General features: G+C 43.6%; 1 protein-coding gene across 1 annotated transcript; it reads right to left on the reverse strand.

Moving 5' to 3' along the window:
* Positions 1–1394: 1394 nt before the first annotated feature.
* LOC112254840 (testis expressed 264, ER-phagy receptor) lies at positions 1395–83802 on the reverse strand. The gene is made up of 4 exons (XM_024427744.2): positions 83303–83802; positions 62698–62919; positions 18392–18566; positions 1395–2216 (listed from the first exon to the last, which is right to left on the reverse strand). The coding sequence occupies exons 1-4, from the start codon at positions 83555–83557 to the stop codon at positions 1918–1920; spliced, it is 951 nt and encodes a 316-aa protein (XP_024283512.1). The 5' UTR covers positions 83558–83802; the 3' UTR covers positions 1395–1917.
* Between the last annotated feature and the right edge of the window lie 20684 nt (positions 83803–104486).

Below are 104486 nucleotides of genomic sequence, written 5' to 3' on the forward strand. Positions count from 1 at the left end.
CATCTGCAGGGTTGTTAACACAGTGTCCAAAGAAGGGCCAGAAGTATACAGAATGGTGTCATCTGCGTAGAGGTGGATCAGAGACTCAACAGCAGCAAGAGCGACATCATTGATGTATACAGAGAAGAGTCGGTCCAAGAATTTAACCCTGTGGGACCCCCATAGAGACTGCCAGAGGTCCAGACAACAGGCCCTCCGATTTGACACACTGAACTCTATCAGAGAAGTAGTTGGTGAACCAGGCGAGGCAATCATTTGAGAAACCAAGGCTATATAGGGCAGCAGCCTCTAATGTGCTAGTGACAGCTATTTAAATGTCTGATGGTCGTAAGATAAAGCTTTTTCAGTCTCTCGGCCCCAGCTTTGTTGCACCTGTACCGACCTCGCCTTCTGGATGGTAGCGTGGTGAACAGGCAGTGGCTCAGGGGGTTGTTGTCCTTGATGATCTTTTTGACAGTCTTGTGACATCGGGATATAATTAAGCAATAAGGCCAGAGGGGGTGTGGTATACTTGGCATATACCACAAACCCAAGTTGCTATTGCTATTATAAACTGGTTGCCAACATAAATAGAACAATAAATAATAGTATTTTTGCATTATACTATGGTATATTGTCTTATATACACACGTCTGAAATTCTGTTTCAGCCAATCAGCTGCCAGGACCCAAATTACCCAGTTTAAAACATGGCATATTTAAATGGCCAATATACCAAGGCTATGGGCTGTATCCAGGCACTCTGCATTGCGTTGTGCATAAGAACAGCACTTAGCTGTGGTATATTGGCCATTTATGGGGCGGCAGGTTTGTAGGACCGTTGGGCCAGTAACCGTTACGAGCTGACAAGGTAAAAATCTGTTGTTCTGCCCCTGAGCAAGTCTGTGGCGCCGATGATGTGGATGTCCATTAAGGCAGCCCCCCGCAACTCTCTGATTCAAAGGAGTTGGATTAAATGCGGAAGAAACATTTCAGTTGTACAACTGACTAGGTATACCACCCCCCACCCAGAGGTGCCTTATTGCTATTATAACCTGGTTACCAACTTAATTAGACCAGTAAATTGTTTTTTGTTGTTGTTGGTCATACCCATGGTATACAGTCTAATATACCACAGCTTTCAGCATTCAGGGCTCAAACCAACCGGCTTATACAGTACTTATACTGATTTTATAGATTTCAAGTTGTTTGGTCAGATTGAAAGGATGGGAAAAATAAACAGTATGGAAAAACTGAGCACTTTTACATACCCAAACAAACATATTCTAAATAGTTTTTTTCTTACTCAAAAGAAAAACACTATATAAAAATCTAAAGTAAGATCATCTCAAATATTGATACACTACAGTTTTACTGCAATTACAGGATGAAGGTCAAAACATCAGTCACAAGGGATGATAATTATAATTTTAATAGTAAAAACATAACAATCAAGTAAAAAAAAAATCTAAAATGCATCCAAACACACTTGTTCACCATGCTTATCATATCAATGAAGTACTTAAAAACAAACATGGATTTCAAGAAACTCAGGTTACCTGACATTTTTTTTCTTCAAGTAGGCTATTTTCTGTCAGCCAACCAACAGTAGGACAGAAAGAAGGAAATAATTTTCCCTTTGAAACTCTGCCTGACCAACAGCTCAACACAACACACTCATCAGACTAACTCATCACCTTAAAATAGGTTTGGGAATGTAAAAAACTCTACTTGTAGGAATACATAATGGCTCTATCTCAATAAGTCTTTCTGTGATTCCCTGCATCCTATTTCCTTACCTCAACCATATTGGAGGAGGAAGTGCAAAATGGGAGGAATCAAGGAAAGACTAATTGAAAAAGAGCCATAGAAAACTGCACATTAGAATTCTCTCCTCCTCCCCCAACCTCCACTTCTTCTTCTCCCCCACTTCATCCCCTCACTCCTCCCCCCCGGCTACAACCCCTCTCTCCTCTGTGGTTGTCTCCAGGTGCTTGTTGCTGGGGGCGTCGCTATATTGCTCTGTCCCTGCTTCCTCCTGTCCATCTGGGAATTCCATGTCCAACTCCTCAAAGGAGGAGGAGCTGGAGCTCCTGTCACTGCGGTCTTCACCTCCTCCTGTTCCTCCTCTGTAGTGTCGGATCAGGGAGGGAACGCTGGATGGGGCTAGGGAGGTCTCTCTGCTGTCTGACAGGAAAACACCACTCCCTGAACTGCACTCACTATTGGAGTCCGCACCTAGTGAAACAGGGAGAGAGAAAATAAGAATAGTTAGAGGCCACGCTTAGGGAAAAAAAGACATGGGGAGAACAGGTAAGACTGAAGAGAATGGATACCTTTTTGTTGGCACTGTGTTACTAAGCAGAATGCATGAAAATGATGAGCATATAACATATGTGAATCAACAGACACAGACAGACAAACACACAGACACATAGACAGACGAGAGCTAGATAGACAAATAAATAGATAGATAGACAATACATATAGATGGACATATAAGACACTTTAAACAATGCCACTTTAATAATGTTTACATATCTTACATTACTCATATCATATGTATATGCTGTATTTTATACCATCTACTGCCCCTTGCCTATTCCGCTCGGCCATCGCTCATCCATATATTTATATGTACATATTTTAATTCAACCCCCTTTAGACTTGTGTGTATTAGGTAGTTGTTGGAGAACTGTTAGATTACTTGTTAGATTTTACTGCACTGTCGGAACCAGAAGCACAAGCATTTCACTACACTCGCATTAGCATTTGCTAACCATGTGTATGTGACAATTAACATTTGATTTGCGTGGCCAGACGAAAGCCACTCCTCAGTAAAAGGCACATGAGAGTCCGCTTGCAGTTTGCCAAATGGCTCCTAAAGACTCAGACCATGAGAAACAAGATTATCTGGTCTGATGAATCCCTACGGTGAAGCATGGTGGTGGCAGAATCATGCTGTGGCGATGTTTTTCAGTGCCAGGGACTGGGAGACTAGTCAGGACCAAGGCAAAGATGAACAGAGAAAATTAGAGAGATCCTTGATGAAAACCTGCTCCAGAGCTCTCAGGACCTCAGATTGGGGCGAAGGTTCACCTTTCAACTGGACAATGACCCTATGCACACAGCCAAGACAATGCAGGAGTGGCTTTGGTACAAGTCTCTGAATGTTCTTGAGAGGCCAAGACAGAGCCCGGACTTGAACCTTGAACCTGCCTGCCTGCCTGCCTACCACAAGCCCCACTGTATGTAAACTTCTAGCACCTGGAATTGTGATACAGTGAAATAATCTGTCTGTAAACAATTGTTACTGTGTCATGCACACAGTAAATGTCCTAACCGACTTGCCAAAACTATAGTTTGACAAGAAATGTGTGGATCTGGAGCCCCAGATTGAGGGAGATTATCAGTGGTCTTGTATGTCTTCCATTTCCTAATAATTGCTCCCACAGTTGATTTCTTCAAACCAAGCTGCTTACCTATTGCAGATTCAGCCTTCCCAGCCTGGTGCAGGTCTACAATTTTGTTTCTGGTGTCCTTTGACAGCTCTTTGGTCTTGGCCATAGTGGAGTTTGGAGTGTGACTGTTTGAGGTTGTGTACAGGTGTCTTTTACACTGATAGCAAGTTCAAACAGGTGCCATTAATACAGGTAACGAGTGGAGGACAGAGGAGCCTCTTAAAGAAGAAGTTACAGGTCTGTGAGAGCCAGAAATCTTGCTTGTTTGTAGGTGACCAAATACTTATTTTACACCATAATTTGTAAATAAATTCATTAAAAATCCTACAATGTGATTTTCTGGATTTTTTTCTCTCATTTTGTCTGTCATAGTTGAAGTGTACCTATGATGAAAATTACAGGCCTCTCATCTTTTTAAGTGTGAGAACTTGCACAATTGGTGGCTGACTAAATACTTTTTTGCCCCACTGTACATGTAGATATGGTTAAAGTGACTATGCATATATGATAAATAGAGAGTAGCAGCAGCGTAAAAAGAGGGGTTGGGGCACACAATGCAAATAGTCCGGGTAGCCATTTGATTACCTGTTCAGGAGTCTTATGGCTTGGGGGTAAAAACTGTTGAGAAGCCTTTTTGTCCTAGACTTGGCACTCCGGTACCGCTTGCCATGCGGTAGTAGAGAGAACAGTCTGACTGGCGTAGCTGGGGTTTTTGACAATTTTTAGGGCCTTCCTTGACACCGCCTGGTGTAGAGATCCTGGATGGCAGGCAGCTTAGACCCAGTGATGTACTGGGCCGTACGCACTACCCTTTTTAGTTTCCTGAGGGGGAATAGGCTTTGTCGTGCCCATTTCACAACTGTCCTGGTGTGTTTGAACCATTCTAGTTTGTTGTTGATGTGGACACCAAGGAACTTGAAGCTCTCAACCTGCTCCACTACAGCCCCGTCGATGAGAATGGGGGCATGCTCGGCCCTCCTTTTCCTGTAGTCCACAAAAATCTCCTTAGTCTTGGTTACGTTGAGGGATAGGTTGTTATTCTGGCACCACCCGGCCAGGTCTCTGAATTCCTCCCTTTAGGCTTTCTCGTCGTTGTCGGTGATCAGGCCTACCACTGTTGTGTCGTCTGCAAACGTAATGATGCTGTTGGAGTCGTGCCTGGCCATGCAGTTGTGGGTGAACAGGGTGTACAGGAGGGGACTGAGCACGCACCCCTGGGGAGCTCAAGTGTTGAGGATCAGCGTGGTAGATGTATTGCTACCTACCCTCACCACCTGGGGGCGGCCCATCAGGAAGTCCAGGATCCAGTTGCAGAGGGAGGTGTTTAGTCCCAGGATCCTTAGTTTAGTGATGAGCTTTGAGGGTACTATGGTGTTGAACGCTGAGCTGTAGTCAATGAATAGCATTCTCACGTAAGTTTTCCCTTTTGTCCAGGTGGGAAAGGGCAGTGTGGAGTGCAATAGAGATGGCATCATCTGTGGATCTGTTTGGGCGGAATGCAAGTTGGAGTGGGTCTAGGGTTTCTGGGATAATGGTGTTGATATGAGCCATTACCAACCTTTCAAAGCAATACATGGCTACAGACTTGAGTGCTACGAGTCTGTAGTCATTTAGGCAGGTTGCCTTTGTGTTCTTGGGCACAGGGACTATGGTGGTCCGCTTGAAACATGTTGGTATTAGATACCTAATCAGGGACATGTTGAAAATGTCAGTTTAGACACCTTTCAGTTGGTGAGCACATGCCCAGAGCACGTCCTGGTAATCCGTCTGGCCCCGCAGCCTTGTGTATGTTGACCTGTTTAAAGGTCTTACTCACGTCGCCTACGGAGAGCGTGATCACACAGTCGCCTGGAACAGCTGATGCTCTCATGCATGCCTCAGTGTTGCTTGCCTCGAAGCGAGCATAGAAGTGATTTAGCTCGTCTGGTAGGCTCGTGTCACTGGGCAGCCCACGTCTGTGTACATCAACTTTATATGACCTTATTTGCGAGTGTCGGCGGAAAATTTTGGGGGACATGACAAAAACATGAATACATGCTAATAATAGCTAAACAGTTAACTAGAGGGATAACTAGCCAGGCTACAATATATGTTTTGAATTAGCTACCTAGTTAGTCTGTTTCTCTCATATTTTATAGGCTTGGCCTACCTGCTGCTAAAATGTCTAACTGTAGTCTCTCCTTGAGCAATGGCCCACTCGCACACATGCAGGTGATATGTGCACATACTGTATGGACACGCTAAAATGTCATATTCTGATCCTGGCTGATATGTACCATTATTATGTGATTGATCAAATATTTTAAAACTGTGCCTAATAAATTATATTAACAGAAATGATGATATACATTTCAGACCTGAGAAACAATTTTGTATGAACACTGCACTGAGAACATATATATATCACTCTCTGTATGAGTGTTGGGCATAAGCTCAAGAAGGGACACTTCAAACTCAGCATTTCTAAGTGATAAATACAACCCAAATCATTTTGCGTTTCAGTTTTTAGTGTCTATGTCAGTGTTTTTGCAGCAGAGTGATGGTTTGGTTTGTGTACTCCAGTGTACCTAATAGCAGATAGGACAGACAGGATCCTTCCTAATGTTAATTTATTTCATTCTGTCACAGTGGCTCACGCTCGCTCACGCTCACACGCACACACATTACCCAAGGACAAAGAGGGAGAGAGAGACCAAGAGAAAAAGACAGAGACTGCAGATGAACAGAATGAGAAAGATAGAGACAGAGAGAAGCAGAGAGACAGAGATGAAGTTGAAACTGATAGGAAATGTCACTCACCAAAGACTGAGCTGTTGACAGCAGTTTATGTTAAAGGGTTTACCACCTGTCTATCTCTTTCCATATCATTCCAAATTGACCAATGTGCAACTAATGAAATGACACCAAACAACACTGTCAGGACAATAAGTCAAGACCATTTCCTCCTCTGTGACTTCAGTTAGCCTACACTTGGCGACATGAGTAAAATTATAGTAAATAGCTATGAAACAAAGCTAAGCTGAAAAAATGTGCTGTACACACAGACACAAACTCCCAACCAATGTTTTTTTTGTCTGAATAAAACTGCCTCATTGCAGTGCAACTGAAATCTAGCCAAGAGCTGTCACTGTTTAATGCACACTAGACTAATTTACATGTGATGGATAGAAGGTAGTGGAAACTGAAATCTGACAGTGAATAGTGCGCACACACACACACACACACACACACACACACACACACACACACACACACACACACACACACACACACACACACACACACACAGAGAGGAACACTGAGAGGAAATGTTCAGTGGTGCCTTCAGGCTAGTCTTCCCACCCTTCATAATTATAATCGATCCATTATTGCTACTTGCTTATAGAGTATGTGAAATATTGTGTGGAACTTTTAGCTTGTTACCATTTAATGTGCTTTCTCCAAAATATTTTTTAAAAGCATTCTCAAAAAGCCATAGGCAATACTGAGCAGTGAGATACAGGCTAGCACAGCTATATGTCAGAAACGATGAAAAGAAACTATCAGGAAAATGCAAGTGCAAATCCATACCATGTCCACCCACTCTTCAGTGCACCCTTACATGTTAGTAAAAGACAGAGAGGAAAGGGTGACTGTTGTGGAGTTGGCTGGCCCTGTCACAAATACAGGGGGCGATGGTCCGAGAAGGCTCCTTGTGTTCCTCTGACCTCTGTGAGATGAGACCAGTCAGTGATAGGACCATGGGTACCTGTCACAGTATCATCACACACACACACACACACCGTCAGCCTGGGACACAGGGAATAGAGAGGAGCAGGATTTGTCACTGCTACTCAACATTCAGTTGGTCTGTAGCCATGTGTGGAGGGGACAGAGAGAGAGAGATGACATCTTCTGGTTGCCATGAGTGTCGCGGGTGTGTGTGTCCGCGCGTGTCTGTGTTGCACATTTTACATCCCAATCTCCTACTGAAGATCCTGAGTCGTGTAGACAGAAGGGTGTTGAGTTATTCTAGCTGAAGTCCCAGTCACTGTGCTTGCCTTGGAGGACTTTTGTTGTGCAGTTAGATAACTGGATCCAAGTCCCAGTTTGTCTCTGTGTAAGTGTGTGTGTGTGTGTGTGTGTTGGCCAGCAGGCAGCTAGATTAGGTGTGTGTGATGATACTGTTCGCTTTAGCAATCTCACGAGGATAAAGACCTCCTCCATTCCTGTCATTATTGAAAGAGATCGTGATACCTCACATCTCAAAATAGAGCTACTTAATGTTAGATCCCTTACTTCAAAGGCAATTATAGTCAATGAACTAATCACTGATCATAATCTTGATGTGATTGGCCTGACTGAAACATGACTTAAGCCTGATAAATTTACTGTGTTAAATGAGGCCTCACCTCCTGGCTACACTAGTGACCATATCCCCGTGCATCCCGCAAAGGCGGAAGTGTTGCTAACATTTACGATAGCAAATTTCAATTTACAAAAAAAAAAAATGACGTTTTCGTCTTTTGAGCTTCTAGTCATGAAATCTATGCAGCCTACTCAATCACTTTTTATAGCTACGGTTTACAGGCCTCCTGGGCCATATACAGCGTTCCTCATTGAGTTCCCTGAATTCCTATAGGACCTTGTAGTCATAGCTGATAATATTCACATTTTTGGTGACTTTAATATTCACATGGAAAAGTTCACAGACCCACTCCAAAAGGCTTTCGGAGCCATCAATGACTCAGTGGGTTTTGTCCAACACGTCTCTGGACCTACTCACTGTCACAGTCATACTCTGTACCTAGTTTTGTCCCATGGAATATATGTTGTGGATCTTAATATTTTTCCTCATAATCCTGGACTATCGGACCACCATTTCATTAAGTTTGCAATTGCAACAAGTAATCTGCTCAGACCCCAACCAAGGAGCATCAATAGTCATGCTATAAATTCACAGACAACACAAAGATTCCTTGATGCCCTTCCAGGCTCCCTCTGCCTACCCAAGGACGTCAGAGGACAAAAATCAGTTGACCACCTAACTGAGGAACTCAATTTTAACTCGCGCAATACCCTAGATACAGTTGCACCCCTAAAAACTAAAAACATTTCTCAAAAGAAACTAGCTCCCTGGTATACAGAAAATACCCGAGCTCTGAAGCAAGCTTCCAGAAAATTTGAACGGAAATGGTGCCACACCAAACTGGAAGTCTTTCGACTAGCTTGGAAAGACAGTACCGTGCAGTATCGACGAGCCCTTACTGCTGCTCGATCATCCTATTTTTCCAACTTAATTGAGGAAAATAAGAACAATCCGAAATGTATTTTTGATACTGTCGCAAAGCTAACTAAAAAGCAGCATTTTTTTCCCCAAGAGAGAATGGCTTTCACTTCAGCAGTAATAAATTCATGAACTTCTTTGAGGAAAAGATCATTATTATTAGAAAGCAAATTACAGACTCCTCTTTAAATCTGCGTATTCCTTCAAAGCTCAGTTGTCCTGAGTCTGCACAACTCTGCCAGGACCTAGGATCATGAGAGACACTCAAGTGTTTTAGTACTATATCTCTTGACACAATGATGAAAATAATCATGGCCTCTATACCTTCAAGCTGCATACTGGACCCTATTCCAACTAAACTACTGAAAAAGCTGCTTCTTGTGCTTGGCTCTCCTATGTTGAACATAATAAACGGCTCTCTATCCACCGGATGTGTACCAAACTCACTAAAAGTGGCAGTAATAAAGCCTCTCTTGAAAAAGCCAAACCTTGACCCAGAAAATATAAAAAACTAAAATCGGCCTATATCGAATCTTCCATTCCTCACAAAAATGTTAGAAAAGGCTGTTGCGCAGCAACACACTGCCTTCCTGAAGACAAACAATGTGTACGAAATGCTTTAGACCCCATCATAGCACTGAGACTGCACTTGTGAAGGTGGTAAATGACCTTTTAATGGCATCAGACCGAGGCTCTGCATCTGTCCTCGTGCTCCTAGGCCTTAGTGCTGCTTTTGAAACCATCGATCACCACATTCTTTTGGAGAGATTGGAAACCCAAAATGGTCTACACAGACAAGTTCTGGCCTAGTTTAGATCTTATCTGTCGGAAAGATATCAGTTTGTGAATGGTTTGTCCTCTGACAAATCAACTATAAATGTTGGTGTTCCTCAAGGTTCCATTTTAGGACCACAATTGTTTTCATTATATATTTTACCTCTTGGGGATGTCATTCAAAAACATAACGTTAACTTTCACTGCTATGCGGATGACACACAGCTGTACATTTCAATGAAACATGGTGAAGCCATAAAATTGCCCTCGCTAGAAGCCTGTGTTTCAGACATAAGGAAGTGGATGCCTGCAAACTTTCTACTTTTAAACTCGGACAAAATAGAGATGCTTGTTCTAGGTCCCAAGAAACAAAGAGATCTTCTGTTGAATCTGACAATTAATGTTAATGGTTGTACAGTCGTCTCAAATAAAACTGTGAAGGACCTCGGCGTTACACTGGACCCTGATCTCTCTTTTGACGAACATATCAAGACTGTTTCAAGGACAGCTTTTTTCCATCTACGTAACATTGCAAAAATCTGAAACTTTCTGTCCAAAAATGATGCAGAAAAATATATTCATGCTTTTGTTACTTCTAGGTTAGACTACTGCAATGCTCTACTTTCCGGCTACCCGGATAAAGCACTAAATAAACTTCAGTTAGTGCTAAATACGGCTGCTAGAATCCTGACTAGAACCAAAACATTTGATCATATTACTCCAGTGCTAGCCTCCCTACACTGGCTTCCTGTCAAGGCATGGGATGATTTCAAAGTTTTACTGCTAACCTACAAAGCATTACATGGGCTTGCTCCTACCTATCTCTCTGAATTGGTCCTGCCGTACATACCTACATGTATGCTACGGTCACAAGACGCAGGCCTTCTAATTGTCCCTAGAATTTCTAAGCAACCAGCTGGAGGCAGGGCGTTCTCCTATAGAGCTCCATTTTTATGGAATGGTCTGCCTACCCATGTGAGAGACACAAACTCGGTCTCAACCTTTAAGTCTTTACTGAAGACTCATCTCTTCAGTGGGTCATATGATTAAGTGTAGTCTGGCCCAGGAGTGCGAAGGTGAACGGAAAGGCTCTGGAGCAACGAACCACCCTTGCTGTCCCTGCCTTGCCGGTTCCCCTCTTTCCACTGGGATTCTCTGCCTCTAACCCTATTACAGGGGCTGAGTCACTGGCTTACTGGTGCTCTTTCAAGCCGTCCCAAGGAGGGGTGCGTCACTTGAGTGGGTTGAGTCGCTGATGTGATCTTCCTGTCGGGGTTGGCATCCTCCATTGGGTGTGCCATGGAGGAGATCTTTGTGGGCTATACTCAGCCTTGTTTCAGGATGGTAAGTTGGTAGTTGAAGACATCCCTCTAGTGGTGTGGGGGCTGTGCTCTGGCAAAGTGGGTGGGGTTATATCCTTCCTGTTTGGCCCTGTCCGGGGGTATCATCGGATGGGGCCACAGTGTCTCCTGACCCCTCCTGCCTCAGCCTCCAGTATTTATGCTGCAGTAGTTTGTGTCGGGGGGCTAGGGTCAGTTTGTTATATCTGGAGTACTTCTCCTGTCTTATCCGGTGTCCTGTGTGAATTTAAGTATGCTCTCTCTAATTCTTTCTTTCTCTCTCTCGGAGGACCAGGCTCAGGACTACCTGGCATGATGACTCCTTGCTGTCCCCAGTCCACCTGGCCGTGCTGCTGCTCCAGTTTCAACTGTTCTGCATGCGGCTATGGAATCCTGACCTGTTCACCGGACGTGCTACCTATCCCAGACCTATTATTTGACCATGCTGGTCATTTATGAACATTTGAACATCTTGGCCATGTTCTGTTATAATCTCCACCCGGCACAGCCAGAAGAGGACTGGCCACCCCTCATAGCCTGGTTCCTCTCTAGGTTTCTTCCTAGGTTTTGGCCTTTCTAGGGAGTTTTTCCGAGCCAACGTGCTTAAACCTGCATTGCTTGCTGTTTGGGGTTTTAGGCTGGGTTTCTGTACAGCACTTTGAGATATCAGCTGATGTACAAAGGGCTATATACATACATTTGATTTGATTTGATTAGGCTGGCTTTAGAGGAAAGCTTTGCCTCAGCCCAGTTTCTCACAGCCTGTATGGGCTAAGTCTTCCTACCACAGACATACTGCCACACTGCTCTACTCTCCTGTGTGTGTGTGTGTGTGTCTATGTGTGTCTGTACGTGGTGGAAAGTTGAGGTGAAAGTATCAGTGACTGAACGCAAAATAAAGTGTACGTGTGTGTGTGTGTGTGGTGTCATCTGTGTGTGTGTGTGTGTGTGTGTGTGTGTGTGTGTGTATTTTTTATTTCATTTATTTTATTTCACCTTTATTTAACCAGGTAGGCTAGTTGAGAACAAGTTCTCATTTGCAACTGTGACCTGGCCAAGATAAAGCGTAGCAATTTGACACATACAACAACACAGAGTTACACATGGAATAAATAAAACATACAGTCAATAATACAGTAGAACAAAAGAAAACAAAAAGTCTATATACAGTGAGTGCAAATGAGGTAAGATACGGGAGTTAAGGAAATAAATAGGCCATGGTGGCGAAGTAATTACAATATAGCAATTAAACACTGGAATGGTAGATGTGCAGAAGATGAATGAAAAAGTAGAGATACTGGGGTCCAAAGGAGCAAGATAAATAAATAAATACTGTATGGGGATGAGGTAGGTAGATAGATGGGCTGTTTACAGATGGGCTGTGTACAGGTACAGTGATCTGTAAGCTGCTCTGACAGCTGATGCTTAAAGTTAGTGAGGGAGATGTGAGTCTCCAGCTTCAGAGATTTTTGCAATTCGTTCCAGTCATGGGCAGCAGAGAACTGGGAGGAAAGACAACCAAAGGAGGAATTGGCTTTGGGGGTGACCAGTGAGATATACCTGCTGGAGCGCTTGCTACGAGTGGGTGCTGCTATGGTGACCAGTGAGCTGAGATAAGGCGGGGCTTTACCTAGCAGACTTGTAGATAACCTGTAGCCAGTGGATTTGGCGACGAGTATGAAGCGAGGGCCAACCAACGAGAGCGTACAGGTCGCAATGTGGGTAGTGTATGGGGCTTTGGTGACAAAACAGATGGCACTGTGATAGACTGCATCCAGTTTGTTGAGTAGAGTGTTGGAGGCTATTTATAGATGACATCACCGAAGTCGAGGATCGGTAGGATGGTCAGTTTTACGAGGGTATGTTTGGCAGCATGAGTGAAGGATGCTTTGTTGCGATACAGGAAGCCGATTCTAGATTAAATTTTGGATTGGAGATGCTTAATGTGAGTCTGGAAGGAGAGTTTACAGTCTAACCAGACACCCAGGTATTTGTAGTTGTCCACGTATTCTAAGTCAGAGCCGTCCAGAGTAGTGATGCTGGACGGGCGGGCAGTGATCGATTGAATAGCATGCATTTAGTTTTACTTGCGTTTAAGAGCAGTTGGAGGCCACGGAAGGAGAGTTGTATGGCATTGAAGCTCGAGTGAGTGAGTGAGTGAGTATGTATGTATGTATGTATGTATGTACAGTGGGGCAAAAAAGTATTTAGTCAGCCACCAATTGTGCAAGTTCTCCCACTTAAAAAGATGAGAGAGGCCTGTAATTTTCATTGCATGTACACTTCAACTATGACAGACAAAATGAGAAAAAAAAATCCAGAAAATCACATTGTAGGATTTTTAATGAATTTATTTGCAAATTATGGTGGAAAATAAGTATTTGGTCAATAACAAAAGTTTATCTCTGTTTATCTTTGTTTATATACCCTTTGTTGGCAATGACAGAGGTCAAACGTTTTCTGTAAAGTCTTCACAAGTTTTTCACACACTGTTGCCGGTATTTTGGCCCATTTCTCCATGCAGATCTCCTCTAGAGCAGTGATGTTTTGGGGCTGTTGCTGGGCAACACGGACTTTCAACTCCCTCCAAAGATTTTATATGGGGTTGAGATCTGGAGACTGGCTAGGCCACTCCAGCACCTTGAAATGCTTCTTACGAAGCCACTCCTTCGTTGCCCGGGCGGTGTGTTTGGGATCATTGTCATGCTGAAAGACCCAGCCACGTTTCATCTTCAATGCCCTTGCTGATGGAAGGTTTTTCACTCAAAATCTCACGATACATGGCCCCATTCATTCTTTCCTTTACACGGATCAGTCGTCCTGGTCCCTTTGCAAAAAACAGCCCCAAAGCATGATGTTTCCACCCCTATGCTTCACAGTAGGTATGATGTTCTTTGGATGCAACTCAGCATTCTTTGTCCTCCAAACACGACAGTTGAGTTTTTACCAAAAAGTTATATTTTGGTTTCATCTGACCATATGACATTCTCCCAATCTTCTTCTGGATCATCCAAATGCTCTCTAGCAAACTTCAGACGGGCCTGGACATGTACTGGCTTAAGCAGGGGAACACGTCTGGCACTGCAGGATTTGAGTCCCTGGCGGCATAGTGTGTTACTGATGGTAGGCTTTGTTACTTTGGTCCCAGCTCTCTGCAGGTCATTCACTAGGTCCCCCATGTGGTTCTGGGATTTTTGCTCACCGTTCTTGTGATCATTTTGACCCCACGGGGTGAGATCTTGCGTGGAGCCCCAGATCGAGGGAGATTATCAGTGGTCTTGTATGTCTTCCATTTCCTAATAATTGCTCCCACAGTTGATTTCTTCAAACCAAGCTGCTTACCTATTGCAGATTCAGCCTTCCCAGCCTGGTGCAGGTCTACAATTTTGTTTCTGGTGTCCTTTGACAGCTCTTTGGTCTTGGCCATAGTGGAGTTTGGAGTGTGACTGTTTGAGGTTGTGGCCAGGTGTCTTTTATATTGATAACAAGTTCAAACAGGTGCCATTAAAACAGGTAACAAGTGGAGGACAGAGGAGCCTCTTAAAGAAGAAGTTACAGGTCTGTGAGAGCCAGAAATCTTGCTTGTTTGTAGGTGACGAAATACTTATTTTCCACCATAATTTGCAAATAAATTAATAAAAAATCCTACAATGTGATTTTCTGGATTTTTTTTCTCATTTTGTCTGTCATAGTTGAAGTGTACCTATGATGAAAATGACAGGCCTCTCTCATCTTTTTAAGTGGGAGAACTTGTACAATTGGTGGCTGACTAAATACTTTTTTGGCCACTGTATGTATGTGTGTATGTGTGTATTTGTTGCATGTGTGTGCAGAACTGATGTCCCACTGGTGTATTAGGCTGGAGAATGTGATTCCTCACGGTGAGAGAGGACAGGTCATCAAACATTGAGAGGGTCCACACATACGACATCCCACTGCTACTCTGTGCGCACGCACGCACGCACACATGCACCCTCCCACACACACACTCCTGTTACTGCTCTCTTCCTCTGTTCCCTTAGATCACATCAACACAGCATGGCCCTGCCATGGGCTACCACATTGGCGAAACGCTGCAGCCGCAACAATTATATTTCCCTCTCAGTTTGTAGTCACCCCCCAATGTGTACAAGTTTTCACAACCACACACATATAAATGTTTAGATGGATAATTCTGCCTGCACACACATTTCACCCTCAGGTTTTCTATCACCAACTCTCAATGCATTTACACACACAACATCTGTCCACCCCCCAACACACACCTTCTGTAGGTCCATCCCTCAGCCCATCACGCTGTGCCCCGCCCCGCTGCGTGCCTGTAGGTCCATCCCTCAGCCCATCACGCTGTGCCCCACCCCGCTGCGTGACTGTAGGTCCATACCCAGCCCACCACGCTGTGCCCCACCCCGCTGCGTGCCTGTAGGTCCATACCCAGCCCACCACGCTGTGCCCCGCCGCGTGCCTGTAGGTCCATACCCAGCCCACCACGCTGTGCCCCGCCCCGCTGCGTGCCTGTAGGTCCATACCCAGCCCACCACTTTGCGTGTCTCTAGGCCAGGACCAGGCTGCCTCCCCTCCCTTCCCTTGTGGCCGGAGTAATGTTAATGGCTCACTTGGCAGGTTAAGAGCTGAGTGGAAGATGATTTAAAGGGAAATCAGGCAAGCTGAAGCAGTAGGCCAAGCTCACGGCTCCTGGAAGGATATCTCTCAGAGATATAGCCTTCGCGGTCTATGATAGATATGAAGTCACAGCTATGTGTTGATTTAGATCACTCAACTTTCTCATCTTATCAGTTTGTGCAGAGTCATCCATGGAATTAGGTCTAGGCAAATATGTGGCCCTCAATACCTACTATGGAATCCCCCCCCATACACTCCCACAGAGACAGACTGACAGCATGTACAACACCTCCATGACACAACCACAGCAACACATTCTATCTCTTGTGATGTTTGGGTGGAGACTAATCTTGTATCACCATCTCGCTCTCTCCCTTGCACTCTAAAACATTCATTCTCTATTTTGGCTCCCCTCCAAGTCTCACTTCTAGTCTGACCCCTCATTTCCTTTAAATCGCCTTTTTGACTATGTTCTGCATCAAACTAACTGCATGAGTGTCTGTCCAAATTATTTGAGCCAATATATCCAGTCATTCCTAAACATATCCTCATAAAGCAGTTACATTGGCTGTGTCTCAAATGGTCCCTATATAGCCTATAGGGCTCTAGTCAAAAGTAGTGCTCTATGGAAGGCAATAGGGAGCCATTTGGGATGCAGACACTGTTAGTATTCATAAACCTCACCTCTCATTCTTACTGTTGATTAAACATTAGGTGCCATGCCACAGTGTTAATGGAGCCCAGGGGACTCTGCTACAGGCCAGCCCAGTCTAGTATGGGTGAGCACTGAGCAGCATCAGGCCATACATATGGTGGTGGTGAAGGACAGACCCCTAGTAAGTGACGTCTACCCAGGTGTGTGTGTTTGTGTGTTTTATGGGCATATGGTGGTGGTGGTGGCTGTGACCAGCCCCCTGGTGAGTGACAGCAGTGTTCTGTTGGTCTTAGCCTTTCATTAGCACCTGACAGGGTGTCACTCACAGGATACAGTGTGTGTGTGTGTCTCACCCACAGGATACAGTGTGTGTGTGTGTGTCTGTCACTCACAGGATACAGTGTATGTGTGTGTGTGTGTGTGTGTCACGCACAGGACAGGAGCACACCCTAGGAGCTCATAAACACAGGCACACTACGACACACTGTGGGGATTCAGCTCATAAACACCACCAACCATCAACAAGGTCCAAATCCCTTTGGTACCAACTGGAAACTGAAATGATGCGACAACAACACACAAAACATATACTCCATATTTTTTGAACATTATCGTCCAATTTAATTATACATAGTTTTTGTAGTTTTTCAAAAATACACTATTCTCTGCTAATACCATGGAGTGACCTGTTATTCTGTGGATCACCATTACATTCACATTATGTGTATTTCTCTGCCAACTAGCTATCTGTGTTCTAACACCTTCCAATGTGGACAGTCATATCCATTATTACTAGTGATTCAATCAGTTAACAAAGAAGCATAGGCCTACTGGTTCCCCTGCTGATTGACTGGGCAATGGCCTCAAAGACAAAGTGTTAAGCTCCCAATCCATATGAGGATTGTGCTTCCATTGATAGAGTATGTATTCCTTAAAATATATAGTACAGTATGCCCATGGATGTAATAATGTAGGGCAGGCGTATTCAACTCTTGCCCTATGAGGTCCAGAGCCTGCTGGTTTTCTGTTCTACCTAATAATTGCACCCACCTGGTGTCTCAGGTCTAAATCAGTCCCTGATTAGAGGGGAACAAATGGAAAAAAGCAGTGGAACTGGCTTCAAAGTCAAGAGTTGAATCTGACGGATGTAGGGTGTCCAATCAAAAACACATCTTTTGACCAATGGAAAAAATAAATGTTTAAAATTGTCTTTCTGTTTAAAATGTATTGAGTTTTTACCCTTGTAGGATGGCCAAATTTAAGCGGACTAAATTAATGGAGACCAGATAAAAAAAAAAAAGGGTCAAAAATCTGGAAAATAGTGTCAGCTAGGCTGGATACTGTGTGAGAATTAAGGCTAACTGACAGGCTCAGCGTTGAACTTGTCATCCTTCTCGAAAACCGGAAGACAAAACAACAGAGATCAATATAGTTTTTGAGACACGACATGTTGGCTTATGGTAGAGAAATTAAAATTGAATTCTCTGGCACCAGCTCTGGTGGACATTCCTGTAGTCAGCATGCCAATTGCATGCTCCCACAAAACTTGAGACATTTGCGGCATTGTGTTGTGTGACAAAACTGCACATTTTAGACTGGCCTTTTATTGTCCACAGCACAAAGTGCACCTGTGTAATGATCACGCAGTAAAAAACAATGTGCGCACAAAATTTGAGATAAATAATATTTTTGTGCATATGGAACATTTCTGGGATCTTTAATTTCAGTTCATGAAACCAACATGTTCATATTTTTGTTCAGTGTAGCTTTCTGCAACCCATGGAAACAACTTTGCAGACTACCACAACATGTAAAATCCCCAAAAGTCTCTGTAAGAAAGCTGCACTGCTCTGTCAACAAAGCTCGGTGCTTATTATCGGATGTATTAGATCACGAAATCTACCTTTTAGGATATAATGTTAATGATATTTTATAGAAAGACCCCACTTAACTATTCAGAACATGAAGAATCATATGTGTCTTGGTAAAATGCATTTTATAATATAAGGAAGTGAAATTATCACCACCAAAGCACATTTTCACCTGGGTGGACACCCCAAATAATGTTCTCTACTTGTACAGTACTAAGTATAGCCCAGTGGAGAGTGTGTGTGTGTGTGTGTCTTGGGCAGGGATCTCTAACCCTGTTCTTGGAGAGCGACCCTAATCTAGTGCACCTGGCTGATAAACTGAATCAGGTTAGTTACAACTGGGGTTGGAGGAAAAATCTACAAGAGGGTAGCTCTCCAGGAACAGGGTTGGAGAGCCCTGATCTAGGGCCTACTGTAGTGTACCTGTGATGTCGGTCCCTCTGTCCTCCTCAGAGTCATTGTCTCCCAGCAGCCTCCTGTCCGGGTCCTGACGGACCTCTGGTACGTAGAAATCTCCCTGGCGAGCCAGAGGACTCATGTAGTGGATCAGGTCATCTCTGTAGATCTCCAGGCATGGGTGTGCACACAACTTCCTCTCCTGGGGGGAGAGAGGGAGAGGGGAAGGGGAGGAAGAGAGACAGAGGGAGGTGAGAAACAAGGGAACTTACATTACACAGGATTATACAAGTCATGGGAAATGGATGCCTAGCTGTACGGACACATGCATACGCACGCACACACACACACGCACACACACACACACACACACACACACACACACACACACACACACACACACACACACACACACACACACACACACACATATGTATGGTGGTATTATAAATGTTGTATTGTAGATATGAAGTGGTGTAATAATGTTATATGTACTGGTTTATTTTTGTCTTAATTCGTTTGGACCCAAGGAAGAGTAGCACACACACACACTTCCTGTCGAGGGTGGACTTAACAGGGCTGAGGCCCGTCTTGTCCTATCAGTAAGATGGCAACATTGTGGCGCATCGCTCTAGGAAACCGAAACACAGAAAACAAACATACTGAGGTACTATAGTTGCTCGTAATATTAACGCATTTCCAATAAAATGTCATGACAACTTTAATAACAACTGGACAAAGACAGTGTATACTTGTACATGATGTATTCTCTGTAGACATACAGTGGGGTCTTAAATGATTGACACCCTTGATAAAGATGTGTAATAATAACTGTATAAAATAAATCATACAAATACTAAGCTATATTGTATGCAAACAAATTAGATAAATGATATGTTATACCAATACAATAGTTCAGAGAAAGATTTTGTTTCATAAGTAATACTTTTTGTCTCAAAAAGGTAGGCGTCAAAATGACACCTCCTATAAATAAAGTAGTCAAAGGTTTAGTCCTATCTAACAGGAGTTGGAGGCTGAAGGACACATGACCTCTATAGTAACTGCTATGTTGTGTTACTTTAATCCATTTTTCTATTAATGCCAGTGTACATAAAACCGTTAATAACAGACAAGCCTTTAAGGTCTAGTCACATGCAGTGAGCCTAATAAAAATGGATGATGCCTGAGGTGTGTGTGTCTGTACTACATGTGCATACGTATGCGTATGTGTGCCCAACTCCCGCTTGTGTATGTGGATCTGTGTTTGTGTGAATGTGTGTGTGTGTGTGTGTGTGTGTATGTTCATATGCTTTTAGATAAATGTACCAATTGGTGAATGATCAGGCTGATGTACAAGAGAGGCTGGCAATAAGTCACTACTTAATATCAGAGCTGGGAAACTGAGTCGTCCTCTCTCCCTCCTCCCCATTACCCCCTTCTCCCCCCTATACCATGGCTTTGATCCTCTGCTCTGTCTTTAATGTATGAATAACCTATCTGGCTTTAACCAGGCAGGCAGGCATGCAGAATGAAAGCCCTGTATGTTGTTCACCCCACTCTCCTGTCCTCTATATTCATCCTCCTCTCCTGTCCTCGAGAAGTGGAGGGGAGTTCCCCCTGCGTGTTAACTTTTAATGCACACCATTTTCTTATTCTGCTCACACATGCCGGACCAGGCAGATGGTCAACAACCTCATACATTGGCATGGCATCTTCGCTCACACACACCAGGCCCACCCGATGGGCCCGTGGAGGAGGGCTCCTTACAAAACACCTACACTACACAATCTCATCATCTTTCTGCCCAACGGTCTTTCAGCCTACATACTGTTGTGGCAACAGCAAGGTTCCCTCTCTCTTCATAGCTGCCAGAGCCCTCCAACTGTGAGTAAGTAAATTAACCTACTATTCAATATTTATGTATTTTCTCTTCAAAAACATTAGAATACCTCTGTTTTGTGGGGGATTGCGACAGGAACTCTCGCTCGCTGGCTCACACACACACACACACACACACACACACACACACACACACACACACACACACACACACACACACACACACACACACACACACACACAGAGCCATTTCCAGTGAACCACTGAGATGTGAAAGCTGCCACGTGTCAGTTCTGTCCAGTTTCAAACATGTTTTCCTTGAAAAGGAAAGGATGTCTTCATCAGTTCAGGTGGAATACATGTGCGTGGCCTTACCGTGGCTTTCTTTGGCAAAATGACTATGAATTAACGGACTTGTTTTGTAAAATAATCAATTGTAAACACCATATTAAGGTGGGATGTTCATTGTATGACAAGAAAAAAAATAGCAGGTCTATTTTGCTCAAGGAGATAGCACAATCTGTCTGTCCACGATTCATTGTGGGAACATGGCGGCTCTCAATCCTGATATGAAAAAAAAACACTATTTGTCAATATATGATGTGTTGGCAGCTGCATAGGCTATTCTCATTGAGTGTGGCAACACAATATTAACGTTTAATCCACAAGTCTCTGTCATCACCATTGTAATCTACGGGGAAACCAAAATGTTCCCAAATTTGAGATTAATACAATGATGGAGGATCCTCCAATTCTGGTTTATCAGCCTAGTATTTATTTATATATATATATATATATATATTTAAAAAAAAAAAAATAATCAAATATACACATATACAGTGGGGCAAAAAAGTATTTAGTCAGCCACCAATTGTGCAAGTTCTCCCACTTAAAAAGATGAGAGAGGCCTGTAATTTTCATCATAGGTACACTTCAAAATGAGAAAAAAAATCCAGAAAATCACATTGTAGGATTTTTAATGAATCTATTTGCAAATTATGGTGGAAAATAAGTATTTGGTCACCTACAAACAAGCAAGATTTCTGGCTCTCACAGACCTGTAACTTCTTTTTTAAGAGGCTCCTCTGTCCTCCACTCGTTACCTGTATTAATGGCACCTGTTTGAACTTGTTATCAGTATAAAAGACACCTCTCCACAACCTCAAACAGTCACACTCCAAACTCCACTATGGCCAAGACCAAAGAGCTGTCAAAGGACACCAGAAACAAAATTGTAGACCTGCACCAGGCTGGGAAGACTGAATCTGCAATAGGTAAGCAGCTTGGTTTGAAGAAATCAACTGTGGGAGCAATTATTAGGAAATGGAAGACATACAAGACCACTGATAATCTACCTCGATCTGGGGCTCCACGCAAGATCTCACCCCGTGGGGTCAAAATGATCACAAGAACAGTGAGCAAAAATCCCAGAACCACATGGGGGGACCTAGTGAATGACCTGCAGAGAGCTGGGACCAAAGTAACAAAGCCTACCATCAGTAACACACTACGCCGCCAGGGACTCAAATTCTGCAGTGCCAGACGTGTCCCCCTGCTTAAGTCAGTACATGTCCAGGCCCGTCTGAAGTTTGCTAGAGAGCATATGGATGATCCAGAAGAAGATTGGGAGAATGTCGTATGGTCAGATGAAAGCAAAATATAACTTTTTGGTAAAAACTCAACTCGTCGTGTTTGGAGGACAAAGAATGCTGAGTTGCATCCAAAGAACACCATACCTACTGTGAAGCATGGGGGTGGAAACATCATGCTTTTTTTCTCATTTTGAAGTGTACCTATGATGAAAATTACAGGCCTCTCTCATCTTTTTAAGTGGGAGAACTTGCACAATTGGTGGCTGACTAAATACTTTTTTTGCCCCACTGTGTGTGTATATATATATATATAGATAGATATAGATATATACCATATCTTTCATAAACACAGATTTTAAACAATTTTCCAAAATGTTGTCGTCCCACACGGACCAAAGCGGCTTTGTTAAAAAACGTGTATCCTCTTACCTCAAATGCTTCATCAGAAACAACAACTCCTTAGGCTTAGGTTTCATCTCTTTGATAGACTAGAATGGTCATATCTCTGGTCTGTCATGGAACAGACTTGGACAGAATTGGCTCAAATTTCATTAATAAGATTAAAATTCTATATGCCAATCACTCAGACATAGTTATAACAGTCAATAATGTGCTCTGTTTCGTTCAGAATCACTAGAAGCAGCAGACAAGTAGGGATGGGCATGCTTATTCGAATAACCGAACTGACATTGGTATTCGAATAGGCCTACTTGCGAAAACTATAATCTTAGGCCTATTTTAAAAATGAAAAAGTTTGTTTCAAATAAATAAAATGATCTACAATGCCTTCAGAAAACATTCACACCCCTTGACTTTTTCCACATTTTGTTGTGTTACAGCCTGAATTTAAATGTATTTCATTTTGTCACTGGCCTACACACAATATCATATAATTTCATAGTGGAATTAGTTTTTTTGAAAATGTTACAAATTAATTACAATTGAAATACTAAAATGTCTTGAGTCAATAAGAATTCAATCCCTTAACAAGTCACATGATTTGCATGGACACACTCTGTGCGCAATAATAGTGTTCAAAATGATTTTTAAATGACTACCTCATCTCTGTAACCCACACAATTAATTATCTATAAGGTCCCTCAGTCGAGCAGTGAATTTCAAACACAGATTCAACCACAAGGACCAGGGAGATTTTCCAACGCCTCGTAAAGAATGACATCTATTGGTATATGGGTCAAAATAAAAAAGCAGACACTGAATATCCCTTTGTGCATGGTGAAGTTATTAATTACACTTTGGATGGTGTATCAATACACCCAGTCATTACAAAGATACAGCCGTCCTTCCTAACTCAGTTAACGGAAAGGAAGAAACCCGTTCAGTAATTTACCCATGAGGCCAATAGTGGATTTAAAACAGTTAGTTTTATTTTTTATTTTATCTTTATTTAACCAGGTAGGCCAGTTGAGAACAAGTTCTCATTTACCACTGTGTTCTGGCCAAGGTAAAACAAAGCAGTGCGACACCAATAACACAGAGTTACACATAAACAAACGTACAGTCAATAACAGTGTATGCAAATCTATGTACAGTGTATGCAAACATAGAAGAGTAGGGAGGTAGGCAATAAATATGCCCCAGAGGTGAAAATAATTAAAATGTACCATTAATACTGGAGTGATAGATGTGCAGATGATGATGTGCAAGTAGAGATAATGGGGTGCAAAAGAGCAAGTGGATAAGTAATAATATGGGGATGAGGTAGTTGGCTGGGCTATTTACAGATTGGCTGTGTACAGGTACAGTGATCAGTAAGCTGCTCAGACAGCTGATGCTTAAAGTTAGAGAGGAAGATATAAGACTCCAGCTTCAGTGATTTTTGCCATTTGTTCCAGTCATTGGCAGCAGAGAACTGGAAGGAAAGGCAGCCAAAGTAAGTGTTGGCTTTGGGGATGACCAGTGCAATATACCTGCTGAAGCGTGTGCTACGGGTGGGTGTTGCTATGGTGACCAGTAAACTGAGATAAGCCGTGGATTTACCTAGCAAAGACCTATGGATGATCTGGAGCCAGTGGGTTTGGCAACAGATATGTAGTGAGGGCCAGCCAATGAGATCATACAGGTCTCAGTGGTGGGTAGTATATGGGGTTTTGGTGATAAAACGGATGGCACTGATAGATTACAGCCAGTTTGCTGAGTAGAGTGTTGTAAATGACATCGCTGAAGTCAAGGATCGGTAGGATAGTCAGTTTTACGAGGGTATGTTTGTCCAGAGTAGTGATGCTGGGAGGGTGGGAGGGTGCGGGCAGCAATCGGTTGAAGAGCATGCATTTAGTTTTACTAGCATTTAAAAGCTGTTGGAGGCCACGGAAGGAGTGTTGTACAGCGTTGAAGCTCGTTTGGAGGTTTGTTAGCACAGTGTCCAAAGAAGGGCCAGCATTCACAGACAGGTTACCCTCTACAGTGTGCATGGCACTGTGTAATTGCCTATTATTCTGTCCGAGAACAAAAAAAGTATCAGAATATGAGATAATAATAAATGGTCATTAAAAGGTTAACCTGTGAAGTTTCACAGTTGCACTAATTCAAGTTAAAGTGGTTAAGGAAGAGAGGTGGAGAAGAAAGAAGGAAAAGAAGAGAGGTTTAACTGTTAGGGAAGGGGGGTGAACGGTGAGTGGTTAGTCCTGGTCTGTCTCCAGGGGGTTTGTCATCGTGACTGAGTTTAGACCAACAGCTGCTGCAGGTATACAGCTATTTCAGCCTCATCCCTAAATCTCCCACAGAGAATACACAGCCTCAGGCTCTCATCCTCCGCAGGTACACACAGATATTTCCAAGAGGTAGGTTTGTACACACAGATATTACCAAGAGGTAAGTTTGCACACACACTTATTACCAAGAGGTAGGCCTACACATACACACACACACACACACACACACACACACACACACACATTACCAAGAGGTAGGTTTACACACACACAACCAAGAGGTAGGTTTACACACACACACAACCAAGAGGTAGGTTCATACACACACACACACTACCAAGAGGTAGGTTTACACACACATTACTAAGAGGTAGGTTAATACACACACACTTATTACTAAGAGGTAGGTTTACACACACTTATTACTAAGAGGTAGATTTACACACACACTTATTACTAAGAGGTAGGTTTACACACACACTTATTACTAAGAGGTAGGTTTACACACACACTTATTACTAAGAGGTAGGTTTACACACACACTTATTACTAAGAGGTAGGTTTACACACACACTTATTACTAAGAGGTAGGTTTACACACATACTTATTACCAAGAGGTAGGTTTACACACACATGTATCACTAAGAGGTAGGCCTACACACACAGTAGGGATGTGACCAACTACTAGAGATGGAGTGAAGGTACGCTAATTTAGTGATAATCAAGTATGATCTCCATGATGACCCATAAGATAAGATGAGAACGTTAAATGCCATGGAAAACTCCCAGTGGGAGTTGATATATCCCATGGGGTGGTAGGGGGTGAGAGACAGATAGGCAGTTTAGAGAAGAGATGTTTCTGAGAGAGACGGCGAGGATGGGGGATAGGTTAGATAGATGATAAGGATGGGGCAGCAGCATCCTCCCTCTCCTCCTCTCCTCTCCAGGTTCCTAGTCTGGGGCAGAACAGCTGCAGAGAGAAAGAACATATACACCACATCCACATTCCCCTTCAGATAAATAAATGAAAATGTACTGCAGTTTATATTTAGATAGGTATAAAAAGGTCCCTGTGAGACTTCTGGTGAAGCACGTTGTCACGTTCATCATAACGAGGAGACCAAGACGCAGCGTGATATGAATACATTCTTCTTTATTAAACGAACACCAAACAAACTAACAAAATAACAAAATGAACGTGAAGCTATAAACAACTAGTGCTGACATGCAACTACACATAGACAACAACCCACAAAACCAAAATGGAAAATGGCAACCTAAATAGGATCCCCAATCAGAGACTACGATAAACAGCTGTCTCTGATTGGGAACCAATTCAGGCCACCATAGACCTACATATACCTAGACATAACCAAAACCCCATAGATATACAAAAAACCCTAGACAAGGCAAAAACACACATACCACCCTCGTCACAGCCTGACCTAACCAAAATAATAAACAAAGATAACTAAGGTCAAGGCGTGACAGTACCCCCCCCAAAGGTGCGTACTCCGGGCTGCACACTTAAACGTATATGTGAGGATCTGGGGGGCATCTAACCTCGTGGTGGCTCTGGTTCTGGACGCCGCCCCCCTTCTTTACCCTGAGTCCGCTCTTGTAGCACTGACCCGTGGATCGTCATCGGAGGCTCTGGACTGTGGATCCTCGCCATAGGCCCCGGGCTGGTGGCCCTTGCTGCGTGGATCATCGTCGGATGTTTTGGACTGTGGCCCGTCGTCGGAGGCCCCGGACTGTGGCCCGTCGTCGGAGGCCCCGGACTGTGGCCCGTCGTCGGAGGCCCCGGACTGTGGCCCGTCGTCGGAGGCCCCGGACTGTGGCCCGTCGTCGGAGGCCCCGGACTGTGGCCCGTCGTCGGAGGCCCCGGACTGTGGCCCGTCGTCGGAGGCTCCGGACTGTGGCCCGTCGTCGGAGGCCCCGGACTGTGGCCCGTCGTCGGAGGCCCCGGACTGTGGCCCGTCGTCGGAGGCCCCGGACTGTGGCCCGTCGTCGTCGGAGGCCCCGGACTGTGGCCCGTCGTCGTCGGAGGCCCCGGACTGTGGCCCGTCGTCGTCGGAGGCCCCGGACTGTGGCCCGTCGTCGGAGGCCCCGGACTGTGGCCCGTCGTCGCCGGAGGCCCCGGACTGTGGCCCGTCGTCGCCGGAGGCCCCGGACTGTGGCCCGTCGCCGGAGGCCCCGGACTGTGGCCCGTCGTCGCCGGAGGCCCCGGACTGTGGCCCGTCGTCGCCGGAGGCCCCGGACTGTGGCCCGTCGTCGCCGGAGGCCCCGGACTGTGGCCCGTCGTCGGAGGCCCCGGACTGGGTACTGTCGCCGGAGGCTCTGGACTGTGGCCCTGTCGCCGGAGGCCCCGGACTGGGAGACCACTGTAGGCCTGGTGCCCCGGCACTGATGGTAACGGGCTGGGGCCACGGACTCAGGGCCCGAATGCGGGAGGAGGAACAGGGCGTGGCCTGGACTGCGGAGGCCCGGACTGTCTGGCCCGTGGTGCCGGACTGGTGGCACCCTGGGGACACTCACCTGGCCCAGGGCGTCGTGCGGAGGCCCAGGAAGAGGACATACTGGACTGTGGAGGTGGACTGTGGGAGAGTGCCAGGAGGCCAGGAACTGGACACCTGACTGGGAGGCGCGGACTGAGGGGAGTGCGCCGGAGGCCCCGGACGCACTGGGTCTTGAAGGTACACTGGAGACCTGTGGCCCGGCATCAATTGCCCCGGAACTTTAACACACGTTTCAGGACGAGGCCCCGGAGAGCTGGCCCAGGTGGCACCAAACTGACAACACATTCTTTTATTCCAAACTGTGGCTCCACCAACTCAATAACCCCCCATTTCTCTGGCCCTCCAAATCCTTCGGACTTCTCCCAGACTGGCTCTGGCCCTCCTCAGCTCCCCGACTGCTGGCCATGTGCCCCCCCAAAAAAAACTATTGGCCCGTTGTCGGACGCTCTTGACTGGGTACCGTCACCTTTCCTCTGGACTGTGGCCACCTGCTTCCATGGCAGGGTCTTGTCCCCGCCATTACGCTCCTCCCAGGTCCAGGATGTCCTCCACTCATCTTTCTCCCGGGCCTCTGGACTGGGTACTCCTCATTCCCCTGGACTGGGGAGTCCTTATTTGTAGGCCTGTCCGTTCATCTAATGGGAGACCAAGGCTGGGGACACGAATACATTCTTCTTCAGGGCGAACACTAAACAAACTAACAAAATGCAGAGGCGCACTGGAGGTCTAAACAACGTGGTGCTGGCACTGGTGGCACTACACATGGGGACACAACCCAGGGCAAAAGCAGGAAAGGACATACTGGACTGTGGAGGTGCACTGGAGGAGAGTCCCCAAGCAGGAACAAGGAAACACCTGACTGGGAAAGCGCTCTTGAGGCCAGAGTAGACCGACATATAGCTAGACATATCCAAAACCTGGGTCTTAGATACACAAAAACCTAGACAAGTCAAAAACACACATACACATGTGTATAGCCGGCATCAATTGTTCCTGAACTTTAACAAAATAATAAAGAAAACAAAGATAACTAAGGTCAGGGCATGACACATGTACAGTAAACACACACATCCGAAAAGAACTTGACAGACTACTAGACTACATGCAACATTTCCAATGAGTGCAATCCATGGAATACCAAGAGATACTTAGGATCGGTCCCAAATGGCACCCTATTCCCCGTGTTACTTCGGCCCTGGTCAAAAATAGTGCACTATTTATGCACTAGTTTATGGATCAAAAAGGGGTTTAAGTGGTGGGCGTGGCAGGGGAGGTGGCAATGGGCGAGGTTGGACTGTTTAAAAATATATTTATTTACTTAGAGGCCCCCATTCTAGGAGGTGTAGAGACATTTTTGAATATTTAAGCCAATTTCCTGCAATTATACAAATTTCAGCATGGAGCTCAGAGAAAATGTTTCAGTTTTAAAGCAAATTTCCTGCAATTCTATGCATTTTTCCATGGCTAATGCTGTGTTCTTTTACTCAAACAGAATAACAAAATCAATACCGCTAAATTAACTATTTTGGGAATTTTCAATTCTCCCTGACAGTCCAGCTCTTATTTTGGTAATTGGGAGTTCTCAAAGAATATATTATTTAAAAAAATATATAGGTACATTATATTTTTTGAATACTTTATATCTGTTTTTTTTTTTTTAAGTGAACACAGAATTTGTTTTTCCATCCCGGAAATGTATAAAACCTTTAAAACCTTTATTTTTTATATATACTAAGGCCGCCCAAGGATTTTAATGGCAGAGAAATCCCTGTAGGGTGCCATTTGGAATGCAGTCTTAATGAGTTCTTCATATGAGGTTCTTCACATACATTAGGTCTCTATAAAGTAGGAACCATGTCATAAATTCTGTTAATGTACAAGTCACTACAGCAGATGTAAAAACAGGGTATTCATGGACATGTAAAATCAGTTTACACTCAGCTGCACTCAATGGGAGAATTTAGCAGACCCCTAGCACCCATAGTACTGCGTCACACAGAGGAGACAGAGATTGAGTCTATAGGTCCTTCTACTAAATGTTCCAAGATGATTGGGCAGCAAATCTAAACGCACTCTTACCAGACTATTCTTGTGTTTGGGACATTATATAAAATACAGTTCAGCCCTCCTTGTCATGGACAAGTATTTAATTTACAGGTTTGTGACACTTGGCCGGTTCCTGTGTGGTCTAATGGCTGTAATCTGTGGGATTACGGGGCACTGGGGGCAGACACAGTCTGAGACAGAAGATTATGGGGCAGACCACTCAAACTGAGATAGGGGTATAGGCAAGTGTCAAGTGGTGACAGGTCTCGGTCTCTCCTTCTCTCACCCTGTTGCTGCTATTCATCATTCTCCCCACTCCCCCATCTCACTCTTCCTCTCTTCACTTAACAGCCTCTTTTACCCAGTTACGTTCAGCCATGCCAAATGAACAAGAAGACTACAAGAGTGTGTTTAGAAGTCACTGATCTGAGTAACAAGAGTACAGTTTTAAGATTCTTTATCTCTCCTATTTTCTTTAGCTAAATCACAGGGCCATATTTGTGCGAACTTGAACTGGAAGCCCCCACCTCCGCCCCATCCCACCCTGCAGTTGGACTCACTCATACTTGACTGGCTCCAAATTGCATTATGAATTGCTTTTCTGACAAATCCCTCAAGAGGACACTGGATAAAATCCCACAAATTTCTTTCTATCTCAAAGAAGTGGCTTAGCAGGTTTGGCCACTTTGTCCAGCTATAGTATAGAAACGAGGCCACCTGAAATGTATGACACATATCAAACCAAAACATTTTGCCGCTAACCTTTTTACACATTTTCTTTATATCTGAAAGGTAATGCCGGTAACAAAGCTTGTACATTTATTTCCACCAACTGAGGTAGTCATGAATGCCTAATTTGTTTTAAAAAACACCAATGCCTCAGTATAAACGTCCCCTTTCTTCTTACCGGCTTTGGCACGCATTAAATCATGAACATTGTAATGTTGAACTTGTCCTTGTCATTATTTTTTTATTTAACCTTTATTTAACCAGGTAGGCCAGTTGAGAACAAGTTCTCATTTACAACTGCGACCTGGCCAAGATAAAGTAAAGCAGTACGACAAAAACAACAGAGTTACACATAAACAAACAAACAGTCAATGACACAAAAGAAAAGAAAGAATAATCTATTTATGTACAGTGTTTGCAAATGTAGAAGAGTAGGGAGGTAGGCAGTAAATAGGCCTTAGAGGTGAAAATAATTACAATTTAGCATTAATACTGGAGTGATAGATGTGCAGATGATGATGTGCAGATGATGTGCAAGTAGAGATGGGTGCAAAAGAGGGTGCAAAAGAGCAAGAGGTTAAGTAATAATATGGGGATGAGGTAGTTGGGTGTGCACAGGTACAGTGATCGGTAAGCTGCTCAGACAGCTGATGCTTAAAATTAGAGAGGGAGATAAAAGACTCCAGGTCTATAACAGATTGGGTCTAGAGCATCTCCCCCTTTGAAGAGGGGGATGACCATGGCAGCTTTTCTAATCTTTGGGGATCTCAGACGATACAAATGAGAGGTTGAATAGGCTAGTAATAGGGGTTGCAACAATGTCGGGGGATGGTCCAGATTGTCTAGCTCAGTTGATTTGTAGGGATCCAGATTTTGCAGCTCTTACAGAACATCAGCTGTCTGGATTTGGGTGGAGGTGACACGGAGGGGGGGGCAAGATGCTGCAGTGGGTGCTGAGCTGTTGGCCGGGTAGGGGTAGCCAGGTGGAAAGCATGGCCAGCCATGGAAAAATGCTTATTGAAATGATCGATTATCGTACATTTATCGGTGGTGACAGTGTTTCCTACCCTCAGTGCAGTGGGCAGCTGGGAGGAGGTGCTCTTATTCTCCATGGACTTTACACTGTCCCAGAACTTTTTGGAATTAGTGCTACAGGGAGCAAATTTCTGTTTGAAAAAGCCAGCCTTAGCTTTCCTAACTGACTGAGTATATTGGTTCCTGACTTCCCTGAAAAGTTGCATATCGCGGGGACTATTTCGATGCTAATGCAGAACGCCACAGGATGTTTTGTGCTGGTCAAGGGCAGTCAAGTCTTGGGTGAACCAAGGGCTATATCTGTTCTTAGTTCTACATGTTTTTGAATTGGGCATGCTTAATTAAGATTGAGAGGAAAGCATTTTGAAGAGAAACCAGGCATCCTCTACTGACGGAATGAGGTCAATATCCTTCTAGGAAACCTGGGCCAGGTCGATTAGGAAATCTTGCTCGCTGAAGTGTTTTAGGGAGCGTTTGACAATGATGAGGGGTGGTTGTTTGACCATGGACCCATTACGCACGCAGGCAATGAGGCAGTATCAACACATAAATGGCATGACAACGCAGCAACCTGGTCCAAATAGCAACGTTACCTACACTATTTTTTGCACCAAAAACACATCTGTTGAAAAACATTTTTAGGATAGGCTATGTCAATCTAACAAGCCAGGCCACTAAAAGCAACTTTCTAGACAATGTTTTGGTTCGTTGGTAGCAAGCTATCTATCTATTTTTTCAACTGTATAAAAAAAACATTTACATAACTATTCAAACCCTTTACTCAGTACTTTGTTGAAGAACCTTTGGCAGTGATTATAGCCGAGTCTTCTTGGGTATGACAATACAAGCTTGGCACACTTGTATTTGGGGAGTTTCTCCCATTCTTCTCTGCAGATCCTCTCAAGCTCTGTCAGGTTGGATCGGGACAACGCTGCACAGCTATTTTCAGGTCTCTTCAGAGATGTTCGATTGGGTTCAAGTCCGGGCTCTGGCTGGGCCACTCAAGGACATTCAGAGACTTGTCCCAAAGCCACCCCTGGGTTGTCTTGGCTGTGTGCTAAGGGGCAATGTCCTTTTGGGAGGTGAACATTCACCCCAGTCAGAGGTCCTGAGCGCCCAGGAGCAGGTTTTCATCAAGGATCTCTCTGTACTTTGCTCCGTTCATCTTTCTCTCGATCCTGACTAGTCTCCCAGTCCCTGCTGCAGAAGAACATCCCAACAGCATGATGCTGCCACCACCATGCTTCCACCACCATGCTTCACCGTATGGATGGTGCCAGGTTTCCTCCAGACGTGATGCTTGGCATTCAGAGCAAAGAGTTCAACCTTGGTTTAATCAGATCAGACAATCTTGTTTCTCATGGTCTGAGAGTCTTTACGTGCCTTTTGGCAAACTCCAAGCTGGCTGTCTTTTACTGAGGAGTGGCTTCCGTCTGGCCACTCTGCCATAAAGGCCTGATTGGTGGAGTGCTGTAGAGATGGTTGTCCTTCTGGAAGGTTCTCCCAGAAGCTCTTGAGCTCTGTCAGAGTGACCATCGGGTTCTTGGTCACCTCCCTGACCAAGGCCCTTCTCCTTTGATTGCTCAGTTTGGCCGGGTGGCCAGCTCTAGGATGAGTCTTGGTGGTTCCAAACTTCTTCCATTTAAGAATTATGGAGGCCACTGTGTTTTTGGGGACCTTCAATGGAACCCATCCCCCGAAGTTGATTGGTCGAAAGAACAGCTGTCTCTTGGTCAACCAAGATTATATTTTTTTATGTTGGGGACAGGCCTTGTGTGGGTTATAATTTTATTGCCAGGTATTACTGCACTGTTTGTGCTGGAAACACAAGCATTTCGCTGCACCTGCAATAACATCTGCAAATCTTGATTTCATTTGATTTGAAAATGCGTGTGGGAAAGATGCCGTGGGGGAAAGATCCCGAATCTCCCCATTACCCCCAAGAAAATGTGCCTACATTCAGGCTATTGTTTATATGTTGAGGTAAAAATTGAAGTATAATGCCTGTATGGATGTCAACCCCAATGTTCAGGTCAATGTCACCAATCAACTGCATTACAGTTAAAAACGACATTGTCTACCACCCCCGACTTCTCTATGCTAGCTATGCTACCAGCTTATACGAACGTGAGTTAGCATTTAGCAGTCACTTCATCTAAACCTGAAAAGGGACTACTTCTAAATGTTATGCAGCAAAAAACAAATATATTCAAATCAGACTTTAGTAAACAGATTGTGGGCCTGTAACAGAACATCAATCATTTGATGAATATCAAGTTTGTTAGATCAGATTTGTTGAAAATGCACCAAATAAGTGTTCTTCTATCCCCCATGGTCTGTGTTTCATTGACCTCTTTACCACATCTATAGTATAGTGAGGTGGAAAATTACCCACCTACAGATGGGCTTGTTGAATATGTGCCAGGTAGCTTTTGAATGGTGCACCGCAACCATGTGACCAAATCCTCTGCACTTCACTCAGTAGAAATGCTTAGGATCATTGGTGTTCACAGACCCAAAGGCTCACAGCATAATAAGGAAGAAAAAACTACAATGAGTATGAGACAATTTGAATGTGTTGTTGGTATTTTTACACATCCTGACAAAAGTAGGTGCCTGCACTATGACATTGATAAAAACTTCAACAGAGTTCACAGAAATACTAATAATCTTATCAAACTATGACATAAGGTTTCCACAGTGTTCACAGAGATACTAATAATCTTATCAAACTATGACATAAGGTTTCCACAGTGTTCACAGAGATACTAATAATCTTATCAAACTATGACATTGATAAGGCTTCCACAGTGTTCACAGAGATACTAATAATCTTATCAAACTATGACATTGATAAGGCTTCCACAGAGTTCACAGAAATACTAATAATCTTATCAAACTATGACATTGATAAGGCTTCCACAGTGTTCACAGAGATACTAATAATCTTATCAAACTATGACATTGATAAGGCTTCCACAGTGTTCACAGAGATACTAATAATCTTATCAAACTATGACATTGATAAGGCTTCCACAGTGTTCACAGAGATACTAATAATCTTATCAAACGATGACATTGATAAGGCTTCCACAGTGTTCACAGAGATACTAATAATCTTATCAAACTATGACATTGATAAGGCTTCCACAGTGTTCACAGAGATACTAATAATCTTACCAAACTATGACATTGATAAGGCTTCCACAGTGTTCACAGAGATACTAATAATCTTATCAAACTATGACATGGAACAGCCTTCAGCTATAAGCCTACCAGACTGGACGTTTTACTCTCCCTCTCGCTTGGCAACTAGCAGGAGCAAACTGGTTACCAGGGAAACTGTCTATGTAGATTCCCCACTTTTCCAGAGATGTTGGTTAAACTGATATTCCAAAGAGCAGAAGAAAGGGAGGATGGAGGAGGGAGTGGGGAGGAGGGAGAGAGGCTGTGGATGTGTCTCTCTATTTTATGTTAAGCTTCATTGGATACTGAGAGATGATGAACCAGAGGCAGCACACTAAGTAACTGGTCATCTCGTCTGCAGGTAGGGTCAAGGATTGGGCAACAGGTGCAATCTACTGCTGCTATTTCAACTAGGCCTAATACACATAATTCCATGAAGAATTGGCACTTTGGAATTTAATCTGGCCAGCTGTGTATTTGATTATTTGTTATTTAAATACTTATTTTTTGTGTTTGAGTATTTTGAAATAATGTATGAGTATTTTCAAATAATCAACTACTTCTATTGGAAGTTTTTTCAAATAATTTCCTATTAATAGCCTACAATTTGAAAAGAAATTCAGATACTTATTTCAAAATACATTATTTCAAATACCAAACAGACCTGGTTCTGGCCTTATGGGAAGGAGACTTACTTAACATAAAAGTGACCTGTTTGATTAAACTGTTATACTCTTCACAGCACAGTATCTTCAGCGGGGAAGACAATATTGGCCAGGAAGGCAGAGTGTGATAATTGTTTCAAAACCATCAGTCCAAAACTATTTCCAAATAAAGCACAGAGGGGGAAAGTTAGTCTGCATTCTGCAATCTCCATGGGTTGTTGGAATAAAAAGACAATTTCCACCTCAGAAGAGTTCCAGCTAGCAGGTTTATAAAACATCGGCAGGCTTTAACACCATTCTATTTAGCACAGCTTCACCTTACACACAATAACATTACACAAATAGAAATTAGCCATGCGTCAGAGTCAGGAGAGAATGATAATCCCACACCTCTCTATTTAAAACCTACAAAACTAAGAAACTGTTCATCTTCATTGCAAAGAAGGAAAAAGGAACAGACGGAACCCAGACAATACAAGACAATTCATTTTCCTAATACTGGAAATCTGTGGCTTAAAACCACTGTGGCGTTTCAAGCTATTGTTCTGGGTGTGGAGGCTGATTAACACAACCTTCTAAGAGAGTGTTAATGTGGAGAGAGAGAGAGAGCGAGAGAACTGTATTAGAGAGAGAGAGAGCACGAGAGAGAGCGAGAGAGAGAACTGTATTAGAGCGAGAGAGAGAACTGTATTAGAGCGAGAGAGAAAGAGAACTGTATTAGAGAGAGAGCGAGAGAGAGAGAGAGAGAGAGAGAGAGAGAGAGAGAGAGAGAGAGAACTGTATAGACAGAGAGAGAGCGAGAGAGAGCTGTATGAGAGAGAGAGAGAGAGAACTGTATTAGACAGAGAGAGAACTGTATGAGAGAGAGAGAGAGAGAGAACTGTAGAGAGAGAGAGAGAACTGTATTAGAGCGAGAGAGAACTGTATGAGAGAGAGAGAGAACTGTATGAGAGAGAGAGAGAGAACTGTATGAGAGAGAGAGAGAGAGAACTGTATTAGAGCGAGAGAGAACTGTATGAGAGAGAGAGAGAACTGTATTAGAGTGAGAGAGAGAGAGAGAGAACTGTATTAGAGAGAGAGAGAGAGAGAGAGAACTGTATGAGAGAGAGAGAACTGTATGAGAGAGAGAGAGAGAACTGTATTAGAGCTGTATTAGAGAGAGAGAGAGAGAGAACTGTATTAGAGAGAGAGAGAGAACTGTATGAGAGAGAGAGAGAACTGTATTAGAGAGAGAGAGAGAGAGAGAGAGAGAGAGCGAGAACTGTATTAGAGAGAGAGAGAGAACTGTATTAGAGAGAGAACTGTATTAGAGAGAGAGAGTGAGAGAGAGAACTGTATTTGAGAGAGAGAGAACTGTATTAGAGAGAGAGAGAGAGAGAGAACAGTATTAGAGAGAGAGAGAACTGTATTAGAGAGAGAGAGAACTGTATTAGAGAGAGAGAGAACTGTATTAGAGAGAGAGAGAACTGTATTAGAGAGAGAGAGAGAGAGAGAGAGAGAGAGAGAGAACTGTATTAGAGAGAGAGAACTGTATTAGAGAGAGAGAGAACTGTATTAGAGAGAGAGAGAGCGAGAGCGAGCGAGAGAGAGAACTGTATGAGAGAGCGAGAGAGAGAGAGAGAGAGAGAGAGAGAACTGTATGAGAGAGAGAGAGAGAGAACTGTATTAGAGAGAGAGAGAGAGAACTGTATTAGAGAGAGAGAGAACTGTATTAGAAAGAGAGAGAACTGTATTAGAGAGAGAGAACTGTATTAGAGAGAGAGAACGAGAGAGAGAACTGTATGAGAGAGAGAGAACGAGAGAGAGAGAGAGAACGAGAGAGAGAGAACGAGAGAGAGAGAGAGAGAGAAAAAATGGGGAGACAGTGAGGGAGCGAGAAAGACAAGGAGAACAAGTGAGCGATAGGAGCAGTGAACACCAAAGGCCCAGACTGAACACGTCCTCACACCACACAAGTAGCCTACCCAGCGGCTCTCCAGTGCCCCCGGCCGCGGTGCCCGCCAGCTGCACACCACACACGTAGCCTTCCCAGCGGCCACGATGCCCGACAGCTGTGCACGACACCACACACGTAACCTCCCTAGTGCCCACAGCCGCACACCCCACCGAGCAGGGCATTATGATGGAGCTGTTGTTGGACCTGATACCTGGAGGATTAGCTCTCAGCACAGGCTACAGACATCAAAGTTTATCTTCTGAGATATAATGAACAACAAGATACCGAACTTATGCAGACTTCACTACGGTTAATAAGGGGTAAGAAAACTTGGAGGACTTAGAACTGGTAGACAGGCTGTGAGGACTAGATGGGGTATGGCTGTAGAGTGAGTCTTAAGTTTTATACACACAAAAAAACACAAGATGCCAGAGCCCCCCAGGCCTACTACTATCAACCAATGACTACACAGTATTGGCAACATACACTATATATACAAAAGTATGTAGACACCCCTTCAAATGAGTGGATTCGGCTATTTCAGCCAAGTTGTGGTTTTCATGAATGCAGAGAGCTCCGTTACTTTCAACATGGCACCGTCATAGGATGCCACCTAACCAACAAGTCAGTTCATCAAATTTCTGCCCTGTTAGAGATGCCCCAGTCAACTGTACAGTAAGTGCTGTTATTATGAAATGGAAACCACATGAGGTTGGTGGCACCTTAATTGGGGAGGATGGGCTCGTGGTAATGACTGGAGTGGAATCAGTGGAATGTTATCAAATACATCAAACACATGGTTTTCATGTGTTTGATGCCATTCCATTTACTCCAGTCCAGCCATTATAATGAGCCGTCCTCCTGTCAGCAGCCTCTACTGGTGGAAACAGCTAGGAGTCACAAAGGCTCAGCCACAAAGTGGTAGGCCACACAAGCTCAAAGAATGGGACCGCCAAGTGCTGAGGCACGTAGAGTGCAAAAATCCTCTGTTGCAACACTAACTACCGAGTTCCAAATTGGCTCTGGAAGCAACTATTTGAAAAACTAGTGGAAAGTGTTCCCAGAAGAGTGGAGGCTGTTATATTTGTAAAAAATATACATATAAAAAAATATATATATATTTACCTAGGCAAGTCAGTTTGTAAATAAGAATTTGTTCCAATGACGACCTACCCCAGCCAAACCCGGACGACGCTGTGCCAATTGTGCGCCGCCCTATGGGACTCCCAATCACGGCCGGATGTGATACAGTTATAGAAGCAAAAGGGGGGGACCAACTCTATATTAATGCCCATGATTTTGGAATGAGATGTTCGACGAACAGACATGGTGAGTGGGAGTAGAAGGCACGGCCCCCCATTGTGCGGAGCCTGGTTCTGGGGACATGGAAGAGTTTGGTGTGGCTTGAACGGAGGGTGCGTGAAGGATCATAGGGGGATAGCAGGTCTGACAGGTCGACGGGTTCGATGCCATTTAGGGCTGTGTAGACGAGGAGGGTAATTGTATAGTTAATTCTTTGAGGAGTTAGCCAATGGGGATCAGCAAGGATTGGGGTGATGTGGGCAGACTTTTTTTCTATCAGAATCCTTGCGGCACTGTTTCGGATGAGCTATAGTTTATGAATTGAATTTGGAGGCAGGCCCCCCAAGTAGTGCATTCCCATAATCAATTCAGGACAAAATTAATGCGTGGATTAGCTTTTCAGCATCAATTGTGGTGAGAGAGGAAACTGGTGAGATTGAAACATAGCATTACTATTCACTTTCTAATCCACAAAGGATATGCACTAACATCTGACATTCACTCCAAGATGCATCTTCCATCATGATCAAATGATCAACTGTATCACCTTCGCTGACTTCTCATCTCAGGGTCAACTGAAAGGTCAACTGCCACGCTAATGAAGTAGGCAACATGAAGTGAATGTTTGAGGGGACATTTCCCTGAGGGAAGAAACATTGTGAATAAGGGACAAATGAAGAGGGACAGAGATGGGAAGGAGTCTAGGAGGGATACAACCTTCTCTGCCTCCGCTCCACCTCTCCACCCATCTCTCTCTCTCTCGCCCAACAAGCATCTGTATCATAGCCACTTTATAACTCCAGCTAACCATCCTATCTGTATGGGCCATAAAACAGCTCTCTTTCCACAGTAAATGGGTAGTAAATATGCCGGTGCACCCCTCCTGCCTGATCTTCATTCAGAGCGACAGCCGTCTGGAATAAAATCTACATCAGATCAATCATATTCAAATGTGACATTTAGCGTTAACAAATGTCTTTGGATTTTCCGTGGCCAGATGACTAAAGTCATGTTTGAGCACTTGACTGGCAGGGTCCACACAGCCCCGTGAGTGAGTGCGTGATTGTGTGTGTGAGAGAGAAAGAGCGAGAGAGAAAGGACCTCAGAGCTCCTCACAGCCCCTGGACAGATCAGACCAGACCTGGCTCGCAAACAGAAGAGCTCAGAGCTAGGGAACACATACATGGATATAATGCTTCACATTTCTTTATCAGTATCCTCAACTACTCTGATAAAATGAAACATATGGTTGTTAACATATAGGCTCAAAGAAAGCGGAGTTCTTCGCATTTCTTTATCATTGTCCTAGACTAGGGCTAGGCTATATTCTCTGGTAAAATGATTTAGCCTAAGGCTAAACATATAGACCCAGTACAGTCCTGCATATTTCCCCCTTAGAATAATTCCATTTTTTATTTTATTTAACCTTTATTTAACTATTGTTTTGTTGAAAAGGAGATCAAGCCTGTATTTCCATAGCTTGATAAAGCACCACATTTTGCCCATCTCATTGAACATCCTAGTGCCGGAGATTGTTTACTAGGCAACAGATGATAAATGGAGATAGCTCATCAGAATGCCTCTGTATGGATAGTCCATAAACACACACAGCCTACACACACACACACACACACACACACACAACATGCACACACATTGTTTGATCACTCCTTTAAACAGTGAGAGGCTCAGAGAGATAACTAATAAGCATTTTAAAAATGTCTTTGACTAATTCCTCTCCAGGAATGAATCAGTCCCAATGGACAGAAAGCACAATTGTTAGGCTACAGCAAAGTCCGAATGGAAAAGTGCTTTCTTTCCTTCGTCTAGGTACAGAATTATGAGTGTGAGCCACGAGAGAAGAGTCAGTGAGGTTAATTCCAATAAACCTCTCTGTTACGAATGAAAAGAGTGACAGATAGTGATCTGCTTTCTGTGTTGCTCTACTTGAATGTCAAATCAAATCAATCAAATCAAATTTTATTTGTCACATACACATGGTTAGCAGATGTTAATGCGAGTGTAGCGAAATGCTTGTGCTTCTAGTTCCGACAATGCAGTAATAACCAACAAGTAATCTAACTAACAATTCCAAAACTACTGTCTTATACACAGTGTAAGGGGATAAAGAATATGTACATAAGGATACATGAATGAGTGATGGTACAGAGCAGCATAGGCAAGATACAGTAGATGGTATCGAGTACAGTATATACATATGAGATGACTATGTAAACAAAGTGGCATAGTTAAAGTGGCTAGTGATACATGTATTACATTAGGATGCAGTCAATGATATAGAGTACAGTATATATGTATGCATATGAGATGAATAATGTAGGGTAAGTAACATTATATAAGGTAGCATTGTTTAAAGTGGCTAGTGATATATTTACATCATTTCCCATCAATTCCCATTATTAAAGTGGCTGGAGTTGAGTCAGTGTCAGTGTCAGTGTGTTGGCAGCAGCCACTCAATGTTAGTGGTGGCTGTTTAACAGTCTGATGGCCTTGAGATAGAAGCTGTTTTTCAGTCTCTCGGTCCCAGCTTTGATGCACCTGTACTGACCTCGCCTTCTGGATGATAGCGGGGTGAACAGGCAGTGGCTCGGGTGGTTGATGTCCTTGATGATCTTTATGGCCTTCCTGTAACATCGGGTGGTGTAGGTGTCCTGAAGGGCAGGTAGTTTGCCCCCGGTGATGCGTTGTGCAGACCTCACTACCCTCTGGAGAGCCTTACGGTTGAGGGCGGAGCAGTTGCCGTACCAGGCGGTGATACAGCCCACCAGGATGCTCTCGATTGTGCATCTGTAGAAGTTTGTGAGTGCTTTTGGTGACAAGCCGAATTTCTTCAGCCTCCTGAGGTTGAAGAGGCGCTGCTGCGCCTTCTTCACGATGCTGTCTGTGTGAGTGGACCAATTCAGTTTGTCTGTGATGTGTATGCCGAGGAACTTAAAACTTGCTACCCTCTCCACTACTGTTCCATCGATGTGGATAGGGGGTGTTCCCTCTGCTGTTTCCTGAAGTCCACAATCATCTCCTTAGTTTTGTTGACGTTGAGTGTGAGGTTATTTTCCTGACACCACACTCTGAGGGCCCTCACCTCCTCCCTGTAGGCCGTCACGTCGTTGTTGGTAATCAAGCCTACCACTGTTGTGTCGTCCGCAAACTTGATGATTGAGTTGAAGGTGTGCGTGGCCACGCAGTCGTGGGTGAACAGGGAGTACAGGAGAGGGCTCAGAACGCACCCTTGTGGGGCCCCAGTGTTGAGGATCAGCGGGGAGGAGATGTTGTTGTCTACCCTCACCACCTGGGGGCGGCCCGTCAGGAAGTCCAGTACCCAGTTGCACAGGGCGGGGTCGAGACCCAGGGTCTCGAGCTTGATGACGAGCTTGGAGGGTACTATGGTGTTGAATGCCGAGCTGTAGTCGATGAACAGCATTCTCACATAGGTATAGGAATGTGTGGAATGGGAATGTGTGTCTGTGACTCTGAAGCATGCCCCAGTTGTAGAGATGTAGGATCTTAATTTGATTACCCTGTTGTAGGTCTTTCATGCAATAGAGAAAATGTTAAACTTGTAGTGTATTTGAGGTTTAAAAAAAGGCTTCTGAAGTTTGTAATTTCCACTTTGAAATTTCAGACTTGATTATCCCTTACCCAAAATGTATCAATCCCTACAACAATGTCAATTAATTATAATCCACATAATAATTCATATCTCCTGTTGCTGCAGCATTATGTTCCTGCTGTAGCAAACTGGCTCAAATTAAGGTCCTACATATGTATGTGCAGCAGAGTTTAGGTGTTTGAGAGTCTGAGCCATCCTCACACCTATCCGGTGACCTTCTAGCCCAGGCCAAAGAGTGGCTTAATGAACTTGTAGGCCCAGATGATTCATCTGAACCAGGAAACCCAGAGTTGGATGGCAGGCCAAGACCAGGCCTTGTTAAGAAGCTTCACCTCTACACGACACTGTCTCCCTCCCATACTCTCTGCCTGCCTGCCTGTCTGGCTCTCTCTTTATCTCCCTCTCTCAGTCTATCGTTCACTCATTCTCCATCACCTTTTCAACTTCGTCCATGTCCTTTACTGACATTTACAACTGCGCCCTACTGTTTCACAGGCCCTGCGGACTAGCAGCTGTTCCTGAGCCTGTGACTGACCAGGCTAATAAGCACTGCTAGCTGCCAGTCACAAACCACACTCACCTACAAACAAACCCCTATCAGCACGCATCTTACTGAGGAAAACAACAATTATGTTAATTTAGCCTCACCGCAAATGACAGTCACTCGACAAGTGACTTTATTTCCCAAAAGTCGGTTTAGATTCAACTCAGTGCCCCTCTGTGCTGGTGAGAGACCACGTCGCCAGTTTCGCTAACCCTCAGATCTCTGTAAATGTCAACACTAGGGCCCCTCTACACCCCTCTTCTCCCCACTCCAATCCCCCCCCCCAGTCTCAAGATGCCAGGGTCGTCTCTCATCTTTGATGTGACATAGCCCTAAAAAGTCAGACAGCAAACACCAGGGCCGGTCATTGGTTTCCCGTCTTGATTTCCAAATATCAAGCCCCCTAGTGCCCTCTACCCTGGGGCGTCCACTCAGAGTGCCTGTCTGCCAGTCAGACAGACCCTCATTCTGCCATAACAGGCCAGCCATGCTTAATACTGATGAGTTCCTCTGAAAAGGTCACACCACAGGGGGGACACACATAGTGTCAGACACCACAGACATGTTCAGCACACAGTATCAGGCCAGGGCTCATAACTGCCTCGTGGTACAGGCTTTGGTTTTTCCATTAATATTTCGAGATTGGACGTTAGCAAGTTAGCACATTAGCACGTGGGCTGCACCAATTGCTGTGCTGGTTTCTAATCTCGTTAGTGGGAAGGTATTTCACCTGGGCTGGCCCAGGTTATATTTAAGAGTGTCTGGCCCAGTGCTCCCGTTGTCTTGAGAGATGTGGAGGGTCAGCACCTTTAGCTGGCTCTCCATTTTTGATATCTAGAAAAATAATCCTTTGTCTGATCTTCCTCGTTTTAGTTTTGCTCCACCTTTTGGTTTGCTTCCAGTCTTTAAGTTTGGTGTGGGTTTTTATTTAGTTTGCCTCCTCTTGGGCAAATTTTGTGAGTCTCAAGGTGTGTGTCTTTTAGGTTCCAGTTGTTGTTGCTAGTCAATTTCAGTGGACACCCCCATGAGTGTCTTTCAGAGCGCCTCCTAAAACCCCACCGGTTTTGTTTTGGTTGTTGTCAGTGACTCTTTGATAGTTCCCCCTTCTGTTTGAGTGTCAATTTTTGGTTTTCTTGCTGGGGAACATAACAGTCGAGACACTATCCCAGTGGGCTAAAATGGTTGAAATGTGGTAAAAAAAAAATGACTGGTTGAAATGACTTCATTCGGCTAGTAGTTGTTCATTGGGACAGTATAGAGGCATCTTCTATGCGACATTGAGTTACAACATAGACTAGGCTACTATTTCCCACCACAATGGAGTGGAATACAATTAGTGAATATAATACTACAATTTACTTCATTTTAGGCAGGATATCACTGCTTTCACAATCTCCATGATGTAGTATCTGTATAAGATATAATATTAGTACCATAGGTGCAGTGATAAAATGAAATGTCATGGTGACATTTTATTGCATGTTTTCCCTATATAAGCCTATCCCACATTGCCCATGGATGCTGGATATGATAAGTTGACTTTCATTAATCCCTGTCTGTGTGGCTCTATGATAATACTTTATGAGAGAAAAGGGACAGAGAGGGAAGGTGTGCCATTTCAAAAGCATCAGAATATCATGACAACGTAACAAATCAGTCCACAGCCCAGACCACCACATGTGGTGTAGACTGGACTCGTCTGTCCATATAATCCTCGCCATTTATCACTGAAATTCTAAGCAATATCACTCTGCTAAGAAACATCTCATTAACGCACATGTATGACAGCCTAGAGTGTGACTTTCCAGTCTAAAAGCAATTGGATGCAACAGAATGGATTTAAAAAAAAATATATCCAAGATGGCGTAGCAGTGCAGACGTTGTTTGTTGTTCTCCCATGTCAAAAAAAACAACAAATCCGTCTGTCTTTGTATATATTTCCATTTTTAAATGAAAATATACCTACTGGCAACCTGCCTCACCCAATGTGATACAGATCTGCTATGTTTAGACCTTATAGCCAGAACCTCCATCAGAGGCTAGCCATCAGAGGCTAACCAGCTACTAGCTATTTAATCATTGTTAGCCACTGCTAGCGGCCTTTACCAGTAGCACAGACACCAGCCGCTTTTAGCCTGGTTTTTCTCCACTATATCACCAGATTCCTGCCATAAGCCCAGGACCATTACTCCTGTTCATCGAAGCTAGCTTTGAGCCAGGCCCATCTCCCGGCCTGCTCAGTGGACCCTATGATCACTCGGCTACACAGCTGATGCCTCCCGGACTATTCATTAACACAACTAGAAGCCACTACATCACCGGATTCTTGCCGTAAGCTCTGGACCTTTGCATCGGATCATCGCAGCTAGCTAGCGACTACCGAGTGGCTATAGTGGCTAACGCCCTTGTCCCAAAGCTAGCACCAGTTGCCTCAAGCCAGGCGCATCTCCCGGCTAGCAAACAAAATTACTCCAGCTACAATACCTCTTTTGCAAACCCTTTGTCGACACGGAGCCCCGCCGATCCATCACGACTGGTTTGCCGACATAATTCCATCCGCTGTGGCCTCAACCGGCTTTTGCCGAACAGTGGTGAAGACACTTCTACTAGCCCCGGCCTGCTAACTTTTTTTTTGAACAACCGGTCTCCTCTTGCTAGCGTAGTAACGACTACCTAGTGGCGTCCCTGATTCATCTATTGCTGTTCACTGGACACAATGATCACTTGGCTACATGGCGAATGCCTGCTGGACTGTTCATTAATCACAGTACTACATTTTGTTTATTTTGTTTATCTGTCAGCCCCAGCCTGGAACTCAGGTCATGTGTGTAGTTAACTGACCCTCTCTGCCCATTCATCACCATTTTACCTGTTGTTGTTGTCTTAGCTGATTAGTAGTTGTTGTCTAACCCATTGTTGTCTTAGCTAGCTCTCCCAATCAACACCTGTGATTGCTTTATGCCTCGCTTTATGTCTCTCTCTAATGTCAATATGCATTGTATACTGTTGTTTAGGATAGTTATCATTGCTTTAGTTTACTGTGGAGCCCCTAGTCCCACGCAACATGCCTCAGATACCTCTTCTGCCCCAGCTCCCACACATGCGGTGACCTCACCCAGCATAACTAGTGCGTCCAGAGATGCAACCTCTCTTATCATCACTCAATGCCTAGGTTTACCTCCACTGTACCCGCACCCTACCATACCCGTCTGTACATTATGCATGCTCTGAATCTATCCTACCACGCCCAGAAATCTGCTCATTTTATTCTCTGTCCCCAACGCATGAAACGACCAGTTTTAATAGCTTTAGCCGTACCCTCATCCTATTACACCTCTGTTCCTCGGGTGATGTAGAGGTTAACACAGGCCCTGTGTCCCCCCAGGCGCTCTCATTTGTTGACTTCTGTAGCCATAAAAGCCTCCTCCCTAAGTTTGCTTTACTCACTGCTTTAGCACAGTTCGCCAACCCTGATGTCCTTGCCGTGTCTGAAACCTGGCTTAGAAAGGCCACCAAAAATTAAGAGATTTCCATCCCCAACTACAACATATTTCGTCAAGATAAAACTGACAAAGGGGGAGGAGTTGCAATCTACTGCAGAGATAGAACTTTGCAGGCTGTCACACTTTCCAGGTCTATGCACAAACAGTTCAAGCTTCTAATTTTTAAAATGTATCTCTCCAGAAATAAGTCTCTCACTGTTGCCATCTGTTATAGACCCCCCTCAGCTCCCAGCTGTGCCCTGGACACCATATGTGAATTGATTGCCCCCCATCTATCTTCAGAGTTCGTTCTGTTAGGTGACCTAAACTGGGATATGCTTAACACCCCGGCCATCCTACAATCTAAACTAGATGCCCTCAATCTCACACAAATTATCAAGGAACCTACCAGGTACAACCCTAAATCCGTAAACAAGGGCATCCTCATAGATATCACGGTGACCAACTTGCCCTCCAAATACACCTCTGCTAAGCATGCCCCTTTCAAGAAATGTAGAACTAAGAACAGATATAGCCCTTGGTTCACTCCAGACCTGACTGCCCTCGACCAGCACAAAAACAACCTGTGGCAGACTGCACTAGCATCGAATAGTCCCTGCGATATTTAATTTCTCATGGAAGTCAGGAACCAATACACGCAGTCAGTTAGGAAATCTAAGGCTAGCTTTTTCAAACAGAAATTTTCGTCCTGTAGCTCAAACTCCAAAAAGTTTGTAAAAAACACTGTAAAGTCCATGGAGAATAAGAGCACCTCCTCCCAGCTGCCCACTGCACGGAGGCTAGGAAACACTGTCACCACCAATAAATCCATGATAATCGTGAATTTCAATAAGCATTTCTCTATGGCCGGCCATGCTTTCCTCCTGGCTACCAAAACGCCGGCCAACTGCTCTGCATCCCCTGCAGCTAATTGCCCTACAGCTACTTGCCCAAGACTCCCCAGCTTCTCCTTCTCCCAAATCCAGATAGCAGATGCTCTGAAAGAGCTACAAAACCTGGACCCGTACAAATCAGCTGGGCTAGACAAATCTGGACCTTCTCTTTCTAAAATTATCCGCCGACATTGTTGCAACCCCTATTACCAGTCTGTTCAACCTGTCTTTCATATTGGCCGACATTTCTAAAGATTGGAAAGCTGCCGCAGTCATCCCCCTCTTCAAAGGGGGTGACACTCTAGACCCAAAACTGTTACAGACCTATATCCATCCTGCCCTGCCTTCAAATCAAATCAAATTTATTTGTCACATACACATGGTTAGCAGATGTTAATGCGAGTGTAGCGAAATGCTTGTGCTTCTAGTTCCGACGATGTTGTTACCTACCCTCACCAGGTAGGGGGGCGGCCCGTCAGGAAGTCCAGTACCCAGTTGCACAGGGCGGGGTCGAGACCCAAGGTCTCGAGCTTGATGACGAGTTTGGAGGGTACTATGGTGTTAAATGCTGAGCTGTAGTCGATGAACAGCATTCTCACATAGGTATTCCTCTTGTCCAGATGGGTTAGGGCAGTGTGCAGTGTGGTTGAGATTGCATCGTCTGTGGACCTATTTGGGCGGTAAGCAAATTGGAGTGGGTCTAGGGTGTCAGGTAGGGTGGAGGTGATATGGTCCTTGACTAGTCTCTCAAAGCACTTCAAGATGACGGAAGTGAGTGCTACGGGGCGGTAGTCGTTTAGCTCAGTTACCTTAGCTTTCTTGGGAACATGAACAATGGTGGCCCTCTTGAAGCATGTGGGAACAGCAGACTGGGATAAGGATTGATTGAATATGTCCGTAAACACACCAGCCAGCTGGTCTGCGCATGCTTTGAGGGCGCGGCTGGGGATGCTGTATGTTGCCAGGGTTAACACGTTTAAATGTTTTACTCACGTCGGCTGCAGTGAAGGAGAGTCCGCAAGTTTTGGTTGCGGGCCGTGGCAGTGGCACTGTATTGTCTTCAAAGCGGGCAAAAAAGTTTTTTAGTCTGCCTGGGAGCAAGACATCCTGGTCCATGACGGGGCTGGTTTTCTTTTTGTAATCTGTGATTGACTGTAGACCCTGCCACATACCTCTTGTGTCTGAGCCGTTGAATTGCGACTCTACTTTGTCTCTATACTGACGCTTAGCTTGTTTGATTGCCTTGCGGAGGGAATAGTTACACTGTTTGTATTCGGTCATGTTTCCGGTCACCTTGCCCTGATTAAAAGCAGTGGTTGCCTGTTCACCCCGCTGTCATTCAGATTCGAGAGACTGAAAAACAGCTTCTATCTCAAATGCTGCCATCAATCCACGGTTTCTGGTTTGGGAATGTTTTAGCCACTTTAAACAATGCTACCTTATATTGCTATGGGAACGACATCTTCAACGCACGTTCTAATGAACTCGAACACCGAATCAGCATATTCGTCAATGTTGTTGTTCGCAATGCGGAACATATCCCAGTCCACGTGATGGAAGCAGTCTTGGAGCGTTAATCAGATTGGTCGGACCAGCGTTGAACAGACCTCAGCGCGGGAGCTTCTTGTTTTAGCTTCTGTCTGTAGACAGGGAACAACAAAATGGAGTTGTGGTCAGCTTTTCCGAAAGGAGGGCGGGGGAGGGCCTTATATGCGTCACAGAAGTTAGAATAGCAATGATCGAAGGTTTTACCAGCCCTGGTTGCGCAATCGATATGCTGATACAATTTAGGGAGTTTTGTTTTCAGATTAGCCTTGTTAAAATCCCCAGCTACAATGAATGCAGCCTCAGGATATGTGGTTTCCAGTTTGCAAAGAGTCAAATAAAGTTCGTTCAGAGCCATCGATGTGTCTGCTTGGGGGGGAATATATACGGCTGTGATTATAATCGAAGAGAATTCCCTTGCTAGATAATGCGGTCGGCATTTGATTGTGAGGAATTCTAAATCAGGTGAACAGAAGGACTGGAGTTCCTGTATGTTGTTGTGACCACACCAAGTCTCATTAACCATAAGGCATACGCCCCGCCCCTCTTCTTACCAGAAAGATGTTTGTTTCTGTCGGCGCGATGCGTGGAGAAACCAGCTGGCTGCACCGATTCCGTTAGCGTCTCTCGAGTGAGCCATGTTTCCGTGAAGCAAAGAACGTTACAGTCTCTGATGTCCCTCTGGAATGCTACCCTTGCTCGGATTTCATCAACCTTGTTGTCAAGAGACTGGACATTGGCGAGAAGTATGCTAGGGAGTGGTGCGCGATGTGCCCATCTCGGGAGCCTGACCAGAAGACCGCTTTGTTTCCCTCTTTTACGAAGTCGTTGTTTTGGGTCGCAGGCTGGGATCCATTCCATTGTCCTGGGTGAAAGGCAGAACACAGGATCCGCTTCGGGAAAGTCATATTCCTGGTCGTACTGATGGTGAGTTGACGTTGCTCTTATATTCAGTAGTTCTTCCCGACTGTATGTAATGAAACCTAAGAGACCTGGGGTACCAATGTAAGAAATAACACGTCAAAAAAAACAAAAAAAACTGCATAGTTTCCTAGGAACGCGAAGTGAGGCGGCCATCTCTAAAGTCTTCGAGAGCCAAGTTAAAAAAACAGATCACTGATCATTTCAAATCCCACCGTACCTTCTCCGCTGTGCAATCCGGTTCCTGAGCCGGTCACAGGTGCACCTCAGCCATACTAAGGTACTAAACGATATCATAACCGCCATCAATAAAAGACAGTACTGTGCAGCCGTCTTCATCGACCTGGTCAAGGCTTTCGACTGTCAATCACCATATACTTAATAGGCAGACACAACGGTTTCTCAAATGACTGCCTCGCCTGATTCACCAACTACTCAGATAGAGTTCAGTATGTCAAATTGGAGGGCCTGTTGTCCGGACCTCTGGCAGTCTCTATGGGGGTACCACAGGGTTTAATTCTAGGGCAGACTCTTTTTTCTGTAAATATCAACGATGTCGCTCTTGCTGCAGGTGATTCCTTGATCCACCTCTACGCAGACGACACCATTCTGTATACATCTGGCCCTTCTTTGGACACTGTGTTAACAAACCTCCAAACGAGCTTCAATGCCATACAACACTCCTTCCGTGGCCTCCAACTGCTCTTAAATGGCAGTAAAACTAAATGCATGCTCTTCAACCGATCGATGCCCGCACCCACCCGCCCGACTAGCATCACTACTCTGGACGGTTCTGACTTAAAATATGTGGACAACTACAAATACCTAGGTGTCTGGTTAGACTGTAAACTCTCTTTTCAGACCCATAATAAACATCTCCAATCCAAAATGTAATCTAGAACCAGCTTCCTATTTCGCAACAAAGCCTCCTTCACTCACGCTGCCAAACATACCCTTGTAAAACTGACTATCCTACCGATCCTCGACTTCGGTGATATCATCTACAAAATAGCTTCCAATACTCTACTCAGCAAACTGGATGCAGGTTATCACAGTGCCATCCGTTTTGTTACTAAAACACCTTATACCACCCACCACTGCGACCTGTATGCTCTAGTCGGCTGGCCCTCGCTACATGTTCATCACCAGACCCACTGGCTCCAGGCCATCTACAAGTCCATGCTAGGTAAAGCTCTGCCTTATCTCAGTTCACTGGTCACGATGGCAACACCCACCCGTAGCACGCGCTCCAGCAGGTGTATCTCACTGATCATCCCTAAAGCCAAAACCTCATTTGGCCGCCTTTCCTTCCAGTTCTCTGCTGCCTACGACTGGAACGAATTGCAAAAATCTTTGAAGTTGGAGACTTTTATCTCCCTCACCAACTTTAAACATCTGCTATCTGAGCAGCTAACCGATCGCTGCAGCTGTACATAGTCCATCGGTATATAGCCCACCTAATTTACCTACCTCATCCCCATACTGTTTTTATTTTATTTACTTTTCTGCTCTTTTGCACACCAGTATCTCTACCTGAACATGTTCATCTGATCATTTACCACTCCAGTGTTAATCTGCTAAATTGTAATTATTCACTCCTATGGCCTATTTATTGCCTACCTCTTCATGCCTTTTGCACACAATGTATATAGATAATTTTTTTCTACTGTTATTGACTTGTTTATTGTTTACTCCATGTGTAACTCTGTGTGGTTGTCTGTTCACAATGCTATGCTTTATCTTGGCCAGGTCGCAGTTGCAAATGAGAACTTGTTCTCAACTAGCCTACCTGGTTAAATAAAGGTGAAATAAAAAATATAAAAAATTAAAAACAGGACCAAGCCTGGCCTGCTGAGGAGTGACGGACTCCATCCTAGCTGGAGGGGTGCTCTCATCTTATCTACCAACATAGACAGGGCTCTAACTCCTCTAGCTCCACAATGAAATAGGGTGCAGGCCAGGCAGCAGGCGGTTAGCCAGCCTGCCAGCTTAGTGGTGTCTGCCACTAGCACAGTCAGTGTAGTCAGCTCAGCTATCCCCATTGAGACTGTGTCTGTGCCTCGACCTAGGTTGGGCAAAACTAAACATGGCAGTGTTCGCCTTAGCAATCTCACTAGGATAAAGACCTCCTCCAATCCTACCATTATTGAAAGAGATCGTGATACCTCACATCTCAAAATAGGGCTACTTAATGTTGGATCCCTCACGACAAAGGCAGTTATAGTCAATGAACTAATCACTGATCATAATCTTGATGTGATTGGCCTGACTGAAACGTGGCTTAAGCCTGATGAATTTACTGTGTTAAATGAGGCCTCACCTCCAGGTTACACTAGTGACCATATCCCCCGTGCATCCCGCAAAGGCGGAGGTGTTGCTAACATTTACCATAGCAAATTTCAATTTACAAAAAAAAAATGACGTTTGTCTTTTGAGCTTCTAGTCATGAAATATATGCAGCCTACTCAATCACTTTTTATAGCTACTGTTTACAGGCCTCCTGGGCCATATACAGCGTTCCTCATTGAGTTCACTGAATTCCTATCGGACCTTGTAGTCATAGCAGATAATATTCACATTTTTGGTGACTTTAATATTCACGTGGAAAAGTCCACAGACCCACTCCAAAAGGCTTTCGGAGCCATCATCGATTCAGTGGGTTTTGTCCAACATGTCTCTGGACCTACTCACTGTCAAAGATTCCTTGATGCCCTTCCAGACTCCCTCTGCCTACCCAAGGACGTCAGAGGACAAAAATCAGTTAACCACCTAACTGAGGAACTCAATTTAAACTTGCGCAATACCCTAGATGCAGTTGCACCCCTAAAAACATTTCTCAAAAGAAACTAGCTCCCTAGTATACAGAAAATACCTGAAGCAAGCTTCCGACTAGCTTGGAAAGACACCACCGTGCAGTATCGAAGAGCCCTCACTGCTGCTCGATCATCCTATTTTTCCAACTTAATTGAGGAAAATAAGAACAATCCTAAATTAATTTTGATACTGTTGTAAAGCTAATTAAAAAGCAGCATTCCCCAAGTGAGGATGGCTTTCACTTCAGCAGTAATAAATTCATGAACTTCTTTGAGGAAAAGATCATTATTATTAGAAAACAAATTACAGACTCCTCTTTAAATCTGCGTATTCCTTCAAAGCTCAGTTGTCCTGAGTCTGCACAACTCTGCCAGGACCTAGGATTGACACAATTATGAAAATAATCATGGCCTCTAAACCTTCAAGCTGCATACTGGACCCTATTCCAACTAAACTACTGAAAGAGCTGCTTCATGTGCTTGGCCCTCCTATGTTGAACATAATAAATGGCTCTCTATCCAACAGATGTGAACCAAACTCACTAAAAGTGGCAGTAATAAAGCCTCTCTTGAAAAAAACCAAACCTTGACCCAGAAAATATTTTAAAAAACTAAATCGGCCTATATCAGATCTTCCATTCCTCTCAAAACTAGAAAAAGCTGTTAGAAAAAGCTGTTGTGCAGCAGTCTCTATGGGGGTACTGCCTTCCTGAAGACAAACAATGTATACGAAATGCTTCAGTCTGGTTTTAGACCCCATCATAGCACTGGGACTGCACCTGTGAAGGTGGTAAATGACCATTTAATAACATCAGACCGAGGCTCTGCATCTGTTCTTGTGCTCCTAGACCTTAGTGCTGCTTTTGATACCATCGATCACCACATTATTTTGTAGAGATTGGAAACCCAAATTGGTCTACACGGACAAGTTCTGGCCTGGTTTAGTTCTTATCTGTAGGAAAGACATCAGTTTGTCTCTGTGAATGGTTTGTCCTCTGACAAATCAACTGTAAATTTCGGTGTTCCTCAAGATTCCGTTTTAGGACCACTATTGTTTTCACTATATATTTTACCTGTGTCATTCAAAAACCTAATGTTAACTTTCACTGCTATGCAGTGTCATGACTGTCCTGACCAGGTCAGGTTACAGGAGACCACACCCCTACCTATTATCTCTCAACCCCAACAGAGGAGGAGAGATCTAGGGGTTTGAAGATGTGGGGGTTTTATGACCCCTCACGCCCCTGGTAAATCTCAGGCCACAGACAAATTCCTTTGTCCTACTATGGAGAACCAGCCTCAGAACATTAAACATGAAATAAAGGGACTTTGGAACAATGGTTTCCGTCAGCCACAATGGTGGTCATGACGATAGATGGAATATGAAAATGTATGTCATTTTTGTTTTGTTATTAAGGGTTAATAGATTACGAAAACATTGTAACGTGAAGAGTTTTCCTAGTATATGTTTGATGTTTATACATTGTACGTTGTATGGAAAATATCTAAATCAAAGAGAATGTTTTGGATTTAAGTCAAATCTAGACCTTGCTCTCTTAACTTGGTACGCCCAGAGAATTGCCCTAAAGGCGGTTACACCCACTTCTGACCCAAGGGTATAAAACCTGTGAGTAAAGAATTTCCATAGAAGACTACGTGACCCAAGCTGCAGCCAATGTCTAAAAAGTCAACGAACCCAGAACGCAACACAAGTTTGAAGACAAATAAATCCTTTTCTATCCAAGCTACGGATGAGTAGCTGTTTCTAAGCGGGTGAATTCAAGCCGGACACCCTTAGCATCCAATCCCAGCAAATCGTGGTATCTAAAGGGTTTCATTCCTATGCTGTGAGCTCTGAGCTACAGAGCTGCCTGTCCTCAGAAGACCCCTTCCAGAGCAAGGGTGAGGGAACAGACCTCTAAGCCAAAGGGACACTGACATCGGGAGTACGATCAGAGAGGTGCGCCCGGAGCAGTGCGTCATCGAGCAGCTGAACGGTCCCTTGAATGGTCCACGCAGAGAATCCTCGGAGATCATCCCCACGTAATTACATCATTATATTCTGACCCATAAGAGCGGCAGTTTGGGGCAAGGCTAGGGTTAGAATAGCATAGCTGACAAATTCTCCCAAATGTATATTTCTCTCTTGTACTTTCTTTTTTCTCTCTCTCTTTGAAATCCTCCTTTTGGGTAACACGCGCCATAGTGTGTTGGCCCGTTATACTAAGTTCTAATCAATAGCCTATAATGTGTTTTATCTATGTGTACCTTTTTTCATAATTTTAGCTTTTTAGTAAATAAATATTCAACTAAGATTGGTGTGATACGAACTCATTGGTGAGACCCGGGTCGTGAAGATTCCCGGGCTATACGACGTTCAGAACGAGATTGGTAATTGGTTAATTAGCAGCTGTTGTAAAATCAGTATTCTGATATTCTTTGAGTTAATTAGGGAAATAGAAACTCAATAAAAACTAGTTTTCCCATGGTGCCCCAGGTTAATAAGTTAATAATTGCTTGATTCAGTTAATCACGCAATTAGAAACTTGTAATCATTCGATGAGCAACAGTCCTCACATTAACTAATACAACGTCACGACAGCGGATGACACACAGCTGTACATTTCAATGAAACATGGTGAAGCCCCAAAATTGCCCTCGCTAGAAGTCTGTGTTTCAGACATAAGGAAGTGGAAGGCTGCAAACTTTCTACTTGTAAACTCGGACAAAACAGAGATGCTTGTTTTAGGTCCCAAGAAACAAAGAGATCTTCTGTTGAATCTGACAATTAATCTTAATGGTTGTACAGTCGTCTCAAATAAAACTGTGAAGGACCTCTGCGTTACTCTGGACCCAGATCTCTCTTTTGACGAACATATCAAGACTGTTTCAAGGACAGCTTTTTTCCATCTACGTAACATTGCAAAAATCTGAAACCTTCTGTACAAAAATGATGCAGAAAAATTAATCCATGGTTTTGTTACTTCTAGGTTAGACAACTGCAATGCTCTACTTTCCGGCTACCCGGATAAAGCACAGTTAGTGCTAAATATGGCTGCTAGAATCCTGACTAGAACCCCAAAATTTGATCATATTACTCCAGTGCTAGCCTCCCTACACTGGCTTCCTGTTAAGGCAAGGGCTGATTTCAATGTATTACTGCTAACCTACAAAGCATTACATGGGCTTGCTCCTACCTATCTCTCTGATTTGGTCCTGCCGTACATACCTACACGTACGCTACGGTCACAAGACGCAGGCCTCCTAATTTTCCCTAGAATTTCTAAGCAAACAGCAGGAGGCAGGGTTTTCTCCTATAGAGCTCAATTTTTATGGAATGGTCTGCCTACTCATGTGAGAGACGCAGACTCAGTCTCAACCTTTAAGTCTTTACTGAAGACTAATCTCTTCAGTGGATCATATGATTGAGTGTAGTCTGGCCCAGGAGTGTGAAGTTGAACGGAATGGCTCTGGAGCAAAGAACCGCCCTTGCTGTCTCTGCCTGGCCGCTTTCCACTGGAATTCTCTGCCTCTAACCCTATTACAGGCGTCACTGGCTTACTGGTGCTCTTTCATGCCGTCCCTAGGAGGGGTGCGTCACTTGAGTAGGTTGAGTCACTGATGTGATCTTCCTGTCTGGGTTGGCGCCCCCATGGGTTGTGCCGTGGCGAAAATCTTTGTGGGCTATACTCGGCCTTGTTTCAGGATGGTAAGTTGGTGGTTGAAGATATCCCTCTAGTGGTGTGGGGGCTGTGCTTTGGCAAAGTGGGTGGGGTTATATTCTTCCTGTTTGGCCCTGTTCGGGGGTATCATCAGATGGGGCCACAGTGTCTCCTGACCCCTCCTGTCTCAGCCTCCAGTATTTATGCTGCAATAGTTTGTGTCGGGGGGCTAGGGTCAGTTTGTTATATCTGGAGTACTTCTCCTGTCTTATCCGGTGTCCTGTGTGAATTTATGCATGCTCTCTCTAATTCTCTCTTTCTTTCTCTCTCGGAGGACCTGAGCCCTAGGACCATGCCTCAGGACTACCTGGCATGATGACTCCTTGCTGTCCCCAATCCACCTGGCCGTGCTGCTGCTCCAGTTTCAACTGTTCTGCCTTCGGCTATGGAATCCTGACCTGTTCACCGGATGTGCTTCCTGTCCCAGACCTGCTGTTTTCAACTCTCAGGAGACAGCAGGAGTGGTAGAGATACTCTTAATGATCGGCTATGAAAAGCCAATTTACACTTACTCCTGAGGTGCTGACTTGCTGCACCCTCGACAACTACTGTGATTATTATTATTTGACCATGCTGGTCATTTATGAACATTTGAACATGTTGGCCATGTTCTGTTATAATCTCCACCCGGCACAGCCAGAAGAGGACTGGCCACCCCTCATAGCCTGGTTTCTCTCTAGGTTTCTTCCTGGGTTTTGGCCTTTCTAGGGAGTTTTTCCTAGCCACCGTGCTTCTACACCTGCATTGCTTGCTGTTTGGGGGTTTTAGGCTGTGTTTCTGTACAGCACTTTGAGATATCAGCTGATGTACAAAGGGCTATATAAATACATTTGATTTGATCAAATCAAATATTATTTGTCACATGCTTAATTAATAACAGGTGTAGACTAACAGTGACATGCTTACTTTCGGGTCCTTTACCAACAATGCAGAGTTGAAGATAAAGATTACAAAGCAACAAATAAAAATAACATGGCTATATACAGGGAATAGCAGTACCGAGTTGATGTGCAGGAGTATGAGGCATTTGTATGAAGTAGGCTACAGCCCAGCCAGCCCATCACACCCACTTGGAGTTTTCTGACAGATTGTGAATAGGAATATTGAATGGCAGATGTCGTGGAAGATTCAGAATTTGTTGGTAACATTTGTACTATGTTTTATATTCATCAAATGTGTATAAGTTACTTCTCATCAGAATGGTATTTTTGTATAATACTGTGGCGGGGTTGCAGTTATCTGTTCTATGTCGAGACTAAGTTGCATGGGCCGCAGAGAGGGGAGAGGTCAATGTGTCATCATGTGTAAACATATCTTTTACTCCCTACCTTTTTCTAGTGGGAAAAGGAGGGTGGCAGTGTCTGGAATCATTTTCATGCTCCCTTTTATCTTAACCTATAGCCTCACTCTCCTCTCCGTGAGCTTTTCCAGGTTTGGTTGTATTTAGAGTTGGTTGTATCTAAATGACAATTTGATATATGCCTGTTGATTTGGAGGATTGGTTTATGGTTCTGAGTTTGAGAGAGGAGACAAAGCTGAACAATGAATTATGCCGATGCTGTTTTATCCTGTGTATCTTTGCTATAAAGGATCCCATTTTGCCGTTGTGGGGGACTCTCAACCTTTCATTAGAGATACTGAAGTCAAAATGCTATAGAGCTTATATAATTAAAGATGGACTTTGATAACTAACTCTGACTTGTGTGTGTGGTTTGCTCCCATGATTCGGTAAATAGAGGAAATTTCCACGACACAGATTATAATGAAATAGCCTGTAAATAGACAGAGATAAGAGACATTGGCTATGTTCAAATCTCCGTACTACCAGACCACTTACAATGCCTAGCTAAGACATTGCTTCATTCTGAATAGTATGCTAGTGTGTGGACATTCAAACAGAGAAAATGTTATTGTGCGGACAGAAAATGTGGTGTAAGGTTCAACAGATGTGGCCATTGTATATAAGGCCTGGCCAGGCGTTGCACTGGACTAGTGGACTTGTCTGCTTCCTTCCACTGTTAAGAGTCTGCACTGGAAGTACACTCCTGGGAGAGAGACCTGATGTCTAACAATAAAGCCCTAATGCTGGAAGACGACATCAGTAATAATGGATAATCATATTAACATCACTGGGGGATGGATGGGCCACGCTAGGCCTCGGCATGGCACAACCTCTGGCTGTTGCTGCGTGCACACACACAGCGCAGTCAGACCCCAATCCCCAAGTCCCCAGACACTCTTTACAGTTGTGATGGAAGCCAGTGGAGGGCACACACACACACACACACGGGTTGCAGAGGGCAGGGGAGCCATCAAAAATGAAGAAGATCACATAAGAGCAGCACCTCACAGGACCCATCAGTGGCACGCACGCACACACACACACACACAAAATCAGCAAAAAAGTAAACGGCCCTTTATCAGGACGCTGTCTTTCAAAGATAATTTGTAAAAATCCAAATAACTTCACAGATCTTCATTGTAAAGGGTTAACACACTGTTTCCCATGCTTGTTCAATGAACCATAAACAATAAATGAACATGCACCTGTGGAACTGTCGTTAAGACACTAACAGTTTACAGATGGTAGACAATTAAGGTCACAGTTATGAAAACTTAGGACACTAAAGAGGCCTTTCTTGTTGTCATTGCAGGCAATCTCAACGCTGTGCTTTACAGGGAAGACATCCTCCTCCCTCACCAGTCTCAACGTTAACAGTAAAGAGGCGACTCCGGGATGCTGGCCTTCTAGGCAGAGTTGCAAAGAAAAAGCCATATCTCAAACTGGCCAATAAAAACAAAAGATTAAGACAGGCAAAAATAACACAGACAGGGGACATAGGAACTCTGGCTAGAAGGCCAGCATCCCGGAGTCGCCTCTTCACATTTGACATTGAGACTGGTGTTTTGCGGGTACTGTTGAAGCTGCCAGTTGAGGACTTGTGAGGCATCTGTTTCTCAAACTAGACACACTAATGTACTTGCTCAATTGTGCACCGGGGCCTCCCACTCCTCTTTCGATTCTGGATAGAGACAGTTTGCAATGTTCTGTGAAGGGAGTAGTACACAGCGCTGTACCAGATCTTCAGTTTCTTGGCAATTTCTCACATTTCTCTGAACAAGAATAGACTGAAGAGTTTCAGAAGGAAGGACTTTGTTTCTGGCCATTTTGAGCCTGTAATTGAACCCACACATGCTGACGCTCCAGATACTCAACTAGTATAAAGAAGGCCAGTTTTATTGCTTCTTAAATCAGCACCACAGTTTTCAGCTGTTATAACATAATTGAAAAAGGGTCTTCTAATGAACAATTAGCCTTTCAAAATGATAAACTTGGATTAGCTAACACAATGTGCCATTGGATCACAGGAGTGATGGTTGCTGATAATGGGCCTCTGTTCGCCTATGAAGATATTTCATAAAAAAATCTGCCGTTTCCAGCTACAATAGTCATTTACAAAATTAACAATGTCTACACTGCATTTCTGATCAATTTGATGTTATTGTAACGGCCAAAAAATGTCCTTCTCTTTCAAAAACAAGGACATTTCTAAGTGACCCCAAACTTTTGAACAGTAGTGTATATTTGTAGCACACAGAGCGAGCAGTGGCACAAATGAGAGCGAGGAGTGTACAACCACCACTTGCTCCACATCATCTCCCTACAGTGCAGTGGCACGCATCAGTTCTATTTCAGATGGCATCAACATCGTTTACTTTTAATGCATTTTGGAGTAGAATGTATTTTTAAAAAGTCACCAGAAGTGACCTTTTCAGTCTTTCGACAAACAAAATCACCTCCAGGTCATGCACCTAACCCCCCCCTCCTGCTACCTTTGCCACTGCTGCTGAAAGAAATCCTAGGGGAAACACTGCGCACACACACACAGACAGAGGAGCTAGAAGCAGACAGGTGGTCAGCGTAACGGCGGCAGAATGAGAGATGGTCGTGACTCGTGGCAGTGTGGATATTGGATTGGGCCCAGGGTGCATAGATTTGATATGGAGGAGCATGTAATAAGTACAGAGGGTGCTGGGCTGCTTTCCGTGACAGGCTGTGAACTTACATATGAATGGGAGTAGTTTAAAAAAGGGGCTATACTCTCTGTGTGTGTGTGTGTGTTTACGTGGCATGGTCAAACGCCACAGGGCATTATATGTTGCAGTGTTGTTTACTACACATTCATTACTCATGAATAAAACGTTAGCAGGACAAGTGTTTCACTCCATGACCATTCTCCCGCTCCAGTAGTTGATGTTCACTCACTACATTGTGTTTTGATTCATTGCCATGAGGATCCCCTTGCATCTTGAACAAAATAAAAAATCTAACAAAGTGTGCGTGAAGAAGCACACAGAACATCAGTGGTTGGCCACACAATACGCTCTGCCACTTGACATCAATTTACTCATGTGTAGATTTATGCAGATATAGTCTAAGTTCATATTATGATTCAGAATCAAGGCCAAATTGTTTTCATGGATAATCCATCAAATAAAATGTATGTAACAAGGTTTTTATGCAATGTTTGGTTTTCAAGAGGCTCTTAAAAATATAACTTTGAATATTGTAGCCTATCACCGGTAAAGAAAGATAAATAAGAGAAAAGGCAGAACACTTGAATTAAACTAATCATGTCTGGATTTTTTTTTTTTTAAGAGAAAAGGGTAGAGTGCAGAACCCAAAAAAACTACGGGAGATTCTCATTATCTTACAACCACGCCCAGATACAAAATGAACTTGCTACACAGCCGAGAGAGTCAGTGGAGACAGAAAAGCTGTCTTTCATAATGATGTTTCCCCACAGCTTCTGCTGAGTAAGTCCACACAGATTCTAACACCTAAGTGCAAATCAATGGGTATAACTGAATGCTGTTTTCTTATCATGACACATTTTATATGATAAGGTTAAGGACTGAGGGTAAGAACATCAAAATCATGCTTTTATGAGAAGTCATTCTGGTAGGGTCTAGGGAGTCTAATGTCACCAGAATGTGTCACACACACACAGAGAGAGAGAAACAGAGAGAGAGATGCTCCCTATGCAACTGGGAGGATAACTCCCCAGAGATCTGAGCATGCGGAGCTTCCACGAGAGACTACATACATTCAGAGTCTGATACAGCTCACATAGCGAATCACTGTGTTTAAAATTAATCACTGTGTTTAAAATGAGAGGGGGAGGACAGATACAAAATGCCTTCAGAAAAAAAGCAGTAAGGAGAGACACTGTGCAAGCATGATGGATAGGAATGTTAAATACCCAAATAAACATTTTACATTGAATAATACATTGAAATGAAAGTGAATTCCATTCTCTCACCAACATATGTAGGCCTAGTTCATGAGGTGGATAGGAAACATTTATAATAAAAAAATGTCACAATAAGTGAATACACTTTAGGAATCTATCTTCCTTAGACCGCTACTGCAAACACCCACTGTCACTAGGGGTTATAAATGGACATGAACTCATTCATCAAAATGAGTTTCGCACACAATACACACACCAACTCACGCAAATAAACACAATCACTCACACCTACTACTAGCCTAGATTTTTCTGCTTCCCTCAACATTTTCCAACACTCAGAGCTCACCTTTCACCCACTCAGTAGAACAAATTCAATATTTTTAAAAACCCAGTAAAAGACTGGTTTAGCACTAAAACTGGGAACTGTACCATGACACATAGACCGAGGATTAAATAGACAGCAATCATATGTGACCCGTTTCAGGAAGCTAGGTGTATGTCGCTTGTCACTACTTCACTGGAGAGTGTTTGAATGTTTTTTGGCAGAAATGCATTCTGGAACATGTGAACTTTCATGTGCCTTAATAACAAACTTGTATGCAATCTGTAAATACAAATAAAATTGTTAAATTACGAGCCTAGTTGGTTTAGCCACAGAAAAAAAGACAGGAACCTTCCCTCTAGCCATGACTGGATGAGATAATGGATGGGCTGGACATGCCATGTAGCATGATTTTGTCTATAACATGAGCTGCTCAGTATGTGTAGAAAACCCTTGCTACCACAGATTTTTTGAAAGATATAGTGGCCATTGAGAACTGCAAAAGTGTTGCTACTGCTCTCAACAACATTGCTTCCCTGAATTAAGCAGGCGCTATCAACAAAGACCAGTGGGAAAAAGTACTTTCTGGAGGACGATCGTGCCATGCTGACTCTCTCTGACTCTGAAAATGAGGAAATCCCTGATTTAAGAACATTTTCATTGAACCAGACACTGTAGTCTTCTGATGAGGGTGATGGGGAAGAAACGGCTATCAACAGTATTGTTGTCAAGGAAGAAGTTGAGAGTTTTGAACGATGCTGAATGGGTGTAGACAAAGAAGAACTCTCCAGTTGGTGGAACAAAACATTAAGGGGCTAGTTTTGCAAAAGTGGGGTTACATGTTAATCAACATTCAAACCAGATGTACTTTCCCATTGTTCCACAGTCTGTTATCCAATGTAAAAACACTATTTCAGATCTTGCAACATAAGACTGAAGAGAGTTGAACGGGCACATATTTGAGACACCCCCAGCCTCATAAAGTACCAATGCAAGGAGCTAAAGTTGAATAGTCATTTGTAAATCCCCAAGACAGAAGGCAGATGGTATAGGTCTAGGAAGTAGAGAGGCAACTGGCACAAGACTGTATCGGACGGTTACGATTGTTTAAGCCCTGTACCTGGGAACCATGCAATGAAAGACAAAACGTAATGTTCCTTCGATGTAACGAAAATCATTTGTCCAAAGCAACTTATACAAATGGGTCAAGTGCCACTGAGTGACGCTGGCCAGACTTTAGCAGCGTCAGGTCCAGGGCAGATGGCATCGCCAGCCAGGGAATGTGGCAGGGGAGGCAGACATTCACTTGCACGCGCACACACATACACACACACACACACACACATTGCTGGCAGCCCATGGTGATGCCACCTGTACCAGAATGCTACCTAATTAACCCTTGAGAAACACACAGCTCAGACTCCGCAATGACTCACTTTCCCAGCAACCCCAGGCCTGCTGCTGTACTGGGTCAGTGGATACAAGGGAGGGATGGGGTGTTGGGCTAAGGGCTGGAGTAAACATGCAGGACTTGGCCTAGGGAGTGGATGGTTCTTAGGGTATAGGACAGGACAGAGATAAGATAGATAAGTATGGATAGGGACGAATAAAGGAGACCATGGATAAAGGGGTGAGAGGCAGAGGAGAAAACAGAAGGCAGTCGTTCATACTGTATATTATTACCTTGATGTAGCTCTCCAGCTGGGGGTAGACTCTCTGCACCCCAAAGAAGATTGACAGGGGTGTCCTGTGGGGAAAGGAGGCGCTGACCACGTGAGTGACCTCTGGGAAGCTGAAGACCCGGAAACCAAACTTCTCATAGAGCTGTTGGAGCTCCTCACTGGGCTTAGTATCGCCCTCACTCAGGACACTACCCACCGCACAGCGACACTTCTCTCCTATCACCTAGAGAAAAAAGGAAGGAAGGACGGGAGAGAGAGTCTTGTCAGCAAAAGGTTAAATCTCACTGTGAGGCGGAAATGAACAATCTGATGTGACAACAGTCTGTTTGCATTTAATGTGATTGCTTTAGTTTCTATTGGGCTGTTGCCTATTTGTGGTGTTCATACAGCAATCATGTAAAAAAAAATCTTTAGGGGTGAATCAGCTTAATATTGCAGAAAGATTGTTGCTTCCATCAATGTAAATGTCTGCATCATTTCCAATCCTGTATATATTTTTGGGGTAAATATATATATATCCATATACACATATATACATACACATACCTACAGTGGGGAGAACAAGTATTTGATACGCTGCCGATTTTGCAGGTTTTCCTACTTACAAAGCATGTAGAGGTCTGCAATTTTTATCATATGTACACTTCAACTGTGAGAGACGGAATCTAAAACAAAAATCCAGAAAATCACATTGTATGATTTTTAAGTATTTAATTAGCATTTTATTGCATGACATAAGTATTTGATCACCTACCAACCAGTAAGAAATTCGGCTCTCACAGACCTGTTAGTTTTTCTTTAAGAACCCCTCCTGTTCTCCACTCATTACCTGTATTTACTGCACCTGTTTGAACTCGTTACCTGAATAAAAGACACCTGTCCACATACTCCAATTGGAGTAAACTAATAAACAATAACACTTAGGCTTCTACCTTCAGTTTATTCATATTATACACATTTTACAGACAATCTATTTTACAATAGTTATATTTTGTTTGTTTTTACTACTTCCTCTATTTCTGATGTCCATCCAGTTTGATTTCTATTTTTAACTGTGCTATTTCGCAACATTTCTGAACCTATATACATTTTACAGACTCTGTATGTTTTACATTGGTATTCTTGTTATTAGTCCCACCCTTCTTGTCCATTCAAGCCCTCCCATCTATCTCTCAACATTTCAGATTTCTATTTGCCATATATTTTTCAACTGTGCTGTGATGCTTCACAAAAGTACTGAACCTTTCTATTCTCATAGCTTCTACAGAATAAACATTTTTGCTAAAATAATTATATTATTGATTGATTGACTATGGCTTTTCAAATCACCCAGTACTGCTATCTGCAGCGTTAGTTCTACAACAATCATGTATCATGATGTTAGTATTCACATCAGATTATTCTACAAACAATCTGAAAATGTGTCAATATGTTTGTCCTCAGCCTCAACCGTGGAACAATTTCCAAATTGACCTCTCTCGCTTCCGACTCGCTCTATCGCTGTTGTTCTGTCCCTCCACCTTTCTCTCATTACAGTCACTCAGAGAGCCTGTAATTATACTTGCAAACTGCCTCCATGGATGAGAAGGATGCCTCCTCTCTTTCTTTCTCCTTCCCTCCCTCAACAACCCCCTGAAGCCTGCCGCAGCAATTAAGGACTGCAAAACCACTATTGTTGTAAACACTGCCTTTATCTAAACCCACCTTTATCTATGCCCATCAAAGTCTACAAGTCCCCCCCCCCCAAAAAATTGTCCACCTTCTGAAAAATAACCAACCAATTTCACAGACAGACGGTTCCTTCAGTCTCCCAAAATGTTCACCTTCTAACAAACGGATGAGTCACAAAGAAGAGACAGAAGATTGGCTGGCAGAAAACAGCTTAACAAACCATGTGAAAGGAAAACAAACTTTACACAAATAAATAAATACAAATAAAGGACAAGTTTTAGAATCCACCACAGTTGGCAGGCAATGTTAAGAGCAAGGCTCTTGTTAGGCTCTAAGACACTGACTGCTACTTTTGGCTGTTCAGTTGTGCTTGGTGGTTCTCTCTCCAATCTGGGGAGTGAATCGAATCATCCATTAAAGGGTAGAAAAAGAGGAGCCACTTAATGCAAATTAAGACTCATGGGACATCCGAAATTACCTCCGGATTGTGTACAAACCAATGGCCAATAAAACGGCTTTCTCCAGAAGAGTGGGGGCTGTTATAGCAGCAAATGGGGAACCAACAATAACATATTATTTATTGCCCATGATTAAGAATGAGATGCTGGACGAGCACATGTCCACATACTTTGGGTCATGTACTGTACTTCCATTCATTTTTTCAACTGGTAACGGGGGACCTCCAGATGAGTCTTATGAGGCCTGTGGAGCAAAACAACTGACATGTACACCACCATGGTCAGAAAGTCTCATCTTTCCATAGAGGGGTCATAATAGTTTGTAGGCCAAACCGTTCAAACACTTCAGACAATTTTGTTAGAAGACCGATTTTCAGGATGCCTCTTGGAGTTGAGAACCCCTGAATTGGCTGTGTCTCCAGGGGGAAAAGTTGTGGTGGAGGGCAGGGGGAATTTGTTTGTTTTACATTTGTTTCTATTGCAATTTCATTGGATATACTGTATCCATTATAATGATCATGATAAATGCATTTTTCTGGTTCAGAGAAGCTGTCAGTCTCTTCACGTTCATAAGCATGGCACGGTGGCCAAAAAACCTGCAGCATTGTTACACAGGTCAGACAGCAAGGTTTAGACAAACCGCAACTGTTGCAAACCAAAAATATTGTCTAGATGCTTTTTTCCAGGGGAGATGTAGTTCATCACTGATCCTCCACCAAATTTCACAGTGGGTGCGAGACCTGGAGAGGGCTACAAGCCACAGTGTCTCGCACCCATTGTGAAATTTGGTGGAGGATCGGTGATTACCTGGGGGTGCTTCAGCAAGGCTGGAATCGGGCATTTTCATTTGGATTCAGGTCTGGGGAACGGGCGGGCCAGTCCATAGCATCAATGCCTTCCTCTTGCAGGAACTGCTAACACACTCCAGCCACATGAGGTCTAGCATTGTCTTGCATTAGGAGGAACCCAGGGCCAACCGCACCAGCATATGGTCTCACAAGGGATCTGAGGATCTCATCTCGGTACCTAATGGCAGTCAGGCTACCTCTGGCGAGCACATGGAGGGCTGTGCGGCCCCCCAAAGAAATGCCACCCCACACCATGACTGACCCACCGCCAAACCAGTCATGCTGGAGGATGTTGCAGGCAGCAGAACGTTCTCCACGGCGTCTCCAGACTGTCACGTCTGTCACATGTGCTCAGTGTGAACCTGCTTTCATCTGTGAAGAGCACAGGGCACCAGTGGCGAATTTGCCAATCTTGGTGTTCTCTGGCAAATGTCAAACGTCCTGCATGGTGTTGGGCTGTAAGCACAACCCCCACCTGTGGACGTAGGGCCCTCATACCACCCTCATGGAGTCTGTTTCTGACCGTTTGAGCAGACACATGCACATTTGTGGCCTGCTGGAGGTCATTTTGCAGGGCTCTGGCAGTGCTCCTCCTTGCACAAAGGCGGAGGTAGCGGTCCTGTGGCTGGGTTGTTGCCCTCCTACGGCCTCCTCCACGTCTCCTGATGTACTGGCCTGTCTCCTGGTAGTGCCTCCATGCTCTGGACACTACGCTGACAGACACAGCAAACCCTCTTGCCACAGCTCGCATTGATGTTCCATCCTGGATGAGTTGCACTACCTGAGCCACTTGTGTGGGTTGTAGACTCAGTCTCATGCTACCACTAGAGTGAAAGCACCGCCAGCATTCAAAAGTGACCAAAACACCAGCCAGGAAGCATAGGATCTGAGAAGTGGTCTGTGGTCCCCACCTGCAGAATCACTCCTTTATTGGGGGTGTCTTGCTAATTGCCTATAATTTCCACCTGTTGTCTATTCCATTTGCACAACAGCATGTGCAATTTATTGTCAATCAGTGTTGCTTCCTAAGTGGACAGTTTGATTTCACAGAAGTGTGATTGACTTGGAGTTACATTGTGTTGTTTAAGTGTTCCCTTTATTTTTTTGAGCAGTGTATAAACTCAGCCAAAAAAAGAAGAAACGTCCCTTTTTCAGGACCCTGTCTTTCAAAGATAATTCATAAAATCCAAATAACTTCACAAATCTTCATTGTAAAGGGTTTAAACACTGTTTCCCATGCTTGTTCAATTAACCATAAACAATTAGTGAACATGCACCTGTGGAATGGTCGTTAAGACACTAACAGCTTACAGACGGTAGGCAATTAAGGTCACAGTTATGAAACCTTAGGACACTAAGGAGCCCTTTCTACTGACTCTGAAAAACACCAAAAGAAAGATGCCCAGGGACCCTGCTCATCTGCGTGAACATGCCTTAGGCATGCTGCAAGGAGGCATGAGGACTGCAGATGTGGCCAGGGCAATAAATTGCCATGTCTGTACTGTGAGATGGCTAAGACAGCGCAACAGGGAGACAGGATGGACAGCTGATCGTCCTCGCTGTGGCAGACCACGTGTAACAACACCTGCACAGGATCGGTACATCCTCCCCTTTTTTCAGGGTCCCATTTTTCCATTTCTGTTAGTCACATGTCTGTGGAACTTGTTCAGTTTTTGTCTCAGTTGTTATCTTGTTATGTTCATACAAATATTTACAAATGTTAAGTTTGCTCAAAATAAACACAGTTGACAGTGAGAGGACGTTTCTTTTTTGCTGAGTTTATGTCTACAGGCAGCCACCCCAGAAGTGCTAGTGATGGCTGTTTAGCAGTCTGATGGCATTGAGATAAAAGCTGTTTTTCAGTCTCTCGGTCCCAGCTTTGATGCACCTGTACTGACCTCGCCTTCTGCATGTTAGCGGAGTGAACAGGCAGTGGCCCGGGTGGTAGATGTCCTTGATGATCTTTTTGGCCATCCTGTGGCATTGGGTGCTGCAGGTGTCCAGGAGGGCGGGAAGTTTGCCTCAGTAATGCATTGGAAATGCATCTCCCTCTGGAGAGCTTTGTGGTTGTGAGCGTCGCAGTTGCCATACCAGGCGGTGATACAGCCCGACAGGATGCTCTCAATTGTGCATCTGTAAAAGTTTGTGAGGGTTTTAGGTGTTAAGTCAAATTTCTTTAGCCTCCCGAGGTTGATGCGCTGTTGCCTTCTTCAACACACTGTCTGTGTGGGTGGACCATTTCAGTTGGTCAGTGATGTGTACACCAAGGTACTTCAAATTTATTTCAATCAATCAAATGTATTTATAAAGCCCTTCTTACATCAGCTGATGTCACAAAGTGCTGTATAGAAACCCAGCCTAAACCCAACCCAAAACAGTAAGCAATGCAGGTGTAGAAGCACCTGCTTCCACCTTCTCCACTGTGGTCCCATCGGTGTGGATCAGGGGGTGCTCCCTCTGCTGTATCCTGAAGTCCACAATCATCTCCTTTATTGTGTTGACATTGAGTGGGAGGTTATTTTCCAGGCACCACACTCCCAGAGCCGTCACCTCCTCCCTGTAGGCTGTTTCATCGTTGTTGGTAATCAAGCCTACTACTGTTGTGTCATCTGCAAATTTGATGATTAAGTTGGAGGCATGCTTGGCCACGCAGTCATGGGTGAACATGGAGTACAGGAGGGGGCTAAGCATGTACGCTTGTGGGGCCCCAGTGTTGAGGATCAGCAAAGAGGAGGTGTTGTTTCCTACCATCACCACCTGGGGGGGGGCGACCCATCAGGAAGTCCAGGACCCAGTTGTAAAGGGCAGGGTTCAAACCCAGGGAATCAAGATTGATGATGAGCTTGGAGGGTACTATGGTGTTGAATGCTGAGCTATAGTCAATGGACAGCATTCTTACATAGGTATGCCTCTTGTCCAGATGGGACAGGGCAGTGTGCAGTTTGGTGGCGATTGCATCGTCTGTGGATCCACTGGGGCGGTAAGCGTGGAGTGGCAAAGAAGGTGGAGGGGATATGATCCTTGACTAGTCTTTCAAAGCACTTCATGATGAGAGGTGAGTGCTACGGGGCGAAAGTAATTTAGTTCAAACACACACAACTACAAAAGTTTGGCGTCACTGAGAAATGTCCTTGTTTTTGAAAGAGGTAGATTTTTTTGTCTATTAAAATAACATCAAACATTGTTAATGTTGTAAATTACTATTGTAGCTAGAAACAGCTGATTTTTATATGGAATACCTACATAGGCATACAGAGACCCGTTATCATCAACCGTCACTCCTGTGTTCCAATGGCACATTGTGTTAGCTAATCCAAGTTTATCATTATAAAAGGCTAACTGATCATTAGAAACCCCATTGCAATTACGTTATAACAGCTAAAAACTGGCCTTCTTTAGACTAGTTGAGTATCTGGAGCATCAGCATTTGTGGGTTCGATTACAGGCTCGATTACAGGCTCAATATGGCCAGAAACAAAGAACTTTCTTCTGAAACTCGTCAGTCTATACTTGTTCTGAGAAATGAAGGCTATTCCATGTGAGAAATTGCCAAGAAACTGAAGATCTCGTACAACGCTGTGTACTACTTCCCTCACAGAGCAGCACAAACTGGCTATAACCAGAATAGAAAGAGGAGTGGGAGGCCCCGGTACACAACTGAGCAAGAGGACAAGTACATAGAGTGTCTAGCTTGAGAAACTGATGCCTCACAAGTCCTCAAATGGCAACTTCATTAAATAGTACCCGCAAAACACCAGCCTCAACAGTGAAGAGGTGACTCCGGGATGCTGGCCTTCTAGGCAGAGTTCCTCTGTCCAGTGTCTGTGTTCTTTTGCCCATCTTAATTTTGTATTTTTATTGGCCAGTCTGAGATACAGCTTTTTCTTTGCAACTCTGCCTGGAAGGCCAGCATCCCGGAGTCGCCTCTTCACTGTTGACGTTGAGGCTGGTGTTTTGCGGGTACTATTTGTGCTGATGCACAATCGAGAGCATCCTGTCGGGCTGTATCACCGCCTGGTACGGCAACTGCTCTGCCCACAACCGCAAGGCTTTCCAGAGGGTAGTGCGGTCTGCACAACGCATCACCAGGGGCAAGGACACCTACACCACCCGATGTCACAGGAAGGCCAAAAAGATCATCAAGGACAACAACCACCCGAGCCACTGCCTGTTCACCCCGCTATCATCCAGAAGGCGAGGTCAGTACAGGTGCATCAAAGCTGGGACCGAGAGACTGAAAAACAGCTTCTATCTCAAGGCCATCAGACTGTTAAACAGCCATCACTAACATTGAGTGGCTGCTGCCAACATACTGACTCAAATCACTAGCCACTTGAATAATAAAAAATTGGATGTAATAAATGTATCACTAGTCACTTTAAACAATGCCACTTTATATAATGTTTACATACTATATATACATATGAGATGATTAATGTAGGGTAACGGCTTTCCTCCTCCTCTCCTGAGGAGGAGTAGTAGGAAGGATCGGAGGACCAAAATGCAGCATGGTATGTATCCATAATATAATTTAATGAGAATGAATACAGAATACAAAAAGAACAAGAGAAACAAAAATGAAAACCGAAACAGTCCCGAATGGTGCAAACACTGAAACGGAAAATAATCTCCCACGAAACACAGGTGGGGAAAGGCTACCTAAGTATGATTCTCAATCAGAGACAACTAACGACACCTGCCTCTGATTGAGAACCATACCAGGCCAAACACAAAAACACCACATAGAAAAAGGAACGTAGACAACCCACCCAACTCACAAACTAAGAACTAAGGTCAGAACGTGACAATACTGTACTCTATACCATCTACTGCATCTTGCCTATGCCGTTCGGTCATCGCTCATCCATATATTTACATGTACATTTATTATTCATTCCTTTACACTTGTGTGTAAAAGGTAGTTGTTGCAAAATTGTTCGCTTACTTGTTAGATATTACTGCATGGTCAGAACTAGAAGCACAAGCATTATTTGAAAATAATATGTTGCGATAACTGCACTGTCGTTTTGATTTCGTAGTGAAAAAAACATTGCTTTTCAGGTAGGGATTTTTCTTAACGTTAAGGATCCCAATTTGGTTTACATGATTTAACGTTTAAACGTTCAGACCCCTACTCCTTGATATCAACCAATCAGCATCCAGGATCCAAACAACCAGTTTTATAATAAACGACATATCGCCATCCCTCTCTCGCTCTAGTAATCTTGACTGAGTCTGAGAGGTCTCCTTTAACACTGGCAGCTGAAGTAGAGTACCAATCACCTTGCCTCAGGGAGACAACACTCTTTCCTCACTCAAGCCATAACCGACTACACAGCACTGAAAAGTAGGCTACTGGTAAAACCCTTCAGATTCACCACACCCCAGACTCTTGACTCAACCGGTATTGGCTCCTACATCGATCCCATCTCGTTTCTCTTCAAAGTATTGCATCGCAATCAAAAGGCAGCTGTCTACTGCCTACCTATCTCCCAGGTAGTATTTTACCAGAAGATAGCTTAACTGAAAACGGAATCCCATTTGAGACCTGATTCAAAGGCAGCATCATTTGTGGATTGAGACAGACCCACCATCATCTACTCTCCATCTCTGGTTCCTGCTGACACTCACCCCCCACACCCATTTCAGCCTGTGGAGTGTCAGCAGCAGAAGGGCCAGTGTCTCTCCGCTCTTTCAGCATGGCTGTGGATGGCTCCTGTGACTAAAGTGTGTGGTTAACAAGCAGTACCATCACTGCAGCTCTGTCTCTGCTAACCCCCAGTAGCAGTACACAAAGGCCAGGGACACACGCAGGGCTAGCTAGCGCCTGGGTCTCCCGCCGCGATGAGACGGGACAACTACCTCCACATGGTGCCATCCGAGACAAGAATCGCAGAAATCTGGACTGACCCAAGGAGAGATGCAGGAGGAGAGGAGAGAAGAGAGGGAGGGATGTGGAGAGGAGAGATGGAGGAGGCAGTGAGAAAAGGGGTGGTGATAACAGCAGAGTCCATACAGAGACACTCTTCATCAGCCAGTGACAGGCCAGGGACCCAAATGAGTCCCACTGTCCACTAACACTGCTCTAATTAATGATCACTGTCAGCAGGGCTAGGGAGAGGAACATACACTGCTGTACAGTAGACTTCACCTAACCCAGTCTGTCAGCACAGGGCTGGAGAGAGGAACCTACAACTAGCCCAGTCCCCGTACAGATCTGGGACCAGAATAGACAACACATAGTCTATCACACCCTCACACCCAATAGGAAGTCTCCACCAGTGAAGATGGATACAGTGAGATAAGAACTTCTACACTAGCTTTCATAAAGAGGGGGAGAAGTGTTCAGTTCAAACTGTCCAGTTGAATTCTATCAAGTAGCCTATAGGCTACTATAGAAATGGTAAGGTCACAACGCACAAGGCATTTCCTGGACATTGTAAAACTGGGTAGAGAGCTCACTCTGATACTCTCAAAAATGGTGTAGGACTGAAGAAATAGCCTATAGAGATTGAAAAAACTAGCTTTAGTAAGGCCTGGACATTTGATAGGATTTTTGTAGCGATTTTGTTTTGGTCACAGCGGGGGGCCCCTATGGATTGGAGCCAACACAAGTTTCACAGCGGGACACGCTGGACAAAGAGGCGCAACTACAAACCCTGCTGCTGAGCCCTCTGGGAGATTGATGGACTTCAAAAACAACTTTGAACACAGTCCCATGTATTCTTCATTTCACATCCACTTAGGAAGCACCTCTCACTCTCTTCCCTCTCACTCCTCTTCCCCTCCCTCCCTCTACTCTTCCTCTCTTTTCTCCTCTCCTCCTCCCCTTTCTTCTCTCCTCTCCCCTTCTCATCAACTCTCTGTCTCTTCTCCAGCACACCCCTCCTGGTGCGCTAGCCTTTTCATGTTCGGGCCATGCTCAGACTGGTGCTAAAATACTAATAAATTGGTCTCAGGGAGCCACTTGGGACTGTACTCTGTGAGGGCTTTTGATAAATCGTGCCATCAAGATGAATGGGGCATTCTGGGGCGTTCAGGGAGTGGAGTAAGGTGGTCACGGGGTGGGGCTGGAGCAGTGAAGGACCTTCAAGATAGGGCTGAATGTTCCGTCTCTCAGAGGGTTACCTCCATCAGTGTTTCGCTCCAGCCCTTTCTCTAGTGTTTAAGTTTGATCTGTCAATCATCACAAACAAAGAGCTCCACATCCTGCAATGTACTGCAACATAATATGGACAGGACTCACAAATGAACAGACAGATTTGTCATCTCATGCCCCCCTCTCCCTCAGAATGCACCCCACTTTGACAATCCCTATGTCACAAAGACCTCCAATCCTGACCCTGAGAGATCAGCAACCTTATCTCAAAATGGAGCATAGTCTCAAATCAAATGTTATTTGTCACGTGCCTCGTAAACAACAGGTTTGGACTAACAGTTAAATGCTTACTTAGGAGTCCTTCCCAATAATGCAGTCTATTGAATACATCATTTAAACATTCACAGTATAGATTGGAAAAAATATGTGAACCCCTAGGCTGACTCCAAAAGCTAATTGGAGTCAGGAGCCAGCTAACCCGGGGTCCAATCAATGAGACGAGATTGGAGACGTTGGTTAGAGCTGCCTTGCCCTATAAAAAACACTCACAAAATGTGAGTTTGCTATTCACAAGAAGCGTTGCCTGATGTGAACCATGCCTCGAACAAGAGATCTCAGAAGATTAAGAATTGTTGACTTGCATAAAGCTGGAAAGGGTTACTAAAGTATCTCTAAAAGCCTTGATGTTCATCAGTCCACGGTAAGACAAATTGTCTAGAAATGGAGGAAGTTCAGCACTGTTGCTACTCTCCCCAGGAGTGGCTATCCTGCAAAGATGACTGCAAGAGCACAGTGCAAAATGCTCAATGAGGTTAAGAATAATCCTAGAGTGTCAGCTAAAGACTTACAGAAATCTCTGGAACATGCTAACATCTCTGTTGATGAGTCTACGATACGTAAAACAAGAATGGTGTTCATCGGAGGACACCACAGAATAATCCACTGTTGTCCAAAAACAACCTTGCTGCACGTCTGAAGTTTGCAAAAGTGAACCTGGATGTTCCACAGGGCTACTGGCAAAAATATTCTGTGGACAGATGAAAGTACAGTTGAGTTGTTTGGAAGAAACACACAACACTATGTGTGGAGAAAAAAATTGCACAGCGCACCAACATCAAAACATCATCCTAACTGTAAAGTATGGTGGAGGGAGTATGGTTTGGGACTGCTTTGCTACCTCAGGGCCTGGACAGCTTGCCATCATCGACAGAAAAATGAATTCCCAAGTTTATCAAGAAATTTTGCAGTAGAATGTTAGGCTATCTGTGCACCAATTGAAGCTCAAGGCAAGTTGGGTGATGCAACAGGACAATGACTCAAAACACAGAAGTAAATCAACAACAGACTGGCTTCAACAGAAGAAAATATGCCTTCTGGAGTGGCCCAGTCAGAGTCCTGACCTCAACCCGATTGAGATGCTGTGCATGACCTCGACCTTGCTGAACTGAAACAGTTTTGTACAGAGGAATGGTCCAAAATTCCTCCTGCAAACCGTAGTCTCGCTTTTTTATGGCGGTTTTGGAGCGGTGGAATCTTCCTTACTGAGCGGCCTTTCAGGTTATGTTGATATAGGACTCGTTTTACAGTGGATATAGATACTTTTGAACCCGTTTCCTCCAGCATCTTCAGAAGGTCCTTTGCAGTTTTTCCACGTTTCGCACAACAGTACATTCAACTCTAGGAGACAGAAGGTGTCTCCTTCCTGAGCAGCATGGCGGCTGCCTGGTCCCATGGTGTTCATACTTGCATACTATTGTTTGTACAGATGAACGTGGTACCTTCAGGCGTTTGGAAATTGCTCCCAAGGATGAACCAGACATGTGGAGGTCTACACTTTTTTCTGAGGTCTTGGCTGATTTCTTTTGATTTTCCCATAATGTCAGGCAAAGAGGCACTGAGTTTGAAGGTAGGCCTTGAAATACATCCACAGGTACACCTCCATTTGACTCAAATTATATAAATTAGCCTATCAGAAGCTTCTAAAGCCATGACATAATTTTCTGGAATTTTCCAAGCTGTTTAAAGGCACAGTCAACTTAGTGTATGTAAACTTCTGATCCACTGGAATTGTGATACAGTGAGTTATAACTGAAATAATCTGTCTGTAAACAATTGTTGAAAAATGATGTCCTAACTGACATGCCAAAACTATAGTTTGTTAATAAGAAATGTGTGTAGTGGTTGAAAAACAAGTTTTAATGACTCCAACATAAGTGTATGTAAACTTCCAACTTCAACTGTACCTCTCTGCATCTTCATAACAACTTTGTCAATATGACTTAAACATGATAATAGACCATCCAGCTTCTTCAACTTGTTCAATGACACCCTTTATGTACAACTCCAGTTGAGGTTTAGGTCTTAGAGAATGTTTTGAACCAAATACAATGCTTTTGGTTTTAGATATATTTAAGAGAGCGACACAGAGACGAGTGGAGCGCTTCCGAGAGAGGGGGGGGTAGTGGTGGGCAGACTGGGAGAGTGAGAAAAACCTCAGCCTTTGAACTGTCGAGAGAGGAGGAGAGGCTGTGGAAAAGAGGAGAGAGAGATGAGACAGACTTTACGCCTGGTGATGTCAGCTGTTTGAAGGAAGGGAAGGATAGGAAGAACAGAACAGTTGCTCCACAGCCCTGTATTTATGCCAACCATGTCAGGACCACCGCGAGCCCTTTCTCTCTGAGTCTTTTGTTTCCACAGAGGAAGTGATTAAAAAGAGAACACTTTAGACTTGTGAAAAATATGAGGATATATACACGATGGAGGAAAGAAGAAGCCACACTTAACTGAAAACCAACCTCTCCTCTGACAGTTGTGCTTTTGTCAATTTAAACTCCCCATTCCATACAAAACCAATAGCCTTTCTCTAAGTAGAAAACACTATTCCAACTCTGACTGTTCGAAATGGCACCCTAATCCCTATGGGACCTGGTCAAAGGTAATGTACTATACAGGAAATAGTGTCCCATTTAGAACACAGCCTCTGTTTTTCTGCCCATCCCCCTACCCTCCCTCCAGGGGGCCCAAAGCACTGAGGGCTTCTGACCTTGGGAACAGATAACATCCCGGGGTTTTAACAAACAAGCTGAGATCATTACGCCAATTAGGCCTAGCCAAACTTACATCAGGACTTGGCTGTACACAGGGGATAGCCTATAGGGTCCATTGCTAATTGCGGGCTTGGGAAAAAGCAGATGGGTGTTGGTGTCACAAAGGGGGATTGGAAGCAGAGCTGGGAAGAATCATTCAACTCTGGTAGCTAACATTCCAACAGGTTGCTGTGGGTACAAATCGGGCTCAGATAGCGAGAAGGGTACAGTTATTTATCTTGTAACTCCAGCTCATAGTATTAGCCAATGAGATGGAGAGGCGAGGCATGGAACCAAATAGCAGTCCTATAAAGAGAATGGTGAACAAATTCATTAAGTAATCTGAAAGTATTGTGAGTGGGGATGGACAGAAGTACAGAATGCTGAGCAGTCAGAGGCTACCATTGCCAATCTATTGTGGACTCCAGAGCAGAGGGACAGAGGTGGGGTGAGAAGGAGAGAGAAAGAGAGAGGGGGAGAGAGCGAGAGAATGATTTGAATTCAATCACTGTTTGAACACATCTCTTTCAATTTAAAAACTTTCTCTACATGTTTGCCCATTGAAGAAGTGGTCTGTCAGAAAGTTATTTTTTCCCCTGAATGTCAAAACATTCCCGAGAAAAAGGTGCTTAAAGTTGACCCATTTTGCATACCCCACCATACCATGAGACATCCATGTTTTCATCAATTGAAAAGATAAAACGGTTGTGTTATAATTTAAAACCTTACAAAACAGGGTTGTCAAACTATTTCAGAATTTCTTTCTTTTTTTAACATCAATTATCTAAAAATGCATAAACTCCGATTTTTTTCATATTCTGATACGTTGTAGATTAGATCCTATTTCACATCTGAGGTTTTTGTGTTGTGCCCACCATCGGTGAAGACCGAACCTGCTCTTGAATACAGGGTGGGTGTCATTTCAACCATAGAAATAGATTTCATAGAATGGACCTATCCCTTCAGATCACTGCAATTTAGCTGGTACACCATTGAAATTGGAATTTAATCGATTTTTTAAAATTAGAATTACTACCAAAGACGGCCACCGGTCCACCCACCATCGAATGACAACTTAAATGTTTTTCTATGACTTATGTTTCTATGATTTCCTATGGAGAATTGACAGCATAATTTAAAAACAACAGATATTCCCATTCAAGTCCACATTCTATGATGTGTGGAACTCCAACCATCTTTGTGGTACGATTCGAAAGTTGAAATTTCAATTTGATTCCTATTTTAGTACATTTATAAGCTAAAACATGACACCCACAATGTATTCAAGGGCATGGTGTGTCTCAACCGATAGCAGGCACAACACAAAACCATTAAATGATGTATACGAAGACAAATGTACGCATTTTTAGATCATTTATGTTTAAGGTAAAAAATTAAATACACTTTTTTTCAAGACATTTTGAAATAGTTTGACAATCCTATTTGTAAGCTTAAAAAAATACATCAATCTCAATTTTTTTTTCCCAGTGATGTCTAATGGTATGGTGGGGTATGTAAAATAGGTCAATGTTGAGCACCTTGATCTCTTCAATGTTTTGGCATTCAGGTCCAAAAGTCACTTTCTGAACACTTCTACAATGGGCAAACATGTATGGAAGGTTTTGTTCAAATCAAAAGGGGTGTTGTCAGAAAGTGATAGAAATCAAATGGATTTGCCCATAGGGGTAAGGGAAGATCAGTCTTCACACAGGAACCAGTAGGAGGCTGGAGAAAACAGTGTCACAGAGACACCCAGCAGGTTAGTGGATGGTGTTGACACTGCAGCGGGGTGGGAAGAGAAAGAATGCAGAGGAGGCAGCAGAGTGGATGGAAGAGTAACAAGCGGGACTACAATGGGCTACCTTCATTCACATGACCAGAGAGGGGGAACCATGTTTAGAGGCTAGTCCCTTGGCCTGAAGTCCTGAGAGCACAGGTCTAGGGATCAGGCGTAGGGGGATACAAAGTATACATCCCCCAAAACCATATAGGGGACAGAAGCTGTGTTAACATAGTCATGGATGACAAAAACACACCTCACCACCGACCACACCCCTTTCCAGATATTCTCCGGTATTCTTTAGCTTCATATGAGACTGACATATCACTAAACTCAATGGCTGAGCTCATATGAGGCATTTAAAAGGGTAAACAAGCTCAAAATGTGGACCTATAGATGTGCAAAGGTAAAATTACTTCAAATGACCAACACTTTCAACTTCTGCGTCTGAGGACAACACCATATACTGACCTTTGGTTCAAGGTAGTAGGTCTATAGACCATAAATCTGGCTTCAGGTTACATGTTTGGGTATAGAATGGATACCCTGGGAAACAACATCCATATTTTCTAACACACGATAAGCCCATTTATATACAAACAAGACGAATCCAATACTGATGTGGTAATTCCTCCTGAAGGTAATGTGTATGCTATCATATTCCACCCCACCACTTCCAAATAGCACTGGGTTCTTTCTGATACCATTATCTCCATCTAGTGGATAATGGATTAAATTACTAATCCAATCTGGAAACACCAGGGGAGAATGACTGCCCCCTCTCATTGAAGACACAGAAGTCAAATCAAATCTTCTTTCTCAAATGTTTCGTAAACAGGTATAGACTAACTTACGGGCCCTTGTGAACAACGCAAAAAAATATATAGAAATCGTTTTTTTTTTTTTTTTAATAATATGAGGAATAATGGAAAAATAATAACACGAAGAATAATTGAAAAAGAATAACCCAAGGAATAAATACACAATGAGTAACAACATCTTGGCTATATACACGGAGTACCAGTAGCAGTCGATGTGCAGGGGTACGAGGTAATTGACAGCATCCAGTCTTCTGGGAAGGGTTTCTACTAGATGTTGGAACATTGTTGAGAGGATTTTCTTTCATTCAACCACAAGAGCATTAGTGATGTCAGGCACTGATGTTGGTCAATTAGGCATGGCTCCAATTCATCCCAAAGGTGTTCGATGGAGTTTAAGTCTGGGCTCTGTGCATGCCAGTCAAGTTCTTCCACACTGATCTCAACAAACCATTTCTGTATGGACCACGCTTTATGCATGGGGGCATTGTTATGCTGAAACAGGGAAGGGCCATCCCCAAACTGTTGCCACAAAGTTGAAAGCACAGAATCGCCAAATGTAATGTAATTGTATACAGTAGTGTTAAGATTTCCCTTCACTGGAACTAAGGGGAAAAACAGAACATTATTCCTTGTGACTTAAATCTACTTGAAAATCTATGGCAAGACTTGAAAATGGTTGTCTAGCAATGATCAACCACCATTCTACAGAGCTTGAAGAATTTTGCAAATAATAATAGGCAAATGTTGCACAATCCAGGTGTGGAATGCTCTTAGAGATTTACCCAGAAAGACTCACAGCTGTAATCGCTGCCAAAGGTGCTTTAACAAAGTATTGCGTCAGGGGTGTGAATACTTGTGTAAATAAGATATTTTTGTATTGAATTTTCTATACATTTTTTAAATAAGTTCATATCTACAAAATGAGAAAAACTACAAACTCCATTTTTTCTTGAAAAATGTACATATTCAGACTATCAGAGTTTGAAAAGATTAGATGCCAGCTGGTTTCACATCTGAGGTTTTGTGTTCTGGCCCACCATCGTGATTAAACCTGTTTAAAGGGCTTAATACAGGGTGGCGTGATCATTTCAACCTAGAAATAGCTGGTTCATAGAATCAGTGACCTAGCCTTCAGATCACTGCAATTTAGCTCATCTGGTACACCATTGACACTGGAATTTGGGCTGGGTTTTTAAAATTTTACTACCAAAGTTTGCCAGACATGCCACACCTCGAGCATCAGACGCTGTGTAGTTTTTCTATGATTCGATCTTTTCTACGCTTTGCCTGTTTGATGGTTTCGGAGGGCTAGCAGGATTTCTTATAAGTGGAGAATTGACAGCATAATTTAAAAAGGCAGCTCAGATATTAGCCCATTCAGATGTTGCCTGTAATCCATGGCTTATGATTGGGATACTCCAACACATCTTTGCCGGTGACTGATGAAAGTAAACTCCTCAATGCCATCGGATGAATCCCAGAACATATCCTGTCTTTGCTAGAGAAACAGACCTGTAGCTTAGCATCCGCTTCATCAGACCACTTCCATATTGAGTGTGTCACTGGTACTTCCTGTTTGAGTTTTTGTCTTGTAAGAAGAAATCAGGATAGAGTTATGGTCAGATTTCCCAAATGGGGAAAGGGAAAGGGGGATACCTAGTCAGTTGTACAACTGAATGCCTTCAACTGAAATGTGTCTTCTGCATTTAACCCAACCACTCTGAATCAGAGAGGTGCAGGGGGCTGCCATAATCGACAACCACGTCTTCGGCGCCTGGGGAACAGTGGGTTAACTGCCTTGCTCAGGAGCAGAACAATAGATTGTTACCTTGTCAGCTCAGGGATTCGATCCAGCAACCTTTCAGTGGAGCGTGATCTACAGTTTTTTCACCTTTAGTTTCTTGTAGAAATGAGGTAAAACGGATTTCAGTTTTCCTGTATTAAAGTCACCAGTCACTAGGTGCACCGCCTCTGGGTGAGCATTTTCTTCAAGTCAAATTTATATAGCCCTTCTTACATCAGCTGATACCTCAAAGTGCTGTACAGAAACCCAGCCTAAACCCCAAACAGTAAGCAATGCAGGTGTAGAAGCACGGTGGCTAGGAAAAACTCCCTAGAAAGGCCAATTTTCTTGTTTGCTTAAGGCCCTATACAGCTTGTTGAATGTGGTCTTAGTGCCGGCACTGGTTTGTGGTGGTAAATAGACAGCTACGAAATATATAGATGAAATCTCTTGGTAATTGGTGTGGTATACAGCTAGCGTATCATGAGGTATTCTAACTTAGGCGAGCAGAACCCCAAGACTTCCTAAACATTAGAGATCGCACACCAGTTGTTGTTAATAAAGATACACACACCCCCTCCTCTCAGCTTCCCCAACGGATCCGTTCTGTCCTGCTGATGTATAGAAAGACCAGCTAGATTTATATTAACTACATCCTTGTTGAGCTATGACTCATAAGTCTTGAACGGAGCTCATCCAGTTTATTCTCCAGTGACTGAAATTTCGCCATTAGAACGGAGGGTAGAGGCGATTTAACCACTCTGACTTATTCTCTTCAGGTATCTCGCACACCGGCTTCTATAGAGCCGTCTCCTCCTTCCACCATATTTGATGCTGAGTGGAAGCTACAACTGGAGACCCAATGGGGAAGAAGATGGTGTAAGCGGATTTTCTGTTTGAATCAGATGGCGTGTCGAATGGAGATGGAGAATGAGAAGAATGGAGAGTGAGAAGTGAGAATGGAGAGTGAGAAGGATTACAGTTGCAAACACAAACTGAAATAAGAGAAGTAATGTGGTTGTGGGATTTAGTAAATCCAAGCCTAGTTCTGATTCTTTTTTGGACGGAGTGAGGGTTTTGGATCGATGGAGTTACCTGGGAGATCCGTTTGAAGTCTATATGAAAATCATGGATGCGTTGGACAAGAAGACAATTGGCCCGCGACTGAATCTAGTTGATGATTCCTGCTTTAAGAGCTTTCATTTCCAAACCCATGCAGTGTGATAATTGCAAATTATTTGGTAATGTGTCAAGTGTATGTAGAGGGCAGGAGTATCGTATGTAGAGGGCAGGAGTATCGTATGCAAGCTGAGACTAAATACTGCAAATGTGGTGGTGAACATGCACCCGAATTCTTTAAATGCCCTGTTAGGGTGAAGGAGACAGAGGTGGGAAGAATAATGTCTACTATCCGAAGGCCGTGAGGAGAGTGGAAGAAAGGAGTGACGTTGAATAAATAATGGTAGTAGGAGTAGAGACACCAGTGAATATTCCTTGTCATCAGAAGGATCCTGACATGTTGCATGTTAAGAAGGTGAACTTTGTAGCGTTTATTGCATTGGTTATCAACTGCACAGCGCAAACAGAGAGGAAATCTGAGAAAACAGGCATAGTTGTGAGTGAGGCTGAAAGATTTGTTGTTGTTTTACAACAGAGGCATTACAAGGAATCGATTAATGCTACGTCCTCACAGGCCCCTGAGTCTGACTGAAGAAGTGGGATGGTTTTTGATTGATTTCATCAAAAATCCCAAAACAATAGGTTGTAGTCTGTCAAACTGAATGCTTTAAATGTTCACCCCCTGCGATCCATCTGGGTTTCCCCTATCCATCTGTGGTGGTAGTGAATAAAATCATGTTGAAAAGACATTGCTGCTGATAGGCCAAACAATGCAGTAATTGTTACTTTGGGGCTAGGCTAGCTCTGTCCTGATTAATCAGGCTGTAATACATCATTAATTGGTATATACAGCCTGACACATTTGAGTGAAAAATTGTGAAGGCCTAAATGTTCCTTGCAAAGTAGAAGGTTTAATAAAATTACATTTAAACTTACTCTACCGGTTGTCTGTGCAGTTTGTCCTTCAGCACTCAATTATTTTTTTTACAAATATCCACAGGAAATTGTTTACCCTAATTATTTGAAAGCTGGTAGGTATGGTTCTGTCCGCTTGATTTTCTGTTGTGTGTTTTACTGCAACGTAAACACTTGCACAATAAACAATAACCAAGTGTAACCAAACCACAGACTGAACATTGCTTACATTCAGCTGGCAGTGGCAAACCTACCAGCTCTCTAAAAAGTTGGATAAACAATAATTTCCTGTGGATATTTTGGCTCAAATTTCAAGTGGGTGAAAGATAAACCGCACAACAATCGGTAGAGTAAGTTTAAATGTAATTTTATTCAACATTCTGGCATAAAAAGGACATATACACAATGTTGAACTCAAACATGTCAGGTTGTATAGTATGCCAATGAATTGTGTATTATAGCCTGACTAATCAGACAAGACTAAATCCTTGAGTCAGAGCTAGGTAAGCTCACAGAAACTGTAGCCTTCTAGTATTAGGTCCTACCTCCAATACGAGGTTCAAACTCAACCATGCTGCATGACCAACTGAGACTCGTGAAACTTCATTTATTTTAGATTACAGGGGCCACCTGGGGCTCACTGCAGCTACCTATACAATAATGGAGGCTATTACTCACCGTTGTAAGTCACTTTGGATAAAATGGCATCCCTAACATCTTCAACATCCCTGAATACAGTAATTACAGACCGTGGCCAATTAGCAGTACATGCCAGCCTTTATGATGTCAGCTAGAGAGCAATGGGCTTCAGTACTGTCAGACATAGGCCTGATAATAGCCTGTTACTTCTTATGACAAATATACCAATTTGTAGAAAATTGATTTATGTATGAGTATACTGTCATAACTAAATACGGGCTGATAAGTAGGCCTAAAATCTGATTTCTAGTAATGATGTATGTGTGCACAGGAAGTTGCCTAGCACTGCGCAGGCAGGGGGTTGTGTTCTATGGCTAGCTAGTTTACCTTTTTAGGATCATCGTAGAACACTCCAATACTAGACAGATTGCGTCCAATGCTGCAACTCTCAGTAAAAAGTTGTCCACACTCTTTATATGGTCCCTGTTTGAACTTGTAGGCGATTGTGATGTTCTTGATTGGAGGAGAACCAGTCCGGATGTGTATTTCTGACAACAGCCCCGAGTACAGAACGTACCCTACTATTGTCACAAGACTCAACAAGAAGACGAAAATCAAACACAACATTAACCATTCTGCCATGATGTAGAGTCCTAGAATGTAGCTTTGGTTGTTGAAACCTTTTCAGCCTTTGCGATTTGCTAAAACACAATCGGGAATTTATTTATGTTGGTAGCTAACTAGCTGGCTTAAAAGCCAACTAAAGCCACAACTACTTTCACAGTTAAAACGTCCGTTAACTTGATAACAACTCTCACATAACGGCATGAACAACTGGTCCGTTCAATACAGATTAATTTCCCTAAACAAGGACCAGTTGAAAACAACTTCCTGGGATGCACCATCTGTGGAAACGAAAGTGAGGTATTGTTTAATTCCATGACCATTGCTATTCAATATATCTGTAATATAAATTGTAGCTACCGACTTTTATAAACCAAATACATCTACCAATGTCATTTCAAATTCAAAACATATCTCAACGACTAAAATTTCGTGTTGTAGAAAATCGTTTAATCTAGTAAACACCCCTTTATCTTTTTTTATCTTGTTCCAATCAATTATACGCTTTGCTGCGTGAGACGCCACCAGAGGTCAACAAATCCTCATAGAAGTTGTTACTGGGCAATTCCATGACAACGGAATGAAAAACGAAAAACATTGTTTGCAAAGTTAAATAAACCTTATAAATATATGCACAAGGACTGTTTTTAACAACTTCCAGAGAACATTTTACAAAAACACATTTACTCGAAGAACAGATGTGTAGATGTAAAGTTTGGTGTCAGAATAACTGTAAAATCTCCCTCAGTTTTTATGTGAACCACTTTTTCCAAAACGTGTCTGTAGAAAGAATGGGGTGTCAGCTATGATGAAAAAAATCTATTTTGGTTATTGAACTACAGTAAGTGAAATGGATTAACACCCAGTAATAGAATGATGGCAACATAATGACATCATGGGTCCCTGATCTATAGTACAGAAATGCATAATTATGAATGTTATTCTCTTCATGGTGAAGTATCCTGAGTAGGTATGTTATATCCTCCTTTGAATGTTTGAGTATTATTCTACACACTGGCTATTATTCTAATGAGCTTTGCCTCCAAACAATATCAAACGTGATTTTTCCAGACAGGACCAAATATGTACCAATAATAGACCTACATGTTTCACAAGTTTGGACATCACAGCAGAGTAGAGTAGAGTAGAGTTCATTACAGTACAGTTTGGTTCAATACAGTAAAGTGCAATACAGTCAATTATACTGTACTCTACTATAGTATGCTCTACTGTACTGTACTAAACTCTACTCTACTTTACAGTACTGTACTGTACTAAACTCTACTCTACTTTACTGTACTGTACTAAACTCTACTCTACTTTACTGTACTGTACTAAACTCTACTCTACTTTACTGTACTGTACTAAACTCTACTCTACTTTACAGTACTGTACTGTACTAAACTCTACTCTACTTTACAGTACTGTACTGTACTAAACTCTACTCTACTTTACAGTACTGTACTGTACTAAACTCTACTCTACTTTACAGTACTGTACTGTACTAAACTCTACTCTACTTTACAGTACTCTACTCTACTAAACTCTACTCTACTTTACAGTACTGTACTGTACTGTGCAGTGCCTGCGGAACGTATTCAGACCACTTGACTTTTTCCACATTTTGTTACATTACAGCCTTATTCTAAAATTGATAAAATATTATTTTTTTCTTAGCAATCTACACACAGTACCACATAATGACAAAGCGAAACCATTAAAAAAAAAGTTTTGCACACTTATCAAAAATAAAAAACAGAAATAACTTATTTACATTAGTATTCAGACCCTTTGCTATGAGACTCAAAATTTAACTTAGGTGCGCTCTGTTTCCATGAGAAATTTCTACAACTTGATTGGAGTCCACCTGTGGTAAATGTAATTGAATGGACATGATTTGGAAAGGCACACACCTGTCTATATACAGTTGAAGTTGGAAGTTTGCATACACCTTAGCCAAATACATTTAAACTCAGTTTTTCACAATTCCTGACATTTAATCCTAGTAAAAATTCCCTGTCTTAGGTCAGTTAGGATCACCACTTTATTTTAAGAATGTAAAATGTCAGAATAATAGTAGAGAGAATTATTTATTTCAGCTTTAATTTCTTTCATCACATTCCCAGTGGATCAGAAGTTTGCATACGCTGAATTAGTATTTGGTAGCATTGTCTTTAAATTGTTTAATTAACTTGGGTCAAACGTTTCGGGTAGCCTTCCACAAGCTATTTTGGCCCATTCCTTCTGACAGAGCTGGTGTAACTGAGTCATGTTTGTAGGCCTCCTTGCTCGCACACGCTTTTTCAGTTCTGCCCACATATTTTCTGTAGAATTGAAGTCAGGGCTTTGTGATGGCCACTCCAATACCTTGACTTTGTTGTCCTTACGCCATTTTGCCACAACTTTGGGAGTATGCTTGGGGTCATTGTCAATTTGGAAGACCCATTTGCGACCAAGCTTTAACTTCCTGACTGATGTCTTGAGATGTTGCTTCAATATATCCACATCATTTTCCTGCCTCATGATGCTCCTAACTTTTTATTCCACCATTGGGCCGTTACCCAATAAACCCCGCCAAAATCCACAGACAAACAAACAAGGAAACATACAACGCACTATTTATAAACAACTCAACTCATTCACTGGGTACCTCTTAAAAATAAACTCTTAAATTATGATTTAAAAAAAATAGTATTTAGTAATGGTCGCCCTCATTCAGTAATGGTCGCCCACCATGGCCTTTTTTTGCCTTTACCTCCCTTATCTCACCTCATTTGCTCACATCGTATATAGACTTGTTTCTACTGTTTTATTGACTGTATGTTTGTTTTATTCCATGTGTAACTCTGTGCCGTTGCATGTATCGAACTGCTTTGCTTTATCTTGGCCAGGTCGCAATTGTAAATGAGAACTTGTTCTCAACTTGCCTACCTGGTTAAATAAAGGTGAAATTAAAAAATTACAACCCAAAATAAAAATAGATAGATAACGCTGAACCACCTCTTCAAAACTAAAATAACTAGTATTGGGTAATTGTTGCTGAATTGCCTCTACAAAATAAAAATAGATGATTGTTATCAATGAACCACCTCTTCCAAAATAAAATAACTAGTATTCAGTAATGGTCACCCACATTACAGCCCGAAATAAAATAGAAGAGATGAGTACTATAACCACCTATCCAAAACCAAAATAACTAGGATTTAGTAATGGTCGCCTGCATTACTACCCAAAATTAAAATTAAAATCATCAATCATTAATTGCATTCATCCTATATTGACATCATACATTTCCACAATAGCCCGTTAAGTAATTTCTCCAAACTAAAATCTGACTATGTCATAATCAAATGGTACTGTATGTCTATATTTTATAGTAAGTGAGCTGCCACTTACTTGGTAGAGGGAAACCACACCAGTGAATGACAATTAATTACAGACTTAAACAGGTGTCTGCTTACCTTGTTTAATTTGGAGCTCTGGCACCATGGTGTGGAATCTCCTCCAACCGGGGTGGACACTCACTCCTGGCAAGCTTGCCAAATGTTGGGGTTCGTTCCTTGTTAATCATTGGCTCATTGGTGAAATTAGCATTTCTCAGACAGTTTCTTTATAAGAGGCAGAGATTAGAAAAGACTGTGGAACAATATTAAACCTTTAAAATGAATATGTATATTGTTAATCTCTAGTCTAGGACCCTACAAATGTACGGAGGGAGGGGTATTATAACCCCTTCCCTTCTATTAATACAACATAAGCATAATCTATTATTATAATACATCAAACATTTGGTACAGCCCTTATCATGACCCCAAGGTGAACCTGACTGTGCCTTTTGCCAAACTCCAAGCGGGCTGTCAAATCAAATCAAATTGTATTGGTCACATACACGTGTTTAGCAGATGTTATTGTTGGTGTAGCAAAATGCTTGTTCTTCTATCTCCGACAGTGCTGTAATATCTAACAAGTAATATCTAACAGTTTCACCAAATATACCCAAAGTACACATACATCAAGTAAGGAATGGATTAAGAATATATATATATGTATACGCACCTGTACTGACCTCGCCTTCTGTATGATAGAATCAAATCAAATGTTATTTGTCACATACACATGGTTAGCAGATGTTAATGCGAGTGTAGCGAAATGCTTGTGCTTCTAGTTCCGACAATGCAGTAGTAACCAACAAGAAATCTAACCTAACAATTCAACAACTGCTACCTTATACACACAAGTGTAAGGGGATGAAGAATATGTACATAAAGATATGAATGAGTGATGGTACAGAACGGCATAGGCAAGATGCAGTAGATGGTATTGAGTACAGTATATACATATGAGATGAGTAATGTAGGGTATGTAAACATTATATTAAGTGGCATTGTTTAAAGTGGCTAGTGATACATTTTTTACATCCATTTCCATTATTAAAGTGGCTGGAGTTGAGTCAGTATGTTGGCAGCAGCCACTCAATGTTAGTGTTGGCAGCAGCCACTCAATGTTAGTGGTGGCTGTTTAACTGTGAGCTATTCTAGGTCAGGTGAACAGAAGGACTTGAGTTCCTGTATGTTATCACAGTTAAACATAAATCGTTAATCATAAAACATATGCCTCCAGCCTTCTGCTTCCCGGAGAGATATTTGTTCCTGTCGGCATGATGTACTGAGAACCCAACTTGCTTTACAGACTCAGACAGTATATGTCGAGAGAGCCATATTTCCATGAAGCAGAGTATGTTACAATCCCTGGTTTCCCTCTGAAAAGCAACTCTCGCCTTGAGCTCATACATTTTATTATCCAGAGATTGGACATTAGCGAGTAAAATACTTGGGTGTACACGCTTCCTACGTCTGACCAGAAGACCGGCTCGAGTACCTCTGCTGCGCCGGCGTTGTTTTGGGTCAGCCTCTGGAAACGTTTGATTACTCTCGGGAGAGCAAACAAAGGATCTGCTCCAGGGAAGTTGTAATCCTGGTCATAATGCTGGAAGTTCTGGTGAGTTACCGGCGCTCTAATATCCAATAGTTCTTCCCAGCTGTATGTAATGACACAAAACAACTCCTGAGCTAATAACGTAAAAAATAGTACATAAACAAACAAAATACTGCAAAGTTGCTTAAGAGCTAGTCACCATGCTGCCATCTCCGTCGGCACCATCAAAAGCTAATGTGCCTTTTACTGAGGAGTGTCTTCCATCTGGCCACTCTACCATAAAGGCCTGATTTGTGGAGTGCTGCAGAGATGATTGTCCTTCTGGAAGGTTCTCCCATCTCCACAGAGGAACTCTAGAGCTCTGTCAGAGTGAACATCAGGTTCTTGGTCTCCTCCCTCGATTGCTCACTTTGGCCAGACGGCCAGCTCTAGGAATAGTTTTGGAGGTTCCAAACTTCTTCCATTTAAGAATGATGGAGGCCACTGTGTTCTTGGGGACCTTCAATGCTGCAGAAAAGTTTTGGTACCCTTCCCCAGATCTGTAACTCGACACAATCCTGTCTCGGAGCTCTACGGACAACTCCATCAACCACATGGCTTGGTTTTTGCTCTGACATGCACTGTCAACTGTGGGACCTTACAGTTGAAGTCGGAAGTTTACATACACTTAGGTTGGAGTCATTAATACTCGTTTTTCAACCACTCCACGCATTTCTTCATAAACTACTATAGGCTATTCCACCTCGCCGCACTGGCCTGGCTATGGGGAGCATTCAACCAGGTAAGGTTGGGCAGGCTCGGTGCTCAAGAGCTCCAGTGCGCCTTCACGGTCCGGTCTGTCCGGTGCCACCTCCACGTACCAGCCCTCCGGTGGCAGCCCCCCGCACCAGGCTGTCTCTCCGTCTTCTCCCTACAGGTGCACCCGCCTGTCCAGTGCTGTCAGAGCCTTCCTCCTCTCCAGCGCTGCCAGAGTCTCCCGTCTGAGCCGTCAGTCAGCCAGGAGCTGCCAGAGCCGTCAGTCAGCCAGGAGCTGCCAGAGTTGCCTGTCACGCCGGCGATGCCAGAATCGCCCTTCACTCCAGAGCTGCCGGAGTCTCCTGCCTGTCCCGCGCTGCCGGAGTCTCCCGTCTGTCCGGCACTGCCGGAGTCTCCCGCCTTTCCGGCGTCGTCGGACTCTCCCGCATGTCCGGTGCTGCCGGAACCTCCCGTCCATTCGGGACCCATGGCTAGGGTCCCCAGTCGGAGGTTGGCGGCGAGGGTCGCCGCTCGTAAGAGGCCACGGGGGCGGTTGAGGAGGCGGACAAAAACTGTGGTGAAGTGGGGTCCATGTCCCGCGCCAGAGCCGCCACCGTGGACAGATGCCAACTCAGACCCTCCCCTATAGGTTCAGGTTTTGCGGCCAGAGTCCGCACCTTTGGGGGGGTTCTGACCTTAGTTCCTTTCCGTTTTGTCTTTGTTTTTGTATGGTCAGGGCGTGAGTTGGGGTGGGCAGTCTATGTTGGTTTTTGAGTTCGGCCTAGTATGGTTCTCAATCAGAGGCAGCTGTCAATTGTTGTCCCTGATTGAGAATCATACTTAGGTAGCCTGGGTTTCACTTTTGGGTTGTGGGTGTTTGTTTCCGTGTGAGTTTTTACTTTTTAATTACCGTTTATATATATATATATATATTTTTTTTTCCTCAACTTTTTCACTCCGCCGCTTTATCTGGACATGATTCGTCAGGACCTCCAACAGCCGAAGCTAAGTAGTAACATTAACATGATGTTTTATCTGGACATGATTCGTCAGGACCTCCAACAGCCGAAGCTAAGTAGTAACATTAACATGATGTTTTATCTGGACATGATTCGTCAGGACCTCCAACAGCCGAAGCTAAGTAGTAACATTAACATGATGTTTTATCTGGACATGATTCGTCAGGACCTCCAACAGCCGAAGCTAAGTAGTAACATTAACATGATGCCTTCTAATTGCAGACGCTGTACTCGCCTTACGGCGAGGATAGCTGTGCTACAAGCCCAGCTTCAGACGCAATCGTTAGGCAAGGGTAATTTCAGTGTAGGAAAGGATGAAATAGCGTCTGTGCCACCAGTAAGTACAGATAGTAGCATAAATCCCCTGGCACAGTCCCCGCAGCCGGACAACTTTCTCACGGTTTCTGGAAGGAAATGCTGTAGGAACGCTCAACCGGTGTCGCTTATTCAGCCGACAGAAACTTTCAACCGGTTTTCCCCATTAAGCAGCGAGTCGGAGTCAGAGGCCGAGTCTTCTCTGGTCTCTACTCCTCTCGTTACGGGGTCTGAGACGCCGAAGCTTCCCACCATTAGCTCAGACAAATTGAAAACTCTAGTCATTGGCGACTCCATTACCCGCAGTATTAGACTTAAAACGAATCATCAGGCGATCATACACTGTTTACCAGGGGGCAGGGCTACCGACGTTAAGGCTAATCTGAAGATGGTGCTGGCTAAAGCTAAAACTGGCGAGTGTAGAGAGTATAGAGATATTGTTATCCACGTCGGCACCAACGATGTTAGGATGAAACAGTCAGAGATCACCAAGCACAACATAGCTTCTGCGTGTAAATCAGCTAGAAAGATGTGTCGGCATCGAGTAATTGTCTCTGGCCCCCTCCCAGTTAGGGGGAGTGATGAGCTCTACAGCAGAGTCTCACAACTCAATCGCTGGTTGAAAACTGTTTTCTGCCCCTCCCAAAAGTTAGAATTTGTAGATAATTGGCCCTCTTTCTGGGACTCACCCACAAACAGGACCAAGCCTGACCTGCTGAGGAGTGACGAACTCCATCCTAGCTGGAGGGGTGCTCTCATCTTATCTACCAACATAGACAGGGCTCTAACCCCTCTAGCTCCACAATGAAATAGGGTGCAGGCCAGGCAGCAGGCTGTTAGCCAGCCTGCTAGCATAGTGGAGTCTGCCACTAGCACAGTCAGTGTAGTCAGCTCAACTATCACCATTGAGACCGTGTCTGTGCCTCGACCTAGGTTGGGCAAAACTAAACATGGCGGTGTTCGCCTTAGCAATCTCACTAGGATAAAGACCACCTCCATTCCTGTCATTATTGAAAGAGATCATGATACCTCACATCTCAAAATAGGGCTACTTAATGTTAGATCCCTTACTTCAAAGGCAATTATAGTCAATGAACTAATCACTGACCATAATCTTGATGTGATTGGCCTGACTGAAACATGGCTTAAGCCTGATGAATTTACTGTGTTAAATGAGGCCTCACCTCCTGGCTACACTAGTGAACATATCCCCCGTGCATCCCACAAAGGCGGAGGTGTTGCTAACATTTACGATAGCAAATTTCAATTAAAAAAAAAATATATGTTTTCATCTTTTGAGCTTCTAGTCATGAAATCTATGCAGCCTACTCAATCACTTTTTATAGCTACTGTTTACAGGCCTCCTGGGCCATATACAGCGTTCCTCACTGAGTTCCCTGAATTCCTATAGGACCTTGTAGTCATAGCAGATAATATTCTAATCTTTGGTGACTTTAATATTCACATGGAAAAGTCCACAGACCCACTCCAAAAGGCTTTCGGAGCCATCATCGACTCAGTGGGTTTTGTCCAACATGTCTCTGGACCCACTCACTGTCACAGTCATACGCTGGACCTAGTTTTGTCCCATGGAATAAATGTTGTGGATCTTAATGTTTTTCCTCATAATCCTGGACTATCGGACCACTATTTTATTACGTTTGCAATTGCAACAAATAATCTGCTCAGACCCCAACCAAGGAACATCAAAAGTCGTGCTATAAATTCACAGACAACACAAAGATTCCTTGATGTCCTTCCAGATTCCCTCTGTCTACCCAAGGATGCCAGAGGACAAAAATCAGTTAACCACCTAACTGAGGAACTCAATTTAACCTTGCGCAATACCCTAGATGCAGTTGCACCCCTAAAAACTAAAAACATTTCTCATAAGAAACTAGCTCCCTGGTACACAGAAAATACCCGAGCTCTGAAGCAAGCTTCCAGAAAATTGGAACGGAAATGGCGCCACACCAAACTGGAAGTCTTCCGACTAGCTTGGAAAGACAGTACCGTGCAGTACCGTAGAGCCCTTACTGCTGCTCGATCATCCTATTTTTCTAACTTAATTGAGGAAAATAAGAACAATCTGAAATTCCTTTTTGATACTGTCGCAAAGCTAACTATAAAGCAGCATTCCCCAAGAGAGGATGACTTTCACTTTAGCAGTGATAAATTCATGAACTTCTTTGAGGAAAAGATTATGATTATTAGAAAGCAAATTACGGACTCCTCTTTAAATCTGCGTATTCCTTCAAAGCTCAGTTGTCCTGAGTCTGCACAACTCTCCCAGGACCTAGGATCAAGAGAGACGCTCAAGTGTTTTAGTACTATATCTCTTGACACAATGATGAAAATAATCATGGCCTCTAAACCTTCAAGCTGCATACTGGACCCTATTCCAACTAAACTACTGAAAGAGCTGCTTCCTGTGCTTGGCCCTCCTATGTTGAACATAGTAAACGGCTCTCTATCCACCGGATGTGTACCAAACTCACTAAAAGTGGCAGTAATAAAGCCTCTCTTGAAAAAGCCAAACCTTGACCCAGAAAATATAAAAAACTATAGGCCTATATCGAATCTTCCATTCCTCTCAAAAATGTTAGAAAAGGCTGTTGCGCAGCAACTTACTGCCTTCCTGAAGACAAACAATGTATACGAAATGCTTCAGTCTGGTTTTAGACGCCATCATAGCACTGAGACGGCACTTGTGAAGGTGGTAAATTACATTTTAATGGCATCGGACCGAGACTCTGCATCTGTCCTCGTGCTCCTAGACCTTAGTGCTGCTTTTGATACCATCGATCACCACATTCTTTTGGAGAGATTGGAAACCCAAATTGGTCTACACGGACAAGTTCTGGCCTGGTTTAGATCTTATCTGTCGGAAAGATATCAGTTTGTCTCTGTGAATGGTTTGTCCTCTGACAAATCAACTGTAAATTTCGGTGTTCCTCAAGGTTCCGTTTTGGGACCACTATTGTTTTCACTATATATTTTACCTCTTGGGGATGTTATTCGAAAACATAATGTTAACTTTCACTGCTATGCGGATGACACACAGCTGTACATTTCAATGAAACATGGTGAAGCCCCAAAATTGCCCTTGCTAGAAGCATGCGTTTCAGACATAAGGAAGTGGATGGCTGCAAACTTTCTACTTTTGAACTCGGACAAAACAGAGATGCTTGTTCTAGGTCCCAAGAAACAAAGAGATCTTCTGTTGAATCTGACAATTAATCTTAATGGTTGTACAGTCGTCTCAAAGAAAACTGAAGGACCTCGGAGTTACTCTGGACCCTGATCTCTCTTTTGAAGAACATATCAAGACCATTTCAAGGACAGCTTTTTTCCATCTACGTAACATTGCAAAAATCAGAAACTTTCTGTCCAAAAATGATGCAGAAAAATGAATCCATGCTTTTGTCACTTCTAGGTTAGACTACTGCAATGCTCTACTTTCCGGCTACCCGGATAAAGCACTAAATAAACTTCAGTTAGTACTAAATACGGCTGCTCGAATTCTGACTAGAACCAAAAAATTTGATCATATTACTCCAGTGCTAGCCTCTCTACACTGGCTTCCTGTCAAAGCAAGGGCTGATTTCAAGGTTTTACTGCTAACCTACAAAGCATTACATGGGCTTGCTCCTACCTATCTCTCTGATTTGGTCCTGCCGTACATACCTACACGTACGCTACGGTCACAAGACACAGGCCTCCTAATTGTCCCTAGAATTTCTAAGCAAACAGCTGGAGGCAGGGCTTTCTCCTATAGAGCTCCATTTTTATGGAACGGTCTGCCTACCCATGTCAGAGACGCAAACTCAGTCTCAACCTTTAAGTCCTTACTGAAGACTTATCTCTTCAGTGGGTCATATGATTGAGTGTAGTCTGGCCCAGGAGTGGGAAGGTGAACGGAAAGGCTCTGGAGCAACGAACCGCCCTTGCTGTCTCTGCCTGGCCGGTTCCCCTCTTCCCACTGGGATTCTCTGCCTCTAACCCTATTACAGGGGCTGAGTCACTGGCTTACTGGGGCTCTCTCTTGCCGTCCCTGGAAGGGGTGCGTCACCTGAGTGGGTTGATTCACTGATGTGGTCATCCTGTCTGGGATGGCGCCCCCCTTGGGTTGTGCCATGGCGGAGTTCTTTGTGGGCTATACTCAGCCTTGTCTCAGGATGGTAAGTTGGTGGTTGAAGATATCCCTCTAGTGGTGTGGGGGCTGTGCTTTGGCAAAGTGGGTGGGGTTATATCCTTCCTGTTTGGCCCTGTCTGGGGGTGTCCTCGGATGGGGCCACAGTGTCTCCTGACCCCTCCTGTCTCAGCCTCCAGTATTTATGCTGCAGTAGTTAATGTGTCGGGGGGCTAGGGTCAGTTTGTTATATCTGGAGTACCTCTCCTGTCCTATTCGGTGTCCTGTGTGAATCTAAGTGTGCATTCTCTAATTCTCTCTCTCTCTCTCTCTCTCTCTCTCGGAGGAGGAGGACCTGAGCCCTAGGACCATGCCCCAGGACTACCTGACATGATGACTCCTTGCTGTCCCCAGTCCACCTGGCCGTGCTGCTGCTCCGGTTTCAACTGTTCTGCGTTATTATTATACGACCATGCTGGTCATTTATGAACATTTGAACATCTTGGCCATGTTCTGTTATAATCTCCACCCGGCACAGCCAGAAGAGGACTGGCCACCCCACATAGCCTGGTTCCTCTCTAGGTTTCTTCCTAGGTTTTGGCCTTTCTCGGGAGTTTTTCCTAGCCACCGTGCTTCTACACCTGCATTGCTTGCTGTTTGGGGATTTAGGCTGGGTTTCTGTACAGCACTTTGAGATATCAGCTGATGTACAAAGGGCTATATAAATACATTTGATTTGATTTTGATTTGATTTGAGTGTTTGGGCCACACGGTACTGTTTCGGTTTTGTAAATTCACGTCATCGTTTATTGTTTTGATTCAGTGTCCAGTGCTTTCTTTAATTAAAATCATCATGAACTCTTACCACGCTGTGCTTTGCTCCTCCTCTCTTTATCCCAACGAAAACCGTTACAATTATCAGGTGAGTAACAGCCTTTAAAAAAAATGTATTTAAAAAACATTATTTCACTAATTTTGATGCACCTACCGTCCTTCACCAATTACAAACACACATACCATCATGACACAAGGCGATACTCAGATGTAGACAGAGGAGGCAAATGGTTGGAATTATTTGAATAAAAGGTTGAACATATTTGTTACTGACACTTTCCTACCATAGTACAGTATAGGAAATGTACAATCCTTAGAATACCAGTAGAATTATTACAAGGAAATTTCTGTAAAATGTTCATAAAAAGTTACTTTGTGATTCTATCACCTGGGGGCACTGGTGTATAACATCTTACTGTTCCTCTACACTGGGCACTGGTGTATAACATCTTACTGTTCCTCTACACTGGGCACTGGTGTATGACATCTTACTGTTCCTCTACACTGGGCACTGGTGTATAACATCTTACTGTTCCTCTACACCGGGTACTGGTGTATAACATCTTACTGTTCCTCTACACTGGGCACTGGTGTATAACATCTTACTGTACCTCTACACTGGGCACTGGTGTATAACATCTTACTGTTCCTCTACACCGGGTACTGGTGTATAACATCTTACTGTTCCTCTACACTGGGCACTGGTGTATAACATCTTACTGTTCCTCTACACTGGGCACTGGTGTATAACATCTTACTGTTCCTCTACACTGGGCACTGGTGTATAACATCTTACTGTTCCTCTACACTGGGCACTGGTGTATAACATCTTACTGTTCCTCTACACTGGGCACTGGTGTATAACATCTTACTGTACCTCTACACTGGGCACTGGTGTATAACATCTTACTGTTCCTCTACACTGGGCACTGGTGTATAACATCTTACTGTACCTCTACACTGGGCACTGGTGTATAACATCTTACTGTTCCTCTACACTGGGCACTGGTGTATAACATCTTACTGTTCCTCTACACCCTTAAGATATAATATTATTAATTGAAGTCTAGCATGCAGTTGTCTCTGTAAGGCCTGTGTGTGAAATATATTTGAATTTAGTAGAACCATTTACTATAGCCTGGATTAAGTGAGAGTAGAATTAGGATTACAGTATCACCCACTGTTGTTGAACACACACTGAAACGAGATAGATAGTCATTTATATAGACATATTCCTACATATTATACCCACTTTAGGACAACGCTATAGAAATTGGAAAACACATTACACACAGACTATCTAAATAAAAAGCCAGAGCACCATGGCACAGTCAAGCCAGAATGAGGAGATAGGAGCAATAAAGCCTGACACGCCTGTTGAATATATGCAAAAGAGGTTTCCTGCTGTGGAATTTACATTCATTTTTAAGAAATGGCATGTCTGGACAGAGATGGCAGGAGGAAATAGATATCCAATGGCTGGTTCATTCAACAAGACTAGGTTGGATTTAGTCAAGGAGATAATTCAGACAAGACAAATGGATAAAAGGAAGGGGATGAAGAAGAGTACCCTTTTATCAGAAACTGTGATAGGAATGATGATGCTGAAGGACAGATCTTCAGGAACAAGGCTACTGTGACAAAACTAAAGCTGGAGAGAACAATAGAGTGCGGGAAGAAAGAACTGGGTCAGGACAGAGGCAGAACAGGAGTACTCCCCACTGCCCCGCCGCCGTATGAGACTCAACCCAGAGGTACCCTGGGTGACTATACACAGATCTACCCTCTCATACCACTGATAGAAGGAAATGGAGAAGCAACCACAATTATCCTCAAGCGGACTCTGTTGAAGGAGGTGGATGACAACAGCAGCAACAAGTGGTATGAGAACAATAGAATTGGATGAAAAAAGGAGGCACAGTTCCTGGAGGGAGATTCCCTCGTCACTTCACCTCACTCCACAGAAAGGAACAGACTGGAAGACCATAGACATACTGTAGAAACCAAACTAAATACTAAAGAAGTAAAAGTAAGGTAACAAGTGTTACCATCCATGGGTGACCAATTCAGAGACCAGAGAGAAAGGGAAGAAAGTGTCACGAATCCCGCTTCCTGAGTCTGTGTTTGCCTGTGTTTCAGTCCTGGAGTGTGTTTCCGGTGTCCTGGAACGCACCCTGTCTGGTTGCCGGACGAATTAGCTTGTTGGGAGATTGATGTTCACCCGCACCTGTATCCCATCAGTAATCTGCACACCTGTCCTGATCATCACCTCTCCCCTTCAAAAGCACTGACCTGACATCCATTCCCTGCCGGATCGTTAGCCATGAACAGTATGTTGTGCCATAGAATCAGCCTCAAGTTGGATAGAATTTGTTTTGTTGTTTTTTACGTATTGCTTGCCTTAAACTTACCTCCGTTTGTTCTGTCTTCAGTTACTCACCCGGATCATTTACCCCATTCCCGCCTGGTCGTCGTCGGATTCCGCTACCCCATTGGATCCACCTATTTACTCCCATCAACTCACCACCGCTGCCCGCTACGCCACCTGGATATATCTACCCATTCACATTCACTTGTAAATAAATACTCACCTTCTTCCTACTCTCCTTGTCCTGGTCTGCTTCTGGGTTCGATTTTGAAAGAACGTGACAGAAAGAAAGAGAGAAGGAATACTGGCAAATAATAAGTTGTATACATTATGAAAAGAGAAGAGAAAGTTGATAGAAGATCTACAAATGCTAATTGATAAGATTAAAGAGACAATGGACACATGATGTGGACGAAAGTCAAAAGTTAAAAGACGAGGTCAGACAAGCCAAGGATATGGTAAGACGATACCAGAGGGAGGTAGAAGAAGAACTGGGAGATTTAAGGAGAGATCGAAAGGGAGAGACATTTTCCATGATGCCCTTGGTGTATCGTATGGGTCCAGGGGGACCGGTGACTCAGGAATACAAGGCTTGGAGTTTTGGAGACCTGGAAACAGCAGTGAAAAGCATGCCCAGGATCTCAAAAGGAGAGGATGGGTGGATATAGAGACTTTGAGCAGTTACATGGGTATAATGAAAACCTATCCCTGGGGGACCTCAAGGCGCTGCTGGCGAAGATGATGACACCAGGGCAATTAGAGACACTGTTGTTGAGAGCCCGCATCAATGATGCTAACCTGAAACAGTATTGCGTGATGTCCGAGCACTCCTGTGGAGGACTTTAAGATATGAATGCCCCACTGTAAGAGAGATGACCAGACTAAGCCACGTGGCCCTCGACGAAAACACAGATTTTGCAGAATGGCTTGAAAAGTTTAAAGCAATATGGAATGAGGAACTCAAAGAAAGATATGACCAGAATGACACTGGAGAACGCATGTTCTATGATTATACTGCCAAGAATTTCCCTGAACCCAGCAGAAAAAAGGTTGAAGATGAAATAGGATGGGACAGAAAGACTGGGGGAGAGAAAGAAGAGTATCTCAGACATTGGTTCATGAACTGGAAGAAACAAAAGTATGAGAAATCGAGGAAAGGAGGACTAGACACTGTACTGTAGAAGGCCCAGCTTGCACCGATCGAGAAAGGAAGTGGTGGGTTTGCTCACAATGTGATGACTGCTCGAGTTGTTTCCACAGGCCCACCACAACCACAACCTGTAGCCCCCCCACAGTCACACCTGGTACATGTGAACCTGGTGCCTGCAGAATATGTGCCTATTCCCATGCAGCCTTATGGTGAGCCACAACCATGGACTGGAAGAGGATATGGGCCCACCAGAGCCCCTTGTGACTGGAAAAACACTCAATGCTGGACATGTGGCCAGTTGGGGCATATGAGTTTGCAGTGCAGGGGACATGGAAGAGGAAGTGGTTACAGCAGGGTCAGAGGAAACTTTGGGCCTGGCAGAGGAAGAGGAAATTTTGCTAATGCACATTCTGAAGAGTACTACCCACCATGGCAACAATATGCTCCTCAGCCACAGTACCACTCGACAGGAGCTGAAAATGCTCCCCAGGGGCCACCTATGCCCCATGTACAAGGAGGACAAGTTAATCACAAAGGACAGCCAATGGCCAATGGGAAATCAGAATTCCCTCAGAATCAAACATGAAGGTGCCCGACTCCCCTGCTCCAGTGTCCCCAGTATGAATTCAATTATGAAAATTAAGAGTTAATGGTTACTCTTAATGTAAATAGACATGACCTACCATTTCTAATAGTCACTGGAGTTCACTGTTTCTGTTTAGGAAAACCTGGACAAGTTGTTTGGGCTTCTCTGAGCAAATCATCAGTAATAATAACATTGGAACAGCCCAGGAATGTGTACTGGACAAAAACTTGTTTGAAGAACCTCTGCTTGTCTCTGACATGGTGCTGTTCATTGATGGTTCTGCCTATATAGATCAAAGCACAGGAAAGAAACATGTCGGATTTCTGTAGTAGATGTGGAAGGTGATATTGAGATACCAGAGCATTTATCAGCGCAACAGGCAGATTTATTAGCTCGGAACACAGCTTGTGAATTGGGGGAAGGGAAGGCCCTTACTGTCTACTCAGACTCAACATATGCTATTGGGGTTTGTTTGTCATGGTGTGGGATTTGGAGAGTAAGATAATTGACTAATACCACAGGCACACCTATTAAAAGCAGACCTTATGTTGAACCGTTGATTGAAGCTATGTGAAACCTAACACATTGGCTATCGTTAAGTTTGAGGCACACACGGGTTGGTGTGATTATGGTAGAATTGGTAACAGCATAGCTGACGAGGTGGCCAAATTGGCTGTTTCCTGTTGTCACACACATGTATTCTATTTTTAGTCATTGTGTCATCTGAAACTACTGATCTTGAGAAACAGCAGCAGGCTGATATTCTTAGTCACCAGGTGTGGAGGGAGAGAGGGTGTGCTCTCTGTCCTAGGTCTGGATTATGGATACATGTTTTGTCTGGCATGCCCTGTTTACCATCAACCATGATCTTAAATATTTATCGATTGGTTCATGGAGTGAGCCATTCATCAAAGGGGGATATTTAGTAGGAGGTGAAGATTTCCGGCCAATGGTTTTGCCAAAATTTTAATCAGCACGTAAATCAGTTAATTTATCATTGTGCGAGATGTTTGTTATATAACATAGACAAGGGAACTCCACTGCAACCAGGGAAAAGGGACCTTTTTGTCCACCTTGCTATGGATTTCATAGACATGGTAGAGCGAAAAGAAAGAAAGAGATACTGCCTGGTGATAATTGACAGGTTTACCAGGTGGGTGGAACAATCCCACCACCAACTACGTTGCTTGAACAGATGCAAAATTGCTAGTTAGGGAAATTATACTCAGGTTCGGAGTGCCTGAGTTTTGTCTGCAGACAATGGGACCCATCTCATAGGACATGTGGTTACCCAAATGGCCAAAATGATGGGTGTTGACCAGAAGTTTGTGTCCATCTATCAACCGCGGAGTAACGGGAGTTACTGAGAGGGCTAATCAGACCCTGAAAGGCTCCCTTACCAAACTATGCCATTCCACAGGAATGACATGGGTAGAGGGATTACCTCTTGTCATCATGAAAATCTGCAGCAGCCTTAACAAAGGTATTGGGTGCACACCTTATGAAATGTTAACAAGACGACCAATGAACACCCCAGGGGTGAGACATATGACTGACCGACAGATAGACATAACTGAGATATAATGTGACCATCTTGAGTGCATGAAGGAACTAACTTCTGTTGTAAGTTTTCTCCACTCTCACACTAGGAAAGCAGCAGAAACAATCCTGATGAGCTACCAATAAATGTTGGAGACTGGGTGAAACTCAGGGTCCACAAGCGAAAGTGAAACCAACCACGATGGATGGGTCCGTTCCAGGTAACCATGGTAACACACTGCAACTCAGGGAATGTGGATGTAGGAACCACCACTAATTGCCTGTCTTACATAGGCATAAAAACAGATACCAGTAGTTTTGATGTACTGGATGGGCAACAATTGATAACTAGGGTAAATATGTCAAATGCAAATGAATTACTTAAAAATCATACAATGTGATTTTCTGGATTTTTGTTTTAGATTCCGTCTCTCACAGTTGAAGTGTACCTATGATAAAAATTACAGACCTCTACATGCTTTGTAAGTAGGAAAACCTGCAAAATCGGCAGTGTATCAAATACTTGTTCTCCCCACTGTATATATTGGTCAACTGAGAGAAGAGTATAGTGATAGGAGAAACTATGCTAAAGGGGATTTTAGTGTGCTAGACTTACAGTAACAGGTGACAGTTGTAAACCTTTCCAGGATAGAGGAAGGCATGGGAGCACCTTTTGGATTAATGTGGGTATGTGGTGATAAGGGGTATCTCATTTTACCTCTTGGATGGGGGGTGTTGTTATTTGGAGAGAATAGAAATGTTCATGTTAAGAATTCCCGTCACCGCTCTTTTCAATGAGACAGGTAAAACCAACTCTGGGGAACTAGCTTGCCAAACAACTCATCCCAGACAATCAGGAAGCCTATGATCGTGTCCTACACCCGGGTGAGATATTTGGTATCTTAATCATACCCTCCTGGGGTGTGGCTGTTCTTGGAAAGTGGGTAAACAATTGAACCTACTCTTTACAAGCCCATATGAAACCAGAGGATTTAGCCAACTCTCATTCGATGTCCAAAATCAGAAAGCAGTCGTCAGCCGCCATGAGTTGGCTTTAGATTATCTTTCGGCGAAGGAAGGAGGACACTGTAATGTACTAGGTATTATTGATCCTGAAAATTGTGTTATGCTCCTCCCTGACTCCTCTGAGAATATGACTGCAATAATTGATAAGATTGCTGATCTTAGTAAAACTCTCTCAAAATCTGAAAAATCTGTTTTTGACACAATTGGTGACTGGTGTAATGCTAAATTTGTAAATGTGATGGGGAAAGTTATGTTGACTGTTTTCATTGTTTACTCCTATACTTGTAGGAGGTTTGGTGATTTTGGTTACTGTTTACGTTTGTAAGAAAATGACTGTAACTGCTCTTGAACATGCTGGAGTGATGGTGTTGGTGGAAGCTGATACAAATTGTGCTGAAGGTGATACTGGTGCATTCCTGGTTTCTCTTAATCCCATTGTTTATTCAACTCGTGTGGTTCTTCCCAGGACTCCGGAGGAATGGGACTATAGACAGACTCACCCCACCCCACCAGCATTCCAGGAACCTCAGAAGTTGTTTCTCCCTTTAGCAGGTCATCCCTGGGATCAAATGGATCCGGGGGATTTGCCTAATATATTTGATTTCAGAGGAGAATATTATGTTTGAAGCTGTGAGACGAATTAGTCTCAAAGGGGGAAATGTCAGGTTCACCTCGGGAATATGATAGGGGCTGTACCAAATGTTTGACGTATTATAATAATTGATTGTTCTTATGTTGTATTAATAGAAGGGGAGGGGCTAGATGACCCCTCTCTCCTTACATTTATAGACTTCTAGACTACAGATTAACAATATATATATTCATTATAAAGGTTTAATATTGTTCCACAGTCTTTTCTAATCTCTGCCTCTTATAAAGAAACTGTCTGAGAAATGGGTGACTGAGACAGAACTCTGCATGGGAGTGTAAGAGTTAAGAGACTAGTCAGACATTCCACTATAAATCATTCCACTATAAATTGGGGAGTGGACATTTACTGCTATTTTAGATAACACTAAAACTCTATGTTTATATGGCTGTGTAGGCATGGTTTTGGTCTCATGAGTAGAAGGTAATGACATAGGCAGTGACATCACTAAGATGTATGACTTTAGGAATAAGGAATAATAAAACAACTCGGACCCTTTTCTATTTTGCAAAACTTACTCGGAAACATGCGTGCTATGTTCCTGTCTGCAATTGCATTAATAAAGGTTTTTGAATGATTTAATTAAAGATATTGTCTAAATGCTAATTTCACCAATGAGCCAATGATTGACAAAGAACAAGGAACGAACTCCAACTCGCTCAGGACCTCCGACTGGGGCGAAAGTTCACCATCAAACAGGACAACAACCCTAAGCACACAGCCAGAACAATGTAAAAGTGGCTTTGGGACAGGTCTCTGAATGTCCTTGAGTGGTCCAGCCAGAGCTCAGACTTAAATCTGATTGAACATCTCTGGAGAGACCTGAAGATAGCTGTGTAGCGACACTCCCCATTTAACCTGACAGAGCTTGAGAGGATCTGCAGAGAAGAATGGGAGAAACTCCCCAAATACAGGTGTGTCAAGCTTGTAGCGTCATAACCAAGAAGACACAAGGCTTTAATCACTGCCAAAGGTGCTTCAACAAAGTTCTGAGTAAAGGGTCTGAATACTTAGGTAAATGTCATATTTAAGCTTTTCATTTTTAATAAAATAGCTAACAAGATCCTCTGGTCTGATGAAACCAAGATTGAACTCTTTGGCCTGAATGCCAAGCGTCACGTCTGGAAGAAACCTGGCACTATTCCTACGGTGAAGCATGGTGGTGGCAGCATCATGCTGTGGGGATGTGGGAGAATGGGAGAAACTCCCATTAAACATCCATGGACATCCGGTGTTGGTCGGTGATCCGTGGGCGAGAGGATCGGGAAATGTGACATTAACTGGATAGTGAGAGAAGAGGGACAAGGACAAAAAGAGGGAGGGGTTGTCCAGACTCTTGCTTTGACCAGCACATGACAGAAAGTGAAAGAAGACAGTGACCTGAAGCTGTCGGTATGCCATTGAACAGTATGCCATTGGAAGGGAGGAGAGTAGCAGGTAACCCAAATGTGGTTTGTGACTACTATGAATTCTCATTGTAGCCACTTCAGTTGGAATCATTCTGTTACAGATTGTTTTGGTCATTCTGTTACCCATTTGGTAACAGAATGATGTGTTGTAATCACTTAATAAATCATTAACCAAATTGTTATCAGTAAAAACACTATAACTAATTGGTAGGTCTACATTTGGGAATTTCTGTCAGTCTGTAAACTTTAA

The sequence above is a fragment of the Oncorhynchus tshawytscha genome, linkage group LG07, assembly GCF_018296145.1.
Source record: "Oncorhynchus tshawytscha isolate Ot180627B linkage group LG07, Otsh_v2.0, whole genome shotgun sequence".
Classification (NCBI taxonomy): domain Eukaryota; kingdom Metazoa; phylum Chordata; class Actinopteri; order Salmoniformes; family Salmonidae; genus Oncorhynchus; species Oncorhynchus tshawytscha.

Coding starts and splice junctions, on each gene's coding strand:
- LOC112254840 (XM_024427744.2), bottom strand. CDS start 83,557: ATGGCAGAATGGTTAATGTTGTGTTTGATTTTCGTCTTCTTGTTGAGT. Junction 62,920..83,302: donor TCTACGATGATCCTAAAAAG/GTAAACTAGCTA, acceptor TTTTTTCTCTAG/GTGATAGGAGAGAAGTGTCG. Junction 2,217..18,391: donor CAGAGGGACCGACATCACAG/GTACACTACAGT, acceptor CTGTTTCACTAG/GTGCGGACTCCAATAGTGAG.